The sequence below is a fragment of the Pelmatolapia mariae genome, linkage group LG6, assembly GCF_036321145.2.
Source record: "Pelmatolapia mariae isolate MD_Pm_ZW linkage group LG6, Pm_UMD_F_2, whole genome shotgun sequence".
NCBI lineage: Eukaryota > Metazoa > Chordata > Actinopteri > Cichliformes > Cichlidae > Pelmatolapia > Pelmatolapia mariae.
In genome coordinates this window covers 21283126-21391289 of record NC_086232.1, presented here as the reverse complement: position 1 = coordinate 21391289, position 108164 = coordinate 21283126, and the positions used below count along the sequence as shown (strand labels likewise).

The 108164-nt window shown below is 41.0% G+C and overlaps 6 protein-coding genes across 7 annotated transcripts; 4 read left to right on the top strand and 2 right to left on the bottom strand.

Annotated features, from left to right (window-relative positions):
* The first annotated feature begins 17673 nt into the window (after positions 1-17673).
* Positions 17674-40042, top strand: mxd4 (MAX dimerization protein 4). Its single transcript, XM_063476181.1, has 6 exons — positions 17674-17890; positions 18543-18642; positions 21970-21999; positions 35164-35278; positions 37491-37653; positions 38069-40042. Exons 1-6 carry the CDS (start codon positions 17827-17829, stop codon positions 38227-38229), a joined length of 633 nt encoding a protein of 210 aa, XP_063332251.1. The 5' UTR covers positions 17674-17826; the 3' UTR covers positions 38230-40042.
* Positions 40043-45126: 5084 nt separating this feature from the next.
* Positions 45127-54189, bottom strand: prelid1b (PRELI domain containing 1b). Of its 2 annotated transcripts, XM_063476175.2 has the most exons (7): positions 54053-54189; positions 52247-52453; positions 51294-51519; positions 50360-50473; positions 49415-49493; positions 48675-48700; positions 45171-45328 (listed from the first exon to the last, which is right to left on the bottom strand). In XM_063476175.2, exons 2-7 carry the CDS (start codon positions 52336-52338, stop codon positions 45293-45295), a joined length of 573 nt encoding a protein of 190 aa, XP_063332245.1. In that variant the 5' UTR covers positions 52339-52453; positions 54053-54189; the 3' UTR covers positions 45171-45292. The 2 variants fall into 2 exon arrangements, with proteins under 2 accessions (XP_063332244.1, XP_063332245.1); XM_063476174.2 differs by lacking the exon at positions 48675-48700 and having other exon boundaries at positions 45127-45328.
* A 1534-nt stretch (positions 54190-55723) lies between these two features.
* Positions 55724-58028, top strand: ndufb6 (NADH:ubiquinone oxidoreductase subunit B). Its single transcript, XM_063476173.1, has 4 exons — positions 55724-55995; positions 57274-57366; positions 57690-57734; positions 57885-58028. The coding sequence occupies exons 1-4, from the start codon at positions 55816-55818 to the stop codon at positions 57948-57950; spliced, it is 384 nt and encodes a 127-aa protein (XP_063332243.1). The 5' UTR covers positions 55724-55815; the 3' UTR covers positions 57951-58028.
* Positions 58029-59135: 1107 nt separating this feature from the next.
* On the top strand, positions 59136-63708 carry toporsa (topoisomerase I binding, arginine/serine-rich a). Its single transcript, XM_063476172.1, has 2 exons — positions 59136-59297; positions 61239-63708. Exon 2 carries the CDS (start codon positions 61242-61244, stop codon positions 63648-63650), a length of 2409 nt encoding a protein of 802 aa, XP_063332242.1. The 5' UTR covers positions 59136-59297; positions 61239-61241; the 3' UTR covers positions 63651-63708.
* A 3148-nt stretch (positions 63709-66856) lies between these two features.
* mtap (methylthioadenosine phosphorylase) lies at positions 66857-87275 on the top strand. The gene is made up of 8 exons (XM_063476171.1): positions 66857-66950; positions 69154-69240; positions 69395-69453; positions 69697-69864; positions 79012-79114; positions 80731-80970; positions 85610-85732; positions 86245-87275. The coding sequence occupies exons 1-8, from the start codon at positions 66870-66872 to the stop codon at positions 86281-86283; spliced, it is 900 nt and encodes a 299-aa protein (XP_063332241.1). The 5' UTR covers positions 66857-66869; the 3' UTR covers positions 86284-87275.
* Positions 87276-87883: 608 nt separating this feature from the next.
* On the bottom strand, positions 87884-90248 carry cdkn2a/b (cyclin-dependent kinase inhibitor 2A/B (p15, inhibits CDK4)). Its single transcript, XM_063475257.1, has 2 exons — positions 89866-90248; positions 87884-88957 (listed from the first exon to the last, which is right to left on the bottom strand). Exons 1-2 carry the CDS (start codon positions 89998-90000, stop codon positions 88697-88699), a joined length of 396 nt encoding a protein of 131 aa, XP_063331327.1. The 5' UTR covers positions 90001-90248; the 3' UTR covers positions 87884-88696.
* Positions 90249-108164: the final 17916 nt, after the last annotated feature.

Here is a 108164-nt window from a genome sequence, read left to right as displayed (position 1 = left end):
GCAACCACGTAAAGTAAGTAAATTAAAAAATTGTTGTTAGCTGACCTCGCCGTTTATGCTGTATTTGTTACATGGGCGTAACAAGTCAGTTCTAGGCCCGAAGCAGATATTTGTGTGTGTGTGTGTGTGTGTGTGTGTGTGCAGTGTGAACATTTGTGTGTACTAATGTGCACGTGAGAGAAGAACTCAGTGGATTGATACACACATGCAAACCTTTTCTGCGTACAGCCTTAGCCTTAAAGTGGAGCAGAATGGAAACTGTTCAAGCAATGGATAGAAGAAGAATGAACATGGAAAGCTTGAAATTAGCTGAATACAAAAGGCCAAAATAATTGGAAAAAATTACACGTTGAATCAAATATTTTTGAACTTTACTTTCTTTGAAGCGCTGAAAGGATCGATACTGAAATTGTTATAAGCTGTCTTTTGAAAATTAATTTCAGACATGGAATTTATGCCTTTTTGTTGTTGTAATGTCTTCACTGACAACCAAAGTCAGAGGTCAGGGGATTAGACGTGTTCACAAGGTTCAAGGTTCAAGGTTCTTTATTTGTCACATGCATAGTTATACAAGTATAACACACAGTGAAATGTATCCTGACACGCTCCTCAACATGTGCAAAAAAAGGGGGGGGGGGGGGGGGTAGAGGAATAACATTATAAATATATATATATATATAGTATATACATTGGGTGAATGTGCAGTAGTAGCAGCAAGCAGGTGAATTCTGTACATTAATATGAATAGACATCTGACTATTTTACAGAATGGACAATATAAACATATTTAAAGTTAAAGGAATTGAGTGTCTGGAGGAGAGTCTCAGTCAATTATAGATGATGTGAGAGGGCGGGTGTGTGTGTGTGTGTGTGTGGGGGGGGGGGGGGGGGGGGGGTTGGTTTAGGGCCCGGATGGCTTGAGGATAGAAGCTCCTCTTGAGTCTCTCTGTCCTTGCCCGGATGATGCGGAACCTTCTACCAGATTGTAGAAGTTGGAACAGTTTGTTGCCAGGATGGGACGGGTCCTTCAGTATCTGCGTTGCTCTAGTCCGGCATCTCCTGGTGTAGGTGTCCTGAAGCGGGGGGAGAGCAATCCTGCAGCAGCGTTCTGCTGTATGGATCACTCTCTGGAGAGCTTTTTGGTCCTTCACACAGCTGTTTCCAAACCACGATGTCATGTTCTGTGTGAGGATGCTCTCCACAGCGCCTGTATAGAAGATCCTGAGGATCTTTGGAGAGACCCTGAACTTCCTCAGTTGTCGTAGGTGATACAGGTGCTGCCTAGCCTTTTTGGTCTGGGCCTGAATGTGGGCAGCCCATGTCAGGTCTGAGGAGATGTGGACGCCAAGATACTTAAAGGACTGCACCCTCTCTACTGGAGCTCCATTAATGATAATGGGCTTGTAGTCTCTGTGCTGACTCCTTCTGAAGTCCACCACCAGCTCCTTGGTCTTGCTGACGTTCAGCTGGAGGTGGTTGTCCTGGCACCATGATGCCAGATTTTTCACTTCGTCCATGTAGGCCGCCTCATCGCTGTTGGAGATGGCGCCCAACACCACTGTGTCGTCAGCAAACTTCACAATGGTGTTGGAGCCGTGGGTGGCCACACAGTCTGAAGTGTAGAGGGAGTAGAGCAGTGGCGAGAGGACACACCCCTGTGGTGCTCCTGTGTTGATCCTGTGTCACTTTAGCTTAACTACACTTTGGCTCCTCCATCAGTCGGACGTTACGCCTTTGGTTTGTTACATGGTAACTTTGTCCAAGTTGTTACTATTTGCACTGCTTAGGCAGTGTTTCAATTATTTTGTTGTTGCATCCACCCGTTTTTGGTGCCAGTGGTTGTGAGCAAAAGTGAGCAAAATTCTAAAAATTGTTAAATAGAAATCATCTATTTTTTTTCGCATTTGTCAGCATTTTGTTTTGTTTTTCTATTGGTTTGTATGAATTAATGCATATTCTGTCCTAAAACCCAAATTCCAAATCCTTTCCTCAACTGTGCTGCCAAACCCAACGTGGGTAGAAACATATCCAGCAGTCCACCACAAGAGGGCAGCAGACAACATGCTTTTGCTTTTGGAGGCTTTTTTTCCCCCCTCCTGGGTTCAATGACCTGTTGTGGAAAACAACACTTAAGCTCAAAGTGAGCAAAACGAGGGTAGTTACAGATGTATACATTTGTAGTTAAGGAAGTCATTTAGTCTTTTTTTGTCTCTTATTCATTGTGACGCACAGCCTTTGCTTATGTTCTCTTCAGTAGGTGTGTTTAAAACCCTTGAAACAAAAGGTAAAAAAAGGACTCTCTAAGCTGCTTTTGTTGCCACACCTATAGTTTTCTCCACGTTTCATACCTGTGGTTGAAATCCCTCACTGTGTAATGCACGTTTTAGAGCTTACACACTGGTTTTGATTCATCTTTCTAGGGTAAACCCAGTTAATTAGCATGGATTATGGGTTGCACTCATTATAAGGGTGTGTTATCTACTTTATTTGTAAAGGCACACGTGTTGAGATGGTGTCACAAATGAACTTTAACATTTCTCAGTTTCGGTGAGTATGCAAAGTTTGAAAATGTTTGCAGCTCCACACACCCGAGCCAAGACAAATAATTTCTTTCCTTCCTTCTTTTTATACTGTCGCTTCATACCAGCTCAACTGTGGCACTGTACCCAGGTTTACTGTAATTTACAGAGCACTAAAGAGAAGACGATTGGTCAACTTGTTTGTGACAAAAATACACTTCCTCCAATCCATTTTATGCACATGAATGCCCACACACACACATACACGCACGCATAAAAAAACAATATGCTTTTGCATATAAGAAACGGTCCAGTTTCTGTTTAGAATTTGCACACTTCACTGTAAACTTTTACATCCCTCGACTGATTTGTGAGTCAAACTGTGCAATATGATTTAGAGGAAACTCAAAATGAAACTCATTTCATATTTTGTGTATTTCCACAGTGAGGTTAATGTTCTATGTAATAATTACTCTGGCTAATTGCTTTGTAACTTCTCTGTAGCTCATGAAATTTCCAGGTTACATAAATTTCACGCTAACTGTCTGAGACGTGACCATGCAGCACATGTCTTCCTCTTCTTCCTCGCAGTCTCACGTCAGACTGTTTGTTTGTTTTTTAAATCCTGAGAGGGGAAGTAGGTACTGCACAAAGCAACATACATGCATATATGTCAAAATAAGGCTGGCATTTTAAAATGTTTATTTTTTTTATTTAGATAGAAGTAATTTTGTATTTAGCTTCAGTTTAGGGCAGATTTTTATCAGAGGCTGCTTGGCCTCTGATTCCTAAGCCAGTAGGTACTCCGCAAAGATCCAGCAAATCATTTTTCTACAGGCATGATTTAAGAGTTACTTGTTTTCTGTTTTCCAGGAAGCCCAAATCATCACCCTTCCACCGCCATGCTTAATAGATAACATGATGTGTTTGTGCTCATATGCTTTGTTTGCTTTTTCACCAAACATGGAGCTGTGCATTATGTCCAAAGGACACTGATCAAGATTTCTAGAAGATGCAACTTTGCAAACCTAAGACATGCTGCCATGTTCTTTTGTAGAGAGAAATGGCTTTCTTCTAGAAACTGTTCAGTCTTTTTCTAATTGTGCTGTCATGAACTTTACAGGCCTCAGCTAGCATGGTAAATGTTAAGAGTCTGAGATGTCACATTGGGGGTTTTCTGGAGTTTCTCTGAGCATAGCACGATCTAACCTTTGCTTGGACATCCACTCCTGAGAAGAATTTGGCACCTGAATGGTCCAGACCAGCAGACTGTCAAAACCTTTGCTATTACAAAGGTAGTCACACTTGCTGATTGTAAGTTAATCAAGTGCATTTGATTTGAAGCACCTAGCTGCTCCTTTGACTCTTAATTTCTATGAAAGCCTCATTCCTTTTTTAACTATTAGGATATGAAATATAAAAAAATAAATATAGATTTTCACCCATCTTATATCTGAATCAATTGTAGTTCCACAGACGTGTAAAGCAAACAGGATAATAATGCAATAAAAGGACAGCTTATGTCTGTGATTAAGTGCAGATGGATACTAAACTTGAGTTCATATTGCAGACTTTGACACAGTTATCAATAAAATGATTATATTACTGTGAAGACTGTTTCCTGTAGCTATGCGTGCTGTCATTTTTAAACCTATCAAGCGATAGGTGCTCGTAGGACTCGGCACCGGTGTCACACCAGACAGCAGACCGGGAAAATGCACAAGTGGTGTAACTTCCTCTTTCTCTATGACTCTCCAACAGAAAGCCCAAAGAAAGACGTCACCGAAGCTTAATAATTTGCTAATGCCAGGAAATGCAAAGTGGTCTGGCACTGCAAAAACAGCATGCATCTGTCTGCACACACCACACTGTCAATTCACATCCTGTGCCTCGTGGTCATGTGACATTTAAAAATGCCACTGTAAATGACAGCACAGTGCACAGTGGGTCCCTGATGGGCCCCTGAAGGGGAGAGCGAAATTCCATACGCTTAGCATTAGTATCAGCCATATTTCCAAGTGGTGAAGGAGCACTGCATGACAAATTTTAACTTTGTTTGCCTTTTTCTCTTCATGCAATCTCCTTTAATCGTGTGCATATGCTTGAATTTTGAGAAAGCTACTAACCCACAGGTGTCCTTGCGATGCTTTGCTGGTTTCTAAAGGCCCTGTTGTTTCCCTGCGTTTGACCTGCTATTTTAAAGCATGCAAAAACCGCAGGTTCTTAATTCACTCAGACGTCTAATGAGAGCTCTGCAGATTAAAATCATTGATAAAATTCAGCACTGTAACATCAAATTGATTGTCTCTGAGTCAGTAGCCTCTTTTTTGGTGATTTTTAAATGCGCCATGAATATTGTGCAGCATAGTCCTAGATTGATATATTTCAAATCAGCTGATCTGAAGGGGATTTATTGACTTTGAGATATTTTTTTATTTGATCTATTGTCTGGTATGGTATATTTTAAAGGACCAGTCAGAATTTAAAAATTTAACAAACTTTTAAGTAAATATATTGGAGAAAATAACTAATCCAGTGTTTGCCTGATAGCAGACAGAACTGTCAACCCACTGCGCTCAATTTAAATCTTCATTCGGCTTGGTGGAGAGGTCACTTGCAAAGGTCGAAGCTCAGTCCTGTGCACAAACGATGGCTATGTGTTCATGCCCCTTAAAATTTGTCTAAAAAGAACCTACGTACAACCATTCATGCTCATAGTTACACCCACGGCCAATTTAGAAAAACACAATTAACCAAACATGCATTTCTTTGGACCGTGGGAGGAAGCCAGAGTACCAGGAGAGAACTTAGAGACACATGGGGTGAGCAAGATGGAAGGCTGACGTCATAGTGCCAGAGACCATTGCATGGATGGCAGCATGAGGACCAAGACAACAATAGGCAGGTGGTTTTAATGATGTAGTTTATCTGTATGGATTTGGAGATCCAGATTTGACAGTTTTGTTTTGTTGCCTGTGTTGATTTTAAGATTGAAGAATTTCTCAATGCTTAATTCATATTATATCAATTGCAAGACTCGATACATTAAGGCGCTTTAAAATTTATTGGCCGTTTCTACAAGCAGCCCTTGAGCAATTTCTAGTTTCTTGTCTCATCAGTCAGTTGGTGGTGATACATGACATTTAGCATGAGGCCTTTGAAAGATCCTCCTCCGGCTGTCCCTGGTTAAGAAACACAAGAGTCACTGGATCAGCGTCTTTGGGCTCTTTGTTTGAAGTATGATGGCAGTGTGTTATCAGAGCCACTGTAAATCAGCTGTGCCTGTGCTAATATACTACAGCTGTCAAACAACTACACAGAGACACACGCAGAAAAGTGTTCCTCTGATGTTTGTAGAAGGATCACAACTCTAATCCGGGAGCAAACATTTGTCATTATGTTCTGCGGCAGCACAACCCTTCACCAACATACAAAAACTCAATACTTGTCAATATTCACACACGCACACACACAATGGGATTGAGGGCTTTTACACTCTCATTGTCATTTACATTTGGTTTGCAGTATTGTATTTCTTTGAGATTTGAGAGTTGAAATGACTGTTTCTTGGAAAAGGCCACACCTTGGCGCTGTGAATTGAGGAGCTGTTTGGGGCAAATGCTTCCCTGAAACATTAGATTTTTCTAAACGCTACTGTTTCTTTGTATTTTCTGATGAAATTATTGTTTAATTGTGGGCAGTCTGAGGGAAAACATGATTCATCTCTCTCTCTAATGCTGGAACAAACACAAAGGGGGGAGCATGTGACTGACAGGCTGTTTAGCACTCATACTCGTACTCTGTTCCTCTCGTTGACAGCAGATTGAACTGACAGACCCCACCTCCTTGAGCGCATGCGCATACACACATGCATGCATGCACACATACACAGTGGAACCACATGCCAGACAGAGCTCCATGACAAGTCCTGGTAATTCAACCATAGTTAACTTAATGAGGGTAGTAGAGACCTTGACACATACACATACAAGGGGCATGCTATCAAACATGATTATCGTAGTGTTGAGTGAGACAACCAAAACATCATATGAGAAGACTTGATCGGGTTACCTCGCTCTGCAGTCTGAAGTGTGCAGCTGCATAGCAGAGCAGCGTATCATAATCCACTGAATTATTTTTGTTTGCTGCAGGCTTAAAAAGATAACCTACTGAGCCACCTACATCGTGAAATAAGCTCACGGCGTTTTGCTTCTGTACCTCAGCCACAGAGGTTTTGATCATGTTAATACGACAGCAACAAATGTACACACGTACAGCGTGAGCAGTAATATGGGTTTCAGTTTATACTTAATTTGGCATTAACACTTTTTTTATTTGAGTTTTCTTGTAATTGTGTGCACATCGGTGATGCAAAGAACACTTGTCTGTTCAGTCAAGCAAGAGAAAAACAGATCAAAGTGAAACGAGGATCACATTCACAGAAAGGTCATCTTTGGCCTGGGACAGGACTAGAAATAGATGTATATAAATTATTCTGCAAAATCTGATCTGAGGGGAAATAAAACATTGGGGTCAGATAATTAGAGAAAAACCAAAAAATGAAATGGTTGAGTTTTTAAAAAAAAAACAAGAATAAACAACAAACAAGGATCCCCCATATTAATGCAGTTCCTCCGCCGCCCCTCCCTCTGCAGGACCGTGGTGACTTTCAGTGTTTAGTGCCGCTTCTGCTGCTGACACAAGGCTTTTGTTTCAGCCTGGCTCCAAAACAAGAGGAACCCAGAGGACCATACGAGCATAACAGGAGCACAACAAGTGAACCAAACTCGGTCACCCTACTGACTCCTGTAACCCAGTTAGCAGAGGAAACTTCACACAAGTAGAAAAGCCAGTTCCTAGTGCATGACTGCAATGTGTCTGCTTTCCCCATGTGAATGCTTTTTTTTTTTTTTTTTTTGCTGACAGTGGAGGGCTGACTAATTACAGTCCAACTACTGCAGCCACACTTTGATAGGCACCACGCTGCTGCAGCACACAAGCATCCTTTTTTTCTGTTCTGCAGCCTGCATCGCTGCAGTTTCTGGGGACAAAAACAAACTGTTTTCTGGTGAGAAACTGTCAATATGGTATGCATAAAAAAAGAACTGTCTGATACTGAAACATGAAGCCTCTTTTCCACTTGCACTCATTTTTTTATGCCACACCTGCTTTGAGTGCCACAATGTGAAAGAAATGCTTGTGAGAAATACTTTTGCAAAAACCTTTTTATTTTTAGCTTTTGTGTTGTTTTTTTCTTACCACATTGCTTGAGTCGTGTTTTATCTGGTTTTGCCCTCTTTCTGCTCCTTGTGTGGATTTGTTGCTGCACATTTGAGTCCTTCGGATTCTTAGCTAGCCTCCACTGACTCTCTCTGTCTCTCAGTTTTCCCTTCTCCCCTGCTCTCTATTTTTCTTTTTTCCTCTCTTCTGGAGTCCTGAGACACAGTGACCCACTTCCAGTTCCTTCCTCTCTCCAAAGCAGAGTGTGTGTAAATGTTAAAGTTAACGGTTTTTGTTTTTGCAGCCTTTTTGCTGCACAACGCCTCCCCACCCCTCCCTTCTTTCCTCTCTTTTTTTTCTCCCATACAACAAACCCAGTTCCACTGACTCTCTCTCTCTCGCTCTCTCTTTTTCTGTGATTCAGAGAAACTCAGTCAGTTTCTATGAGCATATATGAGCATGTGTCCAAAGATGTGCACATATACTTGGAGCAGCAATGGAAAGATTTGCAAGTGCTTACAAAAGTCTGGTGTCTGACATGCCATGCAACCTGTTAAACCTATAGCTGAATTCTGCCTCTCTCTCTCACTCATTCCCCCCCCTTGCTGTTTCTTTTACCCCTCTTAACTCCAGTGTCTCCTCCCTCTTGTTTTTCTCCCTCTACCTTCCCCCCATGGCTGAGTCTGGCAGGGCCACGGGTTCAAAGATGTGCAAGCACCAGAATGTAGGTCAGCCATCGGTGCTGAGTTACCGATTAGAAACAGCTGTGTGTTTGTGGGCCATTTTCTCCACTGAGGCCATTGCAGAGAAACGGTGCAGAGAAAAGCTTTGCTGTTTTTGAACACCCTCTGCTCTGAAACTCCTACACTTTGTTCTACTTTCACCCCCCTAGAGAGAGGGGGGGGGGGAAGATGAATCAGCCACTTTGGCTTTGGTCAGCTCATCTACAATGACATGTAAACAAATCTAGTCAGTTAGTGCTGTCCTATCGGCCTCTGTGCATGCAAAAACAATAAGCATGTTTAATTTGTTGTTCTTTTGTCCATAAAGCACCCATGGTGGTTCCTTGACCCCCCCCCCTTTTTTTTTCTCTTTCCTCTGAGCCCTTAAAATAGTCTGGCATGTCTGTGGTTCTGTCTATTGTGTTTGAATGAAACCATTGCTCAACTGCAGAATGTGTTTCCCTCCTTGTGCTGTAACTAATGTGTAGCATGAATTAACTGGGAATGGGGGGGCTCTGAAAATGATACCAGTACTGGCATGTCTTGATCAGCCCTGGATGCCCCTCCAGAACAGCCCTTATTACCAGTGCCAGTCTATATATACACTAATTACCTTTTGCCTGTTACAAATTCATGTCTAAAACCCCTAAATACACTAGTGTTGTTGTGTGGGAGGCGCACAGGGAAAAACGACATCACTCCTTGCACATCCAAACTATGAAACAACCCTCCTTCTAGTGCTGTCTGAGCACCGGATACGAGCCAAACCCTGTACCTTGCAGCTGCGTGCCCAACATGTCAAATGGGGAAAAAAACAAATGCATGCAGACACCCAAACACATACATTTACATGTAGCACATTCAACAAAGCAAATGTGCGTGCAAGCAAACAAAGAGCATATACAAAGGCTCAGATGCAATCAGTCACAGAAGCTCAAATTGTACCGTATGTATGACCTCGAGTGATGTAGTCATCACAGCGGCGTGCTGTCTCTGACAATTGTCCCTGCCACGCCTTTTTGAACACTTGTGAGCTAGCTAATGAAAAGCTTAAGATGGGCATGTCAGTAACAACAGTACGGACGCACACTGACACACACACACACACAACTCATTACTGGCACGGCACGTGTGCATTTTTTAAAGATTGGCAGAGCCCAGCTGAGAAACTGATCCTCCAACCAAAATATATGGTGTATTAAAATATTTGTGCACTATGTGATATTTGTTCTGGGTCATGGCATCATTTAGCAGGAATAGTAAAAAGTAAATTACAGTGCAGAAGTGGTTAAAGATGTTTCTGCTGAATATTTGGAAACTTTCGTGCAAGTGAGCGAGATATGGAGCCCCGACACTGTCGTCACATGCTCCTGGGATGGTCCTAATTTCCGCATTGGGAAATTGTTCTGTAGACTACTGTGTGTTCATCTGACCTTGAGTTGGATTGTGGAAACAACATGAATATGAGTCGCTTTTTAAAGAACATGTCGGCAGGTGTTTCCAGTAAAATATTACTTTGCAAGTCAGGTGCCTAAAAGTCTGAAATTTCCATAGTTTCTGAATGGTTGTCTTGACTTGCAAGGGTGTTTTCCCAGTTGGGAAATTTATTTTTTACCTTTTCCAGCTCTGCATGAATGTGGAATTAGCATAAAATTTGAAAACATAAATAGGTGCTTCCCATCAAACTACAAATTTGTGTGTGGATTTACTTCTGGCCTCTGCTCAGCTAAAATAAATGAGATGCACTGTCCATTTGGCAGTTACCAGTTACAGTTGTTGGTGGGTTTATTAATTTTTTTTTTTAAATTTCTGACAAAGCAAGCTTTTCCTGATTGATGGTGACGCTTTCATAGGTTAGCTGCTGCACATGCAGGAAGAAACTAACCTTAATAGTTAAGAAGGTCTTAGTACTCAAGTATTTCACTCTCAGGCTGATTGATGTTGATGTTTTCTACAATCAAAAACTACAAACTTCAAAGCAGCCTTTCAAGCCTACAGGGGCTGGGTGTCTCACTTCCAGTGAATACACGGAAGTGCACAGTCACAAGTCACAACAAGTCCAGAGGTTAGACGCAATGGCACAGTAGGGATCTGCAAATCCAGACATCCTGACAGGGAACCTCGGCAGAATGTCAAACTCGCTTCTGAACTGTGAGACATGAGCCTCGGTTTTTCTTTTTGTTTCAGAAACAGAGTGCTTTCATTTGCTGATATTCAGCCATTATGAGGAGAAAATCACATCCACTGGTGGGTGGTCTGTCACCATATGTCTGTGCTGCCCACCCACAGGAGAAGATCGGCCTGGTTTGCATATTTATAGGGAGGATGTTTGCTGTTGGAGCCTGCTGTTTGAGTGTATGAATTAGCTTAAGTTCGCCAGTTGCCATGGTCACCGATATGGTTGTTTTATTTAGGCCTGCCCCCCTCCAGGCTTTCTTGACTTTCTGTAGCTGTATGGGTCGTGCTGTTGTCTGTGTTTCCGCCTGGTGGGACTTTTTCCCCCCTCACTACTAAACCACTCCAGCATGAACATAAATATTTAATAAAAGTGAATCAAGCAGAAAATCTATTATGATTTACACATCCTACATGGCATATTATGAATGCAGCAGTGCCACGCACTCAGGTTTTAACACTGCATGAGATCGTGGAGGACGCATGGAGGACATATGCCACAGCAACATGGTGCTGTCAGGACAGCACAGTGCCCAGGAGGGGAAGGAGGATGTGACAGTCGCTCTACCACATGCAAGGTAGGCAGAGGAACCCAGGAACTGGGAGGGAGTCCAAATGAGAAGAGCCAGACACAGAATATTGTCCAGAGTCCACCGCTAGTTCCACAAGAAAAGGGGTTGGACCACAAGATTTGGAACAGCAAAGGATAGCCGAACAGTTTGTCACCTTTCAGCCTCTCGTTGTGTGGACAGCCGTCAGCTCTGTGGGAGGAGCTGCACAGATGGAGAAAGCTGGGCATGCTGTATGAAGGGACATGGGGGAAAAAAATGATTTTTTGTAGCCTCAGTGTGCACAAATAAACCCAGTGCATTCAACAAAATCGCTAACAGAGGACCTAAAGAGCAGTCACTTCCAAAATAATAAAATCCCCCCCCTTTTTTTTTTTTAAAGGACCAAGGCACAAATCACTTCAGAAGTTCCAAAGCCGTTTCATCATCTGTTAACATGTTTTTAAGCCATATAGGCCCTGAAGGTATCCAATCTGTGAGCATGTGTACATCATATCATATCAGTCTCATGCTGAGATTAGCACAGACGTTATTCAGAGAGACGTGACACCCAGCACATTGACTGTGCGCTCGGACTGCAGCGCTGCCAAAGCGAATACTGACCTTACAAAACAGAAAAAACTGATGGCCTTCTCAAGTCATCAGAAACGCTTGGTAAGAAGAGATCACTCACCACAAATGTTGCATGATTGTGGAAGGGAAATGTCTTAAAAAAAATCAGATAACGAAAAGAATGGATACACAGTAGATACCATTTACAGAAGAGCGGTGTGGCCGATTAATAGTATAGAGCATGTAGATTGCACTCACACACAGAATATGACCTGGGAGGACGTCAAACAACTTCACGGTGATAGGATCTGAGTCACGTGACCTTGTTTCGACCTGGAGAGAGGGCTGAGAGACAAAAGGCAAAACCAACACACCACTTTGAACAGAAATAAAGGGAGTGACGAGGAGTGGCATTTTGTGTCTGGGACTGCCCAACACATCTGAGAGAGTCTGACTGAAAGAAAGACATCTGATGGTTTGAAGCCTGCCAACATCAAAGGCTTCGAGTCGGAGCCGAGATGAGACTCGAGCTCAGAGGTTTTGTTGTGCGACAAACTGCAAGCTTCACCATGACAGCGTCCTGCCTTTTAAAAGCACAACAATGTGACGCAACATCTCTCAGCGCACCTTCTCATAAACATTTGTTCACCTTTACAGTAAAATGTTAAAATAGAAAACTCATTTTCACCTTTTTTTTTTTAGCACTTTTTAACAGTTCTAATTAAACACTGATAAATACAATAAATAAGTAAATAATATTACATGATGCAATCTGATGTGTGGCTTGCAGTACAGTAGTTGGACAGACTTATTGCCTGTTGTGGACACACCCCACCTCGCCCTCAGGAACATTTCCAGACAGTTAATTCATTGGTATTTCTTTACTACATCAACACCTATGACACACAGGACTCTTTGGAAAATGCATCAGGATAGACGAAGGAACATGTAATTTCAATGACTAAGACTGTTTGTGTCAGCGTCTACTACACAAAACCTGTGGTGCGCTGCATCACGCTAATACCGAGTGGTTAATTTTCAATAGCAAGTGTGAAGTCACATGAGGCGTTAGTACTTTTTCAGTCATGTGAATATGAGGTGTTGCTCGAGACCAATCAGAGCTTGCTCATAGTGAAAAAAGAAATCACCTACATGCATGAGCACAAACACTGAATTTTTAGATCTCAGCTTTAACTCCGTGCACTCTTGAATTCGTCTTTACGGCTTGATTTTTACTTCGTGGTGCAAAAATGGCAGAACGCAGACCACGCTGAGGAACTTAGGCCCAGAGGATGTTGGAGAAGATGGGAGGAGGGATGAGACGGAAGGAAGGTAGCCCGTAAACAATCAGTGTCAACAAGATAAACAACTCCCTAAGTCTGCAAATCCCTCTCCCCTTGTCGCTCATTAGCGTTCCTGATTTACAATCGCACTGAAGCCCCACGAGTACACTGCAGCCTGGCTGCAGGGCTGGTAAAGCCAAGATAGAGGTGTTTTATTACCAACCCCCCACCTCATTTGAGCTAAAACTTTTTGGGCATTAAATTAGACATATATGTATTTACTGAAATAACACCGTCCTGGAACATATTTATAGTTAAAGATCAAATGATAACCAAGTAAATTAAATTGACATGTCTTGTCATTTCTTGCCACGTCTTTGCTGTTTGCTGCCTCGGCTGCTTCAGATTATTAATTATTGAAAACATCTTTATGACTCATGGGCACAACTGTAAGTGTTGTGAGACTAGCGTAGAAGTCTCATGTAAAAGAAAAAAAAGCAGTAACCCCAAATTCAGTCACTTAATGGAGGCGTTTTAGGCTGTTTCCTGTGAACATCGCTGTGATTAGGGGATTATCACTTTGAAGCTGGTTGCTTAAAAAAAGTGTTTTCGATATTTTGTTTGTCACTGGTGACTAAAAATGGAAAACGTTGATTAAAATTGAAACCTTGCATTTTCATTTCACTGAATCTTCACCTTCTTTGATTTCTTGTCATCACAGTTAAGCCTTTGCTTTTGGTTTTCGATAACTGTATGTGGAAGGTTTCTGCAGATTTGGGTCTTGGTGTCGCATAATTATCTTACTATAGTACACGAAATGCCCGTGTTTGTTTCTTTGCCCATGAACTCCTCCTAGATCATTGTGAGCTGAGCTACCAAACTAGGCACACAGATATATCCTCAGGCTTTTGAGGGTTCTTATCTATAGCAGACATTATGTTGTGACAATGTAACCTAGAAAAAACTTAGCAACTTGCAAAAATACCTGTTTTTAGCATTTATGCACCTGTGACACCTTATAAAAACATTATGTCAGTTTTCAGTTCATGAGAGTAGCATCTCATTTATATCCACTAAAGTTTAATTGTGCAGGCCTAGCAACCACCTAATAACAGGCTAAAATGGGCGATTTTTAGCACCCCTGTTTTCCCCAGTTTTCATTTGTTTATTTGTTCATCTTATTCACGCTGAGAAAATTAAGCATATCAGTTTCATAACAGCACAACCAAGCCAAGCAGTTCTGTACTAGTAAAAATAATACTCCAGCAAACAAGGAGAACAGAAACAACTTCAAAGCCCAAAATGAAGAAGCTCATAGTTTCATTAAAAAAAATAAATAAATACTGGCATATACAGTTTCTGATCATATTCTTACATTAACAACATTCAGTAATTAACCCCCCCTAACATTAGTTTAAAGCAACCTCTATTAAAAAGCCCAAAAATAAAGTCTCTTCCTCAGTTGACTTTATGACCTAAATTTCACAAATAGTCATAATGCTCTTATTCACAGTTCAGTGCTATTAATTTGCAGCACAAATGCCATTGGTCTGAGGCCAGATGGGGTTATAGCGTTTAGGCATTTGACTATGATGGAATGATGGATGAGGGGGTTGGAAAGAAAGAGTAAGTGGAGAGAATTGTCATTTGTATGACAGGCCTGAAGCAATGAGCAATGCAAGGCCTGGGCCGCTGTGATCATAGAGCATGCAGATGATAAGTCTATAAATAGGCGTATGCAGCAGGAGGGACAAAGGCTATTTCCTCTCATATGATGCAAAGGGATTGTTGGACTTCTGCACTGTAATGAATGCTTGAGAGGTTGACCAGTCACCACTTTGAAATTTAGGTTCAGGTATATAAAATGTGTGAGCCTGGTGTCTGATTTGGCCACGCTGTATTTCTTTTTAATGTCTAGTTTATGTCTGTAAAAATACTCTGCAGATGTCTACATGACAAGTCTTTCCGGTATTATTTTAAACTAAAATAATTTAAAATTCTAAGCACACATTTTATATTCTGCACAAGAAATTTGCCGTTTTTTCCTTTGTGTCTACTTAGTAGGACTTACCAACCATGCTAACTTCTTTGTGAAACATGTTTTGGCTGAATTTTCCACTGCAACCGAATGGGTTGTCAAACTATGCCACTGAATAATTACAGCAGCCCAAAAGCCACATCTTTCTACTTAAGTGCACTCGACTAAGAGAGGAAACAGAAGTGATAACATGCACAAGATGATGAATGCATGCTTGCATAAAGGATCTTTGCAGGATCAAGGTCAGTTTACTTGTAGGCATTTGTTTTATAGCGCTGACCTCCCTCTGAGGTCAAACAAATGCTCATACAACAAAACCCAGAGGAGGCAAACACACCCACTGTGTCTCCATAAGCCTGTGGCCTTCTGCGATCAGAAACTAGCTACAAGATTATGCAGGTTTCAGTGGCACAGTGCATCAAATGCACATGTGGGCCCATGATAAGAAGCGTTCAAGTTGCCTAACGTCTCTGTAATTACCCAAGGAATAGTCATGAGATGTAGTCCAAACGCAGCATCAGGCCTGGCCGGAGAAAATGCAGCAACTGAGCAGTTGTGAAACACTTGCATTCTATGTGTGATGGGTTATATTCTCACTATGACTGTACCCAAATGCCGCAAGGCTAATTTCGTCTCTGTTTACTGTGCTCTTCGAGCACACATATTCTCAGGCCTCCTTGGTATTGTCTAAATTAAAAGGAAATGCAGACAAAAAAAAGAGCAAATTCTTCCTTTTTTCTGATCTGTGTATAATTGCACGGGAGGAGAAATCTGTTTACTGACAAGTAGGCATGCCTCATAAATGTGTATTAAAAGGAAAAACAAAGCATGGAAAGCATTCGTGCAATCCTGTCTATTACATTTCTCAATGCATTTGTTTATTTTGGAGCATTATTACGCAAAAACAAGAGTTCAAGCTGACACTTAAGTCATGCAAAACACAGGAAATAAAAGCTTTGGATGTCCATCAATTCATATACAGCTTGATTCGCACCTGACTGTGGTTTCTGCATGGCTTGAGATGACTGAGCCAAATTCTGAAACCAATTTTTTTTTTCAAAATGTCAAACGATCTAAAATCACCCGCACCCTGAACAACGTGCACAGTTTTAAGTGGACTGAAAATTCTCCAGCTGATAGCAGTGACAGTACGGTTAATATAATGCTTATAAAGATGATATTCATGATTTAGCCTGTTTGCTGTGTGCTTTTATAAAGATGGTAGTATATTTCAATTTGAGTTGGTTTGGCTGCTTGTGGCACCCGTACACAGCTTCACACATTTTAGCTGTGCTCCTTTTTTTTTCTTTGCACATCGCACTTGTAAACTTGCTGACTGTCACTGTGTATTGTATTAAATCTTGCAATTCATGATATACTGCCTGCAGTTTAAGCACCACAAGGACCCTGTGAAACACATAGTATCAATAAAGTACAACAAGAACAATGTTTGTGGTTCTCAAGTACCTTTTCCTCATAATCCACACCGAAAGTCACTTCCCCCTCAATGGTATTTCTTCAGAAAGCACTCCCAACAATCTAATGTCTGACTGCTAGAAACATAAACTGCCAGCCATGCGAAGCATCTGCAGGCATCCCACCTATTGCTCCAGCAATTGCAACACCCGAAGTTCAGCTGCAAGCCTACACAGCTGAAAATTAATAAACACTGGGCTTTGCTTCTGATACACTTTTGCAGATGAAATTAAAGGTGTTGCAGACAGAAAAAGCTGCTATCAGAGATAAGACTAGAAAAATTGGAGTCACACGATTTGAAATATGCTGAGTGATGAATCATGACCTTAAAGTTTTAGAAAAAAAAAAAGGGGGGGGGGGGGGGAGGTATTTTAACGGCACTAAATTAGGTGATTTTTATTTTATTTTGGGGACTCAGGGTTTATTAGGACTTGGACTGGACAAAACCAGAGACTTTTTTAAACCTCAAGGTGGATGCTTTGCTTTTTTAAAACTGCTTTCTAAAAACGAGTTGAGAGAATTTCAAAGGAACTATCTTTATTTTCCTCAAAATACCAGACAAGAAAAGTAGTTCATCTCATATCTTTTGCACCAGTAAAGCCTGCATACTTTCTGCAGACTCATAAAAGACTTTCACAATGACTTGGGCAGGAAATGAACACAAATACTGAAAATTTTCTCATGTCACACACGCATATGTGAAATTGCTGACGTATATTTAAAGGAAGACAAAAAAAATAGACCTTGTTGACTAACAGACCGGTGGGGGCAGTTTACGCTAAAGTCCAAGACCAAAAGCATACTTTTTGAGAAGTCATTAAATTTGGCAACCAAAACAACATCCCAAGTTCAACCGTAGCACACGCCCAAGACTTCCTTCCAGCCAATCAGAGGGCTATTTTTCCGCGTCAACCCTATCAAGTACGGAGAAGGCGGACGGCTCAGGCTTGTTGCTAGGGCATGTCCCTGCTCGCTTTAACTCCGTTCAGCCAATAGCGTCGGATCTTATAGTTTCCGCCGAATTATTGGTTGAGACGAATGCCAAACGTTTGCCTATACGGTTTTCCTATTGGCCAGCGGTTCCATCAGTCATTTCAGTGAGTTTTAGTTAGCTGCTGTTGATATGTAGTTTGGAGTCACCAAAGACTCAGAAGTGAACGTATCCGCGCATACATACCGCTCTGAAACATTTTTTAACGTTTTCATTCCATTCATTTTATGACTTTATGACTAAGTAGTTTCTATTTTTTTAAATAACGAGACAACAACAAGATGGAGCTTAATTCCTTGTTAATTCTGCTGGAGGCTGCAGAGTACTTGGAAAGAAGAGACAGAGGTATTTCAAGCTAAACAGACAAGTTGTCAGCATTTCTAAGCCAGTAATTATGTCGTGAATGGGGATTGGGACGGCAGCTAACTTCATTTTTTTTAAATAATTTGTTACGTTTTGACGTGCACTGCCATAGTGCAGGTATGATGTCACTTTACAGACAATGGGACATAGACCAGGCGATGGGTGCAAGCTGCACTCTGGGAGTCTGTATGCTAGACAGTGATAGGTGTAAATGTTTAATTTATAGTGTGTCATTTTTTTAAATAAAATATGTTAGTATCATTTCCGAATGTGTGTTGTTACAATCGAGTGTTTTTCCTTTGGATTTGGATGTAAGAAAATGAGTAAACAAGCCTGACATTGAAAATATAGGACAGAAATCGTTATGCAGCGGTGGCTATATCATAATATAGACCTCGGTGCTAAAAAGGAAAAAAAAACCGATGCACTCGAATCGATCTTATTAATGATTTATTACGTGTTGTTCCTCTTTAATTGAGTCCCCGGTTGCTATTTCACGTCTCAACTATTTCTCCAAAATGACTCACTGTCATCTGTTATTATTATGATGATTGTAATTGTTTTTGTTTATTTGCTTTGCCGTCCTTGCAGACAAGCGTAAATGTAACACTCATTTTGCTTTCTGTGTTTACAGAAGCAGAGCACGGGTATGCCTCGGTTTTACCGTACAGCGCCGAGTTTTCCCGAAAGAAAACGAAAGCCTCGCCAATTTCCAAAAAAACTCAGAATAATAGGTAAATATAATCCTTTCTCCCTTCCCCCAGCTTTATTTCTGACTTCATGCCAGCTTATAAAAACACACACTCGCTCTCTCTCTCTCACACACACGCTGTCTCACTCTTCTGTCTGCTGCCTGGGCTGGGCTCTCTGTTTTGGGCTCTCCAGTAAACAGTGCCACGCGTACACTGTCAATCCTGCTGCTCTCACTGTTCTCTGTTTCACTCACACCTATCGCTGAGAGGAGAGAAAACACCGCACACGCCCGTAACCTTTCGTTTCTGCACCTTGTCTCACACAGTTGCATCCAACCTCTGGAACTGTGTGAAGCTTTTAAAGAAATGTGTGTATGTGTTTGTCTTTTTTATGTGGTTGTTGCGTTTAAGCTTTCGTGCTTCTGATGGAAGTAAATTGATATTTGGAAAGGAAGGGGAACCTCAGCCCAGCACACCCAGAGTTCATTACTGGTGTTGTCTGGAGGATTGAGTTGCTCCCACCGAGTTTAACCCCTTTATTGTGCAGCTGTGTAAGAAGTTAAAGCGAAATATATTACATAAGTGCACGGCATAGCTTTCAGTTTCGGTTTGTCTGCGTTCTTCTTCTCAGACCAGTGCCATTGGCAGATTAAAGGTCATTTAAAAACAATCACGGCAATTAATGTGTGGCTGTGTAATGTGTGACCTATGAAGTTAAAACACCCGTTCAGGCTTATGTTTGCTTTCTAAAAGCAAAAAAAAAAAAAAACCCTTCCAAACTTTCAACTAAAAGTAGGCCATGTGACAAAGAAAAGCAGGAAATCCTCACATTTCAGAGGCTGGATCCATTTAGTGTTCGGCTTTTTTTTTTCATCCCCACCAGGCATGGAGAAGCTTGCTTTCTAGGCTATATGCAAATTTGGTTGCCCTTCTGTCTCATTTACAGTAAACAGGCTATTGTTGAAATTATTGTGTCAATCTAGTTCCGTTCCTTAGAAGATTAACGCATTACGATCTGATTTAATAAAGTGAAAGATAAAAAAAGAAGAAAAAAAAAGCATTGGCTAATAATAGTTTAGGGAAGCAAAGTGTGGAAATGGCTCGGCAGTGAGTCTGATGGTTACGACAGTGCACGTAGATGTATGCTAGAAAGTAGTGTCATTACAAAGGGTGACACAGAGCATCGGAATCAGCAAATAAGGTGGCGATTGCTGACGCCAGTTGCTGTTTTTTATCCTCCGTGTCACGCCAGTTTTGTGTCAGGTGACTGCTGAAAAGACAGCTCTATAGATAAACCTCTTAAGATGAAGAGCGAAAAGGCTTCAAATAATTGCAGATGATACTTAATAATATTTTGATTTAACTGGCACAGAAATGAATAAAACAGCATTAAATAAACAAAATAACAAAAGTGTTTTTGCAGGCATTTCTGACATGAGTATCGGACTTTTAGTGTGGCTCCATTCCCATTGTCTCTGTTAACTTCCACTCCTGTTTACAACGTGTGGGTGTTCTGATATGAAAGTGATACTTGCACTCGTTTGGCAGAAATGTGAAAGCAGCACCTTCCACATTCCTCTAATCCACAAGTTAACGTGCATTATATTTTGCGTACACTCGTGTGATCGAGTGAAGGGGTGTGGTGTGGATGTGGCAGGTGGGTGCGGCGCCTGAATAAGGCGGGCATCTACGCAAGCATCTATGACAAACACCAGACCACTCGCTGGGCTTCATGCAGCCAGGCCTGCGTTTCCATACTTTTTTCTCGTGACAGAGCTTGGGGCACATCCCCCACCCCCGTCACCCCGTTTCCCTTTTTACACTCGCCCTCAGCTTCTTTCTTTTTTTTCTTTAAGTGTGGACAGGAGCTGATGCAGGCTCGTAGTTATAAAATCAGAACAAAGCAGTAATGTTTAATGTCACATCTGCAACCTAACATGGATAATGCGTGTTAAAGCGTTTACTTAAAGGCTGTTATTACCCTGCTTCATCTCTCTGTCACACCATATGTGAAAATTTAGGTCAGCTGACTTCATTTTCCTCCTCTAATTCCTTGATTTGAATGTAGGAAAACTTTTTGAGTCCTCCCAGCTTGCCTTTTGGCCATTTGTAGCTCATAAAAAAGTGATAAAAGGCTTATTTTAAATGCCTCTGATTGTTAGGGGATGATTTTATGACATGTAAAAGTCCTCCTCATGCCATCCTGTGGTTTTACATAACATGTAAAGGTGTGGGTTAACCTGCTGTAGTTACAGGTCTGTGAACATTCTCTTCCTGGGAATGATTTCCTGGTCGTGCCCTGTGCTTTGACTGGGACATTTCCCTGATTTGTGCAGGTTTGAATAGCACAACTTCCTCCACGATGGCTCTTTGTCGGCCCCTAAGATCGGCCGCCCAACATCCTGTGTTGTCTTTCGGGATGATTTTGTGCAGACGCCACATTATAGCAGTCGCATGGTCATCTGTAACCCGTTTTGGTGCGCAGGATGGCGTTGTGGCGCACAGCTGTGGGAACCAGTGCTTCACGAGCACAAGGGCGCCTCAAACAGTGGAAAATCTGAAAAGGCTTGTTGTCAGTCTGTCCCTTTTGTTGTTGCTGTTTTTGTTTTTATTGCCGTGGTATCCATGACGGTCTCATGAACAGAGGGCCTGTTTCAGATGGACCGCAGTGCCCTCGCCGCTCCTGGCTGCGTGTCATAATAGGGGTTCTCCTCGGAATAGCCCACACACTGATGAATTCTGTGTCGTCCGGGCCTCCAGACGTCTGAGAGTGTTTTCATCCCGTGTCCATGCTGAGCAGCAGCGGTGGGGGCGGTGGTGCATGGATGCTGTTTGTATATGTGTAGAGGGGGGGCAGGCAGGCGGTGTCACAGATACAGCTCTCTCTCTCAGGGCCATTTTTGCCCTCGTGTGCATGCTATCTGACAGATGTCCCACAGAAATGGGAAAAGATTTTAGAAGTCGTTTATCACACAGTGCCCAGTCTTTGCATGTCTGTGCCCTTGATCCACCAGACTGGTATCCATAGACAACAAATTTTTCCTGTTTAAAGCATTAAAATACTGCATTTATTTCTTATAGTACAGCAGCATTCAAATTCTTAAGGCCTACAGCCACCGGAAGGGAGAAGAGCAAGAACATAGAGACGAATCTAGGCTTCTCTTTGATCTCTTGACATACGTTTTTCTGATTGTTTCTCAGATCTGTTACTTAACATATTTGCCCAAATTGCTTTCATCTGCCTTGCTCTCTAATCAAAACGTGTACTAACTAAGCCTCTCACTATTACACTGAATCTGATCTCATGTCAGATGATTTTTTGTAGTATTTTGGCACTTCCTGCCCTGACACTCATCTTTGTCGTTTCAGATCGTCGCACAATGAGCTGGAGAAACACAGGTAAGATGACATCTGACCCCCCTCGACCTTGCCCGTTTTTGATTGTGTGTTGAGTGCGTGTGTCTTTTAGTTCCTGACATAGGTAGTAATTGAAGAGCTTCATGGGGGCTTTCAGATATTTTCTCCAAATCAGAAACACTAGTACGACAGATCGGATCAGAGGTCGTCTTCAAAGAGCCAAAGATTTAATCTGTTAATTCTTGTGCCTGAAAAACAGATAATAAGCTGATTTCAAAGAGCACCTTCACACTCATTAGATCTGTCTCCGTTTCAAGGATGAAACTCGTGTCCTTGTAAGGAAGGGGAATCTTGGGTTATAATCCTGCCCAGACTGACACTTTGAAAAGAAAAGCGGTAAATCTGGACTTCACCTATCATTCAGCACTGAAATTGAGCTTTTTTCTCCTTCCTGGAAGCACAGAGTCGCAGCTCATGGTTTGCTTGTGTGTGTGGGGTTTTTTTTTTTACTTCACAGCTTTAGAGTTTCTTGTCAGGAAGCAAACGTCTCTTTGATATCAAAAAGGCCTTGCTGCTTCAGAGTAGATTCTTTAAAAATTGCCTTGCAGACAGGAATAAGAAAACAGCTGATGTGACTATCAGCATGTGAGCAGTGGCTGAAAAGGGTGTGTGAGTGTTTGCGTGTGTGAGCGAGCATGACACATGCTGTCACCCACGATGAAGGCCAGTCACATGGCCGGGAGTGAGTAATGGATGTGCGTGGCAGAGGGAAAAACAAGCCGGGACATATTCCTCCCTGACCTGCGAGGCATAGAAAGGCCCCGGCTGATTACACTGCAGGTGTTGAGACACAGGAGTTACCTCATGTCCGACGATGGGTGTGGCTGGTTACCAAGCGCCTGTGACGTCCAGTCAAACTGACAAAAGTGGGTGCCAGTAAAGGGTTTACTCACTTCCTTTGTCATCACCGCAGCCACGAGTTTCTGAAAAAGCGGAGTTTTCTTGACAGACATGTCACTGATTCCATGATGGAAGGAAAAGAAGAAGAAGCCCTTTGAAGAATAAAGTTGCGTTCAAACATGCCGTCACATTGCATCATCACCTGTGACGAGCGAGGAGTTATTCTGTATAATTTCATGCCTTAAGTTTTTTCCTGTTTTTGCGTTCACCATGCCCGTTTGTGTGGAAACATCTCCACCCTCTTATTTGAAATGACAGGGCTGCATGGTCACGAGGTTCTGCCACGTGGTCCACCCTGAGTCAAACCCCCGTCTGAAAGCCACAAATTACATGGTCAGCCACTATACAGGTGTTAACAAGGCTCAGACTCTGCCTTTTGGCACAGCCATGCCTGTTGTACTAGCGACCGTCGTGTGACTAATACGCAACATTGAAACTACTAATAGTTTTTTTATAACTGACAAAAAAAGAGACTTCTGAGCTTCTAAAATGAGGCAATTTTTGCTCAAGTATCTTTTGATTTTCTTTTTAAAGCTAATGGCGGCACAAAATGAGCAACTTGAAGAATGTTTTCCTCAAACTTGTAAACGGACATTTGCGTATGACTATCAAGAATCTGGCATGCCATTTGACCACGTTATCAATCGTGATCAGGCTTTTGTTGCAGTCACACGGAAAGTCTATATCTGATAATCAGTAGCTATCATCCAATGAAGATTTAGCTTTTTACATTATTCATGTGCAAATTTAGTTTTGAATTTTTAAGACTTCCTCTTCCACACCGACAGATGGACTAAGACGCCTTATCCTAGATATCTGAAGCCTTGAATATTCAGCCACTGGCCTCAGAGTCAGATTACCTAGAATATGAAACTTGCAATGAACCTTTTTGATGAGCTTCTCACATTTGATTTGTAGCTTAAAAAGATAAAGAGAAGAGCTTTAACAGACACGCTCAACAAAGGAATTTTTAACTTCTGATTCATAAGAAAACCAAAAGTCTTTAGGTGTCCTGTTCAACCAGTTTAATGACTGTATGACCAGTTCAGGGGCATCTGCTTAAAGCATCAGCCCTGTTTGATCTGCAGTATCACCTCAGAAATCTGTACCTCCCACACGCCCTTGGACGCTACTCCAGGGAGGTGGCTGCTGTTTGAGCCCTGACTCACTGTCTTTGTTTCTTCGTGTGTTGTGTTTTTGTTTCCCCCCGCTGCTGCACAGAGCAATCCTTGTACTATACATTCACGAGGTAGATAAGGTGGCGGATGAACGTCTGCTTTAGAGGCCGAAAGGCATTGCATGTAATAGTACCAAAATCACGTTTTCTTGCATGAGAATGTCCTCTAACCAGATTTTATTAAATAAGGGAACACTTTAGTATGCAGTTTTTAACTTTGAGCAATTGACAAAAAACTATGAAATTATTTTGTTTCATTAACAAAAGATGTTAAAATAAAGGAGATAAAACTTTGGAAAATGTTGATTGAAATTGGGGAAAGACCTGATGTCAAACAAACTGGTGAATTGCACCAGTTTTCATGCCTTCTTATTTCATTGCAGCCCATAAACTGGTGTGCAGTGTACTGTGTGTTTGGAAGGAGGTTTTCATCGTCTTTTAAGATCATTTTTTTTGTTTGGTTATTACTTGTTTATTGTTTTTTATTTATTGATTGATTACTTTAAAAAAAAATTTTTTTTAGAACTGTTTGTCAACAAAGATACCAAACTTTCCACATGCGGCCAAGACAGAAACGGTGTGGCTAATCGATACATTTGCTGAATAATCAGCTAAATGATTAATCAACTATTCATTGCTGCTGTTATATGAAGCTGATTAAGTTGGAACTTTTTGGCTCTCTGGGTACCGTTCGCTGACCTCGTGCGTGCTAGGTGTCTCTGACAGCCGCTCCGGAGACACCCTGCATATATTTGTGTCCCATTATCAGAGACAGTCAGCTGCTTGGTGGGTGTGGAGTCCCACAGAGTCGGCTGTCCTGACACTTATCTGCTGCAGCCTGATTTTTAGCTGTGACAGCTCTCTATAGACCATCTCTTGAATGACTGTGCTGCTTTTTGTTTTTTTTCCTTCCCTCGTCAGTGCTTCGGCTCAGCCTAGACCTGCAGAGCATCAGCTTGTAGTCTATGTGAAACTTAAGTGCAGTGTGTTTGTTCTCCACGAGCATTGCTTCCTTCCCATTTCTGACTTTAACCGCTTTTGATCACGCTTATGACAGCTCAAGTTTCCTTTTCGAGCAACGCCAAGAAATTACGAAACTAGATGTTTTACTTTCCCACATATCACCTGTTTACAGGAAACCCAAGTCCAGTCTGCGTAATCTAGGCCGTCTGGTATGTTTGCCGTGCCTGCCTCGATTGAAAAAGAAAAGAGAAATATTTAGAGTTCTATTTTTATCACCACCCGTTTTGGCTCTCAGGTGCTCTTGGTTTCAGTTTTTCGAGATCGCAGCGAAGCTCACGAGTTTGCAGGCTGATTTCGACAAACAGTATCCTCTTACACTACGCTCTGTATCACACTGCAGACAATGTGCAGCAACTGTGGAGCAACCATTGAACTCAGCTTTAAATTTACATGCACTTCATGGACACGGGAGCAAGCTCTCCATTTGTCATGGTCTAGTCTTCTCTCTAATTAAATTTACTCTCCGTGTTTCTTCTACTCCCAGCTGTGAATGAATCACTTTTTTTTTGGCAGTGAGCAGCTCCTTTTTTCCTCGAATGAAGCGCACCTATGTGTGTCTATTAGGGCCGGGCAGCACCTCTTTGAGTTATGGCAGCGTGTTGGTGGGAGGGATGCCCATCCACGGCCCTGTTACTTCACCTCCTTGACATCTTTTCTTTGCCCCACCCCCACTTTCCAGAGTCCACATCTGTCTTTTCTGTTATCTATCTTTTTTTCTCTTCCTTCTCCTTATTCTCGCTCTCCTTTTCGGCCCTACTAAAAGCCCCTGAGTCAGCAGAAACCTGAGGCAGCGAGGAAGAGAAGGAGGGGCAGGGCTCTCTTCCTTCTCACTCTTTTTTTCTTAGTGATAAAACTCATCTGTTCCCGTTTCTCCTGTTTTGAGGTATAAATCTTTGTCGTGTCTTCGATTTTATACTTAAGTTTATCCTGCAAATGTGCAACGCTGCCTTTAAGGGCTGCTGTATATCCTGCTTGTTCTGCTTATTTTTTATTTTTAAGTTAAATGTCATGTTTGCCTCTCAGGGGCTGCTACGTAATTAAAGTTTGGAAAGTTTTCTTTTTTTCCTTCCAGTTTTGGTTTTGGTGTGATGTCCTCACATGTGACTGCATGTGCACTTTAGTTCCCTGCTGTCACAATGCCAGTTAAATTCCCCTCTTTGTTGGCATCATGGAGGAATTTGGCTTTCAGCTCACAGCATTGTAGTTAATGATGTCTTGTACGCAGTCTAATTACAGAACTTGTAGAGCAAGCATGTTGTTATTTGTCATGAGATTGAATCAGCCAGTGCTGAAAGAGTCAACTACATATAGTCGACTATATGGATAACTAAGTTTTTCTTTTATTATCTGGAATAGTTTAAAGGCCGGAAATTATTTTTCCATTATTTTAGTTGATGGTTTTGATTTTAAAATTGCATAAAAAAATTCAAGGTGACATTTTTAAAGTGACATAAAACTGAAAAGTGTAAAAAAAAAAAAACCACACAAAAAAACTGTTTGCAGACAAATGAGAACAATCTGGGTCGAGTTAAAGATGCAGTGGGAATAAAAATAAAATCTAGACAAGCAAAGACTGGAGGGGGAAAAGAGGCTTAGTTTGAACTTTGACAGGCCTCATCCTGCAGTTCTCCCCTCTCTGATCTAATGGTGCGCTCCATTTGAAGTGGGAAATCAGAAATCACGACTTCCAAGTCGGAATTTTGAACTGGGAAAGTCAGAAAAGCTCCACCAATGACATCACAATCCAAGATGTCAACAGAGCATGTAAACAGTAGTAAAACTGTAAAACTTGCAGTCTGCAAGTGTCACAAACGCACTGTTGAGTGTTTGTGACATGCTCAAAAAAGCATGCACTGAGCAGTGACGGGGCTCTGTCCACAAATGTGCTACAGCGGTGTTTTTAAAAAAACAGGGATTGCATTATGTCGCTAGAGATGCATGAATGGCTCTACTTTATGTATGAGCAAAAACAAATCCAGTTTTTCCTTGCTTTTCCAACCACTACTACGAATGCTGGAACGCAATCAACTTGGGAGTGACGCCACTCCCAGCTTCAACAGTCAGCTTAGAGGTAAAGGAATACACAACTGCTGGGGACTACTCCTCAGACGTATGTGTGTACACTAAAAATAAGTCAGTGGTAACATTTGACTTTTTAGAGCCTAAACAAGGCGTAGGAGGTCCAGTTCTGTCTTGGATTAAAAATTCCATAATGGATTTTTGTCTAATGGCACTAAAATCATGTTGGATAACTCAACTTAAAAAAATCTTATATATCTGTCAATCAAAATGAAACAAACCTAGTCCTTATTAGTTTGCGTCGTTACCTGGAAGAACATAGCTAAAGAGAGTAAAATTTGGCTTAGCTGATGCTTTCTCCTAATACATGTGGCCATGTTGGCGTGTAAAAGAAAAGGTTTGCCCAAACGGGTGTGTGTTTGTGTGTGTTTACTTATCTAGGCACAGGACAGTCTGGGTTTGTAGCTGAGCTGTGTGTGACTAAAGGGTAACAAACAGGCCACAGCTGGACGTCAGCAGCAGTGCTCCCATGTGGAATTTCTCCACCCTGAGGTCACCCAGCTTTAAGAAGTTCATCATTTCGCTCGGGTCAAACCCGGTTTTTTGTAAAGCCCGTGGACGATCTGCTCTGGCGGGTGGGTGAGGCGCGGGGGGTATTTTTACACATAATGCAAATATTTCAGGCCGCTGCAGACCTACATTTACACAAGAATGTTCTCATTCCAGCTCAGGTGTTACTGCTGCTGCGTTCTCCGCAGTAAACTCGGCTCGTTGGCACAAAACAGTCGGTGCTCATAAAAAAACAGCAGTGTAGGATGCACTTTAACAAGGTGTGTGAATAGCTTTGGGGTTTCCAGGATAGGAAAAAGAGAGCAATTAAAGAAAGACGCAACTAGAGACAGAAGTGCGATGACTGAACCATTCATGGTTCGGCCGCGGCTGAGGAGGAGGAGGTGGAGAAGGAGGAGACAAAGACATTCTTGAGTGTTGCTGAAGGGAGGAACTCGAGGCAGTGTAGGACGTGGCTGTTATGTGTGTCAGCCAGGCACCCTGAAATTCAGGTCAGCGGAGCATACACACATACACTGGAATGCAGAGTTAAATAAGAGAGGCGGCTTAGGGGGAAAGTTTGAAGATGGATGGCAGGTGGGGTCACAAAACTAGCAGGCCGAGTATTACTAGAATGCTTCACATTTGGCGCTGTCTGCTTTTTTGGCACAAGTGAGCCCCAAGTGAATGTTTGTATGATTATGCACTGATAGACAAGATTACAGCTGCAGGCATTCTGGTTTTGCACTTTTGTCCAGCAGTAGTTTTAAACCTTTTGGTAAGCGAGCTCTAAAGCAGCTACTTGGAGAAGCAACGTAGCCGTGGAAAGTAGTGGAAATCTCTTCTTTCCTCTTTTCCTGACCCCTCTGGATTTTTTCGTAGGCAGGCCCAGACCTTCATACAGGACCCCACCCCACTGCTCTAAAACCCTCCTTAAGATGTAAACAACTCCAACTTTTACAGTCAACATGGAGCCAGGAATCCTCTCTCATGCCACTAGATTCCTGCATGTTAATCATTGACAAGGACCATTATAAAACCAGAGCGCCCCATGTCAGGGGAACATGTTTATGGTGCTTGCTGAACTTGTCTCTGCTAGTCTGTCCCAAGATTTGCGAGATGTACTTTTCATGGCATGCAGCGAAAGGCAATTAATGTCCAGGTCTGTCATCTGACGTTGGCATTGAAATGGGATGTGCAGAGAAAAAAACCTTCCTCTATTTTTAAGCCCCCGCCATCTCTGTTTCGCTCGCACGCTCTCCCCTTTAAAATCTGTTTGACATCTGTTTCTCTGTTAACACCGCAGTAAGCTGGCTGTGCTGAGAAAGGGATTTTGTAATGATCCTCGCTCGCACAGGGGGGATTGTTTGAGTACACGAAAACAATCAAATGAATCTAATTACTTGGCATTCCCAAGCATGCCCCGTGGAAATTCCAGTTTGTTTTGTGGAAATTGTACTACAGTGAGTGAGCAACACACTGCTTCTACTCTTTCCTGTTGTTTAATCACCAGAAAAGCATGCTGAGCTTTTCCTTTAGAGTAATTCACCGATAAGTGAAGTAACCTCCATCTGCCTGCTTTGCTGCAATCGTGTGTGTGTGTTCAGGTTTCTGTTTGCTCCTCGCGTGTGAGAGCAGAGTCATGTGAGAGCGAGCTCCATGTTCCTGCCGTCAGGAGAATGTGTTTATGGGGGACTTGTATCCGTCTGTCTCACCTTACAGAGTTGTCACTGCACACAGTGGGCGTGTGGGTGTGGCGTCCCCGATGACAGAAAACAAACACAACTCGTCCCAGACGACTGACATTTCATATGAGCGAGATAAAGACTTCTTGTGTCTCCCTGCGCCTCGGTGCGTGCCTTTCTTCTCACTGGCGTGGGCAGCGTGGTGAACCACTCTGTCAGTTTCACATGAGCGTGTCTTATTTTTCTGCCGTCTTGTTTTTCGTGAGATCGCTGTTAAATGGGAACACTTACGGGGCAGGCCTGCAGGGTGACAGTGAGACTAATAAAGGGCTGCTGAAAGGCTGGGTGTGTTTTGTGTTTCTGTCAGCAGGCCACTGGGCAGGGTCTCAACTCAAACTTCCCTGCTCTTTCACTCCTGAAGATATATTCAACCTGATATAAACCTGTAGCAGAAATTGCCATGTTTATAGCTAACAACAAAAAATAGTTTTGGTTTCTATGGCTGCATGGATGGTAACTGTACAGGTAGTACATTTTTTATAACTTTAAAGTTATGCAATAAAAAGGGGCGTGGTCGCTTTGAATGTCAAGTTTATGGCGACTGGACTGCTCGTGCTTTGCTGCAAATTTGCTCTCTGAGCTGCAACCTGTCGACCGTGTTTATGGTGCTGTTTTCTGACTAATAACAAGCTCTGCTGTGGTTAATTGTACTTACTGTGTGATACTTAGCACTTCTGGATCTGGGGGGAAAAAACACAAGCAGCCAAAACGTTAAAAGTGGCTTTAAAATGTGACTTGAATGTGTGACATCACGGTGCCTGTGTCCATCTTTTATATGCAGTCTATGGTTATGTCATATAATCAAACAAGCAGTCAGAAAGTCACATGGGTTTAAAGCAAACCTTCAGGTTAACGAAACTTATTTGAAAACAAATGTAATCACATGATAACACAAACTAACTACTGCAGGTTATTTGGAGGTAAAACCTGAAGTGGACATGTACAAAATATCAGTCAGAGGTCCACAAGCATGTGCATGCACAGCTATGGTAAAATACATGGTCTTAGCCTTGTTTTTTAAGCTTTGCTGTAAGAATAACGAATAAAACTATAAGAATAACAATTCCTCAAGAACACAGTTTTTAGATCCTCTCAGATGCATCTTGAGATCGAATGATTGCAATTCTGTGCCTGCTTAAAGCTGAGCTGATCAGAAACTCTTCTTCATCTTGATGTCTTGTGGGCTCAGCTCAAAAGGAAAATAAACAAACAGGCATGGTTGTTGCATTTTCTGCTTCTGGGTCCTGGGGCAGCTCTAGCAGTGAGAGCTAGCATTGTATCATGGCTTCTGATGACCTTTGACCTCTGTTTAGTAGGCCTGGCCCTGTGCCAGACAATCCACTCAGCCCTGTGCATATGGGTGGAGGAATGTGCTGGACTGCAGTGAGCTCATTAAACAGTACAGTGAGCGAGGGGTGAAGGTCTGTTGTTTGCACTAGCTCGCCTTCTCAGGCCCTTTGTGTGCCGATGGAGCCTCCTGAGGGACACTGTGTCCACCAGGAAAGTGTGTGTGTGCGAAAACACTGCACAAATGGTCACTGCAACCTTTTTCCTCTGGTGCACAATACATCAATACCCCTAACGTGCACACCCAGCCTGCCGCAGATGCACTCGAGCTGGAAAACAAGATATATTGTTTTCCTTCCAAGGCCCAGAGTGTGAGGAGGTCTGTGAGAATGGCCTGATCTGTACCCGACAACCTTGGAGCGCAAGTCAGCGGTTTGCCTTGTTCCAGTTTCAGCAGTGTGCAGCTTTCTGAGCAAAAGTTCCTTTTTTTTTTCACCTCCCCGGCTTAGTCTGTGCTTTGTTTTGGCACTGAGCTGCTGATGGAGAAAAAAGATGGAGGGGGAGGGAAGGCCAGAGATCAGACACAATCATCCCGTGGTGGCAGCACATGAGAACAGTCAGGTGGTGATTTCTGGGCAGAAAACAAGTTGATCAAACAGATTCACTATTAAATCCTCAACTGCATGCGAGAGTATGGGGCAGTCTGATTTAGCATTTTAGCAGTTTTTCTTTGCAAACTTTTGTAAAGACAAACAAACAAAAAGAGACATCTTGCAAATATTGATACTGTTGTATAACGAAGCCCCAATCCTTTCAAACAAAATCTGCCTCAACCCCAAATCAAAGGCTATCCTATTTTCAAACCAGACAAATTGGAACATTTGCAGTGATTCACAACCATGTGGCTCGGTGGTGGGGGCAGTCTGCTTCCCATCATTAACATAGCATATGCGTTCATCTCATGCAATGCTTTGCACAGCGGTTTTAGGTAATCTGATAAACACTGCGTGACCGGGGCTTTTTTAAGTAATAACAAACCTGTGTGAGAGGGGGTCCTAAGCCCCGCTCCGAATTGGCTGTGTGCTCCTGAAGAAAAATTTCTCGTAGCGGGAGAACCCATGCTGCTGCTGCTGCTAATGCGAGGGAGCTTTCAGGGACACACGTGCCAGGTTTAATTCTCTTAATTATATGCAGCTAATCGTGTGTTGACAGAGATGTTGTTTTTACACGGGGGAAGCGCCTGATTCTTCTTGGCCGGGGCGGAGTGCACACTTTTGTTACTTTAAGGTTAACTAGTGGGGATGGTGTGGGAAAAGCTAGGTGTTTCCCCTCATTTTAACGTTTGTGTAATGCTAGGCTAACCATATGCTGGTTTCACCTTCATAGTTAGTATTCAGATATCAGAGCAGTATCAGTCTTCTCATCTGAAATAGTGAACAAGTGGGTTTTTGTTCACCAGTTTCATGAACTGAAGATCTGCTAAGATAAGTTTTTTTTTTTTTAACCGCAGAGATCAGATTTTAGAAGAATTTGTCACAGACTGACTTTTTCACGGGGGGGGGGACGACTAACTTTTCAGGTGCAGCCGACAGACACCTGTCTCCACCAGTCATTGCATATGAATGCAGAAAAAATAAACCCCAAAGCTTCTTAAAGACTGACTCGTTATTGCTTGATAGCAGATGTGGACTGAACCAAGATCGGCTCAAATTTTGAAAGCACAACCTTTGTAAACCAGAGAGCTTCTGGAAACAAATATTTTGTCTCTGGCCTACAAATTCTTCTTACTCATTTTTAGCTATTAAAGTTGGGCATATATTAAAAGTGTTCTGACACTTGGATGGCAAAAGAGGGAGGGGCCTCCTTCAGGTTTTCTAAACCTGTCCAGTGGGCTATATTGGAGTCTTTCCCGAGCCGATTCTGTCCCCCTGCCCTTATGTTTGACACCCCTGCTCTAAAGGATGAAGGCAACTAAACCGGCAAAGCAAAGCGAAAAAATGTTACACGTAAAACCCTTTCTAAGAAGCTGTTAGCCCACATATTCGGCGAATTGGCCAACCCTAGCAAAATGTCTGTTTAAAAAAATAATATTTTCATTTTGGTCCCGGCAGCGTTTCACTTTATTATTATTTTTTTAATCTTTTTTGCAGCTGCAGAAAACATGGGTGTGGTCTTCTCTCTTTGGTGGCAAGTTTGTGCGTTTAACTCTTTGCTCATTTGTTTCTTATGTGGTCAAAGGGCACCAGGGCACACTTCTCTCTTCTGCGTGGCAGGTAAAATATGAGGCCAGGATATATGAAGGGCCGGAGGTGAATAACATTGGTGAAAAAACACGGAAAAACAGAGTTTTCTTGAGGTGGGTAGTCGGGCAGAGTATTCAGGGAAACGCCTTGTTTTTGTTTTTTTTCGCTACGAGAGAGCAGTGGGGGCAGGGTGAGGTGCAAGATGGTTGCCCATTGGCTCAAGTTACCCTTTGGATGATGCGTATGGAGCGCTGCCTAGTGCAGCTGAGCACACTGCACTGAAAGGGTCCTTTTTTCAAACCAGAGAGAAAGTCATCCACATACTCGGACCCCGCTGCAGAACCTCTGTTCCTCCCTGCCTGCTTCCCCTGGCTGCAGACCAAGCGCTTCATGTGGCTCAAATGGGGTAAGCTGGAGGTGGCCCCCACCCCTGTCCTCAGAAGACACTTGTTTTCCAGTGGGATGAGGGTGTGTTAGTGTTGGCAGGGTGGAGCAGAGAGTTGAAGGGGTTCAGCGGATGGGGGGTTAGGCGGACTTGCCTCCTGGGAGAGGAGGTAATAAAAGACTAAGAGCACTTTCACATGACCCTTTCACACACCTACGTGCACCTGTAGAGAGATGACACATTGTTTATTAAAGCCATATCTTACTGTTTTTAAGATTATTTTCTTAATAATTGTGCAATCAAATCCCTCAAAATCGATACTGTGCATGAAGTGAGACTGGTCAGATTTATTGCCCACAAGATGTCTCTGGTCGAGGTCTAAGTGAAACAGACGTGGCTACTGAGATGGTCTCATTTTGCATAAAAATTAAGGTGACGCCCTTCCTGAAAAAGAGCTGGGGGGGAAAAAACACAGCGTGTGTAAAGATTGTGTATGATTGCGCACTAACCGTGGACTCAAAGAGAGCCTCATTTCTCTGATTAGGTTTATCTAAGCTGCGGCAATGGCTGTTGGAGACCTTGTGTGTTGGAGTTTGTTTACCATATAGTCAGAGTTCCTCAAAGGAACAGGAGCAAGGCAGTAGTGGTGGTGGTGGAGGGAAGGCTAGCTCAGAAGAATGAAACAGTTCATGGACTAGCTTGACTAATGGAGGATTCAAAGGCCTTTTTGAACAAGTCTGAATGGAGCAAAGTCAGAGAGGGGATCTTGCTGATAGGGTCTTCCCTTAAATAACATACAGTATCCATAAAAAAATTTAACTCTGTCTTCACTGTCTCTCATATAAACATCCAAACGACGCTGTTTACTCGAGGATCCAGGGCAGGGTTGTTGGCCTGCAGGGCTTTGGCAGGGATGCAGGGTTCACAGTTTCGCTCTGCAAGCTTATCACAGCTGCCATTTTGATTGGTGACTAATTTTTTTCTCTTCTTTTGCACGTTTTCTCGGTTTTAGCGTACGGTGGGTTTGCCATTTTGCGCACACGAGGTTTGGAAAATGTCGGTCAGACAGCTGTGCTGGAAAGTATGGGGACTACTATACTATGCACAGTGATATTTAGGTCAGCGTGTAGCACACTGGCACTCTGCCCATACGCTAGTGAGCGTGTGCACATGTGTTCAGAAAATTGTGAGCAGGTTTGGGGAATGAATAATCACCTCATAAATGAAAAGTGCATACATGAAAATCCCAAAAGTGTGTGTGTGTGTCACATGTTAGCTTACAAGAAGAAGATGCATAAACCGTGGCTGGATTTCTAACAATATAATCATTAACATACTATATCTCACTATTTTTATTATAATATTTGCAGTTTCTCGTGAACTCTTGATTAGTTCACTAATCACTGTTTGACGTAGCTCGTCTCAGATCATTACGCACAGCAGTGACAGTAAATGTAAGACTCTCTGTGTCAATTTTGCACAAGTACAGCACAGCCTGCGCTTTGTTGTGGATGAGGAGCTTTGAACATGACTAACCACAGATCCTCTGAACCCCTCAACCCTTTGAAAATGTCTCACGGTCAAGCCCAGAGTCAAAGTGAAACCAAGTGTGCAAAAGAGCGTCAGGCCACGATCACGCAGCATTCGCTCGCTCGTTATCAAGCACGAGAATGCTGCGAGAGCAGGACATGTAAAAGGGAAAAAAGAAAAATCGGTGTGTGTTTCTCATGCAGATAAGCCTGTTTGTGGAGGTTCTTTCTCACTTTCTGCCGGTGGATGTGTGCTGACTCACTTCTGTGTTTGCTTGTGTGCTTGCAGACGTGCCAAACTACGGCTCTACTTGGAGCAGTTGAAGAAGCTGGTGCCTTTGGGTCCAGACAGCACGAGACACACCACTCTGAGCTTGCTAAAAAGGGCCAAGATGCACATCAAGGTACTAAAATGCACAAACCTTATGAATCATTCAAGTGTTCACGTGGCACATCGCATGTTGGATTTAAGTGACGCATACATTTGAATGTTTTCACCAAGCATTTATCTGATGGAGTGTTAGGGCCACTTTAACCTCTTAAGCCCCAACGCCCCCTGATACGGGGGCAAAAGGCAGGAGATCAGTTAGGCTTGGGGCTTAAGAGGTTAAGAAAAATATGTTGTTCTTTTTAAGATTAAAGTCAAAAAGTGAAGATTGAAGTTGTCGTTTCAAGTCAAACAAACTGCCAGGGCTGCTCTGTAAAATGCCTTGTGTAGATGAGTTAGTGAAACAACATCAAACATCAGCTGTCTTATTGTGTGTTGTGACACAGCATATCCCCTCTGTACCGCATGAGGGTGGAACCATCGGCATCCTCTCATCTGTCCATTGTCAGCTATTTCATTTTGCATGAATCCGACCAGCTCTTTGAAATTTTTGGGGTTTTTTTTCTTTCTGACCAGAAGCAGCTTTCTGCACCATCTGTTCAACATTCTTATATTTGTCACCACACTGTGTTTAAGTGCCAAAAGAGAAATCATTTCCTTGTTACTAAAACTGATTCAAGTGTAATTTCATTAACTCACAAGGCATTTTGTAGAGGGTACTCTTAAAATGAATAACACAATGCAGCCCTAATACTCTTTCGCAGTATGATGACTGAATTTTTTTCCTTATATTTTATTTTCTGAATAAACTATTGATGCTCACACTGTGGGGAGGACCCCCCTGGAGGGGCACTGAGCCACTGTGCATGGGTGTGAACACCCAGGAGAAGAAAAATTAAATTAAAAATTAGATCCAAGTGAGAGGACTTAACTTCTTTTTTTTTTGCTTTTGGAAATGGGGTCATACCAGAAGAAGCATGACAACCTCTAGACTAAGCAAACAGAGTAATCTAAAAATCTTCTCTGTACCAGCTTCATGCTCTACTTCTCCTGTTTCCTCTAAGTAATTTTTTTCTGCACTTTAAGTGTGTCGTTGTTCTCTAATCTTTCAATCAGGATGGATCGGTGCTCAATGAAAATAAAAATCAAACAAAAAAGAAGAAGAAGAAAAAAAAAACCCTTAACACAGAGCCTTCAAAGTGAAATATGTGGGAGACTTTGTGGCTGATCTTTAGATTGTGTATTTAATATTTGGCTTGGCCAACTTTTCCTCCATGGTTCATTAAACTGTTTCAGTTCACAGACACCAAGTGACGTGCTAAAAAATGCTCTGCAGCAGCAACCAGTGAGCGGAGCTTAAAAAAAGTAGCAGCAGTGCTTCTACCCGTGCTGTAGAAGACCAACCATAAGTAGACTTTAGGACACGGCGCACTGATCTTGCTGTTTACAAGCAGCAACAGTGTGGTTGGTGGAAAATCCAGACGTAGCGAGTTTTAACCCTTCGTTTCCTGTTTACTAAGCATGTCCTCTCTGCTCAGACGACCTGCGCTAATTCTCGGCATTGCGCCCGTTTCTTCTTGTGTCACAAAAGGCCGAATGTGCGAGTTCGCTTTGATTCACCACCGAAAACTTTCATATACAAATAAGGGCACAAAAAAAAAAATCGAACCCCACTCTGAGTCAAAATTTGACTTTGAGTTCAAATTTATTTTTAGTTTCAAACCCGTGAACCTCACACAGTCATTTGGCTACTTCCCCAATTAAATGTTGAAATTCGATGTCGTGTTGTAACTTTGACAGAGATCTGATTTAAAGCAGATAGAAGATAAATCTGGTTTCATTTTTTTTTTTGTTAACTCGATGAGATCAAGAACAAGAACTAATATTCATATTTCAGCTAAAGTAATACTTCACCCCGCAGCAGTGATACAATAGGAAAATACTGTGGTCGTCACAGTAGGAAGAAGTGTTGTCTTTTACTGCAGAGGAAGCTTTTTTGGTCTGGATTGTGGGTTTAACCATGTGTATTATGTGGTGTGCAGTAAAGAGAAGACAATTACTTAGAACCCTGCACAGGCATGGACTGAGGTTGCAGATGAAAAAAAATCCATGTCTGCAGAACAGACACCTTTAAACCAGTCTTAAGTATGCTAAGGAAGAAAATATGTATACTAGAGGTCTTCACTTCAGTTGCATACTTTAAAGGCAGAGCAAAAACGCGGAGGTGGTCCGATCTGGTGAGCATGGTCGTTAATTTTTCGGCATTTTTGTGTGTGCTTTGTGTGCAGAAGCTGGAAGAGCAGGACAGGAAGGCTTTAAATGTGAAGGAGCAGCTTCAGAGAGAGCACCGCTACCTCAAACGCCGCCTGGAGCAGCTCTCCGTGTCCGGATCTGTGGAGCGCATTCGCACCGATAGCATGGGCTCCACCATCTCCACCGACTCAGAGCAAGGTAGGCTGTCCTTAAAGAGCCAATCACACCTTTCTGGATTGCACTTAGACATGGATTGCGTGCCGTATTGGAGTACACTGTAAACGCTCTCCATGAGCTGGTTCTTTGTGTCTCAGATGTCTCTGTAGTGCTTAGTTTGAACTGTTGAGGTATGTTTGATAATCCTGGACGAGGTAACACACATGCAGTTGTTTGTCAGTGTAAGGGATTATCTGCTGGGGCACAAAGATCTGGCTGTTTGTGCGGAGGTAATGGCTTCCTAAATCCGGGTTTAATCTCCAGGCACAGCGGGCTTCCTAATAAATATGCCCACGTATTGGTTGTGTGGAAATAAACAGTTTCTTCTCTCGATCTGTTTCTAGCAACGCTAAAAAACCCCAAAACATTGTGTATTTTTTTTCCTTCTTGTGTACAGAGGTGGACATCGAGGGCATGGAGTTCACGCCCGTCGAGGCAGACAGCGTGGACAGCATCAGCGACGGCGAGGAGGAGGACCAGTACAGCCTCCAGAGCAGCTCCAGTGACAACAGCTACACGGGCACACATTCCCACAGACTGCAGCCACACCACTGTTAGACCCATGGCGGACATCCATCTGTCGACCAGCTTCCTCACCCATCCACGCTTCCCTCGCCTCATCCCCCTCCCTTCCACTCTCCCCCTTTTGTGTTCGCCTACGCCGCCCACTACCTACGCCACCTACACAAGACCACGATGGCAGTACCCCCGAGCCTATTCTGTCCACACTTAAGACTTCCTGACTTTTCCTCCCTTCTCTGACCACTGATCCTACCTCACCCTACTGTATCCTGCCTGACCCCGCCCCCTCCTTAAACACCTGCCCTTTTTACCACCCAAACAGCGCAGAGCAGAGTTTGTAGTTTTTAATCTGGGAGTTCTGTGGTCAGGTGCACAGCTTTGACCTGTTAATTGGTTCGAGAAAAGTAAAAGGAGTGAGTTATTATCAGGTGGCAGTAATACCACACACAGTTTGCGATATAACAGATGAAGCAGTTCGGTTTGTTCTGCAGTATATGCAACATTGGGAACCTCGGTAGTCATTTTCATCATACAGATTCTTCCCTTTTACACAGCAGGATTGTGCAGGAGGTGTCCTCACCTTTCCTTGAAACATCTGATTGGTGAAAAATGTCGAAACCTTAGAGTTTCTCATTTGGATGCGGTGGCAGGATGTGCTCAATCCACTGCCACCGCCCGAGCGTACCCAGTATGGAAAGCATTTTGCTTCACTTTTCATGCGCATCGAACAAACAAAGCACGACTCTGATACCTTCACAGTCACTGTGCACATGCGAGAAGTTTATCCACCACATCAAACTCTCCACAAAACGGTGAATTAAGCTAGCCCTTAAATGTCCAAACTTCTTACTTACTCGACTCGAAAATGTGTCCACAGGCCACCTGAGAAGGTTCGAGAGCTGCAGCAGAGCAGGAAGAATGTAAATAGATGTACAGATACTGTAGAAACCCTCGTGTCTCCCCTCTGGTTGGGTCGCCTAACCACTACTCCACACTACTGACCACTACACTATACCACCCTATGGTGTGGATGGACTACTATGTCAAACAATGAGAAAAAAAAGGAGTTTCCTCACAACTAAAACTCTACTCCTTACATTTGACTCAAATCTTGTTTCCTTCTCAGTAGCTAATTGATGTAGCAATAAATACATGAGGCGGGTGCTTCCTCTGAGTGTTTAATCGATTCTGGCAGACCATGAGGTTCTATGGGAGACTTTTTTTTTTTTTTTTTTTTTTTTTTATTTCTAGATGGGGATTTGTCGCTCACCATTAACAGACCTGCATCTCCTTCACTAACGGATGCTTCTCTGTGAGCGCGTCACCATCTACCCAGATCTCGCATTTCTCTGCAGCTCTTGTCGCCTTCTCGGTCAGAAGTCGGTGGTATTTTAAATAATTGTTTAAATCGATTAACAAGTCAAAGCTGTAAACACCCGGGAGGGGAGGGAGGGCAAGCTTGTAGTGATTTGTTCACTTTAGAGGCACTCGTTTTTAGCTAACCTAGCAAACTAATCACTTTCCTTATCCCCTCGGCTGATCTGTCGCTTATTTGCGAAGCTTCGGGCACGGCTGAACACCGATGTAGGTGAACCTTGTTCTCTAACCCGTCTGTAACTTATGCACATTAGTCACTGTTGACGAACGAGGCGCTTCTGTCGCTCTCTGACCGTTTAATAATCCTTAGCCCCGGTCTCTGGCAGTCCTTTAGAGCTTGGCACTTTAAAAAGAAAAAGAAAAAAAAACACACACACACAGACACAAAAAGGGGCAGGCCACTGAGACGGATCTGACCCCACCCAAAAAAAAAAAAAAAAGAACTACAAAAGACTCGAACGAAAAAGAAAAATACTTGCATACAGAATCTACTCGTCACTGAAAGTGAGTTTAGCCAGTGTAGTCTATATTTCTTGTATTAAATTTTGTATTATATTTTCCTAAATGTTCTCTTGTAATGAAAAGACAAAAAAGAGTGAGTATATCTATCTTATCTATATATAAATATATATATATATAAATATATATAAAAATATGAGTGACAGCCAGACAGACAGGAGGCCAGGCTTGATGAAGGGAGAGTGGGAGCAGGGGAGCTGATAGACTGGCCCCTCTCCCTTTGGGTGACTCTCCTGCTGTCATTCTGTGCCTTGGTGAGCCTTCGACCTCCCTCATCCTCCTCCTCCTCTTTGGCCCTTACTCAGGTCACGCTCCCCCCTGTCCTCTCCCCCTCTCGCTTGCATCCCTCCCTCCTCCTCCGGCGGGGCCTTTTTTTTAATTTCAACGTGAGACACTTCCATGCGTGAGGGCCGCGTGAAGAGAGAAGACCTCATAAATGAGTAAAAACTATTCCCCCACCTCCCCTTTATCTTAGTTCCTACTGAAGCCGCTGTTGTACTACACCCTGTCCAGGCACTCCTCCGCCCTCTCGATGCCCGCCCGTCTGCCAGTGCCGCCTCTGTCATGGAGATAAAAAACAAACACACACACACACACTGGTGAACTCCCATGGCAGCTTCCAGTCGCCCCGAATGGTCACCAACGGGGTTAAAAACTTCTGGGCTTGAAGCGTGTTTATCTTTATTTTGATTTTTTTGTCATTCTATTATTGTTGTATGTTGACTTGTTTGTTCGGTGGGAGCCACTGGGAGAGGAGCGATAAAAAAACAGAATAATCCAATCAATGGCAGCTTAACGGTGTTATCCTCCGAGCTCCCGGTGGTGCGTCCCAAACAAAGTGTTACCCATCGATCAGGGGACCTCTTGAGACACAGCAATATAACCATCTTGTGCTTTCTGAGGGAGGGTGGGGCGGGCGGGGCGCAGGGTTTTTAAAGACAAGCAGGTGGTTTTTGCTCTTGACTCTGTGGTGCATTGTTTTTTGTTTTTGTTTTTTTTGGTGACCAACTCTTATATATATTTTTTAATTTTTACCTCCTATCTGCACTCTCTCCATATTCTGCAGGAGGGGAAAAAAGTAACTATAGATGAGGAAAAAACAGCTGTTTGTTTTGGGGTTTTTTTAATCATCGAGTTTACATTCATGTCAAAGACTTTGTACATGACTGTTTGTAGCAAAAATGTCCTTTTTTCAGTTTGTCGGTCAAATGAACAACTGAGTAAACCATTACTAAATGGCATATTCTCTCGCACAGAACCTCCCACAGCGATAATTGACATAAAAAGAAGCAGAAGAAAAAAAGAGGGAGGGAGCGGGACGATGAGGCGGTGAGAGGGGGGAGTAGATATGAGATTAGAGATTTTAAAAACACATACATATATTTTCACTCAGTGTAGTGTATGAGCAGCTGATTGGACATGCAGACATTTTGCTTGAATGTTGGATGGATCGTGTTTATGGGAAAAATTTTTAATGATGTGCCTTGGGGGGTGGGGGGGTTCTTTAAAGAGATTGTACCACTTAATGAACACTGTTGAATCAGTTGCCCTTACTTAAAAAAAAAACAATGAAGTTCCCCATCTTGTTCCGCTTCCCTTCTCGTGACAGAAGAAGCAAACGGTTAACGGCAAGACAGAGAGGAGGGTGGGGTGGTGCTGGGGTGGGGATGTTCATCAACATCAAAGTGAGATTTTATTTTTAAAAAACAAAACAAAGTCATAACAAGTACACAAGAAAAGATTTGATGTTATTGCTTTCATGCTGCTGTTGCACAGAGATTTCTAAGAGCACAAAAGTTTGTTTTTTTGGGTGGGTGTCAGCAGGCGGAGAAGAAAGAGGGTGGTGGGCATGACGGAGTATGGGGGGCGTCTGCAGCTCACGTGCACACAGATGAAGTGAGAAACACGTCTTTCTGTCCCTTAGCCTGCTGCTGCTTTAAAGGTGCTTCTACAAACCCACAGAATGACTTCCATGAAATCTTATTCCTGCCAAATAAAGAGTCACTTTTTAATCTTTTTAATGATTAATACGATAGCTTTAACTACCTGTAGGCTTTAGGTCAGCTTCCTGCTTTCTGCACTTCAGCCTTTATTTTGTATTTTCTCCTTAATCGTTTTGTCCTACAACAACGTTATGGTTCCTTTTTTTCTTTGTACCCACATAGAAGCTAGAGGCTGAACTGGCTTGGATTTAGTTGAGGGGGAGATGATGAGGGGGTTTGTTTGGGCTGAGGAGGGGGGAGTTCTGTGCCAGAGACCTGTGAATATGTTCCTTTTAAGCAGATGTGTAATTCAGAAGATGTATAAGTTCCTTTTTTTTTTGTGCGTGTGAGCGTGCGTACACGAGTACCTGGTGCTGGCTATGCTTTAGCAAACACTTTAAGGTATTGTGTATTCTCTCATTGTAATATAATTAAAATGTTTTATACATAAAGCCGTGTGTGCTGGTGTCATCAGTGCTTTTTGGAGGAAGGTAGCAGATTAAAAACTGACGACCTACAGCTGAACAAAGCTGAAGGAAAATGTAGGTAAAGACGTTGAAATGTTTCGGGGTTTCCTGTTTGGTTTATGCAGCTGTGAAACTGGAATATTCTGGGGGGGGGGGGTGTTTAAAGTTCAGAGTTCATCTTTTGTCAGCGTGACAGCGAAGAGACATTGGGTGACGGCGTCAACAAACAGGCGCAAATAACTCGACAAATAACTCATCAAACTTTTATTAAATCTCAGCTTAACACTGACGAGCTTCAAAACATGTCTAGCTATTAAACTGAAAGTCCAGAGAGATTTATGGACATCTTACAGCCTGGTGAAAATAAATCTGCATGCACACATAATTGCAAAGTCGCACAAAATCCTAAAGACTTCTTAAAAATACATCACATGAATCATTTTTAATGATAAATAAAATGTTGCCGCGAAAAAACAAAAATCCAGTCGATTCCATCCTGAAGGGAATGCAGTTGTTGAAAGCAGCTTACAACAGGGGTGTCAAACATACAGCCCGGGGGCCAGAACCGGCCCACCAAAAGTGTCCAATCCGGCCCAGCAGATGGGTTTAGAATATTGCAAAGAAGAAAAATTTACATTTTTGACATTTCACTGCATTTTGGTCAGTTTTATTCTTTTATTATTACTGACAAAAACATGCACAGCATAGCATAATACACCTAAAAAAACAAACAAAAAAAAAGAAAAAATTATTCTATAAAATTAACAGTAAAGACCTCTTATTTATTCATTTCATTCAGAATTAAAAAATACATTTTCTGTTATATTACTAGGGATGGGTATTGATAAGATTTTCACGATTCCGATTCCATTTTCGATTCTATTTAACGATTCGATTCTTTATCGATTCTCTTATCGATTCTTTTTAAAAAAGGAGAACACTAAGGTCGATTAGCTTAGAACTTTGTTTTATATCTTCTCTTTGAACAAGATAGAAATTTAGGAGTAACATGGCCTTACAAACCCAGATCTTAAGAGATCTATCCTAGTGTTTCCTCCCTTAAATGAAGGAAACACTACGAATATGCAAAAGCATTTGCTCACAAAACACGCGATAACCTTAAATGATTGTCGTGTTTTTAATTCCGCTCCGGACTCGTGAATCTCAACCCAGCAGCAGCGGTAACGTTTGCACGTCCTCTCCTGTTAATGCGGCAGGTAAATAATCAACTAACAGTGCATATTATATTAGCGCGATCTGCTAACTCCGGGACGTCGGGCTAGCGATTTTGCGAGCCCTGTACTTTGCAAGTATTGCAAGTTGCCCTGTTGTCATCCGTTCTCGTAAAGTATGACCAAACTTTTGAGCGTTTGACCCGCTTAGGCGCCATGTTTCCTGCCAGGTAAATGACGCTCCGCAACGTGGTGACGTCATTCGGGGCGACTGGAATCGATAAGGGAATCGTTTGCAAACATGGCAAACAATTCCAAGGAATTGAAACAGTGGGAACCGGTTCTCAACAAGAACCGGTTTTCGATACCCATCCCTATATATTACTGAACAAAAAGACCCTTTTTCTGTTAATTTATGCTATTATTCCTTAAAGTGAAAGCCAAACAGCCGTCCTTGTTTTTTAATGCAGAACAACAGATATATTTAAAATTGCACTTCATGTTCATAACACATCATCGTTTAAGCGCATAGTTAAACTTCTTTACACTGAATCTAAAGGGGAAACAATTGGCAGTGTGTTTTTAAGACTTTATTAGGCAGTACTGTAGTTTCACTGGTCCGACCAACTTAAGATAAAATTACTCTCTATGCTGCCACAACACAAAGAGTTTGACACCCCTGGTTTACAATAAAATAAACTTCAACAGTAAAGAAGCTTTACTAAAGCTTTAAATTAGCTTAACTTTTTTTCTTGTGATTATCCGTGCATCAGCACAGACCTGCTGGCAGAAACATATATGCTTTCCAAACATAAGAACGATATTACAGCAGACGCAGAACTTCTCTGCAGTTTATTGCAGTCTCAAACCTGAACCATATAGCATGAATGAACCATAAAGCATTTAAGTACAGTTAAGCATTCAACTACAGCTCTGATAACTCTAACCGATGAAGTTAAATTAAAATTACAAAGTCACGTGATCGTGATTTGGTCTAATTTGAGCTTTTAGCTGGAGCTCAATAATAAATGATATGTTAATAAATATAAAACTTGAAAGAGCCAATGAGAAGAAAGCATACGTGCTGATTATAAACACTGTTATTATCGTCTTTGACAGCAGATTTGAAAAATGTCTTTAAATAAGCAGCCTAGACGCAGCGTTCACCGGTTAAAGCAGAGAGAGGTGCTGCTGGTTTGAAAGGCAGCAGGGTTCACAGGAAGGCCGAACACCTGAGATTTTCTGAAAGCAAAGAGAAGAAGTAGAAGTAGTAGCAGTCAGTCAGCAGAGGTAACCCGACAGAGGAGTCAGACTGTTTCTTATTAAGAGAAATCGTAAACAGCGAGCATACAGCAAAACTTCAAGATGATCGAGATGATCAAAGGCAATCATGCCGAGTACACACACACACACACACACACACACACACACACACACACACACACACACACACACACACACACACACACACACACACACACACACACACAGTGCTTTCAGACAAACTGCCGGGGTTTCTGTGGGACGGCAGCAGCTGAAGCCAGCGTCTTGGCTGCTTCTTTGGCCTTCTCTGACGCGTCCTTCACTGTGTCCCTGAGCAGCCGCTGGGGCGTCTCTCCTGTGGGAAGAGAGCGAGGGTGAGGCGGGAGAGAACGAGGACGACAGGCATCAGCAACACTGCGAGATCCTTGCTGAGATCAGGATGCCCACTGACACTTCTGTGGCCGATTTTCTCGTGACTTTCATGATTTAGTAACTTGAGAAGTGTGCTGCCTTTTTTTGTTCTTGTTGTTGTTTTTGGAGCCACCCACAGGAAACAAGCACACAGAAACACACGCCTTCAAAAATCAAAGAGAATACTTTTACTACAGTGAAGATAAAGTGAGCTCCTCTCCGTGCACTTGTTAACTTTTACCAGACAGTGCTCACTCAGTTCAGCGCTGTTACTAAGTCAGACCTAATGATCACAATTGTGACTTTCCTCTAACAGTCATTAAAGGTAAGGAAAGGTAAGGTGACACATACAAAAAATAAATACATATCAACAAGGACCTTTCTAAAAACGCTTCACTGAAAAAGTCTGCAGTGTGCACTCTCCTCATCTGTATGCTGTTAGGAACAGCCTCATACTGGATTCAGCGCCAGGGGCTGCACAGTCTATTTGTGTCTGCCCTGACTATGAACCCCACAACCTCGTGTGAGAACAACAACCTGAGTCACAACAAGACACAGTGATCTCTCCCCCCCCAAACACGAGATGATAAGGAGATACATTTCCTTCAATTCTGCACTTTTATTTTTTTTTACACCGAGACGTAGATATGAACTGCGAGTGTGCGTTAGCGCTGTCAAAGGGAAAGGGCTCTTTGTGTGTCTGAATGCTGACAATAACAGCGGGGAGGGATTCCTTACGGTCAAAAACAAAAGTCTCTCACGTTTTTACAAAGCAGCATTTTTTAAACAAAGCAAAAATTGTTTATTGGATTTATATGTAGTAAGCAATATTAAAAAGAAAAAAAAATCTAATCAGCAAACTATAGTGAAATTGATATCAGCAAAGATATGAACTTCTGGAGGCGTGTGGTACTTTCAGATACTCGCTTAAACTCCACCCAAAGCATGCCAACTGTCTAAGAAAACTTGTTTTGTATTCCAAGATTGTATCTTAACCTCTGCCCTCAATCCCACTGAGCATCTATAGAAGAAAAAATATAAAAATCACTTTTCTGATGATCGAGTGTGAGCGAACAGAAAGTTTTGCTAAAGGTGGAAACAGATCAAAACTGAGAGACTGGAAACACAGAGGAACGGGTTGGTTCTGTTCACAGACGTTGTGGAAAATTCCTGGAACCCAAGTGATTTCATCTGAACGCTAAAACTACCAAAGCACCACTGCCAGGCAAGATGGCGGAGTAGAGATGACATCAAGAACAGGCTGTGCAGGTGACTTTTTGTTTTCTCTTCTGTTTTTTCTTATTTCCATACAGGTGATCCAGGTGTTTTGTTTGTTTTTCTTTTTTTCTTCCCCCCCTTTCTCACCATCTCTTCTCCCCTCTATTTGTCTTTCTCTCCCTCTCTTTCTTTCATTCTTTCTCCCTTTCCTATCCCCCAGTCATGTCTGTCCCGTCTGTAACAACCGAAAATCAAATCAAATAAATGAATAATTATAATAAAGGTCAATCAAATGGACCAATATAGCAAGGCCATGATGATCCAATTAGTAAAGTAAATCCGCTTGGCATCTTTCTTGGCCTTCAGACAACAATTCTGATGGATAAAGATCCAAATGGGGCGGAAAAAAAAAAAAAAAAAAAGGAGTATTATTTTGTATTTTTTAAATTTATTTTCATTTCATTATTTCATTTTTTAAAATTAATTAATTTTTAACTTATTTATCTAGCTGCCAGCGTTGCTGAAACCATGTTAATAAAAAAAAAATTAATAAAAAAAAAAAAAAAAAAAAATCCACCCCTGTGTGCGATCAAAATGTCAGAAATATATCAGCATTCCCGTCGTCTGGGTTTACCCACACTGCCTGAACGTTAAAGAGTCCTTGCAGACTACAAACATGAGTGGGAAATAACCTTCCGGTCTGTTTCTGTGCTGTGGCATTTCAGGTGATTTTCATTCATTATGTTATGAAACAAATACGGCTGTTTACATTTAGACATCTCAGGACCTGACGACCTCTGAACACACCCTCATCAGTCCATCTCTCTGTATGTGCTCTTAAATAGCAAACTAACACATAACCATAGATTTCTCCTTTACACTGACAATTTCCCTAACAAATGAACGAGGTAAGGACAAACCTTTTTGACTAAGAAAATCGAATTCATCATTGTGTTTACCACCAGAATACAACATATGCTGAAATCCTTCTAAAAGTGAGTTTTGCCACTCTGTAGCCATTTCGGTAATGCCTCTGGGCCGTTATTTTAAAGCTGTGCGTGTACAAACAAAGACTGAGCAATAGTGCTTAAAAATGCTCTCATAAACGCTCTGCTCACATTGACTCTTGCTTAAGATAAGGCTGAAAAACCTTCCCTCTGCCCCAAGCTTACACTTCTCTTCCAAACATGTAGAAGAAGTGTAAGCTTATACAGTTGGTATGAAGTGACCCAAAGGATACATTGTGTTGTTTACATCAAATTCTATTGTCCAATTTTGGTGAGCTTGTGTAAATTGTAGCCTGAGTTTCCTGTTCTTAGCTGACAGATTGCACCTGCTGTGGTCTTCTGCTGCTGTAACCTATCTGCTTCAAGTTTGTACATTCAAAGATGGTCTTGTGCCTTCTCTGGTTGTAATGAGTGACTATTTGAGTTACTGTTGCCTTCCTATCAGATCCTATGGCTCCAACAAGGCAAAACTGCAGCTCACTGGACATTTTCTCCTTTTCATTCTCTGTAAACGTAGAAATGGTTGCGAAAATCTCAGCAGATCAGCAGTTACTGAAATACTCAGACCAGCCCATCTGGCACCCTCAACCACGGCACATGTAAAGTCACTTAAATTCCTCCTCATAATGATGCACAGCTTGAATTTAAGCAGGTTATCTTCACTGGGTCTAAATAGCCAAATGGCACCCAGCTGCTTCCACGTGATTGGCTGATTAGATATTTGCATTAACAAGCATCTGAACAGGCCTGCCTAACAAAGAGTCCAGTGAGTGTAATCTTCTCTACATGAAGGTTTGTGCCAAATTTAATGAAATTCCTTCAGTGGTTGATGATGACTCAAAACATCACAATCGTATTTAATTCGTTTTAAAATAAGAATCACATCAGAATCAACTAAACAACACATCTACTTCTATACTCTAAACTACTATTTAGATCACTGTTGCTCAGACAGGGTAGAAAGTTACTGCCTCAGCTACGCTGTCTACTCTGTGCAGCAACATGTGACAACCCCCGGGCAACGCCTGGGATGGCAGATGGATGCCTCAGTCCTAGCACACTTACCATGACGCTCAGCCTGATGCCGATTCCTGCAGTGGCATCAACAAAAGTGGCAACAGGACGGAATCACAACAATCAGACACACGTACGCTGCATCAGCACAACACACAGTTTGGAACAATGTAAATATTATCTTATTCTTTGGGGTTGAATTTGACTTTCCACACTTAATGTACAAATTATTTGAGGTTATTCGTAGTGCGCAGACTTACAGTACTTTTAAAAAAATCACTCAAATGTGAATATTTTCAGGTTTAGCTGGTGTCCTATCATTTTAAACTAAATGCTACCCAATATGAGAAACTGATAAATCAACACTAGAAAAAGTGACTCATCTGCAGATAGTTCATCTCTAAGTGTTGTTGTTTCTTTAATACATCTCTTCATGCATCCCTCATTATGATTTACTCTGTTAAACTCTCTTTATGCAACACTGACTACCTAAATTATTTCTGTCCAAACCTAAATTAGGAAATTGTAGCCATTTGTGACTGTAGCTGTCATGGTTTCACATCCCCCCGCCTTTTATCACATGGCACGTGGAGGAGTAAGATTGTGAGCCCCTTCAGGTTGTTATGACAGCAGTCCTGCGTTTCTGGGGTGAAAAGAAAGCTCCATTTCCTGTTTAATTTTCCCCCCCTTCCAGAAATGGCAACAGTTAAAAATAAGCTGTTTTGTTTTCCTCTGCTTTTCCTCCTGCTCTCTGCCCTGTTTCAGCTGGAACACACATGAAGTGTACATACCCTGCAGGTTGGACAGCGCGTATTCCAGCCCCTTCATGGCCTTCACCTGGTTGCTCTTGAAGCGAGCCAAACCAAACTCCTGTGAGAAGACAGAACAGGAAATGGCTTTACACAGGGGAGATTGTCTGGGAAACAACACCGTCTTGTCACTGCAAGTCTCTGGGGATATCCAAACAAGCCCGGCATCTTCCATATTTAATTATTCCAATTTTAAGTAGACTTATTTTTTGTTTTGTTTTTTTGCTTTAATTTCACTTCTCCCACTACTTTATTTTAGCATGAGCACCGCAAAAACTAAAGCAAAGACCAGAAATTTCAGGACATCGGCCTCTAGAGTGAAAATAATTGCATCTATTCTATCTGAACCGCCGTAGAGTAGATGAAAGCAGACTAATAAATGCTTCTAAGAGTACTCATACCATTTCTGTGCTGACTGACATCTAACTTACCTAAAGGACAGATGGGCTCTTACTGAAAGAATAGAATTCATTTAGTGTCTTGTGTATATCACACATATGAAAGCCAGAGTACAGACTGTATATAAAAGTTGGGAGAAGCAACCATGACATCGCTCTGTGGTTTGTGGATTCTTTTTTTGAATTTGCAGATTTAGCACGTTAGACATTTATAGATGGTTTGAGCAAACAGTTGATCTTACTAAGAAACTAAGAAAACTGCACAATAAATCTTTATACTGTTTATTTTACTAAACATGGGATCATAACTTATTTTAAAAAGGAACATCATGATTTGAATTTAGCAACCAAGTCCAAAAATGTAGGAGGAAAGTGCTTACTCTGAGCTCCTAAATCAAATAAGAAGTCTTATTGTTTCCTCATAGAGGTCTGCTTGCAGCTACATGAGTTGCCCTCTGCTGGCAATGAGAGTGAATGCAGGTCTCAGGCACATTTCTATACAGTGGTTTTGGCTGGGGTCTGTCTGTACCTGAATGGGTTTGGAGAAGCCATAAATGCTCGAGGAGATCCACGCCTCACGTTTCAGCTGTGTGGTCGCTGGATGCTCCACTGAGCCTTGGAAAACACAACGCTCCTCAACAGACTTGATTGGGAAAGAAAAGTGACAGCAGGTTATAATAAACTAAGATGCAACTCAACAGATTTACTATGGAAGTCATCATTTCAGGATTTTAAGTAACTCGTGGTCTTGGCAACAAGATTTCTGGGGACGGAACTTCACTAGAGACGATCTTTCTTTCTGCAAAAGCGTTTGAAGGATTTGAAGAACTGTTTTTATCTCAACACCTGCACAGAACTACCATGTCTCAAAATGTTTTCCAAATTTTCCCATGAAGCCATCATGTTTCAGACTGCAGCAAATTAAAAGCACAAGCATCATCAAGTATCATGCTGTTGTGCAGTAATGTAGTGCAGTTTTCATTAAAGTTTTAAGAAAAGATCATAAAAATATAACATTTAGTTGTGCATATAAATGTGTGTGCGAAATAAGGACCTCTGTCCTTGTGTGAACTGATTTCTTTATTCCTGTTATTGTGTGTGCCAGACTCTGGCAACCCACAGTACTCTACAACACCTGTAACCACAAGTGATGTGATGTCAGACCACATTACTTTCCTTATATCATGGCAGCAAGATGACAGCTTTGACAGAAGTCCTACACAGTTTCACATGTAAAAAAAACAAAACACAAACAACACATATCTACTTTTCAGCAGAAAAACAAGCAGAGTCAAGTGAAAAATGTAATTTCTCTCCACCACACAAGGTCACAAAGGCAATGATAATTAAAACCCATCTGGAAAAAGGCATAACACAGGAAACTGGCTGCGTGTTGATTAGAATCTCTCTGAAACAGCTCAACGAGTAGACGGCAGGAAAAAAACAACAACACAAAGCCTCACCATGAGAGTTGTGTGGTTGAGGTTCCAGGTGTAGGTGGTCAGGCTCTTGTTCACTGGGTCCACGATGGAGTCCTCGATGATATACACAGAGCGAGACATGCCGGCGGGGAAGAACCGCTCCGCCCAGCGAGGCAATCGATTGGTCTTCATTAGAAGCCGTCTGGAGAGGAGCCGGTGGTCTGCTGTTACCTCCCGGTACACAACGTCCTCCGTGAGAACATGGGTGCTGGGTGACACAAAAACACACAGCCACATCACCTACAGGGTTACTATGAGGCTTCTCATCTGTTTCTAGTGTACGTTCAAAGAGTGCACCATCATAATATACACCAAAAGAAAGAAGAAAAATACATGCATATTCTGATGTCGTCTAAGTCAGGCATAAAAAAAACAAGAAGCACATAAACCACCTGCCCACCTCGATCAGCCAAACTTAGTTTTACTTCTCTGATACACTGTCTCAGTTCTCAATCTCACTCAAGACTGACAGGTGTATTTTTGCTTGCGAGCCTCCAAAAGTGAAACAATATACAGGTATCACCTGCACGACTGCCTAGTTTTGGAGAATGATTAAACAATACACTAAAACATTGCACTACATAATTATTAAAATTTTCCAAACCACAGTTCAGCAAAGTTAATGTAATTCCTACTTTCCAACTAGTGAGGAGATCAGGGGAAATAGAAAGCATTTAAAAGATATCACACAGCATTCAAATGTTCACTAAAAGTAAAAGCTAGCAATGGTAATCCCAAAGTCAAAAAGGACTCGTTTTTTTGGGACCTTAATTATTACTAGCAAATTTTATGGCACTCCATGTGACGGCTGAAGGAGGACTGACATCTGAAGACATGCTGCTAGCGACCCTAAGAACTACTAGAGGTATCTTTCCTTGTGTTTTCTAATAAGCACCTTTGATAAAATACTGATTATGAGAATAATGCTGGAGTACCTGAATGGGTTTGGGTACCTCTGCCAGAAAGCAGAGACAACATGGTCCCATCTACTCCTGATGTCGGTGCTGCTACAGAAATACTTGACCATTTTTCTCTTGATGATGTGCAGGATGGTGTGAATCCCAAACCCTGAGGTCCCTCGCTGTGATTATACAAATCAGTGAAAAGTTTGGTGCTGACTCCATCCACAGTCTGGGGTGATCCTGCAAAAGTGAAGGGAACAATGAGTAAAAAGGGTACGCAGATAAAAATGCTGAATAAAGAGTATTTTACTGCATAACGTACAGTCACTGGCCACTTCATTAGCTACACTCCCTTTCAGAACTTTCAGAACTGCTTTAATTCAACAAGGTGCTGGAAACATTCCTCAGAGAATTTGGTTCATATTGACATGATAGCATCACGCAGTTGCTGCAGATTTGATGTGAATCTATTTTCTGCCACATCATCCTTTAGATTGTGAGCTGGTGCCTGTGGAGGCCATTTCAGTACAGGGAACTCATCATGTTTAAGAAACCAGTTTGAGATTATTTGAGCTTTGCGATATGGTGTGTTATCCTGCTGGAAGCAGCCATCAAAAGATGGGTACACTGTTGTCATAAAGGGATGGACATGGTCAGCACCAATAGTCAGATAGGCTGTGGCATGTAAACGATGGTCAGTTGGTAATAAGGGGCCCAAAGTGTGCCAAGAAAGTATCTCAAACACCATCACAACATCAACAGTCTGAACCATTAATAAAAAGCAGGATGGATCCATGCTTTCATGTCATTTACACAAAAACTCTGATCCTATCATCTTAATGTCTCAGAAATAGAGACTAATCAGACCAGGCAGCATTTTTATAAGCTTCTATTGTCCAATTTCAGGAAGCATGTGTGAATTGTGGCCTCAGTTTCCTGTTCTCGGCTGATAGGAGTAACAGCTTGTTCTGCTGCTTCAGAGCTTGATGTAGTGTTGGCTCTTTCGCATATCATGATTGTAACCAGTGTTCATTTGAGTTGCTATTGCCTTTCCATCAGTTGAAGGTTGTCTGACAATCATTCAGACCTTCAACCAGCTCACTGGATATTTTCTCTCTCTTTTTGGGGCTTATTCTCTATAAACCATAGAGATGGCTGTGCAGGAAAATCCCAGTAGATCAGCAGTTTCTGAATGCTTAGAGCAGTCCGCCTGGTACCAACAACAACGCCACAATGAAATCACCTTAAACTCCAGCAGGTCATCTGGAGCATACCTGCCGGCCTAAATGCACCGAGATGCTGCGATGTGATTAGTCGATTAGCTAAAACAATGTGAACAGGTGTATCTAATAAAGTGGCCGGTGACTTTATGTTTTTCGATTTTGTTGTATAGACTTCAATGGGTCCCCCAAATATCCCTTTTTGTCCAATTACAGCACCAATAAAACATTTTTGAAACCACCATTTGTTATCTTTTATTGACTTTTCACATTTTCATAGCTCAACATGACGTAGGTCCTTACGTAATATACGCACGTCACCTTGACATATGGTTGGCTGGTTATCGTTACCGATGGTTTGCTGGACAGCTAAGAGCTACCTAGTTAGCTTCCAGAAACCGCTTAATTAGCCACATAATTCAAGTGAATTACCTCTAAATGTTATACTGAGCTTAAGTAAAAGACCGGTTATTTCACAGCTTAATGATAACTGAGTTCAGAGTTTGACAGGAGGTTCACAGCAATAATACCGCACTTCAAGTTTCGGTAGCCTCCCGTTCCGTTAAATGGCCACTAACCGAAATGTGAAACATTCCGGAAATAGTATAAGCAAGCTTACCTGTAGTTGCTGCTACTTTAATGCTAAGCTAATAAATATTAGTTGTTTGTTGAGCCTAAAGCCAACAAACTAACTGATGTTAGCTAGTTATATTCATAATGTCGTATGAACCCGGTCAGCCAGCTCCGAGTCGTAGGTCGGACCGTTTTACTGTAAAGCCACTTCCGGTTGTCGTTTTAAAGTAAAAGCTTTCACAAACATTTCTCTTTTCACGCACTGGAGACTGTTGTGTGATACAAAGACCTGATTGCTATAGTCCCGAATTGTGAACGTTAAAAATATATATATTTAACGAGGAACCTACAGTTTTCAGAAAAGTACTCATGAAATACTTGTATTTAGATTCCCATCGTGCCTATTCTTGCCTGCTGGTGTTCTAATTTAAACAGTCAGCTAAAATAAACATTAGCTGCATCCATTACAATGTAGTAAAGAGACTTATTTAATTCTAGAAAAACAGTGAGAAGATGAAGCCAGTGAACAGTTTTTACAGTTGTTCACTAAACGTCACTATGAGACCACCCTGCAGTAGGATATGTATGGTTGCACATTATATCATTTCACACTCCTTGAATTTGTCCCAGACCAACAAACTGCCAAAGCTTCTGCTTTCATGGAGATGTTACACTTGCTGATGATCGGTGAATGCATTGCATCAGGAGCACCTGGCTGCTACTTTACGCTCTTAATTCCTATGGAAGCAGTAAGAGTGCACTGTTTTATTTACAGGGCTGCAGAGAGTCCTGTGACAACTTTCTTTTTCACATGGCTGTGGTGTCGTTGAGCTCTCTCTGCTCAAACTCACATCCCAGTTTGCAAACCAGACTTTTAGAAATCATTGTTTTTTTAATGCTCACATGAACTGTGGAGTAGCCTAATCAAGACGCGACTCTGTCCCTTTAAAAGGCCCGCTCAGGCTCCATGTCAGTCTTGTGTTTTATTTTGCCATCTAGTGGGCAGGATGAACCACAGACATGACAGTACCAGACATTTAAATTATTGATGAAAATCTCATTAATTCAGGTTGTCATTCTTTTCTGGTCACTTTGAGGCTTTTGTCACCCACAAAACCATTTTCTGGATCAAACTATTCACAGATATTTGCAGTGAGGATGTAATGTGACAGAAGAGCTGGTGCAGGGATTACAGTCTCTGCATCAGTATCAGGAAAACAAAGGAGATGATCATGGAGATAAGAAAGATCCTCAAAGGACTCCTGGCAGCAGCCTCCCAACAACTACAGACATGTACATAAGCAGATGCTGGAAAGAGCCTCCTGAAGCTTAAAAGACACTACTCACCCAGCACACACACCGTTTGTCTCCCTCCCTTTGGGCAAGTGGCTGCAGAGCAGAACCACCAGACTGAGGGACTTCTTCCTGGAGGCTGTGACTCTGCTGGCCCAACCCAAAGGTAACAAACATGAGAAAACACCTGTGTCTTTGTAGTATCCACCACACACACTTAAAAAAATGTTTTTATTTATACTGTGAATTTATCATCTATTCCCTTTTCGGTATATATTGCTATTGTGTGATCCCGCTATTGTTCCACTTAGACCTGAATGCAACATTTTGTTTCACTACTGTCATTGGTCCTCCAGTAACCAGTTCATGCAGCAGGTGGCGCGCTATAATACACTACAGAACGATATGTGTCCCGTTTCCGACTCTTCTTCTTCGTTGGTGCACTTTCCTGCAGAGGGAAGTGTCCTCCATGGTGTCATTGTAGATCTTTCGAGGTTGAATATTAGTAAATAAGAGATGTCTGGGTACACACCAGACCAAAAGCTCCGTTTCGAGCAGATAACGAAGCTCCGGAGGCAGTGGCTGAAGGACCAGGAGCTCAGTCCGAGGGAGCCCGTGGTACAAGCTAAACCGCCTGGCCCTGTCGCCAAGTTCTGGGCTGGTTTTCTGGAGCCCAAGAGCCTGTGGAGGGTTTACGTGAGTTCTCGTACACAGCTGATCCGACGGCCGCTAATAATGACATTTACAGCTGGAATCAAACCGAGCGGTTTATTTGCTACTGTTAGCGTTTCATTAAGGACAAGGGCTTAATGTAGCTGTTTACTGCTAACGTGGTTAGCCGCATTTACTTTGCAGGCTTCATGCCACACACACACAGACCGCATCTACTACAGCTTATATTGTGGTGTTGTTCTATGTCAGTGACACAATCTAAGGTTTTCCTTGGATTATCTTTAGTTAGATACAAGAACTAAGCTGCCTCAACTAAGCAGAAAATACTCTAAAATGTATTTTTTTGTAATGGATTCTTTGTTTCATTGCCACAGAATAGCAACAACAAACAAACAAACATAAAAAATAAATGCTCAAATTGTAATTTTTAAGCATGGTGTCAGTAAAATCTGTTGCTTCAACAATACCTACGTCGTTTAAAATATGCACTATAGTTTAATGCTGGGGAAAAAAATATGGTTTGAATGACTCACCAATAAGTTTACAGACAACGTTTTAAAAGTGACTAATCCATACCTATCCTATTAAAAATGTTGTGTGTATTACGCATTGTTATGACCCTGGCGAAGGCCATAAGACGTAGCGGAATAAAGCAGAATAAATCTGTGCATCCCTAGCTTTTAGAAAATGTTGATACAAGGGTAGTCACTGCAGAGAACTTTACACAGGAAAGAAAAGAAATGAAAGTCAAGCAAGACAGAATAAATGTGTGTGTGAATGAGAGGAAAGCAGGTGTAATGGTGAAGATGCTAGAAGTAAAGATGGTGAAGGTGAATGAGTTTAAATAACTGGGGGCAACCATTCAAAGCAACGAACAGTGTGCAAAAGAGGTGAAGAAGAAAGGGCCGGCAAGGTGGAGTAGACGAGTGCTAGAGGTGGTTTGTGATAGAGGGATAGCAGAAAGAGTAAAAGGGATGGTTTACAAGGTGATGTAGAGTTTGGAGACGGGGGCTCTGACAAAAAGACAGAAGGCCGAGCTGAAGATGTTGAGATATTTGTTGGAGAGGTTCAGATGGTTTGGGCGTGTGCAGAGGATGGCTTAGTGGATATATTGGAGATAGGATGTTGGGGGTGGAGCTGCGGTCTTCATAATCTGTAGAACACTGAAAATCTTTAGGCCCTTTATCTAAATCGTATATCACATATTCCACATATCTTTAGCAAGAGAACAAACTCAGTCCCTATAAACATTATGATTCCGTATGTTCTTCTCTTTACTGATATTTGTTTGTGTCCTTGCAGACCTACAAAGCGTACAGAGGTGGAGTTTTCACATTAACACGGCTGCTGATACCCGCTTGGATTGTTCACTACTACGTGAAATACCATGTTGCTGTAAGTTTCCACATTTGATCATTTTTATTTACATCTAAGCCTTTAAATACTGACAGGAGATGGATGACAGAGCCATAATACGAAGTTCAAGAAGATAGCTATTTATTTTTTTTAAATTGCATTTAATTTGTTTGATAGTATGCAACCAAGGTAACTTGCACATAAAGAAGAAAGAGTTTTAAGTTACAGACATGCAGTATTAACTTATTCTTGGCCAAACTAGAGAACCCTGCACCTCGGATTTCGTTTGTAGATGGAGATCATGTGATTGATTCGATCAGAATGGGTAGCATATTAAAATTCCGTGTCATTGTTCCCTACAGCAAAGGCCGTATGGCATTGTGGAGTTGAAACCCAAGCTGTTCCCAGTAAGTGTGACCCATTTATTATTTATTACTTCCAACAGTTAACTTTTTTTGTTTCTCACATAATACCCCATTTATTCTTCATATATTTGTATAAATGTAACTGAATGTTACCTTGTTTTACCATAACTAATACTTTTTTTTTGTGCTTAGGGTGACACGATCCTGGAGACGGGCGAAGTTGTTCCAGATCTCCCAGAGGCCCATGGCCATCATTGAAGAGGAAATAGTTCAGCTTTTTCCTTGAGTTTCTCTTGTAAAAAATTCTGTATATGTGATTAAAATACTCAAAAGTTATGAGTGTGAGCTTGACTTAACAGAATAAATTATTGATAGTGTTTTAGTAGAATTGTTTTTTAAAAAAATGTTTTAGTTAGAGATTTGTTCTCTAACAAGGAGGAGGAATCTTCACAAATCATTACAGTTTGTATCCTGATGGTAGTGGTCTCTACGGGGTTGATTACATGCCCCCAAGGGCAAGAGCAGTGACTAAATGGCTTGGGTATGAAAACTACTTTAATCACATGCTGTGGGCTTAAAAGTCACTAGATCTTAACACTTAACAACAATCCCATTTACAGTGCCAGTTGTAAAGAATTTATTTGAAAGGAGGTTGTGCAGTCAGTCGATCAGAGTTACAGATCATTTTTGCAAAAATGACCATGTGCAGATGAACACTTAAAAAAAATGCCTTTAAAAAAAAGTCTTGTGACCATGGTAATGTGACGATCGTGGCTCAAGAGTTGGGAGTTCGCCTTGTAATCGGAAGGTTGCCGGTTCGAGCCCCGGCTTGGACAGTCTCGGTTGTTGTGTCCTTGGGCAAGACACTTCACCCGTTGCCTACTGGTGGTGGTCAGAGGGACCGGTGGCGCCAGTGTCCGGCAGCCTCGCCTCTGTCAGTGCGCCCCAGGGTGGCTGTGGCTACAACGTAGCTTGCCATCACCAGTGTGTGAATGTGTGTGTGAATGGGTGGATGACTGGATATGTAAAGCGCTTTGGGGTCCTTAGGGACTAGTAAAGCGCTATATAAATACAGGCCATTTACCATTTACAAAGATGTCACCTGGGATTTTCAAATTTATACCAAAAGCGTATTTACTAAAAACCTCGACTTCAACGTAAAGATCACATGTGAAGTTTTCTGAAAATCTTGTGAATGCAATAACTCAAGAAGAATAAGATACCTAGGATTTCTAAATTTTTAAGAAAGAAAGTTTTAAAGAAAGTCATCCTTCTCCGAAATGTTTTTGCATAGCTTTGCTGACAGGCAAAGGGCACTAAGAATATAATTGTAAATATGACGATAGTGCTTGATATTATTGTGAAGGGCGCTAATTTCCCCCTCCCCCCCCCCCCCGCGAAACCTGAAAATTGGACTTTTATTGTGAAGGAAGTTAGCGGAAGTTGCTCATTGAATTCACGGTCTGTTATGGAAGAAAGAGGGGTTCATAGTTCTGTCAACAGCCGTTCCAGGACTGATGGCCATATAGAAATTAATGTGTTTCCACAATAAGGGAAGAAGTAATCAGGTGTCACCGCATTCGTGGCTGTCTGAAGGATTCAGAGGTAATTATTACTTAACTTTTCTCGAACGTCCCGAGTAGCCACAGAGTTCCAAGCTTTGTAACGTCCGTAGCTAGCCTGCTAACTTGAGCTAACCTGGTCAATGTGTGCTCAAACTACTGTTTATTGTTTTGCTAAGTCACGTTGGTGTTTATGTAACATTTCATATACCCCAGGGGTTTGTTACTATATATGTAACAGCTCTTAAAGACGATTTTTAAGTTATAGTTTCTAGATATTATTCAACTTCTCCAAAAGGAAACACAAGTGTTGTAGTTGCTAAGCTAACAAAATGATAAACAGAAACAAAGTGGAAAACGGTTATTAGGGTCATTCCGGTGTATAGATTCTATTCTGTGACATGTCTGTCGAGATTATCGATGGCCAAGAAAGACATTTAGGGGCTGTATAATGTGTCTTTTGTCGCTCATGTAGCTCATAAATAGTTGTTCCGAATGGCTAACTGTAATAATATTACTGTTAACAATATCGCTCGCCATGTTATCCTCAAGCAAGCACCCATTCCTGTTGTTTGTAGTGTTTTTTTTAACCAACGTTTTAGTATAATATAATAGCATGTAGCCCTACCAGTATATCAGTGCTCAGACATGAGCCTGTCACAGATGTGCCATCGTCATGTGTGTATATGTTGCATGATATGCAACAAAATGAATATTACAGAACATAAAGCAGAAAAAGTTGTGTGGGTGGTGTTCTTACCTTAAGTCAAATTCATTAATAGACAAACAGTAACCTTATCGTGTACTCTTCCCCACACGACCCCACAGGAGTATCTCGCTGTAGCGAGATATTTATATTTATATTATTTATTACTGGTGGTCATCAGGGAAAGACAAAAACTTTACATGCTTTTAACATTGTAGACCCCGCCACTTTTCATGCACCAGAGTTTGAATTGGAATAGTCCTCCAGAAATAGTGACACTATTTTCTGGAGAATTGATTGGTCAGTAGGAGGTGATCTCTGATCTTGCTCTGGAACTGGTTAGGTCTGCAGTATAAGTTACTATGGCAATGTTCCCCTGGTAAAGAAGTGAACTGCTTTCATAGTACAGAAAACCCAGATTTAGCCCTGAAGTTACATGGATAATCTTCAGCACCTGCTTTGTAGTACGGGGTTCTGGACTATGATGACTTACAGCTGAATTACAGATGTAAAACACAATTAGTTTGTTATTGAGGCCGCAGTTAAGTGTTTCTGTACTACATTTAATGAAGACATGCATGTGGTGTTTTGTAAAGCTTGTTTTAGCCAATGTGAGGATCGAACAGGAGAAAACAAATAATGGTGACCAGTACAACACCACCTCTTTTATCTCTAAAACATGTAAATGAATGACAATATCGTGAAAAAGTGAAGATTAGGGACATTGTTGGCTGCCTGGAATAGCAGTTGTATTGGGTTCCACAAGACAGTACATTTAAAAAAAAAAAAAAAAAAAAGTGGCTAACAAGTGTATGTTGAATGTTGAATAAACTTTTTTCAGTGCAGCCATTTTTACCCCAACACCGCAGGTAAACACAGATGTTACTGATCACATCGATTAAGGCTTTGGCCTAACTAGAACAGAAGCTTCATTAGTGGCATTGCTAACACCTGTGGCTGCTGAAAAAAGGTGTTTACAGTATGTGTGAAGATATATTTGTAACTTTAATGTTTTCTATGTTGAACCTGACAGAAACCAAGTGAAGTCACACAGTGTCTACAACAGAAAATGTTATCAATGTATAATGTAAAGTGAGCCATTCAATAACATCTGTATAAGTCACAGTGGAATCAAGTGCATAAAAGTTACACTTTTGTCCTCTAACAGTGTTTATTATAAAGTCAAACTAGTAAAGTTTAGAACTCCATGAATGCCTTTTGTGGGTAAATGTATTTAACTATTTTTCATATTTCAATGTGTTTTTGTTATCATGTCAGATCATGTCAGCAGTCAAGCTCGCCCTGCAACTGAGCCAAAAAAATGGCAGAAAAAGGTCCTCCGAAACAAAATCTGCAGAGGTGTCACCCGACTCCAAGTGCCCCATCTGCTTGGACACATTCAGCAACATTTCCCGCCTTGACCGCTGCTTGCACAGGTTCTGCTTCCGCTGCATTCTCGAGTGGTCCAAGAACAAAGCAGAGTGTCCTCTGTGTAAACAGCAGTTTAATTCAATTTATCACAGTATAAAATCAGAGCAAGACTTCAAGACGTATGACCTGCAGCCAGTGGACAATGGCTCTTTTGGTTATTTTCAGGGAGTGCGGTTTAGATACCGCACAACTCTCACCGCAGCCCATCGACAGTTGAGAGGAAGGATGTCTCTGGCTCCTGACATTGGTATAATATCTGAAGGCCCAACAAATTCTTCCCAACAGCGGCCAGACCGTTACATGCGGCGCATGATGATGAGGCTGGCAACCCAGAGGAGAGCTGCAAGGGAAGGCAGGGCGGTGGCCAGTGTCCGAGAGCAAGAAATGATCAACTTTAGACGGGAGCTGTACCGACGGGGGGTGAGGGTTCGAAATGTTCAGGATGGTGGCCGCTCCCGAGACACCTCAGCGGAGTTTTACAGAAGAAATCCAGCCTGCCTTCACAGACTGATCCCCTGGTTGAAAAGAGAGCTGAATGTACTATATGGAACCCATGGCTCTTTGGGCAACATGGTTCAACATATCATCATGTCACACATTACACGTTATAACATGGAAGATGGAGCTATTCAGGAAGAGCTCAGGCACTACCTCCACAGTCACGCAGAGCATTTTATGCACGAGTTCATCAGCTTCGCAAAGTCCCCCTTCAACATGGAGGCATATGATCAGCACGCTGTCTATGACTGTCCGGCGCCTTCCTCAAATGAAGACAGCAGCTCCAACTCATCAATAATCGCTATCTCAGAGGATGAAGACAACTCTACAGGGTTGAACAACCCAGATGACTCCACATCTGCTTTGAGCCTCTCGTTGTGGGATGATGAGACACCTGGGCCGTCGTATTCTACGACAGCAGAGCAGGGCAGGACAGAGCGTCTGTCAGTCTTGGACTCAGATTTTGACAGTAGTTTGGAAGAAGAGACACAAGAGTTTGGGACTTCACCACAGCAAATGAGTCCTCATAACCAAACAGACCTGACTCAGGGCAAACGCAATAATGAAGACTGTGTATCTTCTGACAGTGATGACTGTGTCATTGTGGGTTTTGTTAAACCAACAGCAGATCGGACTCCTGAGGTGGTTCAGCTTTCCTCTGACTCTGAGTGGTCTGCTGGTGACGATACTCAAGAAGTGCCTCTTCAGCCTCAACACATTCGATTCACCAGTAGCAGTCCTGCAACTTTACATAGCAGTGATCGCAGTGGGGCTGGACTATCAGAAAATGTAGACACAGATGATCGTCACCACTCAAGTTCAAAAGAAAGATCAAACAAGACGTATAAGAAGTCAGACAGAAAAGGTCAGGGTAGAAGATTTGACAGCAAAGAGAGATCTAAGGAGAGGCACAAATCAAAGGACAGACACTATAGGAGGAGGAGGAGGTCAAGAAGTAAAGAGCGGAGGCACTCTAGCAGAAGCCCGGTGATCTCCCACAGCAGTGTCAGCACTTATTCCACTGAAAAAAGTTATTCTTATTCAAATGGCAGAGACTACTCCAGGTGTGACAGATATAAAAGGGACAGTAATTACACCTACCAGTCATATAGCCATTACAGCCAAGAGAGAAACGATAGCGGGCTCCATTACACACAAAGGCACTCATACTATTACAGCAGCCGCAGATGCTCAGTTTTCCGCTCTCGCTCCAGTAGCCGCGACAAGGACTTGCGGAGACGGGACAGGAGGCGCTCTCGATCCAGGACTTATTCTAGCAGCCGCTCCCCTTCTGCCAGAAGGAAATCTCATTATGACAAGCCTGGTGGGAAGAGGAAGTACAAAAGAAGACATTTAGAGGACCCCTCCAGTACCACAGCGTTTAACTCCTATGCAGATGGTGACTCCTCTGCATTAAGAAAACACAAGAAAAAAAGCAAAGAGAAGCACCGTAAAAAATCCAAAGAGAAGTCTAGAAAGGCCAGCAGGAGTCTCAGTGTGGAGCTCCTCAATGAGGAAAAGGCACATGAGCGGGGCAGGCGTCACCATAAGAAAAAGAAGAAACACAAGAAGAAAAGCAAAAGGCACAAGAGCAGCGAACGCACAGAGAAGCGTTCACCCACTATCATTACCATTGATAGTGACAGCGATTCTTTTGCTAATGACAGTATCACTCAGGCCACTAATGCTAATAATGATAAGCCCGCAGACGATAGGACAGATGACACAGTAGACACTACCCCTGTAGATACACTGTTGTAATCCTATTTCAGATTTTTACCCTCAGCTGCTGCCACCTGCCACCTTTTTTTTTTTTTTTTTAATCACAACAGTGTTCAGTAGGGTGAAAGCACATATCACATGTTTGCTACAGTGATATTACATTGGACACTGACAAACTGATGGTATGATGTATGCATAATGAGAAAGATGACCTTTTTAGACCTCCATGGCCTGATTTAAAACAATGCTTTTATATCTGCTATGTGCTACTATGTGTAAGACAAATGGAATAATATTGGAAGTGTCGCCTTTTTGTTGTTGTTGTTGGGTTTTTTTTTGTTTGTTTTTTTTAAGAGTCAGTTCTTACTCTGTTGTATTATGTGCTGAGGGTCTCTCAGGGTTAATGCTGATTACAATTTGTGCTGCCATCAGTCGGCTATAATCTGGAGACAAAAGAATATAATGTTTTGATTTCAAAATAACTTCATTTGTATTGAATTTTATTTCTAAATAAATTGTAAAGATTCATTGTGTGTCAGAGAAAAAGAGCATAATTACCAGTTACAGTATTTCCCCCCTTTTTTTTTATTGTATTACGTTACAGCTTCAAACTCAAGCAAACAGTATAAAACAAGGCAGATCCAAGATGTGAATGGAGAATGTACGTAAAAGTACATTAAATTTATAGAAAAAAAAATTGGTGGTGAAATGTTTGTAATGAATCTGAAAACATGCAGTAAACCACAGAAAATGATAACAATTAAAACCTTTATGAAGGTACTTAAGGTATGTGTTATTTTAAAGGGTTGTAAAATAATAATGCAAAACAGAAATAAAGTATTCAAACAAAAAATCCCCATATTACATCTCAAGCTTCAAATGGAGTGGACTACAATATTCTGGTGAATTGAATTGTCCTACTATGTAATAGACGAGATCTCTGTTTGCCTGCAAACTCCTCCCACACAATCAGGAGTTCAACAATGAGAGCTGGCACACAGGTACATCATTGTTCCCCTGAAGTTTCTTGTGTTTCTTTATCAGATGTTATGGAATCACTATGTTGCCATATGTAGTAACACTGTAACACTTCATAAAACCATTTGATTTTGTGATAACATCTCATTTAGTTAATATTGAATATACTTGTTGATGACACTTTATGCAGTCAAGCTTACTTTATATAGTGACTATACCGACTAATGTTGGATAAATACCATTCTAAAATCACAGTTTTTCCAGGACACTATTTTATGCATTTCTGTCAGGTGCTTGTTATTCATGTTTATATTTTTAGTTGTGTGAAAAGGAAAATTTCACAGGACTCTCCTGTCATGGGAAATATTGAGCATACCCAATGAGTAATTTTTCTGTGTGACTTCATCATTTTGGCCCACTCTTTGTTCCTTGAGGTTTGCATGCATTCATTTATACACTGGTGTCTTAGTGGTCTGCCACAGCGTTTCAGTCAGGTTGAGGTCTGGAATTTGCAGACCTTGATTCTTTTCTTTTTCAGCCATTCTGTTGTAGATTTGCTGCTGTTCTCACTGGCTTGCTTCACAACAAAATTTCATCCAGGCTTTAAATGTTGGACAGATGGGGTCACATTTGACTTGGAATACTTTGGTATACAGAGGAGTTCATGGTCAACTCAATGACTACAAGGCGCCCAGGTCCTGTGGCTGCAGAACAAGCCCAAATCATTACCCCCTACATCACCCCACTGACACTTGGTATGAGGTGTTTGTGCTCATATGCCATGTTTGATTTCACGGCACAGGTCACTGTACATTATTATGGTCAGACATCTCCCCTTTGGTCTCATCTGTCCAAAGAACATTGTTTCAGAAGTTTTGTTTTTTAAAGTTGCAAACCTAAACTATGCTAAAGTGTTTGGTTTAGAGAGAAGAAGCTTTTTCCTGGTAACCCTTCCAAACAAACTCATCACTTTTCTAATTTTACTCTTAATGAACTTTAACTTTTACCATGGCAGTTAAGGTCTGTAGTGTAGTGCCTGTAGAAAAGTAGATGATTTTTTTAACCTCCTAGGACCTGGCGTCCACATATGTGGACATCACATTTTGGGTTATTTAGACCAAAATACTCAATTTTGCTCTACAAGGGCCTGATATCCACTTACAAGGACATTATACTGCTACTGTTTTATCGAAATTTTAAACGAATATCCTCATATGTGGCTCTCATTTTTCTTAGAAACAAAAATTAGGTAAAAAAAAATATCAGGTAATTCTTTGTTTTTACATTCACCAGGTCCCATCAAAGAGAAATTAAAAATGCATGCCATGGAAGCGTTCGGGTCTTAGGAAGTTAATCTCTCTGAGCACTGCATGTTCTGAACTTGGGTGTAGCCTTTGACGTTCACTCCTATGAAGACTGGGATTTTTTTAACATACACCTGAATGGTCCAGACCAGCGGTCCCCAACCTTTTTTGCGCCACGGACCGGTTTGTGCCCGACAATATTTTCACGGACCGGCCTTTAAGGTGTCGCGGATAAATACAACAAAATAAAACTAGTACCGGTACCGAAAAAAAGAAGATTTATTCATAACACACGTGAAAAGACCCAGGAAAACCGAGTTCACGAAAAAAACCGATAACAAAATAACGCTAAAAACCCTGAAAACCATACATTTCACACCCGAGTCTCAACTCTCGCGGCCCGGTACCAAATGACTCACGGACCGGTACCGGCCCGGGGGTTGGGGACCGCTGGTCCAAACCAGCAAACTACCAAAAAACAGAGGCACTCATACTTGCTGATGAGTGCCTACTTGTTAATCAACTGCGTTTGATTAGCAATACCTGCTGCTGTACAGTAGGGGTGTGCTTAGTTTTTCACAGGACGGCAACATGACTGTTGGTAAACCATAAGATATGTAAATATGAAACCAAAATGAAAGTTAAGCGAGGAAATAATCTTTTACTAAATGGTTATATACTCAGTGAACAAAATCTTGCATACCAATTTTTCATTATATACCTGACTTGTTTCTTTAATGTTGCACTGGACGTGGTCATATATAGATGTAAATTGTTTTGCTGAATACAATGATTCGATTAATTCATTAATTGTTTTCTTTTTAAGTGTGCATTTAAATATATAAACATCACGAACAGAACAAACATTACTATAACAGGGATATTTTATACATAAAAATAATCAAACGTTGCTTTGCTTTTATTTTGGAAAAAAAACAAAACAGGAAGAGGAATTTGATGTCCCGCTGCCTTTCGGATGTATAAAAGCCTGAATTTGTCTAGCTCTACTGTTAACAGCAAGAAAACTGTCGTTATGGCGTCCGCTGTACCTATTAAGGTATTAACGTTTACTTTAATATCGTTTTAGAAGTTTTAGTGATTGAATGCTGTGTGTTTGAGCGCGCTGACAGAGGAGAAACATCCATGAAAAATGTAACTTAAAGGCTGCTGGGGCGCCGTTAGGTATGCCAGGAGAAGCCCTTAACTGTTAGCACCGTGTTAGCAAAGCTTTACAAGTCTGTAAAGTACGCTCCCTGCCTTAATAATACAAGCTAAAATCCAGGTGCTAACGTACTAATTTCTGTTAAGGTGTCGTACTGTTAAAAGAAGCTAAAGAATGATTATGTCAGGTACAGTTGGTATGGCACGTGGCCAGAGTAAGTGCACGCGGCTGCTGTACTGTTACAGCTGTCAGCAGGGTATCAAAAAATGACAACTGTGCAGGTCATAAAAGCTCAGTACAAGAAGCAATTACATGTTAAAACATTGCATAACTACACTTCTTATCAGAAAGATGAAGTGGGGAATGAAATTGATTGCTGTGTTTATGCAAGCAGCTTTTCAACTGCTCATTAACACAAATATGTAATTAGCAATCACATGGCAGCAAGTCCATGCGTATAGGGATGCAGATGGATGTTCAAGATGACCTGCTGAGCACCAGAATATGGAAGATGGGGGATTTCAGTGACTTTGAACGTGACATTGTGTTGGTGCCACACAGGCTGGTCTACTGGGATTTTCCTCCACAGTTTACAGAGAGTGGTCTGAGAAAGAGAAATTATCCAGTGAGCAGCATTTCTCTGGGAAAAAGTGCCTTGTTAATGCTACAGGTCAGAGGAAAAAGACCAATCAACTTCGAGCTGATGGGAACAAGCTCACCAAAATGAACCATAGAGAACTGGAGAACCGTTGCCTAGTCTGGTATTGATTTTTGCTCCAGCATTCAGATGATAGGATAGAATGTGGTGTAAACAACATAAAAGCATGGATTCAGGCTGCTGCTGCTGGTGTAATGTGAGGGATATTTTCTTGGCACACTTTGGCCCGCTTAGTACTTAACTGAGCATCGTTTAAACAGTGAAATCAGAGCTACTGGGACACACCCATCAAGATGCCTGTAGCTGTCCATACTTTGAAACCACTGATCCTGGCAGCAGTGTAAGGTGATCAATTCTCTACAAGTTGCAAGTAGATGTCACTGAACTGGAGCTTTGGGAGAGACATTGCCACTTTCAAGGATTTAACTAGAGCTGCCGAGGCACAATATGGAGTTTCTCTTCATATCTTTGTTTTTCATCCATGGATAAATGATCCAAGCAGAAACGGGTGTTCCCCCCTCCTCCTTGTCTTGCGGTACATCTAACTGTGCGCTATTGGTTGTCACGACAAAGTATGTTTTGCCCAATAGGGTAGTGAGTCACATACTTGGTTCATGGCGCAGCTGTGGGGGAGACAGACACACCTGAGCTCGATCAGCTCATCACGCCTCCCTATTAAACGCGCCGGGACCTGAAGAGTTGGTTGTTGTTGTGTGTAGGACAGCTGGAAAGCTGTGGGCGTGTTTTAAGGAAAACGACAACCGGCATAAACATGTGTTTAAGAGCGAATATGTGGTCAGGTCTGTCCTTACTGCCACAATGACTTAAAACTATGGAATGTTAATGACCACGTCTATCCCTTTATGACCAGAGAGCAGCCACCAAATATGCAACAATAATATTGATGCTGCAGGAGATGCTGCACTAGCTATGACAGTGTACTGGTGTGTGCTAAGCAGTCATGAAGTATATTCAGTTTTTGGTTGAAACTGATAGAGGGATGTTGTGTCAACCCTATGATTGTTTTGGACTACGTAGTTAGTGACATTCTTAAAAATATTTCACTTATTACATTTTCTAGACAAAAAAATCATAAATGAGCCACGAAATAAGCTGTTGGGTGTAGTTTTTTCCTATTAAAATATAGTGAAAGGTTAAGTATAAATTAAATCATTTAATAAATGGCAAATTTGGCACTATTGTTGGCACCTTTTTTTTTCTTTTTTTTTTACTGCATCCATTCTGTGGTCTTCCTTTCAACATCCTTTGTCCAATATATCTTCTGTACTTCCATTCTTCGTATGTATGATAGTAAATATGTAATTAGCTGCTTTGTGGGTTTTTTTTTATTTTATTTTATTTTGAAAAGTCTTTAAAAAAATGTGTTTCAAGAGATTCATTCTATAGAATGAAGTTATGAACTGTTCTCATGTCTTTCAGATTGGAATAATCGGGGGTTCAGGTCTTGATGATCCAGATATCTTGGAGGGAAGAACTGAGCGCTATGTTGAAACGCCATATGGGAAGGTTAGTTGTATCTTGTGAAGTCGTGCTCCAGGTGAAGTAGTATAAATATTAGACTCTACTTGGGTTATGCCCTGTTTTACTTGTGAAATATTGTACTGCCTTGACAATGAAGTTTGTGTGTATATATAAATTATCCTGGTCCTCCTTTAAACAGCCATCAGATGCCCTGATATTGGGGAAAATAAAAAATGTGGACTGTGTTCTTCTAGCAAGGTAATTTTTTTTTTTTTTTTTTTTTTTTTCCAATTGTGAAAATTTCCTCTCCTTTTTCTCCATCTAGTGGACAACTGTATTATTTGCACATCCTAGTTATTTCATGTAATAGTGAAGTGTGTGTGTGTGTGTGTGTGTGTGTGTGTGTGTGTGTGTGTGTGTGTGTGTGTGTGTGTATAGATATGTCTTTTTTTTTTTTTTTTTTAATTACACACATTAAATGTTGAATTTTGCTATTCATAGGCACGGGAGACAACACACCATAATGCCATCCAATGTCAACTACCGAGCCAACATTTGGGCCCTCAGAGAAGAAGGCTGTACACATCTGCTGGTTACCACTGCCTGTGGCTCTCTCCGGGAGGAGATCCAGCCAGGAGATATTGTCATCATAGATCAGTTCATTGACAGGTTAGCACTGCGAGTCCATTAGTAGGTTAAGATTCTATGGTGTGACAGCGCATTCATCGTTTCTGTGTACTGACTGAACTAAACTAGCAGAACAGGTTTTTCTTTTCGAGTATATAGACAGACCAGTTTTTGCTAAACGTTTATTTTTGTTCCTATATCTAGACTGACTCAGAAGTCATTATTAGTGGTTATCCTGTGAGTCTGTTGTGCATCCTCCCACATATCGCAGGGATTACTGTTACTGGTAATCCCTGTGATTAGGTTTTCTAATTATTAAATTAACTTCATGCTTGCAGAATTCTGTTGCAGAATACCATGTTTACCTTGTATTCACATTAACACATTTGCCAGGTTACTGGATAAGCCTAGTTAAATATTAGTCTAGTCTGTCACAAGTCTTACAATCAAGTCTTCATTATAATGTTCACATTAGAGCATGGTGAGAGTGGTGTTTGAATTTGTTTTTCTTCAATTTAGAGCTTGCAGTTAGGACGGAGAGATAAAAGTGTCTTTTTGTTGTTTTTTTTTTTTGTTTTTTTAAACAAAATTAAATGCATAACATATTATATTTCAACCACATCCACAGTATCCCGTTCAGGGTTCTCAAGCCTGTGGCTCTGTAGCAACTATTGAGTTTTTTGCCCATTTTCCTGTTGCTTTGGCAAAAACTGGATGAAGATGGAAATGAACAATCATTAGATTTAAATGTTTTTATTTCTATGTATCACTGCTTTAATTGACTCATGCTTGCTATGGCTTCCAAATTCAAAAATAAGTCACTAAGGAAACTAATGAATTTCCAAGTGCTCGTGCTGATGCCTTTAAAACTGGTCTTTTTCAAAATCTTTTATGTATTTATTTACCATTTTTAAAGCAATTGGACCACTTTGTTTGTTTTTATTAAAGTAGACTATTTAAAATTTGATTTATTTGCACACATAAATAGGTATCATGGTGGTAATTAGCCTAACCCTAAAAATATTTTTCTTCTGCCTCACAACACTGTTTTATAATTTATTAAAAACTAAGAAAAATAGTTCTGTAATTACATTGATGCTACAAAAACATCGGATCACTGTAATGAAAATGCAACTACAGCAAGCATGTTGGAAAGATTTTAATTATTTATTAATAACCTATACTTATGAGTATACAGGCTTCTAAGATACACATGTTTTGCAGATCCATGCTGAGGGTTGTTTTGTCAAAAATCACTCTTTTGATAGTAACATTTTAAAACTTCTGACCTAGAGACAGTTGATTACATTAAAATAGATAAAGAGTTCATATTTGTTTAACCATGACTAACGACATATTAACGAAGTTGGCTGTTTGGGCTTGGTCTCTAGTCTCCACACTAAGCTGTGGCCACCTACGGCACAAAATGTTACACTTTTCCAATAGAAAGCATTAAAGTCTACTACAGGAAGCTGTCCTCGTAGTGCTGCAGACCACAGTGACAAGCACCTGGGGAGCTTCTCAAATGGACTGTTTGTGACTGTCCCCATCACTGTCTAAACAAAACTAATAACGGTCATTAAAGACATTTCCTGTTTGAGTTCACCGATGTTCATGATAAGCACAAATGTGCAGTCTTATAGTATCAGATATTTCAGGCACCAGTCTCATTTATGCATATGATAACCCAGCTTTATCTATCCATGAAGCCAGGTGACACCCACCTTTTAGTTAAACTGCAGAAATGTCTTAGAGATGTGAAGCCCTGGATGACCTCTGATTTCCTAAATCTAAATAGAGGTAAAACTCAGGTAATTGTACTCGGCCCTATTACTATTATTACTCAGGATTATTATGTTGTCCTAAAAACTCTGTAAAGCCTTCAGTTGATCAAGAATGCTGCAGAATAAGTATTGACAGGAACTAGAAAGGGAGACCGTATTTCTCCCATATTGGCTTTTCTTTATTGGCATCCTGTTAAACCCAGAATCAAATTTAAAGTCCTTCTCCCCACAAACAAGCTCTTGAATAATCAGGCCCCATCTTATCTTAAAGACCTTGTAGTACTGTTTTACCCCAGCAGAGCACTTTGCTCTCAGACTGCAGGTTTACTTGTGGTTCCAAGAGTTTCTAAAAGTAGAATGGGAGGCAGAGCTTCAAATCAAAATCAAATCAAAATTGATTTCTATAGCACATAATAATACAACAAAGTTCACCAAAGTGCTTCACAGTCGGTCAGAGCAATAGCATAAGACAGAATAAAAAGAAACAGTTAAAAGGAGGGCAGGAAACAATATGAACAATATGGGTTAAAAAAACAAACATAACTAGCCATGAAATAACATACTAGTTTGAATCAAAAGCCAGACTAAAATAATAAGTTTTAAGACGCAATTTAAAAGACTGGATGGACTCAGAGGAACAAATATAAGGAGGGAGGTTATTCCAGAGTCTGGGAGCTACGACAGCAAAGGCCCGATCACATCTGGACTTCAGATGAGACCTCGGTTGCGTCAGCAGCATTTGATTGGAAGATCCAAGTGCCTTATTAGGGATATACAAATGGAGGTGTTCGCATAGATGGCTGGAAGCCAAATTGTTTAAAATTTTAAAGGTAAGCAAGAGAATTTTGAAATTGATACCATATTCAACAGGGAGCCAATGTATGTTGGCTAAAACTGGTGTGATGTGGGCATAATTTCTAGTGCCAGTTAAGAGAGGCGCAGCTGCGTTTTAAACTAACTGGAGCCGGTGAATAGAGGAAGATGGGAGGCCCGAGTAGAGGGAATTACAGTAGTCTAATTTGGAAGTGATAAGAGCGTGAATAAGCTTTTCAAGGTCCTTCGAAGGGAGGTATGGCTTTGCCTCAGATATCTGACACAGCTGGTAGAAACTTTTTTTTTTTTTTTTCCCCCAGAGAGGAGATTTTTTTTACAGAGGAGATGTTTCTCAAGTTTGAAAGAGCAGGAAAACATCAAGGTTTCTAACAGTGAGCGAGAGATGGCTACCAAGGGGACCTAAGGCATCAGTTGTTCCAGCGGGGTGTGACTATCAAAAACTATAACTTCTGTCTTATCCTCCTTCAGGCCTCTCTTCTGGGGAACCAGCTCCTAGTTTGGATTCAGGAGATAGAATTCCTCTCTACCTTTTAAGATTAGCCCTAAAACCTTTGTTTTTTGATAAAGAACATAGTTAGGCTGGATTAGGTGATTAGGCATTAAGCCCACACCCGCTCTAAGTTCAGACCCACAATGAACGAAAACATTCTGTGCGTATCAGAGATACAAACTTTATGACACAAGTTTACGTGTGTGTGTGTGTGTGTGTGTGTATATAGGGAGCTCGGGAGGAAAGCAGTGTTGTAGAGTGACTCAGTAGGGATAGTGCCAAAGCTTTCTTCTTCATAAATGAGAGATGCAGGGTTTAAAATGACAGGGAAGCGCATCTAGTACATGTGGAGTGGGCGCAAAAAAATTGGCGGAGCGCAACAGCAAGTACAACACAAATTTTGGGCTATTTGCTCCAGCTAGCGGTTAGCACAGCAGATGCTGCATCCTGCCGTGTGAATGGGCCTTGGCTCCAAAAGTGAGTCATTCCCCCATAAACTCAATGTTAACTGTAACTCAAGTTTAGAACAAAAATAAGCTGATTTCCATCCGCTTCCAACTTCGTCAATGAGATGGAGAAAATATAAATGGGTTTCTGGGATAGTTCTTCAGTTAATTCATCCTTAGTTAACAAAGCGTGTGGGAGGTGGAGGAAGAAAACCTCATTGTGCTCTAGTTGCATGATTCATAAAATTGGCAGTGAGCAAATAAAAAGCAGTCTCCATTTTCATCTGGTGGAGCTACAAGTATGAAATAATTGATGTGATGATGGCACTAGAATTTAGATGGAATCATACCGTATACAGTTGACCCCCGCCTATTTGAGATTTGGTATTTGCCGATTCACCTGTTAGCAGATTGTTTTTGTGGAATGTAACTCCAAATTATTTGTGGAAAATATTCACCTATTCCCCATTTTTAAAAAAAATAAAAAATCCAAACTTTTTTTTAATAAAGCATATCTAAAATATTTGCTAATTATTTTCATAATAACAGAGAGAACTGTTGCCAGATGACTTTGAAATGATATTAAAGTGTTTTAGGATGGTGGTTTTAGGTATATTTGGTGTTTGAACTATTAAAATAAGAAGTTATAAGCATGGTTAGAGATGGTCTCAAGTATTCAGACTTCAGCTATGGTGGTCCCTAACCCCCGTGAATACCAGGGATCAACTGTAGATTGTCTTTTGAATGCATTTATTTAGTTGTCAGAGGTAACAGCTGGAAAAAATACTGCTGGACTGATAAATTTTGAAGTCCTAATCGGCTAATAAATACTTGGATTTCAATTTAAAAAGTTGTCAAGGTTCAAAGTGATTACCTCTTATCTGTTTGATAACATTTAGTAAGAGAAGGATAATATAGCTTGATTAGTTAGCTTGTTAAAATATTTTATCACGCAGTGCTATAAAAATACACTGTGTTCAGCAAATGTACAATCCGGTTTTGGGATGGTAGTTCTTCCATATACAGACTGAAAGGAACGTTTAGTATCCGTGCAACAATTAGTAACAGGACAAGTGACTGAACACTGATCGTTGGCTTTTTAAAGACAGACTGGTATGTGCAGTAAATATTCAAGGGAACAGGTTGAATTGGTTTATAACCTGTCAGTTTCCTTCTTGTCCACAGAGTCAACGTGTGACTCGAAGAGTAACCTTGTTGACCTAAGGATGACTCTTTAAGTGTCTCTGTCCTTGCACTGAAAATACTTGACTAAAAGAAATGATCTCCAAGTAATAAACAAATAAAGATCCAGTACTTTGGTGATTTTATAGATGTAAACGTATGCAAATGAATACACTCATATATGCACTTTGATATTTAGTGTCAAACCACTTTCTAAAACAGACTAGATATCTTATGGCAAAAAACTGTGAGTGTAGTATTGTTTTATCCCTCAAAATCCACAAGAATTCGCAGCTTCATCTTTAATGCTCATTATTTTGTATTGTATGGAAAAAATCCTACTTGAAAGAGAAAACAGCCTCTGGTTAGGAAGCACTTGGTGACAGTGGGGAGGAAGGGGCAGCCATGTTTTACAATATTTTTTTGGAAGGTGAAGGGAAAGAGCAGAGGGAGAACAAGCATTGAGGTACGATGATAAATGACAAATATGACAAAAACAAACCGGGGGGGGGGGTAGATAAAAGGTTATGGCTTGCAAGTGATCGCTGGTATTGTATGGCTGTGGTTAAAACTGTAGCACGCGACTGAATTCTTGCTTAAACACACTTGCTGGTAGACCTTGATAATTTCTTTCTGTTTCATGGAGGGGAAAAAATAACTTGTCAGCTGTTTCTGACCTCAAGGCATACACGCATATACTTCTGCTGTAGCGTACCAAGAGCACGACCTTGTGGGAGTGTTGTTCTCTCAGTTAGCTGACAGCAGAGATTTTATTAAATGACACAATATGTGCATTGAGAGGTGTAAAAAGGATTCCTCATGACTCATGAGTTGGCATGCATCTAGCTGAATTGAGATAAGTTGTAGTCTGCCTTCCCTAATTTATGTCAGTGTGTTCTATTATGAATTTCAACATGAGTGAGTTTGCATGTGGGTTTGCCTGTTTTGTTGAAGTCGATAAACTACTAGTATCAAGAACAAACAAGATCTGTTTATCGGAAATGAGGAAGTTGCTTGTTGGGACATGCACAGACTTGTCCCACAGCATGTGACAGCATGCTGTGCTGCTGAAGGCTTTACTTCATGCCATCACCTCTGCTTATTTGTTGTGTGCAAACCACATGGTCACCATAAGAGCTTACTTTGTCAGATTCTAATCATGGCTAACACTGTGCTAAATTGTACTTTTAAAATGTATCTACAGGTTCTAAGTTTAACCTTTGCAAGAAATTATTTTGCTTTTGGATGCAGCTCGTCTTATATTGCTTTATGCACACTCAATAATCCAGGAAAAAAAGTTTATGTAGTTCATGTAGATTCAGTGTTTTCAGCACAATAAGTGTTTCATCACTCATCCAGACAACTTTTTTTTGGTTTCAACTAACTGCAGGTTTTCCCAGCCACATGAACAATACCGTTGCATTATGGCCGAAATTAGCACCATTACCTAATAATGGGCCACAAGATCGGTGTCATGACTGAAGAAGTTAAAATTACTCTTTACTGCTTTATTTATTTTTTTGTTCTTCTTTGGCCACTTATGAGTTTGGGTTGCAGGGTCAGTCTAAGCAATAATGTCCAGACCTGTCTCCGTCTGGCCACCTCATCCATCTCTATGTACATCGGCCATTCGGCCATTTCTAAGCTAATAAACAGATGGAATCTCTTCAGTTGTTCCTGGCTGTACCCTGGAACCTCCTTCCAGTTGGAAATGCCTTAAATGCCTCACCTAGGAGGCGTCCAGGCAACATCCTAGTCAGATTCCTGAACCGTCTCAACTGGTTCCTTTTGATGGGTTCGGAGCCCATTACTCAGAACTATCCCAAAGGACTGAGCTCCCCACCCTGTTCGATTGGGAGCCCCGACACCCTTCATCCATTCTTATACTTCAGATTTGTTTGCACAGGAAATATTCAGGTGCAGGGTAACTGGTTAAATTGCTTTGGAACCTGATTGTTATCACTGTTCAAACTGTGACTCAAGTAGGGACTTTGCTTTGAACCTGAGGATGAACCCACAAAAGAGATCAAACAACATTCTTTGTATAGTTTTGAAGTAATTATACTGTTTGATAATTAGAGGGTGTGTGAGCCATTTTCTACAACAGCAATTGTGAAGTGAAAAATGGTAATGAAACACCAGACCATGATAACTTGATTTTTGTAGCCTTGTGCATTGTACTCATCTCCTTGTTTATCCAGCACATCATTGTTTAATGGTTTTAAACAGAGACACAGATTTCTGGAGCTCTTTTCAAACACTGATTTTTATTCTTCCACTGCCAGGGTTATGAGTAAGAGATGGGGTTGGGCATCAACTTAAACGATTTTTGACAGAGGCATTCATATTTTGGATCTCTAAGATAATTATTTTAGGATTTGGTAATCCCCAAGGGAAAAAAAGGAACAAATAAGCTGTGCCATGAGTCAGCTGTATATAAAAAGACATTACAACTATTAAATGACACATCTGGATTTATGCACAGAGTTTAAAAAATGAGTATTAGAAGGCATAAATGGGTTTTGTTTTGGGTTTTTTTTTTCATTCTTCAAAGCTGATGGTAGTTTGGTTTCTGCAATGTATAACTCACAGCAATCCTCTGTGTATACACCATATATTTCTTTGTTTGTGCTGGGGTATCAGAACCTTTGGCTGGACGAGTTTTTGGCATAGCTTGAAAGTCAGATTTTTGCTATCATAAAAGCTCTGCACACACTCTTCTCTCAAACGGCTTCATAAGCATTTAAGAGACTTTTCATGCTCAGCATTTTTTCCTGCTTTTTATTTATTCTGTGGTCCAATTAGGCTCAAGTCTCAGGATCCCAATTAGGCACTCCTTTATTGGGATCCGTCAGGTGTAGCACTCTAATTCTCCTCCTTTAGTTCTTACACAGGCTGTAGGTGTGTTTTGTGCTAATGTCCTGCTGAAGTAGTAACGAGATGGGATGGTAGCTTTGTTCATTGAAGTGTTGAGATCTGAAATTAATTGCCAGCAATGTCACCAGCACGGCCCAAAGAACAATCACACCCGCTTTAACTAAAACTACTCTTGCAGATGTCAACATTTCACCTTAACTGCATTTTGTTAGAAACAACATTATGACTTATTTGACCAACATACAGGTCTCCACTATTCATTGTGTTCCTTGTCCCAAACATGTCTTTCCTTATTATTCCGTGTAACAGTTAAAACAGTCACACAGCCTTCTCTGAACAATTGATGCGTCTACTTAAATCTTGGGAAGCACTGACATTAGCTCTAGTCATGCATGTTGAAAACAAAACTAATGATCTGCAGCCGAGGCAACTCCGTCTTCCATTTCATGATGTGTTTTTGTGTTTTTCAAGTATGAGATTTCTCTTAAGGTGCAAAGCACACTGAGTCATGGATGTGATAAATTTGAGTAGGGCGTAATGTGGAGTGTGTGCTGATACGTGAATCATCAGATTTGATGCATGGCTGGAATTCCCCTCCTTATTTTAAAAACAAGTGCTGGTGTCCCATTGACGAGCGCATCATTTCATGCTGCATACCTTTTGATTGGTTGTTTGGTCAGTATCTTTCATTGCAAGTGTATTGCTGTATAATGCAGGACCACTGCTTGAAGCCACCATCAATTCTTTCACTTAATCTTTCACCTTTTGGATTACTAAAGTAGTCAGATGGGTCTGTTTGGTGTATACCAGCAGAAGCTCAGCATGATGCAGCTAATGCTTTTGAATACAGTTAAAAAGGAAATCATGTGAATGTGCACAAAGTCACTTCTGGCAAGCTGTACAAGAAAAGTGCAAAGCGGCCATGAAGGCAAACAGTGGCTACTTTGGTAAATCAGTAATATGAAGTAAACTTCTTCTACAGTGAAGAAAATGGCTTTGTCCAAACTGCACCCACACAGAATTCACTTTATACAAAAGAAGCTAAGAGGCTACATGGGAGCACAGAAATCCTGATGTTTTCAGGTCACTTGGATAAGTGAATCAGCCTTTTGTGCACTCCTGACCTATTGCCATGAAGAACCATGGGGACACAGGCTGGCACTTTGCCTCTTTCAACAGCACTGACTCAGCAGAAGGGAAAACTTTAGGTCGGTTGTTATAGCGAAGCTTGAGACCTGGCTTCTTCCATTCAGTTGATGTTTATAGTCCTGACTGCTGTGAAACTGGTCATGCGACAAAAATTAGCAGATTTCTATGAGCCAACTAGTCGTGATTATGAAATGAATGATTTCAGAACCTCAATCATGTCGACATGTTATCTAGAATGCTTTTGATGGCCATTCCCAGTATTTCTGCAGTTATTCCTCATATCTTTTCACACTTTTTCTCAACTTTAGGTCAGATAAACTAATTAAAAAGAAACAAATAAAGTTATTAATCTTACGTCTTTAAGTGTTTTTATATTTTTGTCATATACCAATATACCAACCCAATCTGCTTTTTTTCTGTTTGGTAGGACAACCAAGAGGTCTCAAACACTCTACGATGGTCAGCCCACCAGTCCCCCAGGTGTTTGTCATATCCCCATGGCTGAGCCTTTCTGCAACAAAACTAGAGAGGTAAGTCTATAAATCTAAACATGTCCTACGTCAAACTTGTTATTTTGTAACTGACATGTAATTTTGCTCAGTACAGTGGTCCCTTGCTATAACGCGGTGTTCACCTTATGCAGCATTGCTGTTTCGCAGATTTTTTTTTTTTTTTTTTCTTCAGTGCATTGTGTTCTGCGTCCTGATCAGCTGTAGACCATTGTCAGTCAATCTCCTTCGTACCGTGTCTCCTGTACAGTACAGAATGCGTTCAGCTTGTCAAATTTACATAAATCTTCGATCTCTAGCAGTGTAACTCTGAAGTGCTGTACTGTATGTTTGTAAGTTTTCTCCCCAACAAACACAACAATGTCGACGAAATGTTTTGCACCGTCAAAGGCACCCGTGATAGCACCCAAAAGGCAGAGGAAGATGCTAACCATTGAACAAAAAGTTGGACTTCTGGACATGCTAAAGGAAGGTAGAAATTACCGTATTTTTCGGACCATAAGGCACACCGGATCATAGGGCGCATTAAGCGAAACAAAACAGTCAGATAAGTCAAACTTAACTCAACTCATTCTTCTTGCTTCCTCTACTTCCGTACCATTGATTCATTAATGTTGAATTCTCTGGCGGCTCCTCTATTCCCATGTTCTGGACCTGAAAACAGGGTCTGATCTTTGGTTTCATTCTGTAATACTGGACTTATTTTTCTACGAAGGTTTGAACTTTGTGAGTGTTTAAACACGAGAGAAAATCTGAGAATGTCGATGCCTGTCTAAGGAAAGTGTATAAAGTGTGTAGTGAGGGGTTTTACAGCCTTAAAACATCTATAATAATTGTAAAAAATAAAGTTGGCTACTTTGCGGATTTCACCTATCGCAGGTTATTTTTAGAACGCAACTCTCGCGATAAACGAGGGACCACTGTATACTAAATTCTCCTAAAGTGATTATTTTTATTCAATGTAAGTATTGATAGCATAAAATGCACATCACTGTGGCTCTTTTTGTCTGACAACGTAAAGGAGGTTTTTTGTGATGCTTTTCTAGACGTTACATGACTGAGGTGCATATGAGAGCACAAATATCCGATGCAGTCAAACTGGACATTAAATGGTCTTTAACCTGCCAGCTCTCTAGCACCAAGTCTAAGCGATGTCCTGTTGGATGGGAAAGTAATACAGGTAATTTGGTGGTGAGTTGTGTGTCCTGTCCTCTGCGGGCTCTGCTGTGGCAGCATCCTCGACTGAACCAACGTACCATTCTAACAAATATTAACCCCGCATCATTTCCAGAAATGGGAACCTCGACTAACGTGGGATATCTGCTGCTGTGTGCTGATGGAAAGGCTTTACTGTCTGATTGCTGGTTACCTACTGGGTTTTTTTTTTCGGGCCACAGAATGCACCAGGTTGAATAAAACCATAATTGTCTTTAAGTTTCCAATATTGACATGAAAAACTTCTCCTGGTCAAGAAAAATAATGGGCCCTCAGAGACAGTGTTTTCATGGGGGTAGCATCTGTGTTTAGAATGAATGTCTGCTTATCTGCAGTAGACTGAAACGGCATACAGATAAGCAGTTGCCACCCAGCCTAGCGGGTAGTGATTTATTCCAGAATGATAGTGATATTCCCTGCAGGTTTTGGTGGAGGTGGCGCGGAGTCTGGGGGTCAAATGTCATGTGCGAGGGACCATGCTGACTATCGAGGGGCCTCGGTTTTCTTCGCGGGCAGAGAGCCTGATGTTCCGCCAGTGGGGTGCTGACGTCATCAATATGACCACCGTGCCAGAGGCGGTCCTCGCCAAGGAGGCTGGCTTGTGCTATGCCAGCATTGCCATGGCAACAGACTACGACTGTTGGAAGGAGCACGAGGAAGCAGTGAGTGGCGGGCCAGAGGTCCTAACTGTCGTTTTTATTACTTTGATGTTTCAAGCTTTTATTTGTCTTGTGAGTCAGTGGCAATGGATGATGCCCTGTTAAAGTGGGTCAGTTAACGGCGCATCGTGCCTCTTCCCTGGCCCACTGCACAACAAACACCAACCTAAACATTTTAATTTTATACGATAAAATTAAATAGCATTATTTAAGAGCTGAATGAATATGACTAATTTTATAAGTGTAAGCTTTTTGATATTAGGCCTGAAGATAATTGCACAACTTTAAGAAAAGGGTAGCATGAAGCTAATGGCATTAGGTTGCATTTATCATATCATTTATTTGCAGCCTAATCATCATTTGTTCGTTCTGCGATCCTCAAACTGGCTCCCCTACTTTATCTTTACTAAGCTGTGATCAGCAGAGTTTGCAGGTGAAGTTCTCAGTTTGTTTTTTGGCTTCAAAAAAAAAAAAAGAAAAAAAAAGAAAAATCACTTTTTAACATTAATTTCTTAACAATACACTTATTTTTGGGAGATTAAGGAATATGGATATCATTCTCCTATGCCAAAGCTTAAAAAAATGACACAGAAATCGCACCTCAAAGTATGTAGATTCATAATACTGTGACTAAATGTCAACAAGCGCAGCAGACTGTTTTGGAGTTTACCTTTCAAACCCTCCTAAACGACAGTCACCCTATTCAGCCTGATCCAGCACATGCTCTGATGACTTGTGTTGATACATTTAAAAAAACAAAACACAAAACAAAGAAGACACTAGCAAGCTAAGTATTGCTTATCAAAGCATCTTTTTACGCAGTGCAGACATGGTTTTGTTTCTTTACAATGGAAGACAAAATTTACCAATAAATAGAAAACTGCCTTATACCACAACATCAGCTCTGGGAACTTTCCTGCTGGCTGGCCAACCAGGTAGAAGCAGTGACAACCTTTTAACTCCAGGGTGCCCTTCAGAAGCTCATTCAAAGGCCATCTTGGCAAGCTGTGCGAGGTCAGCCTTGGCCAGGTCACGGGTTCCCTCAGTTGTTTTTGTGCAACACAATTTAAACGCACGTCCACTTCTTGCGTCAAATTGCGCAGTAAAATAATTTCAGTGCAATTATATCCAGTCCTCCCAGATGACCTCTGAGATAACAAAGTCTGATATGTTTATGATGCCAAAGCAATAAACACTCGTTTCGTACAGAAACATGTTGGCACGTCTGCAGTGTTCAGCTCTGGGAACAAAATTAGTCATGCCTTTTTGTAATTAGAGTTAATGGGTTAGTTTTAAGCCATTTAATTTTAGTCATTCGATTCAATTAAAGTAAAAAAAATTTATATGGCCAGTTAAGTGGCAGAGGGCACTGTTTATCAATTTCAGCTGCTTTGGCATTAATGAAATTAACAGGTGCACTTAGAGGGACAACAGTGAGACAACTCTTAAAACAGGAATGGTTTTACAGGTGAAGGCCACTGACATTTTTTACCTCCTCATCTTTTCTGATTATTTTTGCACTAGTTTTGCATTTGGCTAGCATGAGGCCTGGATATCTGGATCCTAAAGAGGTTGCACAGGTGGGCCAACTCCTCCAAGATGGCACACTGATGCGTGCTATTGCCAGAAGGTTTGCTGTGTCTTCGAGCACAGTCTCAAGAGTATGGAGGAGATTTGATGAGACAGGCAGTTACTCAAGGAGGGCTGAACAGGGCTGTAGAAAGTCAAACCCATCAGAAGGACCAGTATCTGCTCATTTGTGCAGGGAAGAACAGGACGAGAACTGCCAGAGCTCCAAAGTGACCTCCAGCAGCATACTGGTGTGAATGTCTCTGATTAGCTAGAGAGTGTCACTCTAGCTGTCATTAGGCATCAGGGTGAAATCCTTGGACCCACTGTCAGACCCTACGCTGTTCCTGGAGGACGTAGGAGTTGATACCATTGACTGGCCTCCCCACACTCACCTGACCTAAATCTAATAGAGCACCCCTTGGGAATTATGTTTCGGTTTGTCTGATGTGGCCATGTTTCATTTCAGACTGTTCATGAGCCAAGTGATCTGGGAGATCCCCCAAGACACCATCCATTGTCGTATTAGGAGCATGGTCCAACATCGCTGGGCATGTGTACAAGCATGTGGGGGCCAAACAAACTGAGTACCAGTGTGAATTACAGTAATGAAATGTCAGCAAAATGGACTAGTCCACTGCTTCATTTGATCTTCAGGATGCCTTTGAATTCAGCTTTTTGTAGGTTGATACTTTTCATTTCCAAATTATGTGGCATCCTTTCATTCCTCACACACTACCCAGTCCATATCAGTATAGATGTCCAGTATTATTTTTTCCCCCCACACTGAAATCTGATAAATTTGCTTTCATTTTTTTGAGCAGTGTATTTTAAGTAGTGGCTGTAGTTTTAAAGTTTACTGTATCACAACGAGTTTCTAAACCAGATTGTTCACTCTCACTATAAATGATGGGTTAGAGGATTTTAACATCTGTGCTCCATAAGTAGACAAAAGTATCTGTGGCTTCTTATGGCTTCCGAGTGACCTGGCCTCTGTCAGGCGCTCTGGATTATGCAGTTGATGTACTGCGTGTGGGCGAGCGCTGGCTTATGTAGAACTGATCCAGCCCAACTCACAACTCCACTTCCGAGTTCCTGCAGCTGACCTCTTCCCCCTCCTGTTAGAGAATGCTCGCCACATCCTTCTGCCCCCCCCTTCACTCCCTCGCAGCTTGATACTACCTCCTGGCCTCCCCCCCCCTCCTTGTCCCTCTCCAACCAGTCGGCTTGTTTGCCAGCCTCCGGTGGAAGCCCTGCCAGAGGAGGTTGAGTCACACTGAGTCATCGGCTACACTGTCTTCATCCTGACAAATACCACAAAAACATGAACCTAATCATTGAGTGTGACATAAAAACAAGCACTCAAGGGAAGGGTTAATGAAGGTTACAGGAGGTACACAGGATGGAAGTAATGTTGTGCAACTTACTGTAATGTACACTGTAGTTGTGGCTGAATGAATTTCAGAATGATGGATTATGAACTAATACTTCACTGCATTTATACAAAAAAAATGGGAATAACAACTCCACGTTTGTGCGGTATAACTGCTTATTGCACCGTTTTGATTTTTAGTTCCTCCATTGTATTGCATTAGCCACGTGAGTAAAGTGATTGCTAGTGTCGTATACATGGTTCAGTAGGCTCGAAACTGAACCATGTAATGAGTCACTAAATTTCAGAGCACAGGTGACGGTTGTAAAATGTACGCAGCAATCCCAGTACAGGTGCAAAGAGCAAAATATTGTTTTTCCACCTACTGCTGTGGCTCACTCACAGGTCCTGACGTGACTGATTTGGTTAAGCCGGTACTTTCACAATCAACTGCTCTCTGTGTTGTCCAGTAGCTTTCTGTTTCTGCTGCACTCGCACATGAATATGTTTTAATTCTTTTTTTTTTTTTTTTTATAAAGTGAAGTGATATTTCATTTAAATGAGTCAGTTTTTTAAAATAATGTCAAGTAATGTTTTACATAATTCTGTTTCCTAATTTGAAAATTTTCTTTTACAACCTCTAGAAGTTGGGTTTTTTTTTGTTTGTTTGTTTTTAATTGAACTTTTTTCCTCACCACATTTTATTATTTATTTTTTTTGTATGGTTTTACTAAACCAGTGCTATTAAGATAATATTCAAATACCTTTTTTCCACCAGCACAGTGAAGGTGCAGTCAGTTGTGCCTTGGTGCCAGATTGAGGGTTTTATCCATTTATTTTTAAAGGATAACATTACAGGGAAGAAAAGCATGTGCTCCATTTGCCAGACATTTGTGAATTTCTCACACACACGGCTCTGGTTTTGGTGGTTCTTAGCTCAGCAATTTTGTGTTGCCCTACTGATGCCGGCTTTTTAGCATCACTTCCAGTCATTTGTGGAAATGCACGAAACTGGTTCCACATTGGGGGACTGAGTACTGTTCACAATAATCTTGTAAATTATAGCCACACACCACCTTAGTAATGCAGAAAGTATTTTCACACTAAAGATCATCTGTTTTTGTTTTCAAATTGTTAAAAATTACACCTGTAATGCATAGCTGCAAAAGAAATTGTGTGTTGTTGCATGTAGAATATGAAAGTGTATCTTTCTTGAGAAAAGCAGACATCTACATTAACCGCACTGGCCTTTTACGGGAGGAGTGGGTGGTGTCATTTTTCAGCTGAGTGGATTTTATTCACCATTATGTTGAACTGGTTTGTTCACCAAAGGCATGAAAAGTATTGGCGTTTTTGTGTAATTGTGACTCGAGTAAAGATGAGGCCACATTATGTGTGTTACATCTTAGCGACTGTGAGTTCACACCGTTGTTCTTTTAAAGTGTATACATAATCTATTCATAATAACAGCTCTGATTTTACAATATGGTGCCTCTCTTTACATCATGCTCTGCTTTCAAGAATTGTTCACAGAGGAGTGTTTACTTCACTCAAAGTAGACAAAATAAAAATACACACCAAGATGGTTATTTTCGAAATGCGTGGCTGTGACATTTTAAAGGAAGTGAAATTTGCACCATTGCAAGTGATTCCTCTTAAATGGCTGCTGTACATTTTTCTCTTTTCTTCTTCTCGTCCTAGGTCTGTGTTGACAATGTACTGAAGACGATGAAGGAGAATGCAAACAAAGCTAGCAGTATCCTGTTAACAGCAATACCCCAGATTAGTCAGATGGACTGGGCTCAGACAATAAATACATTGAAAGTAAGCCGTCAGCTTTATGATGATTCATTTCCATTCCGCAAGTTGTGAAAGAGGGTCTGTTTGCTTTCTATCTGGTTATCGTGAACTTTGATCTCACTTATTTTTCTCTCAGCATTTTTAAAGAATAACAAAACCTGATGGTGCATGGCTATTTTTTTTTGGGGGGGGGAGCCTATTAACAAGATCATTTTCTAAAAGGGGGGGCTCACTCAGACAATAGGACACATTGTGCTATGTTGGATCTCTTGCAGTACTTGCACCATGATAAACATATATTAATTAAAATTTTGAAAAACACTCGGTATTCCAGTGTTTTTGCACCGACTGTGCCTGAAATTCCTCTTAGTTTCTCTTCAAAACTTGGTTTTCTTTAATGACAGTGCTAGCTTTTGATGAAAAATGAGTACTTTCTTAAAGACAATGTTGATAACGACTTTTCCTAAATATAGAAAAGGCTCCTTGACACTGTGTCAGTGACGCACTTCGGTAATAACATATTTTCTTTGTTCCAGTCGATGGCTCAGTCTTCAGTAATGATACCGAAGCACTAAACGCGGACGAAACTACTAGAAAGGATAAAGAGACCAGACAACCACCCACACGGAGTCAAACACCGACTGCAAACTCAACCCTGCCCGTCCAATCGTCATCAGTGAATCACAACAAAGTGCCTCACATTAAATAATCCACTTTTTTCGTCTTTATTTAGTTGGATGTTCAGTGTTTTGTGTTGACTCTTCACTCTGATTCAGAGATCACTCATTTATGTCTGGAGCATGTTTTCCTCTCACACAGTGTTAGGTGGGAGGGCCCTTCCACTCTAGCTGTAGCTGAGGAAATGGATGTTTGTTACAGTTACCACGTTTGGGTCTAAACATTCTAATAAAAGGTTTTAAGTATTCAGTATTTTGTAGATTTATATTTGTGGTCGAAACACATTTATGTATGTGTTTGCTGGTTGTAAGCCACTGGTGTCTTAGTTTCTGGTTATATGAAGATTACTTTTAAAGCTTTGCAAGTTTAGCACATAAATACTATATTACTGCCTTAGTTGCATTTAAGCTTCTACTCTTCAAGCTTGAATCTATTGTCAGCATGAGAATGACTGAACGTCTACGTTACTTCATTCTGACCACCCTTGTGGTCTTTATGGAATCATTTCATTTTTATTTGCTCTTTATGACTGTGTTTAATGACTAGAGAAACATCTCATTTTGAATGGCATGCTGCTCTGTACCTGCAAATACCTAACCAAGTCAGTGAAAAGCTGTCAAATCGGCAGTAAACATGTACCAACAGTGATAGTGGTGGGAAAACACCCAAATTATTTGCTGTACTGAAAGTTTGGGTTTTTTTCCCCAAGCATGGATTGAAATGGGAATTTTGTCATGTTGCATCATATTGTAGTCATTTGAGATTTTTCTTGTTTACATTTTCTTAACTTGAACTTACTCTGTACATTGCACAGCATATTTAGTAGCCTCTTCTTCAGCAGCCTGTTTTCTGTAGTATGAATAATTTGTCTCAATAAAAGTTAGAATTTGACTAATCCGAGTTGAGTTTGTGGTTAATTGAGTTACTTGGACTTGCAGTGAATATTTTCTCAGTTGGTTTGCCGCATGTGTTCATATCCTAAGGGGAACAGTTTAGTTTTTTTTTTCTGCTCTTGAAACAGGAGTGTGCTGGAAATCACTGATTTAATCTTAAAGATACTTTTGTCTGACACAGGATCAATTAAATCTTATTTGAAAGGGTTTACTATTGTTACCGTTTATAAAAATTTAAAAAAGAAGCAAACACTAGAATTACAGAGTGGATTTCTGTATGTTGTAGAATACACCTTTGGTTATAGGTGAACCTAAGCCATCCTTATGTTTAACACAGCTTTATACAATTTATTATTTTCTTTAATATCTTTTCAGATTTTTATTTTTTAATGAGGAGTTAGTAATGTACCACTATAAAAGTAATTCTGACCCAAAACTCTACTAAAGCACCTTTAGGCGAGCTCAGTAAACGTGTCAGTTCTTCACTGAATAAATAAACATTTGCACAAATACTGGCATGATAATAATCCTTACCATGCGCTGTATGCAGTCTGTATCGGCTCAAAACCGCTTGGTTGTATTTTTATTTTCATGTTCGAAATAGAGCAATTAAAATAAGCAACACAAGTAAAGCAGGAACAGGCACACCGGGTTGCCTCCAACAACTCCGTACCCGTCAATTTATACGCTGGAAAAGGAAGCAGGACGGAGCAGTTACAAACTTGTCTAATCCTACCCCAATTTAAGAAAAGTTTAATTTATTCAAACTCTCCTTTTGGATAATCAAACTACTGAGTTCAGAGTCACGTTTTTCATGTATTTTCCATTTGTTTTTAATTCTCCAGTACGCATCCTACAGCAGTCCAGCCTTCACAAACCAGTGTTACAGTTTACATCAAGGTGCAGAATATCAGTATCAGGTAATAATGAGATTAGGACTCCGTAGTGTGCATCCTGGATTAAAAAAAAAAAAAAAGTTCACAAACTTCGCAAAATTTCCAATTTCTTTCTAAAATATCTTTTGTATTATTTAGTTAAATATCTGATATGCAAACAATATAATATTTGAGTAAAACTGTACATTATATTTACAAGGAAAAATGTTTAAAAAGTGAAAATAAACACTTGGAAAAACAAACAAATAAAACAAAACATGTAAGACGTATTCTTAAATTAACAAATGTTGCGATTTGTGGCCTACATTTTTACACATAGACCCATCGACAACCCTGATTTCGTTAGAAATAAAATAATGATACACACCGAAAGTGAATAAATAAAGAGTAATATTACATTTTACAGCAAAACTTCAAGTGTGTAATTTCGGTTGAAGGCCTTTTTAGGCCCCTGCTCTGCAAAGTCCACCTTCAGAACCGGCTGCAAGGAGTTAAAAAAAATAAAAATAGACATCACAGCGTTAAGGATTTTGCAGACTCTCCAGGAAATCAACAACATCTCCATGGCCGTGCTGTCTGGCTAAATCGACAGGCAGACGGTTTAGCTTGTCCCTGGCCTGCGGGTCTGCGTGGTGCTGCACTAACAGGTGCACAGTGTCCAGAAAGCCCGTCCTAGCAGCGTCGTGCAGCGGGCTTGCCCCGGTGCTTGAGTCCCCCACGTTGGGATTCGCTCCATGCTCGAGTAACAGCTGAGCCACCGACGTGCTCCCCATCATCATTACCTACACAAAAAAACATGACCGGGAATCATATTAACCGATTTAACTGAATCCGATTATTTTACTCTGAAGCACAAAAACTATTTCATGTAGGCCCACCGTCACTCACTAATATAGGCGCACATTAAGCACAAGTACAGCGCCAGTTAATTATTTTTGCACCATTTGCACAGACACTTAACCCTGTGCGTTTATTTATTCATGTATTTATTATCATGCGGCTGACTTTAGTGTTGACTTTCATTTTACTTGAACCCGAGTCTTCTACACCCAACCAAAACAGGCCTGCTGTGACTGACGCAACAGGTTTTTTAAAAAGCTCCAAAGAATGTAGATAGGATGGATTATTGTAGTTGTTGTAGTGCAACAACTGAAGGGACAGAGGCATTTCACTACCGATCAGCGCAACATGTGGGCCATGAATTCAAATATACATATATATATGTGTGTATATATATAAAGAAAGCGTAAAAATATATTATGATGCTTTACATTGTTAAAGTATTTTGTGCCACATATATTGCAATGCAGCCTAGTTTTTTAGGCCAATCCAAAGGCAAGAAACAATATTATAGTTTCATTTCACTATAGCCTGATGCCGTTACAGCTTTTACAATAAACCAAAGGGATCCGGGATTGTTGCTTTTCCTCAATAAAAATACGCGACTTCCATAAACACAACAAAGCGCGTCACTTTCAGACCTGTCGTTTCTTTCTTTCTTTCTTTTTTAAGGATTATTATTATTATTATTATTATTATTATTATTAATAATAATGAAATGTATAAATCTCTAATAGTTCGGTTGTAAAAATAATAGTAATAATAAGGATTTATGCCTGCGTTTGCCATTTAGAAACTTTGAGTTACCCCGCCTGATGAGACCCGTGTAAGTGGGAGAAAGTGGGCTGACCTGCAGAGCGGTTCGTCCAAAACTGTTCGTCCCGTTAACTTGAGCCCCTCTGTCCAGAAGAGCCTCCACCGCTGCCGTGTTTCCCTTCGCCGCGGCTGTGGTCAGTTCATCCTGGAGAGTCATTGTCACGTCCATAAAAACCTGCTGCGATAAGCTCCGTGTCGGGCTGCTCTGACAGGTAGCCCGGTGATGCTTATACGAGGAACAAAAAACGGCACTTAAACGCGACACGGTACCCGTCGAATAGTCCCGGCTCCTCGCTGGTGTGGTCTACGGCGTGGTCTTCAACCGTCCCCGGCTCAGCAGTTTTTTTGGGTCCCCCGGTTGCCTGGGTCGGATCAGCAACGCCGCTCATCGCCTGCCGGTGTGTGTCCGGGCTTGCCTATCGCTTGAATTGAGTGACGTCACCGTCTAGCTGGTGACTGCAGAGCCGTTGCAGTGGTGCGACTGTGCGCATGCGCCTCAGAAAATTCGTTTGAAAGAACACGTCCTGCTCCCGGTGCTTAACCGGGTTTTTACTGTGAGGGGATGCTGGAAATCAGTTTTTACCGACAAATGTGACAAACCTCGACTAAACAGAATTGTTTTGGAGTTTTTCGTGATTTAATTAAAAAACGCAGCGGATTAAAGTAACTAGGTAGGCTGCATTTTATCAAGTAGTGCTGTAGAATCCTCTTTGAGGAAGGCCTATTTATAATTTTGTCTACGAGTTAGCTAAATGTAAGTGTTCTGCTGCTTTATATTTTCACAGCATTTCAGTGTAAAAATATTGTACTTTTTACTGTTTTTACTCCAGTACAGTTTTTAAATTTCTATTTTCTATTTAGTGACAGAGTGGGCAGGTTAATTTATTACTGCTACTATGCTGCTAGTTATATGTAAAGTTACAACATAAAGCAGTAATGACTTTAAGATATTTGGGACATTTTGCATAATTACTGCTTTTTCAGGGTGACCGTTTATAATATGGTAATGTTAAGAAGCAAATCAATCTAGCTGGCTGTGAATATATCCAATCAATATTGTGACATACTTTGTGCAGTTCACATTTGACCATTAAAATAGAACATGACTAAGCAGTCTCACCCATCTATATGTTATAGCTGTGTCAGAGTTTTCAGTATCACATTATCTTCATTAGGGTAGAAATCTGTGTTCAGATAACATTAAATAGATGACAATACTCAGAGAATAGGAGACTTGAGGTTCCACAGCTCGATGGTAATTGACTAGCAGCAGTAACTGTATAATTAATGGTTTCCTTATGTCTGATATATGTGATTATCTAAGCCAAAACAGATAAAAGTAATTGTTTAAATTTTCTTTTTTTCATAATGGTAACTGGTGTCATAGTGAAACTGCAATGCTGTGTTTCTTCATTTTTAAACCAGTTTTACCACATCTGGGGTTGTTCTACCTGTCAGATGACAAAATCTTTTTCATAACCTCTTTCCCGTCACGTTCATTCACTCAACCAAGCTGCTCTGCTGTTCACTGCTCTCCACTTCCTTCTGGCGTCTAACCTCTAACCCCTTAGAAATACAAAATCTATAATCCTTTATTATGTATTCCTCAGTCACCATCTTCCCCTGGCCACTGTCCGTTGTACCTAACCACGTTTTTATAACCTCTTATCAGATCTGGGTACTGTATCACACACCTCACCTGCATAATCTTAAATTTCTCCTTAAAAGGGGAGAACCTCAATGTGCAGGTGTTTCCTTAGACGACAGTGCTCCTCAAGGTCAGGTTTACTTTTAATCTTGACCTTGTGATCGGCATATGAATGGCCATAATGGAGGAGAGGCAAACACAAACAACATGTGAACGACCTCTGTAAATGATGTTAAATGTTAGCGTCACCTCTCTGTAAAAAAAAAAATACACCACATTATTTGAAATAATTCTGGGTTTAGACTTGAAATATAGTTTCTACGCCTACAGTGTATGTCCAGGATTTTTGAAGCCTGAACTGGGAAGGTGTGGTCTGTGTTGCTGCCTGTTGTCACGCCATTCACCATCTTATTTTGAGTTTCTTAGGAATAAACAATTTTGAAACTGGCTTTCGCAGCATGCCACGCATAGCAAGTCTTGTGATTTGATGTATGATTAGTAATATGATTAGTAATAGTTTTAGGATGATGGCTAGTCAGCATACATGTGGGCAGTAAGCAGTTCCTGATTTCATTCTTTGGATGAATCGTTTTGAGCGATGCTGCATTCAGATTGAAATAGAACGACAAAAATCAAGACAGAATTACTCTAAGGCACTTTATTTAACGTGTGTAAATATTCAGGCATCTGTAAAGAGAAGTATTTTAGCTTTCTTTGGGTTTTAAACTTCGCTTTTCTGGTGAAAAACCTCTGCTTAACCCACTAAGCTCCATCGTCTTACTTCCTTGTCGCTGTGTACACAACTTTATACTCACATAATCGCATCTGAAGAGTCTCCCTTCCGGGTTTATATTTTTTCTTTAGCTTGAAAACAGAGCTCAGAAGAGGTGTGGGCGACTTTGTCTTGCAGAACAACTGAATTGCCAAATTGTGTATCACAGTTTCAGATCGATCCTGGTTTCAATCTTTGAATGAAGTGTGTTGAGCAATGCTTCATTCAGGCTGATTCATCGCACTCAAATTAAGACAGAAAGTTGAAGTGGTCATGTAGGAAACCAGACGCCTTTCAAAGCAGAGCTCAGGGCAATAAAATGCATCTAAATTGAATACCAAATCTCGAATTTTGAATTTCTCAGCTAAGACTGGGATCACTCTCAAGAACAGGACAAGAAAGTATACTACCTTTTGACCACAAGAGTCTGTTTTAAATCTTTTTTTTTACATTAAGTTATTGAAGTGATTTCATTATGTAGTACACTGGCCTTTTTTAGTATTATTATATTTGTTGATATCATGGCTGTTGTGTTTTGCCTATATGTTTGTGCACTGTATGCTGGGTAGTTTACAGGAAATAAAGTTCTAATTTTTATAACAGGCTCATACACTTTGCAAGCAGAATTTTGCCTTCTCTGTGAAAATTCTATATTTGGTTGATATCTGAATTGAGGTGACATTGAGTAAAGTAGGTAGACCTTGTGCACCAGATATACACTAAAAAGGAACCGTTCTTTAAATATTTAATGCATGCAGTCATGACTTCAAAAGTTTCTCCTCACGGCTATTTCTTAATGACCTTTTCGATGATGGGGAATTTCAAGCTGAAGATACGTGGAATTCTTTGGCAACACTAGACTGCTAATAGATGAAAAAATTCCTAAAGACAATTTTTAGCTCAGTCAGCTGAACTGAGGTCATCCTTTGTACGTGCCTCCATGTTTTACAACAATGGCTTCTGCTCCTCCAGGATTGGTCGGAATTCAATCAAGCTCACACAAACACACACAGTCAACTGATGGGTCTTTACCCAAACTGTGCTCAAGGACAAGGTCAAATCAATTGTTTCATGTTTTTTTATGGTCGTGGTTACTACTGACCATTCAGTTATAATAGTCCTGAAGTCATAAACTTTAATTTGCGGGGTGTTTTGACATTTTGTGAGCCTGCCTGACTTCACAGTGGACTTAAATTATTTTTAGTTAGTGCAATACAGCCAACCAATAACAGCAAGTCTTTCTTACTGTACTTTACACATTACAGTAACCTGTGAAGTGTAACCGACTGTGACCTGGAGGTACCACGTCTGGCTGACCTGTTGCACAAGACCTGAAAGGTCAATAATGGCGTAAGAAGTTAACTTAGGTTCCAATAATGTGCAAGGATTTTCCAAGCTGTAACCTTTGCACATGTTAGCAGTTACCATGTTAGCTTAAATAGTAAAAACAAAAAAACAAAAAACTTGCATAAACACTTGAATAAAAGCTTCTTTTTTTATTTTTGGCTGCAGGTTTTTTTCTCCTTTTCAAAAGTAGTAGTTTGCCGAGGATGACTGTGCAGCTGTTTGGTATGTAGGGCATTTTCTTCTCTCTTTTTAAAAAACAGTAATAACTATAGTGCACATAATGTAGTGTGTTATCTGTTTAGGTTAAAAGCAAGGACATACGGCTGCAGTGAGTGTGTCACTGCTTAGTTGAAATACTGTTGAGTGTGGGTGTAGGTGTGTTGGCCTGGAAGTCCCCTGTATGCACGCACTCGTGTATATGTGTCTGTGTTTGGTTTAAGAAAAGGGCACAGTGACTGAACGGCTTATGCACCAGTTTAAAGTATGAAAAAATAAACAGGTCACTGTTTAAAAAAAAGAAGAAAAAGGGCATTTAAAGTTAGCTTTATAATAATAACAAACAGATTCATCAAAACACGTCTTGTTCAGCGGTTTTTCTTTGTAGGGATTAACTTTGTGACATCACTGCAGTTGGAATGTCCTTCTGGTCAGAAAAATGCTCTGAGAAGAAAGGCCTCCTTTTCAGAGGTAAATTTAGCAACTTAGTTTGGGGGAAAACCGGTCAATAGTGATGTGGGCATCATTGTAATCTGCTAATTATACATAGAACTATATGGCGTTTCCCACAGAGCCTCTTCCAAGTTATATTCCTCGGTTTAGGAGTTTTGTGCTCCGTTTGATGTTTGCTCTTGATGGCTTCTGAATGTGAACAAAACCTTTTAATGATTCGGATCTTCAGTTTTTGTTTTTTATCTCTCACCATTCGCACTTTGCTCTGTGCCTGCTGCTGTCCTAACCACAGTCCTCGAGAAGGGGAATACCTTCGCTCTGATTCCCGGCGAATGAAATCACCTCCTGCTGACTCTTCGTTTGAAATCCCCCTTTTTTTTCTATTGTCTGTTTTGACCTGAGTCTCGGCTGCCTGCTAATTAATTTAATATAAATATTCTGATGCTGCTCGTCGTTAGTTTGCAGAGGCAGGCCTGTCTTGTTTATCTAGGTCTGTTTATATTCTTCCTCAAAGCAAAAAAGCAAGTTCAGCAGTTCAACTTAAAAAGTATGCTTATATGTCAACCTCTTCAAACACACATAGGCATATTTACAAAGTTATACTCCATATTCATTTGCCTCCACCCAGTGGCATCAGCACACCGTGGAGCTGTGTTTTCTTCATAAAACCACACTTCTATTGATAGCTGCTAAGCAGTTCTGCACAATCTGTGGTATTTCGCCATGCTGTGATGAATCCCTGCCCTGCTTACCCACCAGGCTTTCTAATTATTTCCCTTTATTGCATCATCTCGATGTTACTGGTAACTTAATTCTTTCTCACACGTCCCTGAAAATTAATTACTTATGCAAACTGTTTTCAGGCTTTCACTGGATCGGTGACTTCTTGGTGACTTGTGTATCTAGAAAAGACATACCGGCTGATCCAGCCTTTCTCCCAATATTTGCAGACCGCACATGACATCAAAGACACATCAAAAACCGAGACTAAGGTTAAGCACACATAATTCAGTAAACTGTATTGCTGATAAAGTCCTTGTTATGTCTGTGTTTTTGCTTTGAAGTCTGTGCACGAGCTGAGGAGTAATAACCAGACAGAGGGAGGCTTTTGTTGTGTATTTAGGTTACTTTTTTAACAACTCTATAAGTCATCCATTCATTAGGTACGTATTTGGTTAGTCTTGCATTCTTTTTTGCTGACTAATCACCATCTTCATTCATCATCCGTGAGCTAATAACACTATTCTAGACATTAAACTCTTTTAAGATCTTTTTTTTCAGTCGGCTGTATCTGCAAGGATTTGTTTTAATTCACACATATATTGTATTGTACAGTACATTTATATATTTAGATATATATTTAGTTGAGCACAATTAATTATATTAATACTTACTAAACTGAAAGGCCTCCAGTATATATTTTATGTATTAATATATAAAGAGAGTGGAAAATGCTCACAGTTATCTGCCTGTGGAGTACTATTTTGTATTTTTGATACATAGTGTGAACTGTTCAGGTCTAAATAACACAATTATCCTCTACTATAAATTGTTGGACACTCGGCAGTTTAGAGTGATGCTTTAATAGCTTTTTGTAAATCAGCTTGAAAAGTTAGTTTATGTTGGTTGTAAATGACACTGATACACTCATCGTCTACTGTGGACAATAAATAATACAGTGTTTGTTGTTCTAGCTTACACCGATTGACTCCCAGTAAAATCCAGAAATGCTTCCCATAGTTTTCTAAACGGGAACTGGAGGCAGAGCCCATGGAAGCAGTTCTCGGTTCAGGCTGAAGGGACCGACGCCCTCTTTATTTTTCAGATTAGACTGAAAATGGGCTTGTTCTTATATAGCACTTTTCTACTCTGCATGAGAAGTAAAAGCACTTTATATGACATGCCTCATTCACCCAATCACATAAACACTTATATAGAAAGCACCTATAAGTGCTTTCTATCTAACATTTGCACACACTCCGACGGTTGGAGAGCAACTTGGAGTTTGGTATCTCACCCTCCTGAGCTAGTCACCCCAAAAGATTCCCTTTTAATAAAGCTTATAGTTAAAGGTGGATCATGTGACCCTAAACCATCCCTTAGTTATGCTGCTAAGGGCTAATGCTACCCACTCTTTCACTCTTTAATGAGTTTATATGCTACTATTGCACGCCATTACCTTCATGTTGTTTGTGTCCTTCGTTGCTCTTTTGTGTTTCCCCTCTGAGACCGGTCCCAGCACATAGCTGCACCCTGCCTGAGCCTGGATCTGCTGGAGGTTTCTTGCTGTTTAAAGGGAGTTTATGTTCTCCACACAGTTGCAGACGTTCTTGCTTATAGGAGTTTATTGAGATGCTCTCTATACTACTCGAGATGAGTATTGTTAGGCTCCAAATGTCAAGCACAAAGAAAAGGTTATCTGTCTTCTCTGTAAATACTAGATAATACGCTCGTAGTGACTTGGTTGCCTTACATTTCTGTGTCACGACATATTTATTCCCGATGTTAATTTGTTTTAAAATCTTCTAAATGCATCTTTTTAATCCAAAATTCTCCTGAAGTTTTACGTGCGTATTAATTCATGGCTTTAACAAATAGTGTGGGTAGAGCACTCCACCCTTGATCTTATTTCGTCACACACAAACACACACACGCACGGTATCAGTGGACTGTTTGTTAGAGGCATGTAAGGTCGCCGATTTTCAGGGACTCCAGATGGAGAGCAGAGCGTGAAGAGAGGGAAGGATTTGCTTCCGCTGACATTTTCTCATTGTGCCAGTCACACACATACTGAGCAACCACCCGCCCACATATGTACGGCTGCACCGAGCCACTGGGCCACCCTAATAATAATGCTGAAATAGATAGAGACATGGAAAGTATGAGAAGCCATATTGACTGTCAGAAGGCTAACATGCAGTTCTTTTACAATGTTTAAACAGTCGACTACTCTAACAAGGAGTCCATTGTGCACTGATACTGGAGATATTGAAATGTTCTGCATAGTCTGCTCATAGATGTGTGTTTCTCCAGATTTGGAGAGGATGAAAACACTTGAGGGAGTAATAAAGGCAGCATTGCTTCCATTGTTGGTTAGTGATTAACAAGAAAGGTGACATCATTCCTCCTTATTATGACAGTGATTACTGGCAGCACCTTAAGATATGCTTACACAAATGAAACCAACGGGTTTATGAACTCTTTATAACCCGTTGGTGGAAGCACGTCGATGAGCTCTTTCTAATGTTTCATCAATATAATAATAACAAAAGTGTTGTTTTTGTGAGGCTAAGGTTGTAGCTCTTTAATTTTGTGTGTGTGTGTTTTTTTTTCAATAATGCCGAAAAATGCCACACACTTAGTTGTGGCATCTTTGCAGTCTTTCTTAAAGTTAATTTTAGGACACACTCCTGCGCAATGTAATTATGTAAACAGAGAAGGATACAGGCTGGGGTTGTAAGGACAAAAGTGATTGATGTGACCTTTTAAAAAATCTACTCATTTGTTCCCAGCAAGTTTTGTTTGTCTTATAACTAGTATACAACATGGTAAAAAAATTAAAAAAAAAAGAAGAAGAAGAAAAAAAAGGTTTTCCTAATTTTTGTCAGAAGTTTTTCCAAACTCGGAATTTGGATTTTCTACCACAGTCCCACAGATGTAAAAGCATCTTGAGGTTTTTTGTATACCGTTACATCAACCCTTCCCCTCAATGAGTTCCTGCCAAAGATAGTCATGTCCGCTCTCAGAGTTGTGTGGGTGGCCTGAGTGACTGCATGTTTGGCTCAGAGGCAGCTTTATGGAAATGTGTCATATTTATATAAAATGGAGATCCACGAAGATTCAGGGAAAGCTGCGAGAAATTTTATGAAGTTTGGGGGAGGAAAATAATTATGGGGAAATTATGTGGTTTTCAGGTAATTATTATTTGCACTTCCCAAACTCCCCCTAGGAACACCCTTGCTTATTTCTGCATTCCCAGATTAAAGCATAATGAGATAATAGCTTTGTTAAAAGGTGGGGTCCAGTAAAGGTGTTTGCTCTGTGGCAAGGGTGTGTTAGGCAGCTGTCTCCGCCCAGTTGTTTATCCTGCCATCAGGATTTCTACTGTACTCTTCATTCGTCCATAAGCAACGAGTGTGAAGTAAACATATCTCTGTCTCAGATTTTTGTCCACGCTTTCTCCAAGAAATCTAGTTCCCTGTGCTCTGTGCTCTGTGTTCACTTCCTGTGTGTTTGCGGAGGCGTTTAGTCAGTGGAGATAGAGCGTGGTTTGATTAAGGCTGAACCATTAACTAAAAATGATATCAGACACGGAGGAAGTGAATATATTCAGTTTACAGACACCATGAATAAACACGATTTAAGATAAATATGCCAGACATGAATAGTGTAGGTATTGATTTACCTCATAATTAAACAGCTGAATAAATGAGCAGTATATAAATGGGGAGTATTAATAGTCTCCTGCTTTTTTGTGCAAGGGTGACTTGTAAGATGAACCGAAAGAGAAACCTATCGCTCTAAAAAAGTAGCGTCACATGATAAACCAGTCCTAGGATTCAAAGGTGCAATCACTCGTACTTTTCATGCCAGAGACCTTTGCTTTACGATAAGAGATAACTATTTAGATGAGTATGTAGTGTTCTTAGTAACAGTTATTGCATTTTAAATGCCAATTATCTTTTATGGTCATTATTTTACAATCAGCAAACCTTAGATTACCCTTTCACTATTATAGTTGACTGAGGATTTTATAAAACATTTTGTCACTAGGGGGCAGAATAGTGACACTCATTTACAGTGAAGGTGCTCAGTTGAGCTCTGAAAAGGTCATTGGATGGTGAAAAGTGCACTGGTTTTTGCTGTGCACAGTCTGCCTCGAGGACCAGCCATGCTTCTAGGCTGCTGATTATCTAATTGATCTTTCTGGAAGATAAATCGCTTCACTATTGTCTCTACTGGATCTGAGTACAGTCATCTCAATGCCGTGTTCAGAAAACCAGTTTGAGATAATTTGAACTTTGTGATGTGGTGTGTTGTCATGCTGGAAGCACTCATCAGAAGATGGGTACCCTTGGATGGATATGGTCAGCAACAATACCCGTGTGTTTAAGCAATGCACATGTGGTTATATGGCACCCGAAGTGTGCCAAGAAAATGTCCTGCACACCATTGCACCACCACCAGCATCCTCAATCAGTAATGGAAGGAACTGAAGTTTGGAGTGGCAGCCAGTGTGGTTCTTTGCTGCTCATCTGCATTCAGAGATGCTCTTCTGCATACCTCGGTTGTAACAAATACTGAGAGTAGTTGTTGGCCTCTTATCAGGTTGAAGCAGTCTGGCCATTCTCCTCTAACCTCCGGCATCAACAAGCCATTTTTGTCGTGAAAGCTGCTGCTCCCTGGAGATTTTTTTCAGTTTTTAGACCATTTGCTGTAAACTCTAGAGATGATTGTGCTGTTTTCTGGCGTGTCTAGCACCAACAACCACGTCACATTGAGAGTCACTTAAATCGCTTTTCCTTCCAAGTTCTTCATCAAGTTGCCTTGACCATGTCTGCATGCCTAAATGCAATGAGTTGCTTCAGTATGATTGGCTGATTAGATATTTGTGTTGATGAGACTGCTGTTGTGGTGATTTGGCACTATGTATATGAAAATGAATCGAACATGTGTACCTAATAAAATGGCAAGTGGTGTCTAGGAAAAGTAAAATGTACTAATGAAACCAGTCTCATGTGGCTATGAAAGCCTATTTTCTAAACCTGTCATGTTGCTCAGAGGTGCCTCCTCACTCATCTTGTCTCAGCGAATAATTGATTTATCGGCCACCAAAATGAACAATTCACATTGCGCCGTGAACAAAAGCAATGCGAGATTACTGGGCCCAAATGTTAGATGTTGAAGTCAGCAGAGAGGAGATAGAGGCTACGGCCGTGCGGTTTGAGCTCTTCTCAGACAGATAATGTGTGTAGTCACCCACCGTTTCTCCCTCCCCCGCCTCCCACATCATCACCATCCCTCCGGGCAATATGAGACGTCTGGGAGAGCAGAGGGGTGAAACTGGAGAGATGCCGCAGTCACTGGCCCATGTAATAGAACGATAGAGGAGGGTGCCGGTGTGGACACACACACACACACAGATGCACACAGAGACACGCATTCACACTTTTGTACGTTATATGTGAATATCCTGAGCATTTTGATTTGGTTGTGTTTAGACAGCAGGCTAACCAGCAGTCCAGTTTTGGTACCACTTGTTTTCCTTCTTTTAGTGCTGGTAAGAACAAAAAACTGCAGACACTCAGGGGTGGTGGATTGGGGAGAGGATAATAATTGTTTTGTTTTTTTTCTATTCAGATATTGTTATTCTTTCCAGTTGTACATATATTCTATGAAAAGGTCGAAAAACACAGTGAAAAATGCCCATCAATAGTCTAACAATGCATGCTCGCATTACACATTATCCCTGCTGAAAATGTGTATCACAAGAGAAGCTAAACCATTTAATGAGAAATGACAATGCCTCTATTCTATCTCTCACTTGTATGAAGCAGGCCCCACAGTATAGGAGCTTGCTTAAACTCATTAAAAGTAATGATAAAAGCAGTTTTTGTGCAAGTTAGGCAGGCTTTATGCGTGCTTGAGCTGGATTTGGAAAGTGCAAATGTGCACAGAACAAAGTCTGTCAGACAGGCTTTGCAGAATTATAGCTTAATAGAATTAGGGCCTTTATGGACTATTGATTGAAATTTGTAACATGTGCTCATAGTCATCCATCCATCCAGTTTCTTAACCACTTGTTGAGCTTATTCCATCTGTCACTGGATGACTTGGATAGGTTGCCAGTCCGTGACAATTAAATGTAAAATATGCTTTTTATTTAGCTGTGGTGTCTGATGAAATGTGAACAAACACTGTCCACACTAACGTGTACTTCCTTCATATGCACCAATAAATAATTTCCATGGGTACACACCATGACGTTAGCAAAACACAAGCTTTGTATATACATTAACATATACCTGTAGATTTACAGTAAATGCACTGAGAGATTATTTGCCTGCCCGCAGGGTGGGAGTAATTCTGTTTATCACAGGCCCAACAGCTTTAACAGCTTCCTGTCATGTGATTTGCCTGGCTCCAAGAGACCTGTCATATGGATGCAAAGGCCGGTATCTCTGTTCAGGAGGTACGATCATAATACAGCAAACACGTAAAAACGAGCTTTAAGAGACACTATGTATGTGTGTGTGGCATCTATCTGTGTCTCCTGCCGTCTGTGGTAAAATGAAGTATCTAATTTTCTAATTGAAATGTTGTAAATTATAAGCAGTCAGCAGGAAAATCATTAAAATCAGGTGGCCATATCAGCTCAAGAACCACACGATGACAATGAACAAATGCCCAATTGTCTGGCGGTAAATGTGACAGCTATACCGCAGGAAGTGCCAACGGCAAACAATCACATGAGAAATTCCACTCGCAGGCGGTGAAGAATATCCCATAAATCATCGTTAACTTCTAATTTGATCCCTATTTATTCCACAACTGTCCACCTGAGGATTAGGCTTCCCATTTATTATTGCACCACTAGATGGCACTGTGCCAACGGCTATTACCCACTCTCGGAGCACACTGACCTTATTCCCTATCTATCTAATTACACATTAGACCGGTAATATGCCATTCCACATCCATGGGTCTCAGATGAATGGTTTCCCCCTCCCTTCCTCTTTTCATCTCTCTCTCCTCCCATCCTTCCCCTTTCGCCCCCCACCCTCCCCACTCTGTTCCAGCCAGCTTCCCTCAATTACTGTCACGGGCAGGCCACAACATCGGGGGAGGCTGTGTGGATGGATGGGAGGGTGGGGTGTGGAAGAGGAGGGAGCAGAAGGAAGATGTGTATTATGGATGTGATGAGAGGAGGAGACAGTTGCTGACATACCAGCACACGGTATATGTTTACAGGTGTGTTATATGTGTGTGTGTGTGTGTGTGTGTGTGTGCGTGTGTATGTGCCTGTGCAGCTGTGTGTTTGTGTGATATGCCCATGTGGCAATCGCTTGCCACACGCCGTTGCTGTTGTAGCAACGATGCTGTGGCAACAACGGTTTGACATTTGTGAAGGATAAATATATTCCACTTAGACGAGAGCTATTACTCTCCACTAGTTGTGGTGGAAATACAAAAAAAAAAAAAAAAGCTGAGCAGCTGCAGTGATTGTTCAGCCATGTTTCATTTGCGGCATTTCACTGTCAAAATTAGGCAGACCGCTTTTTGTTAAAGGTTGTTTTTCTCATATTTTATACCTTGCAGTACACTAATGGACATTTCAGATCTGATATTCAAAGTAAACATTTTTTTTGACAATTTGAACCTAGTATCAAATCTAAGCATCTAACTTTATTTTTCAGCTTATTTTTTTACATAACTTTTGTGTTTCTGTTTGCCTTTAAATATTAAATACTCGTCAGTAAGTATTTAATGCTCCTGGCCTGCAGTGTTTAGTGCACTGACTGACATCTCATGCATGAAGTGTGCCTCCAAAGCATGAATGTGAGTTACACCCACAAGCCCAATGTTGTAAATTAGTTATCACGTGCAGGTACAGTGCCGTGAAAAAGTATTTGTGCCCTTCCTAATTTCTTAGTTTTTTCCATATTTATTGCTTACATATATTATTAAAAGATGGTAACCCGAGTAATATAACATGTAGTTTTTAAATTATTTCAATTGTTAAGGGAAAACATTATCCTAATCGACCATATCCGGTGTGAAAAAGTAATTGCTCCCCCTTGTTAAATCATGAATTAACTGTGATTTACCATTTTCACTAACCCCGCCCAGGTTTGATTACTGCCAGACCTGTTGATTCAAGAAATCACTTAAATAGAACCTGTTTGACAAAGAGAAGCAGACTAAAAGATCTCAAAAGCAATATATCAGGCTGCAATTCAAAGAAACAGCTGAGAAACAAAGTCATTGACATCTATCAGTCTGTAAAAGGTTACAAAACCACTTCTAAGGCTCTGAGACTTCAATGAACCACAGTAAGGGTCATTATCCACAAATGGAGAAAACTTGGAGCAGTGGGGAACCTTCCCAGGACTGGCCGACGTACTAGAATTACTCAATCACTCATCCAGGAGGTCACAAAAGACCCCAGAACAACATCTAAAGAACTGCATGTGTTACGTATCTCAGTTAAGTTTACAGTTCATGATTCAACACAAAGAAAGAGACCCAGCAAAAAGGCATCCAAGGGGGAGTTCAAGGAGAAAACCACTGCTGACCAAAAAGAACAAAAGCTCGTCTCACATTCCCCACAAAACACTGATGACTTTTGGGAAGATATTCTGTAGATTAAGAAGACAAAAGCTTAAGGTTTTGGAAGGTTTAAATCCTGTTACATTTAGCATAAAATCAAACATGGTTGTGGTTCATGCTCTGAAGCCATGAAACATGTATGTGTGACAAATGTGAAAAAACGCAAGAAATAGTTTTTCGCAGCACTGTAAATATGTTGAGTTTGAACTTTCCTCTGTGATTTTTATATTTGAGTCAATCCCCTAGTTTATGACTGCAAAATATGTATGTGTAAACCATTTTTGTCCCCACTACAGACATACAGTATAAAATAATTTCATTTTCTGCTGGAACTGTTCAAATGTTATGGAAGAGAAATCTGAAAAGCACTTACATACCTATTAGCCCTTAAAGAATAGCTACGTTTTGCAATCTGTTGCTGAATAGTCAATGAAGATCTACACCAGAGGAGGACAGACATTGTTGTTTGTGCCAGTGAAACTAAAATAACCTAACAACAAAGGTTTGAATTATTATTTAGTTTCAAAATGAGTTGCTTAGAAGCTAACAAAACTCTGTCAAAAGATGTGCGTCTTAGGTGTGGATGAGGCAAAATAGGTTTTAGATACATATGTGATGCTGGAACTTACAGACTTTAATGGATCTTTATTTTCTTTCAACGTTACTGTTATATTTTGACAAACCCCTCCTAGTGGTGCCATCTAAAAATGCTGTGAATTTTCACAATTTTTTCATGAGAGATAAAATTGTCAAACAAAGGAATATTATACATTTTTCCCATCAAGGTTCAGCCTGAACACATATAACAGCGGACCTATGGTTCTTTCTTAAATTTACATCATAGTGGCTGCTGGTTTAGCTCACTGGGTAGATCAGGTGACCCATAGATCATAAGGCTACCTCTGAGGTTAGCCATTGTTATCCCAGCTTGCCTGTTTCTCCACTGTTTGGTCACAACAGCGCCTAAAAACATAGGCAGCATACTTGAGAATCCAGACGGGCACGATGAGCTGCGATGCCATTTGCAGCTGACATAAAGGCAGCGTTTAATGTGCTCGGATGAGAACGGGTTGGCCCAGAGTGCAGATGATGATGTATGTGTTAACAATCAGATTTCCAGTGTTGCTCCGTCTTGCTCTCCACACACCTCCAATATCTGGCAAATCCTGGAAAAGATGGTGTCAAACACAAAGCCATTCTCTAGGTTTCCGTTCAGCTCCACTGCAAACCAGAGCATAATGCATTCGTGTTTATATGCCTGAGATATTCATCTGCCTGTTTTCGGTGCAATTATTTGTATGTGTTTTTACATGTTGCCTGAGGGTCTATGGTTCAGGATGCAGTATTTCTCCCATTCCTTAGATATCTTCTTTATGAACCCAGGCAGGTCCGCTTCATTAAGAAGCCTTTTCACACCTCTACCCCTGCAAAACACTTCATACATAAAATCCCTAATTTCCTGTCTGGGTGAGTGTAAGTAATTGAATCATTTCACACAGAAGAAAGATCAGTATCACTCTGCTGGAGGTGTCCACACAGACTCAGGGACACTGTGGCCACAGATGTATACATGTTTGGTTAGATCAAGCATAGAGTTTTTAGGGCCTTGGTTTACTACATGTACTGTTATACCTGTTACATCTTTTTTATCCTGGTGAGGGATTTCCTTTCTTTTTGGGAGATCGCTGAGTACTCTTGGATGAATTGCCACAAAATATTGTACAGAGAGTTTAATAAATGTGGTCATCACCCCAGCTTTTCCTCTCATACGATCAAGTACTTAACAATTTTATGTTTAGAAGAAACTGGTGGATGGATGACCATAAAATTTGGTGCAAAATTGTCCAAAGACAACACACTTGCACTCCCCATTAGTTGCATACTGAAGGTTGGTCAGAACTCATTGGCAACACATTTTAATGCACTCAATACCCCTTTAGCCTTTTTTTTTCTATGTGTAGTGTAGCATAAAAACAAACAAACAATAAAAAAAACTGCAACTCCTCCCAGAAGAAAGAACCTCATCCTCTTAAACCACTTTCGCTAATAATGAAAATTCCTGCAAAGACTCAGGAACAGAACCCCTGTCTGTTAATGCAATTTGTCATTGCATCCATAAGTTACGAAAACAAACATGGGATAAAGGTACAGAAATGTTTCTTGAGATGCACTGAGGTCAGGTTGGACAGCTCCTGTGAACTGATGAAACAAAGTTTTTTGGGAAATCATGGATACTTTGTCCTCTGGCTAACTGGGGATTTAGATCTGTGCTACGTCTACCCTGTAGGCACATTTTAACTGAAAACACATCTGAAATCCTACACCGTAGTCTACGCTGTAACCCGACATGCACCTCTCTAAGAATGTAACTACATGTCACGTCGACATAGCCTGCACAAATATAAATGTGGGCAATGGCGTCACCACAAAGCGATGAAGGTCCATCCAGCTTGTTTGGTTAGCATATGGTTCAAAAGCCATGGCAGGGGTAAATTGCACATTCAGCATGTATTACAACAACATTGCTCTCTAGTCAAAGAGCTAAGCTACTGTTAAGTACTGTCTGTGGTCCAAAACCCATTTGGGGCATTACAAATTGGAAAATATGACAATAGAGGCTCTGCTGCTAAAATCATACATAAAAAAAAAACCGGGACAGTGTTTTTCTTTCAAAGCGACAGCAAGTAGTTTCATCAGCTGTCTTGTTTCTTAGTGTATGTGGTCTTTTTATACACTGTACCAGGGAAACATGACAACAGTCTTTTTTTGTGTGTGTTTTCAGTTTGGAAACACGCACAACAGTGAGGATGCGCAAGTGAGGGCATAGCTGACCAACCACAACAAACATCCAGAGTCCAGCAGTAACACAATGTACACACACACACACACACACACACTGGGCATGCTGTCTGTACATTTTTAATTATGTGTGTTGGGTTTTAATCACAAATCTTTTTTGTGAGCAGATGTTTGCAAAACCAATAACATTTTCATCAATCTTTGAGCTAATTATAAAAGTTCATGTGTAGTACCATTGTGCCAAAGTACAGCCCCACAGAGGCACTAGGATAGCTTTAGACAGATAGCCATAGAAAGATTATTAGAGTGTAAAAACATGGTGATTTGGTAAAAACTCACCTGATACATGGACTTATTTCACTAAGAGGGGTGGGATAATGTTAAATTAATAGTTTACTAAATTTTTGGACCTCTTGCTGCTACAAAAACTAGTAACAATATAACACACACACACACACACACACACACACACACACACACACACACACACACACACACACACACACACACACACACACACACACACACTTTCCCAAATAGGCTCCAGGAAAACTTTTCTTGTGCTCTTTTGTCGGTTTAGTTGTCCTCGTAATTTTAAAGCTAGCCACAGTGCGACCGCCCCGTAAACAGGACGACAGTCTGTCAATGAGCTGCTCCGTCAAAGCAGATGGGGGTTAAGTACTTTGCTGGAAGGTGAATGATGATGAAACTGTAGTTGCAGATAGTTTGTCATTTTCATCACCCTGTCCACATTTTCACTATCAGTCCATGTACTTGAACTGAATGAGCCTGAGACCATTTGTCTTTAAGCATTTTTAACATGGTTGCTTTCGGTCGTCTCATTCAAAACGGGCTGCATTATTAAGTCACAGTATTGACTTCAGTGTTATATTCAGGTTTAAATACACTTGTCGGGCTGTTTATTTTCAGCATCTTGCAACTTCATTCTTTTTGCCAAATTAGCTCCAGATTGATAATTACAATTTGCTAAAAATAATTCCCTTGCTCTCAACACTAATTCCTTTCCTAACTAATTCCTCTTACCTCAGTCCATCTAATGGCACTACTGCAGAAGGGGTTAGAAAGGGCTTTTCAGGGCTACGGGGAGGGGGTGAAAGGGTGAAGAGTGGGGTGAGTCTGTGGCGCTTTGTTGCTGCACATTAATTGAATGGGCTTGGGTCCTGAATCCCTAATTAGGGACAATGGCTGTGACATGGGCAGTGCAGAAGCAGAGAGCTCTTCTCAGAGGTAAGTGGGGAATTGAAGGACAGCCACGGGAAAGCACCTCACGCTCTCATACAGCATCCTCCAAAAGCCTTAAGAGACTATTGTGCGAGTGTACAAGAGTGCATGCACACGCGTGAACAAGCACGCACACACACACACACACACACACACACACACACACACACACACACACACACACACACACACACACACACACACACACACACACACACACACACACACACACACATACAAATGAAAGAGAGGTAGAGTAGAGGATGGAAGCGAGATGGCGCTCCAGCAGCCTCTTTGCATCACTACCTTCTTCCAGCTCATTGACTGATGTCACAATAAGAGAGTGAGAGACGGGGGGAGTGCATCATTTGGGGTTGGGGGTGGGGTGGGGAAAGGCAGAATGACGTTAGAGCTGAAAAAAGAAAGAAAATAAACATCTTGTTAAGAAGCGTCAGACTGTGGCGGTGTGGATTGTTTGTGTAGGTTTTGCAGCACGTGCAACATGAAATAAATGTTTTCATGTGAG

Excerpts from the sequence above, each read along its gene's own strand:
- mxd4 (XM_063476181.1), top strand. The coding sequence starts at position 17,827 with ATGGAGCTTAATTCCTTGTTAATTCTGCTGGAGGCTGCAGAGTACTTG. Across the intron at positions 18,643-21,969 it reads AAAAAAACTCAGAATAATAG|ATCGTCGCACAATGAGCTGG; the intron begins GTAAATATAATC and ends TTGTCGTTTCAG. Across the intron at positions 37,654-38,068 it reads CTCCACCGACTCAGAGCAAG|AGGTGGACATCGAGGGCATG; the intron begins GTAGGCTGTCCT and ends TCTTGTGTACAG.
- prelid1b (XM_063476174.2), bottom strand. The coding sequence starts at position 52,338 with ATGGTCAAGTATTTCTGTAGCAGCACCGACATCAGGAGTAGATGGGAC. Across the intron at positions 51,520-52,246 it reads AGGTACCCAAACCCATTCAG|CACCCATGTTCTCACGGAGG; the intron begins GTACTCCAGCAT and ends TGTGTCACCCAG. Across the intron at positions 49,494-50,359 it reads GCTTCTCCAAACCCATTCAG|GAGTTTGGTTTGGCTCGCTT; the intron begins GTACAGACAGAC and ends GTCTTCTCACAG.
- ndufb6 (XM_063476173.1), top strand. The coding sequence starts at position 55,816 with ATGTCTGGGTACACACCAGACCAAAAGCTCCGTTTCGAGCAGATAACG. Across the intron at positions 57,367-57,689 it reads ACGTGAAATACCATGTTGCT|CAAAGGCCGTATGGCATTGT; the intron begins GTAAGTTTCCAC and ends TGTTCCCTACAG. Across the intron at positions 57,735-57,884 it reads TGAAACCCAAGCTGTTCCCA|GGTGACACGATCCTGGAGAC; the intron begins GTAAGTGTGACC and ends TTTTGTGCTTAG.
- toporsa (XM_063476172.1), top strand. The coding sequence starts at position 61,242 with ATGTCAGCAGTCAAGCTCGCCCTGCAACTGAGCCAAAAAAATGGCAGA.
- mtap (XM_063476171.1), top strand. The coding sequence starts at position 66,870 with ATGTATAAAAGCCTGAATTTGTCTAGCTCTACTGTTAACAGCAAGAAA. Across the intron at positions 69,454-69,696 it reads GACTGTGTTCTTCTAGCAAG|GCACGGGAGACAACACACCA; the intron begins GTAATTTTTTTT and ends TGCTATTCATAG. Across the intron at positions 79,115-80,730 it reads TCTGCAACAAAACTAGAGAG|GTTTTGGTGGAGGTGGCGCG; the intron begins GTAAGTCTATAA and ends TATTCCCTGCAG.
- cdkn2a/b (XM_063475257.1), bottom strand. The coding sequence starts at position 90,000 with ATGGACGTGACAATGACTCTCCAGGATGAACTGACCACAGCCGCGGCG. Across the intron at positions 88,958-89,865 it reads TTGGACGAACCGCTCTGCAG|GTAATGATGATGGGGAGCAC; the intron begins GTCAGCCCACTT and ends TTTTTTGTGTAG.